The sequence below is a fragment of the Globicephala melas genome, chromosome 4 (assembly GCF_963455315.2).
Source record: "Globicephala melas chromosome 4, mGloMel1.2, whole genome shotgun sequence".
Taxonomy (NCBI): Eukaryota; Metazoa; Chordata; class Mammalia; order Artiodactyla; family Delphinidae; genus Globicephala; species Globicephala melas.
Window position 1 is genome coordinate 9789621 of NC_083317.1, and position 144179 is coordinate 9933799.

A 144179-nucleotide genomic window follows, 5' to 3' on the forward strand; every position below is an offset into this window, starting at 1 on the left:
ACTGGCCGCTTTATGTCTCTAGAAAGGGGAAGTCCATGACTATTGGCCTTTTTATCCCAACCTCCACCAGGAGAAACGGAACAGAAATGAGTTAAGCAAAGGAAGAACAAACCTCAAAATGCTAATTAAGTTGGATCATAATTAAAACTGAAAAGCTTTTAGAAATAATAAACCAAAACTACATTTACTTTTATTCATTTATTTATTGTATGACTATTTGCTAAACATTTGCTATCTACACTGGTATCCTAGAGCCTAAGGATCATATTATCTTCTGAGGAACAAATACAAAAACCACCACAGTTAAGGTCGTAATGAGATAGAATATATACAGATATAATGTATTGTTTTAGCTATGCCACTCTATTAGCACATAATAAACTTAAATTTTCATAAAAGCCATAAATATTTTTAAGTGTGTCTTTGATATATCACCTCTCTCTTTAGTCTTACTTCTATTATACTGTAGAACACATTTTTTCCTACCTTAATAGATTTTACCAATCATTTACAATTATTGAGGTCTTTCCTGGGAAACGGTAGTAATAATAAATATAGTAATAAAATAATACTTATAACATTAACAAACTTTTTTGTACGTTTATTATTTGTCAAGCACTGTGCTAAGGGTTTTCCATATATTAGAGATTCTAATTTATGAACCCCTTGCTCTGATATGTACTATTTTTTCTAACTCAAGGTAAAGGAATGTTAGATTAGAGAGCTTTTATTTTGTTCAAAGTCACATGGTTATTCAGTTATTTGAACCTACCAGTCAAGCAGTGTATTGCCTTAGCCTCATTGTCTTGTACTCATGCCTCCAGAATTCTGATAAGCCTTATGAAGTTCCTACAGATTATGAAGAAAATGTTGAAAAAATTTTTCAGTTGTAAGCGTGATGAATTAATGGGTTTTGGAATAGTATCCCATCAATAAAACAGAAAAATATAGGAGGTAACTATTTGCAGTAATTTAACTCTACAGATAATGAAAGACTGTGCTCTTTGAAAGAAAGAAGTGTACAAACTGATCCCATATTCGTCCCAGCCTTCTGCTTGAGAACACTTTCCAAACTATGACATAGGAAAGTGGAGCCAAACACTGGGCAGAGGTAATAGAGATTGGAGTCTGGGGCTGCTGAAGTAACTGAATTTGCTGATCAGAGCACTAAAGAGAAGGAAACTGCACAGAGAACAAGTTCCAGATATCAGTATAGGGGTTACTTTGAGTCTTTGGTTGAGTACTAAGCTGTATATGGGCAAGACAAGCTTCTGTGTGGCTTGGCAGAGTATAGTTATTGGGAGACTATGACATAAATGAGATTCCAGAGGACACATACTACTGAGAGGTGTTGGAGTTTTAGTGAACCAAGGTTGAAGTTCTAACAAACATTGTAGAAAACCCTAAACATTCAATTTAGATCCCCAAAAAATCACACTTTAGAAAGTTGAGTTATTCTAGTCACAGAGAGCTACTATAGAATACCCTTGACAAAACCTAAATGTATCACCAGAATCAAGTTGATCAGTCAGTAAATTAAAGGCCAGCAAGCAAACAACTCAGTATTCTCTAAAGGAAGGCTAAAAAGCAAACAAATAAAAAACAGATCTTAACAACCTTGGACTTACAATGCACACAACACAATAAAAATTTACTAGATATGCAAATGCAAAGATATAAGTAAATAAGTAATCAGGAGAAATAATCAGAAGAGACATATCTAAACATGGAACACATATTGGAATTAGCAGACATGGACTTTAAAACTGTTATTCTAAATGTGTTCATTATATGGACATAATGAATGAACAAATAAGTACTATCAGCAGAGAAATGAAAATTGTCAAAAAGAACAAAATTAAATTTCTATAATTAAAAAATAAAATATCAGAAAAAATTTCCCTGGCTAGGCTTAACAATAAATAGGAGAATGCAGCAGAAAAAAAGAGTGAATTCACACAGAAGTCTGTGGAAACTACCCAACTGCGATTTTTTTTTTTTACCTGTGAAAAAATGAAGGGAGCTTCAGTGACCTGTTGTAAAACATCAAGTGATATAATATTCTGTAATTGGAACTCCAGAAAATGAGGAGAGAGATTGGAGCAGGAAGGGGCAAAAGTAAAAAAGGGAAGGAAGGGAGGGAGGGAGGAAGCATGGAAGGAAGGAAGGAAGAAATAAAGAAAAAATGATATAGGAAAGAAAGAAAAAAGAAGTAAAAAAGGAAAAAACAAAGGAGGAAAGAAAGAATGAGAGATCAAATTCTTTCCATATTTGATGAAAAATGGCAATCTGTAGATTAACGAAGCTCAATAATTTCAAACAGAAAAAATACAAAGAAAAATCACTCTTAGAAGCATCATAGTCAACTTGCTAAAACAAAAAACAAAGAGAAAATTTAAGGCAGCCAGAGGAAAGAAGACAAATTAGATACATAGAAGGACTGATAGGAATTACTTTAGACATCTTATCAAAAATAATACAAACTTGAAGACAATAGAATAATATCTTTACACCGCCAAAACAAAAACAAAAAATTCAACCTAGGATTCTATGTCCATCAGAATATCTTTTGAAAGTGCAAACTTGGTAAAGACATTTTTCAGGTAACCAAAAACTGAGAGAATGTATCACCAGTAGAACAACACTATAAATAATGTTAAAGGTAATTATTTAGACTGAAGGAAAATGTTACTGGATGGAAACCCGGATATTCAGGAAGGAATGAAGAATGCCATAACTGGTAAATATGTGAGAAAATGTAAAAGAATTTCTTTTCTGAGTTCTTAATTTTCTCTTTAAGCAAAAATAATAAAAAATATATCATAGGATTTGTAACATAAGTAGAAAAAATGCATGACAACAGTAACACAGAGGATGAGATGAGGTAAATGGAATTATACTTTTGTGAGTTTCTCATGTTATATGTAAGATTTTAAAATATTAATTCAAGATAGACTGTCTTGTGTTAAGGATATATATAGTAATCCCTAGAGTAACTACTGAAAAAAATTAAAATGTGTTCTAAAAATCCAATGGAGATGATAAGATGGAATATTAAAATCCAAAGTGAGGTGTGAAAGAAAGAAGAAAAGGAACAATGAACTTCTGGGACAAAAGAAAACAAATAGCAAGATGGTAGACTTGAACCCAACCACTCAATCATTATATTAAATATAAATGGATTACACATGTTAATTAAATGGCAAAGATGATAAGATTCCTCTATTAAAAATCACACAACTCAACTGTATGTTATTTGCAAGAGATGTGCTTTAAACATAAAGACATAGATAGGTTAAAACAAACAAGGTTGACAAGCTAAAACATGCAAATATTAGTCACAAGAAAACAGAAGTGGCTGTATTAATATCAACCAAATAGTTTTAAGATAACAAGAATTACCAGAGGTATAGAGAATATTTTACAATGATGAAATTGTCAAGAAGACATAATAATCCTAAATGTACATATGCTTAATGACAAAACATCAAAATGCATGAAGCAAACTTTTAGAAATAAAAGGAGAAATAAAGCCACATTTATAGTTGGAGATCTTAGCACCACTCTCTCAGGAACTTATGAAACTATAAGAAAATCAGTAAGTTTGCAAAAGATTTGAACAACACTATTAACCAAATTTACATTTACAGAATGACCAACCAACAGCCACAGAAACATATTGTTTTATAGGAACAAGATAGACCAAATTCTGGGTCATAAACTAAGTCTCAATATATTTCAAAGAATTGAAATTATACGGAGTATGCTCTCTGATAACATTAGAATTAAATTAGATACCATTAACATAAAAAGATATCTGAAAAATCCCCACATATTTGGAAATTAGACCACACACTAATAAATTACTCATGGGTCAAATTTGGGAATTTGGAACCTATTTTGAACTAAATGATATTGAAAACACAACACATCAAAATGTATGGATACAGCTAAAGTAGTGCTTAGGGGGAAATTTATGGCTTTAAATACTTGTATTAGTAAAGAAAAAAAAAGGTTTAAAATTAATGATATAAGCCTCTATCATAAGAAACTAGAAAAAGAAGAGCAAATTGAAATCAAATGAAGTAGGGGAATGAAATAATAAAGATAAGAATAGACACAAATTAAACTGAAAATTTATAAAAATAGAGAAAATAAATATAATTTATATTTCTTTGAAAAGATTAATAAAATTGATAAACCCTTAAACAGAAGTATCAAGAAAACAAAGAAATGAAATTACTATATACAGAATAAAAGAGGAAACAACACTACAGATTTTTTGGACATTAGAAAGAAAAATAAGGAAATACTAGGAAAAATTTTTATACCAATAAATTAAGCAAATTAGGGGAAAGTTTAAAAATTCTTAAAAAAATACAAATTATCAAAATGTACCCCAGAAGAAATAGAAATTCAGAGAATGAAGGACAAAATTCAACTCTTCATTTCAATAGGTGAAACAAAAACATTTGGTAAGTAAGAATAAAATAAAATTTTCTCAGACTGATACAGGGCATCTACAAAAATCTATAACCTACATAATACTTATTGGTAAAGAATAAATGCTTTTCCTCTTAAGACTAAAAATGAGGAAATTATGTTCACCCTTACCATTTCAAATCAGCTTTGTCCTGAATCAACTTTCTAGCTTATGACATAGAGCTAGAAAAGAAAATGTTAGGCTGTAGTCAAAGATAATGTGATTGTGTAGTAAAAGATCCTACATAAACTATAATCTAACTACTAGAACCAAAAATGAATTTAGCAAGGTTGTGGCTTACAAGGTCAACACTGAAAAAAATCCATTGTATTTCTATATAGTAACAACAATAAGTGGAAAATAAAATTTAACCGATACCGTTTACAGTGGCATAAAGATCCATGGAAGATACCTATACTGAATACTCTAAATGTTGCTGAGGGAAGTTAAAGAAGACTTAAGTGAAATAAATAGATTGATGTATGACTTGACTTGTTACAATGTCTTTTCTCCCCAAAGTGATCTACAGATTCAAAGCAATCCTAATTAAAAATGTCACCAGTCCTTTTGATAGAACTTTCAAGGGGATTTTAAAATTCACATGGCAATGAAAAGGATATAGAATACTCAACAATCCAGAAAAACAACATGTATATATTCTTCAACAACTTACGTTTTCTCTGTTTTTAAAATATATTTTACAACATGTATATAAAATGTGTAAGATGAAAACCAATACTTTCTAATACTTACAGATATATATTACCATATATCTCTATGAGTAGTAAATAATCCATGATGGGGTCATCTTAGAGGAGTGTATTAGTTTGCTAGGGCTGCCCTAACTAAGTTCCATACACTGGGAGGCTTAAACAACACAAATTAATTGTCTCACAGTTCTGGGGGTCAGAAGTTCTTACTCTAGTATGACCTCATCTTAACTAATTACATCTGCAATGACTGTATTTCCAAGAAGGTCTGAGGTCTGGGGATTAGAACGTCAACATATGAATTTGGCGGGGGGACAGAATTCAACTCATAACGGGGGGCATCTGGCAACAATAAATGTGGGTCTTATGTGTCTGTAATGATATTTTGAAAGATTTGAAGCAAATATGATAGAATGATACAAATTGATACAGTTGAATGTCAGATATAATATTTTGTAGTCTTGTCTGAACAATGGAATAATTTCACACTTTCAAAAGGTCTTTAAAATTTTAAGAAGCTCCCTACTTGGTTTTGGCACTGTGTAGCAAGTTGGAGAATGTTGATGTCAATGACAAAACTCCTCTTCAAGGAAGATTCATTGAAGAAACAGGGCTAGGAAGTGTGAGTGAGAAGCCTAATGTCTGTGTTCACATATGAACCACTCTCAGGTGGAAAGGAGGACCAGATTTGAGCTGAATTCCTCCAAGTGCATGAAGCGGTACCAAGTGAGGGGAGCCTTCATGATGGTAGATTTCAGCTCATTATAAGAAAACACTTGCTGACTTATCCAACCTTTCCAAAATAGTCTCAACCCTTCATAAATGAAAGGTGTCATTATGAGTCGGTGAGTTCCATGCACTAGGGATGACAAATAAAGGCAAGGTGATCCCTTGGTGAGGATGTTATATGTGAACTTAAATATTGCCTTACCAGCCCTGAAGTTCCTCTCCAATCTGAGATGCTGTGCATCTGCTGCAGACTCCTGATTCCCTATCTTGTAAACTTATGGCAGAAAAAATGAAAAGGCAGTTGTTCTGACTTCTCTGGTTTTGAAGAACCCATGCTGCCTCCTGTTTAAGTCCTCACAACCATCTACATAACAATTGATTCTTCAATCATATTAGAATTATCATTTTGTGGAATTGAACTTGTCTGCCTTTTTGAAAATTGAGACTTGTATCCTTTATCAGTGTCAGATTCCCCCTCCCCCATTTCTTATAGTTCCTTAGAGATTGGTAACGATAAGTGGTCATGCCTGCCAAATGTCCCAGTCCTGAAATTGGAATCATAAGGATTACGAACTCAAGCAGTGCCATAACATAGTGGTGAACTTGACTTTCAGAGTACGCAGTATAGAAATCTTGGCTCAGCTGTTTAGCTAAGTGCTATGAGCTTCCTGTAGAGTGTCAGGTCCTGCATCTGTAAACCCATCTTTCTAATTTAGAGAGTGGTTGTGAGGATAAAATGAGAATGCATACGTCACACAGGAAGTACCCAATAAATGTCTACTAACCCCATTACTAGTTCAGGCATCAGTTTTAACACTGAACAAAATCTTTTCAGGCCAAAGTGGATTCTCAACAGAAGAGTTGGATGCCAAATAGGAACTGAAGTAGTTTCAATTTCCTTCCATTGTCTGCAACATACATTGACCTATTTCTCAGTGCAGTACAACAATAAAATCCACCCCTTCCTTTTTGTCCATGGGACTTTTTAAAAGGCTTAGTCTCCTGGACTTCAGAATTTCCAATAATCTTATTACAAGCTGGTGCTACTGGTCATGAGTCCCTTCCACTGTCCATGTCTTGGAGTAGCTCCAGCTCACTGGATGACCACTTGGACTGTCCTTCTCATCCTTGTAGACACTGCTCCTCATTTTTCCTAATCAAGGATATTCCCAGTTTATCATCAGAACTTTACTTCTAAAAGATTATTTTCGTTCTTGAAATAATACTTTTTCCTTTGTGTATATATATATATATATATATATATATATATATATATATATATATAATATATATATATATATATATATAAAATACCTAGTATAGTCTTTGGAACATGGTAGATGCCAAATGAAACTTCTGTTTCCCTTAATTCTTTTGCAGCCATTACAGCCTCTAAAATAGCATTTTCGAGATTTCCTTTCTTCTTATTCCAACCATCTGCTTGGATTCAGGGTAACAGTTCTCTGTGTCTCTCTGAGAGGTGAAATTAGCTTTGAGAGTAAATAAGAAGGCATTGGAGATGGCTCTCATTTTCATAGCCTGGGGCCTGGGAATAGGTAATGATTTTCACAGAAATAAGGGAGAGTGCAGTAGGCTTTGTCGGGATGGGAGGGAAAGGAGATTTGGTTTTTAATGTGTGAGATTTAATGTGTTTGTGGGATATGCTGGTGTATCAGGATCTGTTCAGCAGATAATTTGTGGGAAGGCTGATACTGGCCTCCACATTTGGGAGTGACTCATGGACGAAACAGGGATGATGTGAGTCCTGCTCATGGGGAAATCACAAGAGTGTAGGAAAGGTGGGAATCAGCTGACAACAGACTCTGAAAGACCATCTACATCCTGATGGGGGAGGAGTTGGAGCCCCTGAAGACAGAAGAGAAGCCATCAGAGATAAGAGCAGCATTAGATGAGCCATGAGAGAGAAGAAAGGAGAACATTTAAACAATTTAAACCATTTTGAAACAGGTGGTTCAGAGAAGTTAAAGAAGATGAAAATTGAGGATAATTGCTGGGTTTGGCCCCTCAGCATGATAACAACAATAAAAACACACAGCATCCAGCACTACTGATCACTCAGGATGAGACCACTATGGCATTCAGGACTGTGTTACTTAATCATTGTAAGAACTCGTCATATTATTGTAATAAATGTCAATAAAACATTGGTATTTATTATAACTATATTTTAAGATGAGGAAAAGAAATTAAGTAGATAGGTTAAACAGATTCAACATCATTAGCCTTTGGAAAAATTGGGGTTCCAACTCTCGGTGTCTGATTCTAAAGCAGGAGTTCCTTAACATTTAATTTCTACAGAAAATTTATCTCTCGTCTAGAGCTGAAGAACAAATTGTAAAGGTCAAGGCATCTTTGGGTGAAGGGGAAGTGATGGCAGGGGGTGTCAACTACACTTTTAAGAATTTGGCAGGGATAAGAAGGGGAGAGAGAGAATAAAAGTATGGCTGAGAAGAGCTTATAGTTTTACTTTTTTTTCTGAGACTGGGGAATACAGGATATAGGTGAAGAGCTGGCATCAACAGACAGTAAAAGGGAATCAGGGTTTTGTAACTTTGTGCAGAAAGTTATGGTAAAATGGGTCTGGGTGTTACCAAGGTGGGTACAGCAACAGGCTAAAAATGTAAATATAAACCTCAAAGTCACTATCAGGGAGGTTAGTGAAGGAAAGGTGTCTTGGAGCACAGTGAAGGATGGAGAGTAGGGTAGGGAAGGGAGAGAAGATGAGATGCATTTCAAAAGGAAAGAGTATGTTGAAAGCATGAGCAGAGAGAGACAGAGGTGACTCCAGTTAAGAGAGGCTGAAGGGAAGTGTGCACTGCGGACCCCAACTCCTGATGGGATAAAGGACTAGTAACACCTGTTCAACATCCTTTGTTGGCTAAAGTTTCTACAGAAAACCATATTATCAGGTATGACATCCTAGACTTGCCATTCCATAATGTAATCTATGCAGGGAGGAGCGAGCTGGAACGTGTATCTTTGCAATATATTTTTTAGACATTTTGCCAACTATAAGGTGCCTGGAGTCGAGATTAGCTCCGTGGTGTGTTATGGAATTGCGTAGGTCAAACCAATTTCAATTTCAAATATTAACATAACTAGAAATTCCTTGTGCCTTAATTAGAGGTCATCAACTCTCTTGTAAAGTGGTCCCTGTCAAGATTGCCTGTGGGTAATTTGGGGAGTTCAGCGAAGCTTAGAATGAAGGATTTGATAGTCAGTGTGGGTTTTTTTTTTGTTTTTTTAAGTCATATTGTTTTGTTCTTCAGCAAATAATGGGCAGCCCAGACTTCAATTAGAGCAGTATTCAAATAATTTTAGATTTGCATATTTGAATGGACCGTCTTTGGGAAGGAGAGGCCAGGTCATGCAGTTCTCCAATTATTCAGAGCAATTAGAGGAGATAATCAGACACTTCTGAGGTCTCATTAGCAGGCGTGTTGCCTGTGCCGACATCTCCAAAGATCACAGCGGAGACTGGCCTGGCTGCCCACATTTCCTTTCGGGAGGGTTCTACAGACAGTGACTCACTTGGAGTTAAACAAAGGTAGCTATTTTCACTGCCTATTTCTACTTTCACCCTGAAAAGTCATTCATTACTACTGTTTCTCTAGAACATGCATTGTGAATAGCAATGTCTTTTTTCTACTGACAAGCTCTCTAATTTTTGTTTTAGATCTAGACCCGTCATCATCTTGGTACTTAATACTGAGTACCAATAGTAATTTCCCAGCAATAAAACCTGGTGCTTAGAAAACTAATTTTGGGAGATGAGGTGTCCAGCATTCTAAATTTTGGTGCATTCAATTATAATCGCCTTTTTCACTACTGATTAGCACCCTAAAAAAGAGCAGAGTTCTGGGAGTACAAGTCCTCCAGTTGGCAGAAGCATGGTCTCAGTAATTTGTTTATTATTGCACTTGGTATCACAGTTTCCAAATTAGGGATTTCCCCTATAATGATACTCAAGCTTCCCATTCTGGCATAACCTCTAAGCCACCCTCAAATCACTGAGAGAAGTCAGAGTGCTGGTTTCCCTTTCCTTGGATATTGCTTTACCAAGCAGATCCCTGCCGCTCTCTCCTGTAACCCCAGACTTAAGGACATGCCTGCATTCAAACATACAGATTTTAAATTAGAGCAAAATAATTGATCTCAACATTTTCTAGATTCCATTTTAATTTCCATGGTGAACATAGGTAGAGTGGAAAGAGAACGGTGCTTGGATTAGGAGAAATAGCATTTACTCACTCACTAATGTTGGGCCAGTGATGTGTCACCTCTCTATCCTTAATCTTTTCATCTACAAAATGGAAATAATAATACTTAATACTTGCCCTTTCTACCACATTCAGTTGCCCTAAAATCCGAATGAGATTATGTTTGTAAAATAGTCTTGGAAGTAATGAACCTATCACATGCTTTCTCATGTGTACAGAGAATTCTTGATCTGTTTCCAAAATTGTACAGCAGGTGGAAGTGGGGAGGCGCCACTGCTTAGTGGTTCAGAATGTGGGTTCTGGGGCCAGTGTTCGTGGGTTTGAATCCTCGCTTCATCACTTACTAGTTGTGTGACCTTGGGATGGCATTTAAGCCCTCTGCTCCTCAGTTTCCTCCTCGGTAGCATTGAAATAATAATATGATCTCTATCATGAGGTTTTATGCGGATTTAAAGAATAAGAGATACAGAGCCATGCCTACCATGTTAATGCAATATGAATATCAGTTGAACTTTAAAAAATTATCTTTTTTGAGAGGCTTGAGAAAATTAAGATCGGGAGTCTGGGGTTGATGTTGACTTCTCAAAAGTTTCCCAGGTATCAACCTTTTAAACCATGTCTTGGTTATGCCATGTTTCTTGTGCTCACAGTTTTATTTTAAGCCAGAGCCTTGGGCCTGACTCTTGATGTATTAAACCCAGACCAGTCTGTCGCATTTCACTTTCAACTGTGTAAGGCAGTTTAGCACAAGTCTTGAGCAAACTGGGAAGAGTCTCTCCAAGTGTCCATTCAGCATAACTTTGGGAGTTAGGAAGACAAGGAATGACAAAGATTCCTAAGCATACAAGCCTCCTTAGAAAGGTCCCAATGCTTCCATGAAGCTGGGCTTATTCCAGTTATGTATATATATACTCATATGTAAACCAGTCGTATATATGTACTCAAAGAGTACAAGCAAATAATGCCTAAGAAGTGTCTGCCCAAGATTATAGCCACCAAATTAGTCATCTGTGTATTTTAGATAAATAGCAAATAATGTTTTTGGATAGCTGTATCTCAAATATAGTGTGGGACATACTTACACTAAAATATTACTCATTGTTTATCTGAAGTTCATCGTTTAACTGAGCAACTTATATTTTTATTTGCTAAATCCAGCAACCCTTGATAATAGGATTAACCTCAGCATCTTTGAGGATCAGAGAATGCTCAGCATTCTTAACATATATGTTTAATCAACCTTTGAAGTAAATGGAAAACAATTTGGTGGTTACTTAATAATTGTTAAGGCTCAGTCATCCTTGAGTTTTGCATATTAAGATAATTAAGAATTCAGTCAAACATTTCCCCACTTGCATTGGTCTTAGGTCCTATCTAGTCTTTCAGTCCTTTAAGAATGCTTATGGTTTCATTTCTACATTTTGTTGTGGATGTTTAGTAAATTAAAAAAAAATTAGCCTATGTTAAACATTGAAGAGACAAACATACAATTCAATCCTTTTCTCTCTTTCTGTTACTGAAAGCACTGTTGGTTTAATTACTGAAAGATCTCCTTTTGCTAATCAATAGCTTCTACCCTCCCGGTTCCTTCCAGAATGGCACAATCCAGCCTGTCATATCACTAGGTCTCCAATAAAAAATGATACCAGATATGTTGTAACCAGGAATGGAATCACACAGTGAATGGGAGGTGGTGGTCACAGCTTGGGGCTACTCTGAGTGCGCAAATGATCACGTATTGGCTTTTCATTGGGGAAAAGCTTTGCATCAAAAGACTGATGCCCAAGTGAGACAACCCAGCAGGTTCTCTATGCCTCTTTGTGACAACTAAAAATCTCACGGAAGATGATCAGGGGCTGCAGCAGCAAGCGGAGAGGTCACATTGTGTGCTGATGAGCTGGTGTCTGCCCCCAAGGGAAAGAGAAGGAGTGTGTAAGATCCTGGTCTTTTCCATGACTCCAGTCTATGACCAGGGCCTTGGTAAAGGAGAATAAATGAGGTCAAGGGCAATGTCACTGCTGTGCATTGCCTAGTCCTCTGTCCCTGTGATGAGTTCTTTCTTGCCCACTGACATTAACTCACCACCATCTTTTCTCACCTATGTGTCCTCTCTTGTGCTGTCTTCCTCCATGCAAGACATCCAGTAAGGAAACAGTGTCTGCTGTGATAACCACTCTTTAGAGAGTGACCCTCCAGGAGTTCCTAGGAATCAAGTCTCTGTCATACAATACAATTGCTAATAGTAGACGAGCAGCTTCCATAATATCACCTCAACTAAACTGGCTTTCAATATACCAACTACAGTTTTAAATTTTCATGGAAATTCCCTCATGCACTGATTCCCACTGTCAGAGAAATTCTTATGTTTTCATTCATTTGTTCTTTGAGAAGAGAAGAAGGCAATTTGATAACACACACACACACACACACACACAAATCTAATTTTAGGTAAATGTTGTCTTTTGGAAGAAGTTCTAGGGGGTTCTTAAATATAATAAAACGTAAAAGTGATCAACTTTTAAAGACATTGCCTTTTTTCATGGTTGTTTTTTTTGCTCACCTGCCTTCAGTTATTCCACTGCCCTGCCATCATTTTCTTCCAGAAAAAAGGACTTCCAAAACCCATATCTGCAACCTGGTCCCAGAGATGGTCCAGTTTTGTGGATTTGAGTGAGAACACAGCATTTGGAGCCTACAGGAAAAATGTGTAACCAAAGTCCTATAAATTCATCACCGTTTGATATTTACAACATATGACAATGAGAGGAAGCCCAGTGATTAGAGAGCCAGTTCTTTTCAATTTACTTTGCATGGGCTCTTAGACAAACCCTCTGTTTCACATAGAGTACCGCTCTCAAATATTTTCACCCCGTGAGGCAAGACCAGTCTACCACAGATGTTTTAGGAATCCTTTATTTTTGAACCTAACTCAGTGATTTTGTACAGGATAAAGAGGTAAGAAATTCACTGTCAAAGGTTGTATAATTTTCTTTTTTGGCATCAATTGTCAGAGTAGTGACAAATGCAAGCATCCACATCACAGAAATACCAGGGATGTGAGAAAGACTTAGAGGAAGCTCAGAGGTCAATCAGGCTGCACACTGCATCTCAAAGGAGGAACTGAGGAATGTCACCAACAGCTAATGTGACACAGTAGGCTAGAGAGGGCCAGGGAAGCTGGAATCAGACCTGGCATTCTGCTTTCCCAGGTCTGTGCTGTCCTAACTTTGCAGAAATGTGTGCTCTCTATTTCCACTGAGTTGTATATCTGAATGAACTCTATCTCATTTGCAAATAATGCCAAGATAAATGTTTAGTTCATATAAAAATATCAGGAAGTAGACATTAAAAATGTGTGTCGCAGAGAAGGAGACTCTTTCAAGAGCATATTTATTAGACAGCATCACAAGAAAGTGAGGAATTAATGACTGAATTTCACAACAATCAAACTATTTCATATGAGGCAATTATATTTTAAATTTAATATCTTCGGAACTCAACTATAGTTTAAGCCACAGATTATAATCATAAGTAAATATTCCTTCTGACGTTGCCTTCAATGTGCTTACATAGATATAGTTGTCACATTGTGCTAAATCTTGTGATTTTACTAAAGAATAAATCTTCCAAAAAGTTAAATATTCATATCCCTACATATAAAATGAGCGTGTACAACTTACTATTTAATAATAATAAAACCAAAACAATCAAATAAATAAACACTGAAAGCATGGGAATCCCAAACTTGACTTTCTTGTTGCTCTAGTCTGTTAGGAAATCTGTTGTTTATAAACTGTAGTCTATTAAGCCACTCTGAACTTCAGTGTTAACTTTTCAGAGTTCAGCTGCTGTCTTTCCCATTGAAGTTACTGCTGACAGTTACATAATAATTTCAATTCCACCCTTCAGCAGCAAGAACAACCACACACACACACACACACACACACACACACACACACAGCACAAGAAACCTCAAAAGAACAAAAAACACAAGCTAATTCACAAAGTACTTAGAAATTGTCAGCAAGAAACAGAAATTGGGTGGCATTGGAAATAAGGAGTGGGTGGGTGGGTGCTGGAATCCATGCTATGTGTAAAGAAATTTGAAGTTAGAAGCAAGTGTTGGGGAAGTCTGTGGGGATAAACACAAAAAATAAAACTAGAACTATCATATGATTCAAAAATCCCACTTCTGGGTATTAATTCAAAAGAGTGGAAATCAGGATATCAAAGCGATATCTGCATTCTCATGATTATTGCAACACCACTCACAATAGCCAGGATGTGGAAACAACCTAAATGTCCATTGACAAACAAATGGAAAAAGAAAATGTGTTATATACGTACAATGGAATATTATTTAGCCTTCAAAAGGAAGGAAATCCGGCCATATGCAATAACTTGGAGGAACCTTGAGACATTCTAAATGAAATAAGCCAGCCACAGAAGGACAGGTACTGCATGATTCTGTTTATATGACAGTATCTAAAATAGTCAAACTCATAGAAGCAGAGAGTAGAATGGTAGTTGCCAGGGACTGTGGGACAGGGAAATGGGAAGTTGTTGTTAAATGTGGGTCTAAAGTTTCAGTTATGCTAGATGAATAGGCTCTAGAGAGCTGCTGTACAACACAGTGCCTGTTGACAACAGTACTGTACCGTGCACTTAAAAGTTTGTTAAGAGGGTAGATCTCATGATAAGTGTTCTTACCATAATAAATTAAAAAAAGAAAAAGAAAGAAAGAAAGAGAGGTATGGAGTGCCCATCACATATCATGCACTGGTTATACATAAGCCACTGGAGAAAGAACAACAGTATTTCCCTGTGATGGATGCCACTTACAATAAAGAGGGTGAACTCCAGAAAGGTTAAGTACTTTGCCCCAAATCACAAAACTAGAAGTGTTAGACTTCATCATGATGTCATGGTGAGGTCATGATGAGGCCAACTTTGGAAGGGAAGGGTGGAGGGACAGTTAATCATTTGCATCTTCTACCAAAACTATGAAAGCCAGAAGCCAAGATTAGTGGTTCCCCAGTCACAGGTTGCATTCCATCCCCATTGGAAAAGAAGGCTTTTAGATCAGTCTACACTGGGTGAAGTAACTGCAGAAATAGGGTGCAACTTGTGCGCCAGGGAAGCACCTGCAGAAGGACCAGGAGGCACCCAGGAAGTGATAATACTCTTCCTGTCCACACAGAAGATCAGCTTTCCCTTACCTGGATATAGATCAGATTTTGTAAATTTAGCTTTTCCAGCAATCCAGACATCTGAAATAGGAAGGACCTTCCTTCAATTCTAAAGTAATTAGCAGTCACCATCCGGAGTTCTGAGGTCAGCTAATGTGTTCCTATGATCTGTCCCCTAGATTTATCTGCAGGAATCAGAAGCAGAGCCCTGATTAGAAAAGACCTCCATTGACATTGTGGGATCCCCTCCCATTCCTTGTCTAAACAGGTCTAATTCTCAGAGTTTCCATACATAACATAAGGCTTATCTTCTCCAATGTTCAAAGGGAAGATCATAATTGCCTCTTCAAAAAAAAAATGTTCTGATTTTGAAACTTGATAAACCTTCCAAATAATGATTGGCTTATGCTTACCTAATTCTTATTCATCGGTGAGTGTCTAAAAGAAATCATTATTAAACCTAGCTCACTGATTGATTTCACTAAGTGTTAAATAATAAATAATGCATTTCTACATTCAACTAATCTACTTAGACGTCTCACAGGCCAAACGCTTCAGTGGAAATGTTCTAAGCTACAGAATCAATCCACAGCCTGACTCTGCCTCATGACATCTTGAGTTCCCTAAAAAAGAGCTTTTAATTCCAGTTACAAAGTAAATGGGTAATTTAGATGACCATGTTCTGCCATCATGTTCAAACTAATAAGTAGGATGAGGTACTGTAATGACAGTTTGCAACTTTACTCAAGGCAGAATGTGGAACGAATATGCCCTCCCCACAAAATGATAATTTTGTTACTGAGTCCAAGCTTGGACTGCTTGCCACACAAAAGGCCAATAAATCAAGAGACGAGTTGTTGAGGCAAGGAATAGTGGCTTTATTTGGAAAGCCAGCAGACTGAGAAGATGGTGGACTAGTGTCCCAAAGAACCACCTTATCTGAGTTAAATTCAAGCTTCTTTTATACTAAAAGGGGAGGGGAGTGGTTGGTTGTTGCAGACTTCTTGGTGTCAGAATCCTTTGTTCTTGAATTTGTCCACCTAGCTCAAATCATAATGTTCCTGTGAACCTCCAACAAGACAAATGTTATTCTCTGTTCTGTAACTTTTTATGTCTATATGAGAGGAAAAAGTGTTATACCTTTAAAAGTCAGAGTCTTGAGAATGGGCTATCCTGTATCTTTTAGGCTGTAGGCGACATTCTTAACTTGTAGCAAAAACAAGAGAATACAAAGGTTAAAGTAAAAGAAACAGATCCAATATGGAGTCAGATTTGTTCTTCCCTATTACAATTTGCTTTTTAATCTTATATGCTTGTATATTTTTCACGTTAATGTGAGGCTCTTCAAGTTACCAAGACTGTTTTTTCATAGTGCTGTGTATTGTCCCATTATTGTGGAGTTTATTAAACGATTCAAATTCTACCATTTTGCTAGCATTGCTAAAAAAAAAAATTAACAGAAAGTCTGAGGACTCAAGATACCAAAAAACCTTTACTTAATATTAGCTGTTATTTTTGCGTATTCCCTTCTGATTCTTCTCTAGATACATAAATATTTTATGTGGTTGAAATCATACTGTATATGCCATTTTCTAACCCTTTTTAGAGTAATCATATTGAAAATGTTTCCCTGTGGCAAGAGGTTTTATAATTATTAACTTTAATTATAATGCCATAACCTATTTAAATAATGAAGCATGATTTAACTTTCCCATTAATTTTGGAAATTCAGTTTGCTTCTGTATTTTATTAAATAATTAATGATGAATAATTCTGTGCATAGAGGTTCCCCTGCCCCCTCTTTCTTTGGGGGTCAAGAATCTAAAGATATATAGTCCACGTGCCACATGTGAGCATGCAAGTTCACCAGAGTCTCCTCAGGTTAAGATATTAATGCTTTGTAAAATGTACGGTAATACAATAAACAGAAAGTTACGTCATTTTAATGTATATTTTAATTACTAATGAGATTGAACTTTTTCCCATGTCTGTGATCATCAGCTGAATTTCATCTTGTACTTCTGCATATCATTTGGTTATGTATCTATTGGGATCACTGCTTTATCTTTTTTGGGAGATTTCTTTCACATTTGGCAGGATTTGTAAGCACATCTACAAGCATAATAGAAGATAAAATGCAATGAATTGAAAGCAAGGGTAATTAGTGTACATTTCACATGCGTGTAATCTCAAGGAGTTACAAACATATATACTTTGAAGTAGGAGATAGAAAGTTCCCTGGAGACAGCACCTCCCTTCCTTTGTTCCTTTGCACAGTCTTCTTAGTGAAGAGTCCTCCATAAACTGTTGTGAAATTGACTTAGGTACTTTATACCCTGTTATCTCTGCTCTCTCTGAGCACCCTCTCTATCCAAGTATTGCACTCTTTGTCATCCTTGAGAACTTTAAACATCACCTTTTCTAGGCTGAGTTTGCAGTTCCTCATCTTCTGCTCGCTCCCCTTCTGTGTACAGCTCTCCCCTCTGGCTCACAACGTCTTGTAGTTACTTGTTTACACCTTAGTCTCCCCAGTGGACTGTGAGCTCCTGTGAGAGGACAACAGGAGCTGTACATTTTCCTCTCTGCATCTGTAGTGCATAAAATGGTGCCAGGAAGAGATTGGGTGCTCAATAACTGCTTGCAGGTACGCAACCAATGTTTGTAGTGCTTAGTGAATGCTTAAGAGATTAAATTTCATATCAATATCACTTCTGTAATCCTATCATCTTTTTTTTAAACATCTTTATTGTAGTATAATTACTTTACAATGTTGTGTTAGTTTCTGCTGTATAACAAAGTGAATCAGCTATACATATACATATGTTCCCATATCTCCTCCCTCTTGCATCTCCCTCCCTCCCACCCTCCCTATCCCACCCCTCTAGGCTGTCACAAAGCACCGAGCTGATCTCCCTGTGTTATGCGGCTGCTTCCCACTAGCTATCTATTTTACATTTGGTAGTGTATATATGTCCATGCCACTCTCTCACTTCGTCCCAGCTTAACCTTCCCCCTCCCCGTGTCCTCAAGTCCATTCTCTACGTTTGCGTCTTTATTCCTGTCCTGCCCCTAGGTTCTTCAGAACCAGTTTTGGGGTTTTTTTTTTGAATTCCATATATATGTGTTAACATATGGTATTTGTTTTTCTCTTTCTGACTTACTTCACTCTGTATGACAGACTCTAGGTCCATCCACCTCACTACAAATAATTCAGTTTATTTTTTTATGGCTGAGTAATATTCCATTGTATATATGTGCCACATCTTCTTTATCCATTTGTCTGTTGATGGACGCTTAGGTTGCTTCCATGTCCTGGCTATTGTAAATAGAGCTGCAATGAACATTGAGGTACATGACTCTTTTTGAATTATGGTTTTCTCAGGGTATTCCCATCATCTTCTTTTAGAGTCTAAATCAACTCTTAGTTATAAAGGACCTGGAGCCATATCTGAACTTCCTCAAAGTTTTAGCTGTCTCCAGTGGATGTCAGCGCTCCCCGCTTACCCCCTGTATGGGATGAGCCCAGGAATCCACGCCAAGCTCTCAGGATGTGGTCCAGGCTCCGTTTGGTTTGTTTGATGTTGAACTCCCTCTAGACATGATGAAGTTGACTGATGGCCCTGAAATAGAAACTATTTTAATGTCAACAAAGTGGCTTCTGCTCTACTTTTCTCCTCTGTTGCTTCATCACACATACTTTTTACAGAGTCTCGCTCACCCCTACACACCACGGTTAGTTCCATAAAATAACGTCACTGTGCTGTGAAACACTTAAAAATATTTGTGTACATTGTACGCAACTGCCATCTTTGAGAAGGAAAGATACATATGTCCATGCCCCTGCGGGAGAACAAACTTAGAAACTCAAACATACTCACTTTTTGTCCCAAATAAACACAATTGTTAGATCCAATTAGACACTGGAGAAGACAAAGACCAGTGTGTTGGTGCAAAGAGTGAGATGAATTCATGAGATTCTTGAAGACTAAGGTTTTTCATTCTGTCATTTAGAGAAAACTATACGGCATGCTTGAAAGAAATTATGATATTCTTGTTTACATTTTTCTTTATATCATGATTATTAATAAGAAAATTGTTCTTGGACATGACTTTTTAGCAGGCATGTAAAGTGCCTCAGTTGAGCATTTACTTAAATGATGATGGAGATTTGAGGTGCAAATCATGTCTATAATTTATTTTCAAAATTATGTGACAATAGCACTTCGAAACATTCATACTGGGGAACTGCTTATAATCATGACCTAATGATGTTACTGTGACCTTGACAGTGAAGTAAACAACAAAGTCAATATTGTCCCAGCCAGGAAACCTGTAGAAGTAAGACATTTGATCTTTGTACTTGAGTGCCTTGCCCTGTGACAGGTTCAGCAAATAGTGATGTCAAGTCTTGCCCCAGCTTACCTCCCACAAGAGGTTAGAATACAAGCATTTAAGAATGAAAGATGCAAGGCAAACACAGTGAATGTTCCCCATATCTTTTAATATCATCAAGGTAGTGGCCCTACCACTAGGAATTTCCAGTTGGCTTCTTACACAAACATCTCACTGAGTAAAGAAGAGGGGTTACTTGAATGTGAGGATGTTGATTTCGCTCCCAATGCAGTCTTCTTGAGCTACAGACTCTTACTAATAGACAGTAAATACACTTCATTAAATGGGTGACTTTCACAGCAGCAGAGTTTCATTTGGAAAACCACAAGTGGATTGAATGTACTAACATAACAGTGAGAAAAGTTGTCTGTACATTTTGTAACTGCATACCAAGAGGCCATCACTGACAGATAAGAATGGTACTGCTTGTGGTGACAGTGGGTAGCCACACTGTGGAATTTTAAAAAAAATTCTGTCTGCAAAATAAGCACTTCTTTTTAAAAAAGGGAACTTGGATTTAGACTCATTTATGAGAATCAAACAGTTGTATCAACTTCAGCTTGGAAGAAATTCACCTTTTGTTTTTCTTAATTTTTCCTGTTACCCAGATAGGGTAAATAAATTCTGGATTATCAGCTAAAATTTCCAAATGCTCCTTCTGAACCAGGGTTTCTAAACTGCAGCACTGTTGACATTTTGATCCCAATCATTCCTTGCTACGGGGTGTCCGGTGCTCTGTAAGATGCTGAGCAGTATCCCTGGCTTCTATCCACCAGACGCAGTGGTCCTCCCTTCCCCTCCTTATGACAATCGCAAATGTACACAGACGTTGCCCACTGTGCCCCGCACTGGCAACCGCTGTTCCCCTGCTGGGGAACCACTACTCTAAGCCAAACCAAACCAAACCAAAACTGGACAAGAAATCCAGGAAGCTGACTTTAGTTTTGCCTTTGTTGCTTCTTCGCAAATCAAGTCCTTCCGCCTTTCATTGCACCCTTTCCACAGCTGTGAAATGGGGTCAATGTAATTCGCTTCATTCACCCCATAGAAATATGGCAGAGTTACTGACGCAGTGCCTGGCACATCGGAAGTACTCAAGAGAGATTTGAAGAATGAGTGAAGGATGAATGAATGTACCTGCACAACGAGCATTATCTCCAAGGAAGAGGGCATCATCTTTTCACAGGTCCCCCTGCAACTACAGAGGCTCCCAGCTTTTGTTTATATCTAAGTTCCCACAGTGTGGCTGGAAGGTGGGAGACTTGTCCAAGCACTGCATGTCTGCTTTTTTTAAGTACTAGATCAGACTTGCACAACTGACAGCTCTAACCCCTCACAGAGTAATCCCAGTAGTATATGTGTATGTTTTTGTTTTTGTTGGCTAATCTTTTTTTTGTTTTTGATTGTCAAAATGTCAAATGTCAAATTAGACTCATACCGTGGGGAAGCTCATACAAAAACAGAACTACATGGTTCTACCATACTCTTCCTGAAGAAGTTTCCATCCCTTTCTCCTGATGCTATAGTGGGATTCATCCTGTTCCTTTACTTTAAAGTTTCCTCCTATTTCTCCCTGCCTTCCACCCCAACAAAGGCTTAATGTACATATAGACACATGTGTACATATAAAACAAAAAGCCCACTTTAGATTGTTTTGCTTGTTGTAAGTGACTGAGTTAAACCACAAAATAAATCACTGTAGAAAAGAAAAGAAGAAATACTAATAGCTTTACATATATATCTTCTGTAGAAGAAAAAAGACCAGTCATTAACAGGGAGTAATAAAATTCACTCACAGGGTTTAACAGCTAGCCCCAGAAAATTACTGACGTTGTTATCTGGACACTTATAGAAAATATCTTTGAATTATAGAAACTCCTGTTTTACTTCTTGAAACTCTTCCTGAAAGGCTTTCTAAACACTTTTTTTTTTTTTTTTTTTTTTTGCGGTATGCGGGCCTCTCACTGCTGTGGCCTCCCCTGTTGCGGAGCACAGGCTCCGGACGCACAGGCTCAGCGGCCATGGCTCACGGGCCCAGACGCTCCGCGGCATGTGGGATCCTCCCGGATCAGGGCACGAACCCGCGTCGCCTGCATCGGCAGGCGGACCCTCAACCACTGCGCCACCAGGGAAGCTCCCACATTTATTTTTAAGATGACATTATGGGAAAGCTACTGTGGCCTGGCTTAATTAATGTATTCAAGAAATGATGTAAATATGGAGCTGAGAAAATTTAAGTTCTTCGTAAGTTTTGCAGGCTTTCCAAACAGCTTTTTTTTTTCAGGTTCCCTTTATTTTGTGATTTTGTGAAATCAGGCTTGCAGCGAGAATATTAAAAACAACAATTAGTATAAATAAATAAATATTATCTTCTCTGACGATTATTTTGATAATTGATAGACTAACTTGTCACAAAGTTCAATTATATTATCCTCACATAGCTAAGAATATAGAACAATATTCCTGAAGTAGAAAGGAAATATCGTTGACAACAAAAACAGTGATATGAGAGGCACTGAAAAGTTGGAATTGATAATAACAATAACAAACAGAATGTCTACTTTCAAAATGCCATTTCGCACATTGAATATTGACTAAATTACATAAGCAAATAAAGGAAAGTTCATGGATGCCAGATACAGAAGTCTCAAGACATTAAAATTATAGGCCTAGTAGTAATCTGACATCCTATTAGGGAAGCACTCTTCCGATCTCCTTGGATACTCTCTGGTCCCATCCAATCCACTCTCCATTTGACAGCCCGTGACTTTTTCAAAGTACAGATGTGGTTCCATTTATGAGTGTGATGACCAGAGCCCTATCTGCCTCGCAGGGCACATACCATGTCTACCTTTTCTCAACATTGGATCTCCAGCATCTTGCATAGTGCCCAAGGCAGAATAAGTACTTAAGAACCACTGATGGAATTCATGAATTACATAGTCATTACCCCCATCCCTTCTCTCCTTTCTCATTCCCACCCAGGTGAGTCCGTTGGACAGTCATGACTTTTGTTTTGTCGCTGGGAACAGAAATGTCCCCCAGCTCGTGTCCTTGTCCTGGCTCTAGCTCTGCCTCCTCGGGATGGATTGAATTTCACCCTTTTCTACATCAGGGCCCTCTCCACACTTGTGTGTTCTCTGAGTCCCCTTTGGCCAATTTGTTTCATTTTCATTCATCACACATTTCTTCGTTTGTTTTCCTGCCGGAATATTATTAGCTGTCCTATCAGCTTGTTCAAAATTCTGTCTCTCTTATGGGAGAATGGTGAAAATCAGACCTGGACAGACTTATGGGTGAGTTTCCTCATCTATTACTAAGTAGTTAAACCCTTGGTGCTGGGGGGTGAGGGGGGCTGCTAGTCATTCTATCAGATGCCAGTGGAAGAGGTATAATAATGGCAGGCTGATACAAAGTAAAAGTTTTACAATATTATCTGTGACAGGCATATCCTGTCAAAATTGAGAACATACAATCATGTATAAATTGTCACTCCATTTGTATTTCTACTTCCAAAGCTAGACTTTTTTAGAATGAGTTTGCTGTTCTGCCTTTTTCCTTAGAGATGGGTAGAAAACTCCAGCGATTTTAATTAAGGGATAAAGCATATGCATTTCAACAAATGTTTGGATTGATCTAAACCTCTCAGCTCTATAGATACCTTGGGAGAAATAGGGCATAAGAGAGAATCAGACTAGAAGCATGATCCGGTCTGTGCCACACAGTCTCGTGGCCAGGTCATCTGTGTGGACACAGCATGAGATCTTCGGACATTTGAGCAAACACGACTAAAGCCATTTCAGCACAATGATGTGATGTTGATTTAGATTTCTCCTGGAAGTAGCTACTTCAAGCCCAGGCTGTCAAAGAGTCTGAAGATATTTTAATACATCTCTTTATAGGTCCACCGATGAAAGTGCTACATAAGTACACCATAAGAATCATAATTGCTATTTACTGTTGTTACTGAAAGTGTGGTTGTTCATCTTGATAGTGAGACCTAATGTTAGATGGGTATCGACAAACCATCGTCTGATTTAATCATCTTTCTGGCCATTTTTATTTATAAATGAATCTTCTGTCAATATCAAATTCTCATTAGCATTATTAGAATTCTACACTCTCCTTGTTGGGATCATGTAAAATTGATGGGATCAAATTTCTATTAAATGCAGTGCATTTATACTGAGCATTCTGGAAGCCTTGGATCATAATATCTTGTAAATAAACATTACATTCAGTGATATCACCTTTCATTTTAAAAGGGTCTTTAGAAAGCTTTTAAAATGGTGCAGGAATGGATCACTCATTATTAAGATTGGAGGGAATGGAGCAATCATTTTATGTGCATGGAATTTCTGGGTAATAAGTGCAAATTAACATTACAGAGAAATTGATTTGAACAAAGTATATCGAAATTGAGATAGGCTCCTCAGATTAAGAGCAAAAAAACTTTTTCGTGTATTTATTAGCCCAGAGGTTTTCCAATCATTATAAAAACTAGAGTTTTCCATGTTGGCCCTCAGTTATAATGGGGCATAGAGCTGGATACAGAACACCGTTCAAATGATGAAACATTTTTTTCAAAGATCCAGGAACAGCTGCTGCTTATTGAGTTACCAACACCACTTCCTGAAGAATGTGATTTTGTTTCAAAGATAGCCAAGTCCTGACCAGGCTGTGTCAGCTTAGTTTGAGCTATGATAACGTGGCATGTTGTTGTCATATTATTATTAGGTACATTTCATTAAGTGATTCCAGATCCTTCTCCCTTTTACTTGGGGAGGGGAGACTTTATTGATTTCGGAGACTATAAATCGAAATGGCACTTTTATGATTGAAAGATATATACCAGTTAGAGGATTTGTATGATGTTTTAGGAAAATTAGAAAATTTCATAAACTCTAAAGAAAGAAAGATTCATGGGGTAGAATCTGGATTGCAAAATGCATGGAAGCTTACTGGAATCTGTGAACTTGTTAGGGTTACAAGAAAGATGCTGACTTGCTTGCCAAGTCTCCCTCCTATGGGATTAAGTTTAAGGCCGACTTTCAAAGTATTTCTTGTGCTGCAAGATTTTGGAATGTCTCTTCAGTGAGACAGCTAAAATACCGTTGGTACTTTTAGCTCATTCAACTTGTCTCCACCCTACATTTTCAAACTATTTTTCTGCTAAACAGTGTAAATAGAGAGAGAACTTTTGTACTTAACTTAAGATGGAACATCTTCACTGTAATCCTCTTTTAGGTAAAAATAAACATCTTGTCATCAAAAAGATTCTTGACCTGCAATGAAATTACCTTTCAAATTAAATGAAACTGTGAACTGTGAAACTTAAAGAAGAATGAAAAGTATCCATACAAGTTCATACAAGAAGACCATTATTGTCAGTAAATATTTTTATTGTCTTCAAAGGCTAGAAAAATATATGGAATAATTAAATCCAAGGAATTCCAAAATGTATTTTGACCTGAAAAATCCCACTCTTAAGAACTTATTCTAAAGGAATCAATCAGGATGTACAAAAACATATTCTTAAAATGATATTCCTTGCAGAATTTTTTATAACAGAAAAAAGTCTTTTCATTCAGTAAAATGCTAATAGATATTCACAATGCCTTTGGAGGACTACAGTTACATTGTAAAGATGTTCACTATTGACTTAAAACAGAGGTATTCCACAATGCTACATAATCATTTCTCAGGAAAGTATTCTTATTAATCATTTTTCTATTTGTATGCTATCAATTAAAAAGGGGGATTTAGAGTAACTTCTGGTGTGAAGGTTAGACTTAATTAACAAAACTTGTAACAATTAAACAACAATTAGATGAAGTTCAGTCTTCCAAGGAACTTATCAATTTTGGATTTTGACTGTTGGAAAATGACTTTGTTAGTGTACTAAGCAGTCATGGTTTACTTTTGGCATATCTATTAAACAAAGTAGGTATTTCATAGGACATTTCTAGAGTCATGTTACTTTGAGGTCTTTGGTTCCTTAGTCAAGGAGGATGTAAAAGCTACAAGTGGAGAATGGTTCCTGGAGCATAGCGGTTCATGGATGCATGTTGAGTAAATGAATGGATAACTGCATTTGTGCCAGGGTAACCCTGAGGCGATTTGGCAAGTTTTTAATCTTTCATTCATTTAGAAACCTTAACAGAGCACCTGCTATGTTGAAGTGCTGGGGATACGGGTGTCAGAAAACACTGCTCAGAAGGAGCATGTGATCTAGTGTGGGTCTGATCAGATCAGATCATCCTAATATAAGTTTAGGAAGAAAAAAATGTAGAAAGTTTTGTGCAGGGAATTATGGGAACCCTGAGAAAGGTACGGTCACCAACTTGTCCTGGTTTGCCCAAGACCTTCTTGTTTTTAGCACTGAAAGTACAGAAACCTCTTCAGCCTCAGACAAATGAAGGCGGTTGGTCATCTTAGAAAAGGCATCTAACCCAGCTAAGGCTTTCTGGAGGAGGTGGTCCTGGACGTTTGGGCTGAATCTTCAAGTCAGGAAGGGACAAGCACGGCAAGGGTGTAAAGGGTCGGGGTGAGGATTGCGGGTGGATTCCAGGCAGAGGAGAGCCTGTGGGAGTAGAGAAGCAGTACAGTGTATGTAAGGAATTGTTAGTTGGTGGGAATGGAGCTGGGGAAAGGCCTCAGCTGTGATCTGGCCTCAGTTGACCAAGGCCTGATCACAGAGGGTAGAGGGGCTTAGGTAAGTGCGTAGCTTGCTAGGGCTGCTGGAACGTAGCACCACACAATGGGTGGCTTAAACAACAGAAATTTATTGTCTTGTGGTTCTGGAGACCAGAAGTCCTAGATCAAGGTATCAGCAGGGTTGATTCCTTCTGAGGCTGTAAGGGGGAGTCTGTTCCATCCCTCTCCCCTAGTCTGAAGGTTGCTGGCAGTCTTGGAGTCCTTGGCTTGTAGAAGATCATCACACTGATCTCTGCTTTCATCTTCACATGGTGTTCTCCGTGTGTGTGTGTGTGTGTGTTTCTAAATTTCCCCTTTTTATAATGATACCAGCCATAATGGATTTAGGCCTCCCTAAGGACCTTATCTTATTTTAACTAATTATATCTGCAATGACCCTATTTCCAAAGAAGGTCACATTTCCAAAGAAGGCCACATTTTAAGCTACTGGGGGTTAGGATGTCAACATAGGGGTTTCTGGAGGATGCAACTCAACTTGTTACAGTGAAGATGGATGAAAAAGTTTAAGTGGGCACCCTAAGAGGCCTGGTGGCCTTCAGCCCAGGGAATCTGCTCTCATCATTGGTTCTTGGTGGCAGAGACCCCAATAGGGGTAGATCTCACTTCAGTTCCGAATAAGGGAACACAGCCGCGCACTGGGAACAGGGTCCAAGGTCACCCAGTCCTCCGGCCGTGGATCGGAGAAGGGGCTGATCATGTGGACGGTGAGAGAAGCACGGGGCGAGGGCCACCTTTTCCCATCAGCAAACACTGGGTCTGCTGAGATCTCTCTTCAGTTTGGAATAAACTGGATAAAACACAACCTACAATAATTACTCTAGGTCCAGAGGAAAGATGTGTCATTCTGAGGAACGTATTCCGAGGAAGCCTTCTAAACACTGTTTACCAAGGTAACCAGAAGAAAATAATTTAGCAATTGGGATGCAAAAATATATGGTCTCTCCAAGGCAGCAGCTAAAAGCTGTGCTGAGATGATAGTGACCTAAATAGATACCTAGATGGAACAGGAAGTATTGGAAAGAAAGAAAACATCAAGTAGGATCAAAAGCTTAATTACACACTGTTCACTGCAGAATTGACATTGCCAAGAATAGCAGTGAGTTCTAGAATACAGAAGTTAAGGACACAAGGATGAGAAGGATGGAAGAGAAAGTGAAAGGCAAAGGGCCAAAAAACAGATTTCACATGCAATTATGGGTATTTATGAAAAAAGGTCAGGCTAATTAGAAAAGAAGATAGTTGAAGAAAATATTCTTGATCTAAAAAAATACCTAACTAAATACATTTAGGCTTTGTTTTCATATATTATGATTGTACATTTAATTTTCATGAAGTTGCGATCATATTATATATGTGTGTTATTTCTTTCTTTTCCTCTTAACATTATATATGAGCATTTTCCACGTCATTAGATAAATTACACAAGGGATTTTTGATGGTCACATTCTATTTCATCATATGACTGTACTGTCCTATGGTAATTTAAGTATTCCATAATTTTATTTTGAGATTTTGCTTTCTACAAATAATGCTGCACTGTATGTTTTTGCTTACATTTTTTTTTCTTATGGCATACATTATTTCTGGAAGATCATTTCCTAGAAGTTGAATTACTGGGTCAAAGGACATGTAAACCAGAGATTCCCAGACTAAGATTTCCACAGACCAAGACATTAAAAAAATAGATAAAGGACCAAAATAGAGTTGTCTACATTTTTTTTTTGTCAAGTAAGTACATTAAGTAAAAAAAAACTTATGGTATAGCATGATTATTCATAACAGAGGATATATTTTACACTAAAAATTTGAGAGGATATAATCTCACAATAAAGGATTAGCTTTAAGCCGAATAATTTAGTTCCATGTCAAACTCAGTTTGTTGTCTTCATTATTTTTAATTTTACTCTGTACTGGTGACAATTTGGTCATGAATGGATGGAGACCCATCGGTGGGTGCTTTGTGGAACCATTCTGTGTCTGCAGTGTGGTGAGATATTGTTTGCTACTTTAAATATATAACTTTCTTTAACTTTTCTCTTTTGTGTTACACATTCTGTAGATGGGTGGATTCAAGCTGAATAGGTCAATTTGAGTTACCGTTCATAGTCCTGAAGTCATAAATCACTCTGTTGGTAATTCCTAAGGCAGATTGAACCTTTCTGCTTTGCAGAAAGGATCCCTGTCTTTTAAGTGAGGTATGGGGGAAGGTTAGTGCTCTGGAGCAGAGGTTAAAGGCACAGGCTCTGTATCAGAGAACCCTGGAATCAAATCCTGCTCCTACCACTTTTCTGTGGTGTGGCAAGCCTGAGGGCCATGTCCTGGGTAAGCCTGAGTTTCCTTATCTCAAAAATTGGGCCTGATACTACTACCTACTTTATGAGGTTGCTGTATTTTTCAAAAATCAACCAAATCACTTGCTGCATTGCCTGGCATATTCTAAATGCTTTAATAAACTGTACCTAGTCTTTCTGCAAACTTCTACTTGTTTTCAAATGCTCTAAATCAAGGGGTGGCAAACATTTTCCCTATAGGGTTAGATGATAAATATTTCAGGTTCTGTGGGCCCTGTGGTCTCTGTCACAAGTATCCAACTTGACCCTTATCACATGACAGTAACCACAGTCAATAGGAAACCAATGAGTGTAGCTGTATTCCAACGCAACTTTATTTATAAACCCTGAAATTTGAATTTCATATAATTCTTTTAAGCCAAATTTTATTTTATTTTATTTTTAACACCTTTATTGGAGTATAATTTCTTTACAGTGGTGTGTCAGTTTCTGCTGTATCACAAAGTGAATCAGCTGTACATATTCATATATCCCCATATCTCCTCCCTCTTGCGTCTCCCTCCCACCCTCCCTACCGCACCCCTCTAGGTGGTCACAAAGCACCGAGCTGATCTTCCTGGGCTATGCGGCTGCTTCCCACTAGCTATCTATTTTACATTTGGTAGTGTGTGTATGTCCGTGCCACTCTCTCACTTTGTCCCAGCTTACCTTTCCCTCTCCCAGCCAAACTTTAGAAAAGCACGGGAAGCTGTATTTCTTGTTCAGGTGACTATTATTGAGGGAAAATCAGGTAATGGGAAAAAGTTAAAAAGAAAAAAACGGTGAGCCATGCCCCCACCCCCACCGCATCCAGGAGCACAGTGGGGCATCCACCCATCACCTTTCCGGGTGGCACAGCTCCAGTGACATTTATATATTTTCTTCGCCGTCCTAACACTATTGAAGTAGAAACCATCACTCAGGCTGTATAGACACTGGCAGCCCCCAAGAGCTGCCACCCCAGATGGCACAGCAGGTGACGGGGGAAGGGAACGGGCCCAGGACAAGATGAGGCTCCCGGCACTCCCCCCTCCCCAGGTGTCCCCTCCCCACTGGGGGGGGTGTCACTGCAGCCCCCAAACGCCAATCCCGCCGCTATCCTGCTTCAACTGGGAGCCCCCGGACGCTGGCGCAGCAGAGGTGACAGTGCAGTTGTACCTCCTCCGGGTGTGCGCGAGGTTCCCGAAGAGCAGACATCTTCAGGCTGAAGCGGGTGTTGCTATGATACCTCGAACACAGAATCAAGGCTGCGTGGAACGCGTCGGCGGAGGGCAGAGTGATTCTGGGGGGCGGGGGGCGCAGGCGCAGGAGCTGAACTCGGCGCCTGTCCTGTCACCGTGAGAGCAAAGCTCACGGCCTGAGGTCTTCCCAACGGCCCAACACCCTCGATGACCGTGCCAGTGGCCTGGACGAAGCCACACTCGAGCCTGGTGACCCTGCAGGATGCGCCACAGTTGCTTCCTGGGCAAGAAGCCTCTCGCGTCCACGCGGGAGCGAACGTCCTCGACGGCTCCAACCTCGGCGGAACCAGACGAGGCAACGCTGCATGAGGAGCCGCTACCCTTTCTGGCCAACGTTTGCTGCTTTTCAAACCGGAGCTGAAGTCATGTGTGCTGAAATCGAGCCATGCGTCTTTTACGGGTGTCCAAATTGCGGTGAACTTTCCTCGTACAAGGTACCCGCGTGGTACAAAGCACGTAAACCAAGACGTAACACCGTAAAATGCAAGATGCATGCAGGGCGGAGCACTCCGGCCCCGACGCTGGCTACAGGTGGGTCCTGAGACGGGAAGGCTGCTGAGGACAGACCCCAGGGCTCGGAGGAGAAAGCCGAGGAGTAGGTGGCCCGAGGCCAGCAGGGTGACCCCAGCGGACGAACGGGCCCAGACAGACCTGTCCCCACCGGCTGCAAAAGTGAGACTGAGCCGGAGTTCTGGGCCGCTGCGCCCCGGGCACCGTCCCTGGGCTCTCGGGTCACGGCAGGCGGCCGGGCCAGGAGCTGTGACCACACGGGACAAGGGAGGGTGGACTCTAAACCTGCTTGATCAACGTTCTCTCCAGGAACGAGGTAAGAGATGCGGACGACAGTGAGACTGCCCGCTGTGGCCAGTCCTGAGTCTGGATGTGTGTATGCAGGAGGCGGGCACAGAAGACAGGGAGGGAGGGCGGCGTCCAGGGCAGAGGCAGCGGCGGGGACGGGCTGGGCGCCAGGCCACAGCTTCTTCCGAAGGCAGGCCAAGCGCGGCCCTTTCCCGGGAACGTGAGGCCAGCGCTCCACTACGCACCCACCCCATCGACAGCGCCTGAAATTCACTGGGCGCCAGGGCCCCTGGCTGGCGCCTCCGGCCCACCCCCTCGCCGGCCCTCTGGGCGCACTGGGCGCACTCCTGTCCCGGCGGCTCTGCCCCTGCCACCCCCGGGGTGGGACACACAGGCCCGGCAGCCTGCCCTTGCTGTTCTCCTGGCCGCGCTGCTGGGGACTCGACTATCCTTCTCGTCCATGCTCCGCGCTGAGGCCAAATCCTCACCAACGTCAGGACAAATGGAAAATGACCCTCCTGGTCGGAAGCCTTCGTGTGCGGACCATTCTCCTCCTGGGGCCCACAGACCTTCACGCGACGGGGGTGGGGGCTGGGGGGTGGGTGGGACGCGCAGACCCCTTGTGCCTTCACAGCCCCAGGTGCCTCGTCTGCCCCCAGCTCCCCTCGACGGCAGCAGATGCTCCATAGTCTCCAGTGGGTCCAGGAGTTACAAGCAGATCCGTCCCAGTAAGTTCCTGACGGGACCCTGGCGGTGCATGATGAGTGGGTAGCATGCAGGGCAAGAAACCCGTCCACAGGGCGGGCCACCCCGGAGAGAGGCAGTGTCACAGAGTGTGACAAGATGCTCATCGCAGGGCAAAGCGCCCAAATGACAACACAGACCCACAAACCTGGAGAAAACAAAAAAAAGGGGGGGGGGTAATCCCGGCCATGGGAACAAGGAAAGGGTGCTCCAGAGGGCCTGGGCCCCCCTCCCTGATCTGACCCCGGAAGGCCTGCTGCCTCAGTCGGACCCTCTCGATGTGCTGCTTAGAGGCGAAAACGTAGGATGACCGAGACAGAAGGTAAGAACGTCCATTGCACGCACACCTAGTCCCTTCTGCCCCGGGGCCCTTAGCAGAGGTGAAGGTGAGCTGGTGAAAGTTCTTGAACTTCAGTGTGTCCTTAAGCTCCAGCTCCAGTCTCGGGAGAAGAGCTTTCGGCTGCTCTGCGCTGTTGCACCCCTGCTTCGAAGTTTACAAGTGGGAACCCCCGCTGTGCTATTTGGCGTCTGGATTTCTGCACCAACATTGTGTGTGTGACCGTGGGGCTCTGGCTGGCTCGTTTCCACTGTCACGCAGCACTCCACCGCATTCATATTTTATAACTTCTAGGCGCTACTGATGGTAAATATTTTGGCTGTTTCTAGTTTTCTGGTCACAAAGAATGTTGTTAAATGGTTTCTGTACGTGTATCCCGGCACACAAGTGAATGTGTCGAGGCAGACGCCCTCCCATGATTTCATAAGTCTTGTTAAACGGTTCTCCAAGCTGACTGCCCACCAGCACTGCTCCGGAGCCGTCCTGGAAGAATGAGTTGTGAGGTCCTATTTCGTTGTATTCTAATTTGCACACCGCCACGAATGAGGCTGAGCGCCTGCTTGTATTTTCACTGGCCACTTGGAAAGCATCTTTGGTGAAGGACTTGGTCAAGTCTCTTGCCCATTCTCAATTAGGTTATCTTTTTCTTGTTGTTCTGTGGGAATTCTCTACGCATCAGGGACACAGGCCTTTGTCAGTTGTGTATCTCATGGCCCCAACCCCTCACATGGTTGCCTCTTCACCTCTCAATGCTGTTTCTTGGTCAGAAGTTCTTATTTTAGTGTACTACACTCTATCAGTCTTCTCTACAGTGATTATTTTTTTAACATCTTTATTGGAGTATAATTGGTCTACAATGGTGTGTTAGTTTCTGCTTTATAACAAAGTGAATCAGTCATACATATACATACATCCCCATATTTCCTCCCTCTTGCGTCTCCCTCCCTCCCACTCTCCTTATCCCACCCCCTAGGTGGTCACAAAGCACCAACCTGCTCTCCCTGTGCTATGCGGCTGCTTCCCACTAGCTATATATTTTACATTTGCTAGTGTGTATATGTCCATGCCACTCTCTCACTTCGTCCCAGCTTACCCTTCCCCCTCTCCGTATCCTCAAGGCTATTCTCTACGTCTTCGTCTTTATTACTGTCCTGCCCCTAGGTTCTTCAGAACCAATTTTTTTTTTTAGATTCCATATATATGTGTTAGCATATGGTATTTGTTTTTCTCTTTCTGACTTACTTCACTCTGTATGACAGACTCTAGGTCCATCCACCTCACTACAAATAATTCAGTTTCTTTTTTTATGGCTGAGTAATATTCCACTGTATATATGTGCCACATCTTCTTTATCCATTCATCTGTTGATGGACACTTAGGTTGCTTCCATGTCCTGGCTATTGTAAATAGAGCTTCAATGAACATTGTGGTACATGTCTCTTTTTGAATTATGGTTTTCTCAGGGTACATGATGGGATTGCTGGGCATATGGTAGTTCTATTTTTAGTTTTTTAAGGAACCTCCATACTGTTCTCCATAGTGGCTGTATCAGTTTACATTCCCACCAACAGTCAGGAGGGTTCCCTTTTCTCCACACCCTCTCCAGCATTTATTGTTCGTAGATTTTTTGATGATGGCCATTCTGACTGGTGTGAGGTGATACCTCATTGTAGTTTTGATTGGCATTTCTCTAACAATTAGTGATGTTAAGCATCCTTTCATGTGTTTGTTGGCAATCTGTATATCTTCTTTGGGGCAATGTTTATTCAGGTCTTTTGCCCATTTTTGGATTAGGTTGTTTGATTTTTTGATGTTGAGCTGCATGAGCTGCTTGTAAATTTTGGAGATTAATCCTTTGTCAGTTGCTTCATTTGCAAATATTTCCTGCCATTCTGAGGGTTGTCTTTTTGTCTTGTTTATGGTTTCCCTTACTGTGCAAGAGCTTTTAAGTTTCATTAGGTCCCATTTGTTTATTTTTGTTTTTATTTCCATTTCTCTAGGAGGTGGGTCAAAAAGGATCTTGCTGTGATATGTGTTGTACAGCGTTCTGCCTATGTTTTCCTCTAAGAGTTTTATAGGGTCTGGCCTTACTTTTAGGTCTTTAATCCATCTTGAGTTTATTTTTGTGTATGGTGTTAGGGAGTGTTCTAATTTCATTCTTTTACATGTAGCTGTCCAGTTTTCCCAGCACCACTTATTGAAGGGGCTGTCTTTTATCTGTTGTATATTCTTGCCTCCTTTATCAAAGATAAGGTGACCATATGTGCGTGGGTTTATCTCTGGGCTTTCTATCCTGTTCCATTGATGTATATTTCTGTTTTTGTGCCAGTACCATACCTCTACAGTGATTTTTGATGACGTTTTACAACCTGCCCTATGGCATGGCCGTAAGGATATTCTCCTCCATTATTTTCTAAAGGTTTCTGCCTTCAGCCTTTCACACCGAGATCTACAACCCACTTGAACTGACTTTCATGTACGGTGTGAGGTAGAGATCAAGATGCATTTTTTTTCCATACGACTAGCCAATTCTCTCAGGACCATTTACTGAAAAGCTGTCCCTTCTCCACTCCTCTAAAGGGCCACCTTTCCCATAAATCAAGTGTTCCTGTAAACATGGATTTGTTTCTAGGCTCTCCACTCTGCTCCACTGGCCTTTTCATCTATTCTGGCCCCCAATTCCATGTACTCCTAATTACTGTAGCTTTAAAAGTCCCATGTTATGCACTGAGATAATATCCACCCCCTCACTTTTCTGTTACTGTTACAAATTACATTGACCAACTTTGTAATGTTAAAAAAATCTTGCATTCCTGGACTACAACAAACTTTGTCATGACAAATTATCCTGGTTTTTTGGTTGATTTGTTTTGGGAGCTCGATTTATTTTGCTGAAAATTTGTTTAGGATATTTGCACCTTATGTTCATCATAGGCATCTTGTGATTCTTGTGACTGAGAGCAGCCTGTAATTTTCCATTCTCAAAACGTCCTTTCTAGGTCTTATTATCTAGGTTGTGCTGGCCTCAAAACATATTGGGGAGTGCTTCCTCCTGTACTATTCTCTGGAAGAGGTGGTGTGAAATTGGTGTTATTCTTTTTATTAAAAGCTTGGTAGGATGTGCCAGTGAACCAATCCTGGCCAAGAGGTTTCTCTTTGAAAAGATTTTAAATTATGGGTTCAGATTCTTTAAGAGTTACGGAACTATTTCTTCACATGCCCATTTCAGTAAGTTGTCATTTTTTAAAGAACTTGTCTATTTCATTTAGGTTTTCAAATTTACTAACATAAAGTTGTTCATAATACTTTCATCCTTTAATCTGTAGGGTCTATAGTGATGTCCCCCCTTCATTCTATATTGGTTATTTGTTATTCATTACTTTATAAGTCTTCAGATAACAAGCTTTTAGCTTTACAAATGAACGCTTCCAGGTCACACTACAAGCTGGAGGACTGTTTCTGACTCCTGGCCTGGTGTTCTTTCCATGGCACCGAATATCATGATTTTAAAATGCATACTTCATAGTTAGCTAGACACTGAGATTTTTATTCTTCAGTGAAAAGCTTCTTTAAAACTTTGTTCCCCTGAGAAGAAAAGATAAACAATAATTTCACGTGGTAATTTTCCAAATTTCTGTGCCACATCTGCATATCCAAACACAGCTGTATGAAGGCAGAAATTGGCTTCAGGCAAAGAAGAAGCCCTTTTACCCTGGTTTTCAAAGGCAATGCATGGTATACAATGAAGTGTACTGCGTGGTCCCCTCCCCAGCTACAGAACAAACAATAAAACTGAAGCTAAAAAAAAAAAAAAATCCAGTTGTTAACAATGTTCCACATTGGCTCTCCATTTGACTGGTAGGAAAGGAGAGAGAGATAGAAAGAGAGACTTCACATTTCAAACAAAAAATATATATTTACTATTGGTTAGTGAATCCCCTCACCTCACAATACAAAATTTTAACTGATTGACATTTTGGGCAGCCTTCTAAGACCTATAAGGCTTTGACTAAATTTTGTTTATATTCTACACTTGTTCCAGAAGCGTCAGAATTATCCTTGTACCTATACTAAAACACTAAAACAGCATTATAGATGATTTAAAATTTTTCTTCTGTGTATTTTCTAGTTTTTATGTAATGTGTTTACTTATATGTATGTAACTCTGTACCTATGTCTAAAAGAGTAAGAAAATGAAGAACGATGTATATTGTATGTGAGCATTAAAAAAAATTCTTCTTAATTCCTTAAAAAAAAAGATTCTTAGACATTATGGAACTTGATAGAACTGTGCTGTTCAACATAGTACCCACTTTTAAAGTGAAGTGTGGGTGGTCCGAATTGAGATGTGTTGTGAGTGTACACATACACTGGATTTCTAAGTCTTGGGAGAAAAAAAAAGAATATAAAATATCTCATTCATACTTCTATACTGTTTATATGTTGAAATAACATGTTGCCTATATTGGGCCAAATAAAAATAATATATTAATAAATTTCACCAGTTTCTTTTTACTTTTTAAACCTAGCTGCTAGAAAATTTTCAATTGCACTTGGGGGTCACATTCTATCAATATTTCTACTGGACAGCACAATAATTGCTGTTAAGTTGTTATAGAATATATCTGGGATGATTCTTAAAAACCACTCACAATAGTTAACTCGGAAGCAGGGAATCGGGTGACTTGAGGAGGTGTAGAGGGAGACTCAACTTTTAGGGTGTTCTCTTGTGTTTTTTATATTTTTTCCACAGGCATATATTACCTACTTAAAAGCTAAATAAATTTTAAAATAATAAAAATTAAAATAAAGCAAATTCTTAAAGAAAAGTCTACAAATTACTGTTATTGTTGGTCAGAACCTTGGAGGGTTTTGGAGAATTTTTTTTCTTTACTGTCCAGAGAAACAACTATCAATGCATGCTATTTCTTTCCGCTAGTGTGTGTATGTGCGTGTATGTGTGCAAGTGGGTATGTGTGTATTTGACAATTTTTCTTAAGGACAGAGTTAAATCTGATTGGCTTAGGGCTTTACTCTCCCATATATTAAAGAAAGTAAGTTTCATTTACAGAGTGGAATAATTTTTTTGTAGGGAAAACTAAAACACATTCCCAAAATATCCTGTATTAAGAGGAAGACAGTTAATAGAGTTTAAAACTCTGGCTTGGGACCCATCTTCCACAAAGGATGTAACTTAATGATCCTGTGGTCATTTAAAACAACAATTTTTTTCCACTGATATTATAATACAATTGTTTGCTTTTAATATAAATTCAGTTTTTTTCCTTCTTAAAAAATCAATTGTCAGGCAATAATCTTTAAAATTAAACACTTTACTAACATTTAATTTTCTTTTATGAGGAATTATTCTATGAATTATAGCCAAAGATCAAATTCTGCAAATTTCACAATTATCAGTTTTATTACTAATCATCTGGTTTATCACAGTCTTAAAAAAAATTAATTTCTAAAAAGCTACTCTCAAGACTAATTTGTGCTCAGTTAACAGCTTATTTTTCAAACACTATGAAATGTGATAAATGACATAAAACTCATTCGTTACGACACTAATTACAGCAACATCATCTTTTAGAATTAGCTTAAAACGTATGTGTGATATTGTGATGTATAGTAAGAAATATATATTTGGTCTTCATCCCTTTTCCTGGCACAGAGCTCCTAAAACCTTTGGAATTTCCTATGTGATTAAAACAATAAGGGTGAAAGGAACATCTTTCGTTGTTCATGAAAAGCAACTTTCAACCACACTTGAGTGTATGTTAATGAAGTGACTTTTGGAAAGCCATTGGGTAACCTCCTGATGGGGGCTGGATGCTGGGGGACCCAACCTTGTAATTAGAGGATTGGAACTTTCAGCCCAATCTCCTCCCCACACCCAAACTCTGGGGAGGGGAGAGGAGCTGGAAACTGAGTTCAATCACCAATGGCCATTGAGTTAGCCAATCAGGCCTATGGAAAGAAACTTCCATAAAAATCCTGAACTACAGAATTCAGAGAGTTTCCAGCTTCGTGAACACCCATGTGCCAGGAGGGTGGTGCTCCCCAAACTCCACTGGAACAAAAATTTTTCTGTTTAGGATCCTTCTGGACTTCACCCTATGTACCTCTTCATCTGGGTGTTTATTCTTATCCTTTAATATCCTTTGTAATAAACCAGTAATCTAATAAGGAAACTGGTTTCCTGAGTTTTGTGAGCCTCTCTAGCAAATTGATTTAGCCTGAGAAGGGGATTGTGGGAATTTCTGATTTGTAGTCAGTAGGGCAGAAGGACAGGTGACCACCTGGGCTTGAGATTGGCATCTGAAGTGTGCAGGGAGGTTGGAGTCAGTCTTGTAGCACTGAGTCCTTAGCCTGTGGAACCTGATCCTATCTCTAGGTAGACAGCATCAGGACTGAGTTGAATTGTAGGGCACCCAGCTCGCGTCCCAGCTTGATGTGTATAAAACCCATACATATGGTGTCAAAAGTGAAGTGAGGTGTGGTCACAGTATGAGTAAGGGAGACACAGGAGGAGTGAGTTTTTCCTCTACAACACGAAACTGCCTTTTCTTTTTAAACTTTTTATTTTATATTGGAGTATAGTTGATTAACAATGTCATGTCGGTTTCAGGTGTACAGCAAAGTGATTCAGTTATACATATACATATTTCCACTCTCTTTTAGATTCTCCCATATAGGCCATTGCAGAATAGGTCCTTGTTGGTTATCTATTTTAAATACAGCAGTGTGTACATGTCAATCCCAAACTCACTAACTATTTCCCCCCCATACTCTTCCCCCTGGTAACCAGAAGTTTGTTTTCTAAGTCTGTGAACATGAAACTGCTCTTATGAGATCAGCTTTGTCTTCTAAAATGTCATTTTTATCTGGTTCATGCCAATACTTGCTGGAGTCTCATCACTTCCCCTTTACCGTCTACTGGAAAATAATCTGTGGTCTAAAAACATGGGCCACTGTTTCCTTATATATTTTCATTTACTTAGACACATTTCTCAGGCACCTACTTTATAATTCAACAAACACTGATGTTCTCTTTTAACAAATTTGTTCTCCCATATATTAAATGTATATTCTCCCAAATATCCCGAATTTGAGATATTTTAGCTGTTTAGCAACTCTGCTTCCCAAATCCTCAGTGTAAAACTGACATCGATTTCAAAATATTATTTTAAAATATAGCCTGTCTTTTTCAGCTTGGGTTGTCATAATGAAATATCATAGACCGGGTGACTTAAACAACAGAAATTTATATCTCACAATTCTAGAGGCTGGAAGTACCAGCCAATTCAATTCTTGATGAGGTTCCTTTTCCTGGCTTGTAGACAGCTGCCTTCATTTTGTGTCCTCACATTTCGGTGGGGAGGAGGGGAGGAATCAAATGTAAACACTCTGGTGTCTCTCCTCATAAGGGCACTAATCCTATCATGAGGGTCCCATCCTCATGACCTCATCAAACTCCAATTTCCTCCCAAGGCCCCATCTCCAGATACCATCAGAGTTTCAAGTAGGAATTTGGGGAGGGACATATACATTCAGTCCATAACACCCCCCAAAACCAACGAGCTATCTCTTTTAATGTCATTAACCATTGCTTTCTAAATACTTCCAGGAGGAAAGTATCTTTTTTTAAAAAAAAATATTTATTCATACATTCATTTATTTAAGAAATAATTAGCAAGTTACTATCTGGCTCCAGTCTACCTCTCTTGAAATACATTGTCTTTCCTTCTACTCATTGCATCCTTAGCTATAGTCAAAGAAGCTTATTTACTCTTCTTCTAGGAGTCTAAGCATTAAACTTCCTGGTTTTTCTTCTTCATTCCTCTACCTCACTTGCCTTCTATATCAGCTGCCTTCTTGCTCATCTTTTAAGGCTCAACTTAAAGGGCACCTCTTCTATGAAGCTCTCTCCACTTCTCCAGGGAAAACTAGCCCTTCCTGACTTCCTCTACATGTGGTTTCACTATCCCCTCTATCGCTAGACCTATTAGACTATCCACTCTTTTTAGGCAAAGGATTTTAGCATAGTGTCTTACACATGGTAGAAACTCAATGAAGGTAGATGGAATGAATGGTTACTATAATTGTTATAGCTGCTGGACACCATGGACTCAGCCATATGGGTTCAAGTGTCCATCATATAAAAAGTAAAGATTCCTTAAGTTCATTGTGACTATCGGTAGTGGGGACTGAGGGCTTCTGGAGTTTTCAGAGGATCCCATCCTAAGAATTTGTAGCTCTAGGTAAGCCCACGGATTTCGAGGAGGCAAGCCTGTGGTGATGTAAGGCCAACCGATGGGCAGACATAGTGAGAGATCTCTGCTCCAGCCTGGGGGTCCTAATACCCACAGATAAACAGCTCACCTGTGCTTTGGCTTTTGTAAATTTCTCTACCACTCCCCCCCTCTTTTTTTTTTCTGTTGGTCCAACACCTTCTAGAATACATCAGTCTTATCACAAATTTGTGAGCTCTCCTGGGAATGAATTTTTACTCAGAATATAAGGTTTTTTCCTCCCACTGTTGGCACGTGCCTGTGAATTTATGAAAGCCAAAGGGATCATTGAATTTATTTGATACTATGTTTTTCAAAGCTAGCCTAACTTGGATGCATATATTTATTATATTATGGTTAGAAAAGGAACATTCATGTTGACAGAGAAAGGAAGAGTCCATGCTTAACACTGGAAAATCAGCAAATACAGAAACAAAATATACAAATCTGCTATGGGCAAAGACAGATTCGTCTGATCGGAGGCAGAGAGGGAAAACGAACATTTACTAAACTGCAATACTAATGGTAATTCAGGCTTGCTTAACAATTGGAACTTGAAAAGCTGTGAAGGGTACGTTTTAGGGATAAAAAATAGTGAACTCCCTTCTCTTGTTTAGAGGGAAAAAATCTCATGATTCCTTAATGTTTAGCTTCCAGGATTTGCAGGCTACATCGAAATGATAGTTTTTTATGCATTAATGTTTACATAACTGCTATTTTTGCAAATATTGAAATTATAGAGAGCAGCAACTGTTGAGGGAAAAAAAGCAGTATAAATAAATAGAAGCTAGAATTTTCCCCCATCAGAGGTAAGCTTTTGCTATTCCTAGCACAGAATACTTGTGCTATTTGTGTGAGATTGTTCTCCAGGCCATGAAAACACTAGTTTCCCCCAAAATAAAAACTTCACAAGTAGGAGGACATACAATAGGCTAATAACACAAAATTTTGACTCTTTGCAAGTGGTATGGCGAATAATCATTTTTATGTTTTGGAGTTACTTTGGCTGTCATTAGCTATCTCTCATTTTCAGGGAAGAAATAAAGCAAGCAGGAAGAATGAGGAAGCAGAGTAAATTTCACATCATACGTCTTTGGCTTGGGCATAGTGTATATCTCATGTTATTAGGTAGCTTGGGATTCTATATCACAGAAGATATGTTTGAAGACGTTATGCTCTATCTGTGACACCTGTATGGGAATAACGAGGGTACTGTGGGTCCTGAGGGCAGAGGGTGTGGGCTGGAGGAGGTGAGTTTCAGCAGGGTGCCCACACAGCCCTTTGCCTGGATGAACCCCAGTTGGGGCCAGTTGTCTTTGGGGGTAACTGCTCATATCTCACCTTTCACTCCACTTTATTGGATGGTAAATTTTACGGTTACCATTAACTTCGGTTAAGTATCGAGGATGGTGGGGAGACACCCAGTTTAAGCCTCCATAACATCTCTCAAGTCACCTCAAAGAAAGGCAGTATTAATAATCCTTGACATGGATGACTGATGCTTTCTTGATCTTGTATAAAATGTAAATAGTAGCCTTTTTTATCAGACTTAACTATTTTTATTGCTGGCATCTAACTATTTTTATTGATCTGTAGCTTATAAGTCAAAACATTGTGCTTGCTATGCAAATACAACATCAAGATATCCCTCAGTTGCTGCTTCCTACCCCTACCCCCAAGCTCCAACAGCCATTGGGTTCCACCCCTAAATCTCACTTAAATATCTTTATAGAAACCCTACGTCTTCACTGCTTTCACTGCAAAGGGCATTACTGAGGAAGAAGGAGCCTGGTCTAGGGATGAGTCCAGTTAGAAGAAAGTGAGAGATGAAGGAGTTCAAGAGAGGTGACAAAGGGGAAGTAAAAGAATTTGAGGATGAGGAGATACGTGTTTATCCATCTTCACAGCAGCATTATTCACAATAGCCAAAAGGTGGAAGCAACCCAAGTGTCCATCAGCAGATGAACGGATAAATAATATGTGGTATATATGTGTGTGTGTGCATATATATATGAAATGCATATATAAAATGTATATAGCATATATAATGGATTATTATTCAGTTTTATTTATTTATTTTTTTTTGCGGTATGCGGGCCTTTCACCGCCGCGGCCCCTCCCGTTGCGGAGCACCGGCTCCGGACACGCAGGCTTAGCGGCCATGGCTCACGGGCCCAGCTGCTCCGCGACATGATGGAATCTTCCCGGACCGGGCCACAAAACCCGCGTCCCCTGCATCGGCAGGTGGACTCCCAATCACTGCGCCACCAGGGAAGCCCATATTAGAAGGGAATAAAGTATTGATACGTGCTGTGACAAGAATGGACCTTGAGGAAATTATGCTAAGTGAAAGAAGCCAGACACAAGAGGATGAATATTGTATGATCCCAATTATATGCAGTACCTAGAGTAGAAGTATTCATCCTAAGAGAAAGTAGAATATTGGTTACCAGGAAGAGTAAAGAGTTTCTGTTTGGGAAGATGAAAAATTCTGGAGATGGATGGTGGTGACGGCTGTGCAACCTTGGGCATGTACTTAATGCTGCTGAATTGTACACTCAAAATGGTTAAGGTGTAAACTTCATGTTATATGTATTTTGCCAAAATTCAAGTAGTCTGAGGATGGAATGGGTTAGGGCAGGGAAATAAGCATTATTCAGTGTTTCTTGTTTGGTGTATTAGTTTCCCAGGGCGGCTGTAACAAATTGCTACAAACTTGTGGCTTGAAACAACAGAAAGTTATTTTCTCACAGTTCTGGAGGCCATAAGTCTGAAATCAAGGTGCCAGCAAGGTTGGTTTCTTGCGGAGACCCTGAAGAAGACTCTGTTCCTGCCTCTTCACAATAGCCAAAAGGTGGAAGCAACCAAGTGTTCATCAGCAGATGAATGGATGAACAAAATGTGGTGTATGTGCATGCGCGTGTGTGTGTGTGTGTGTGTGTGTGCTGTTCTTCGGCTTGTAGGTGCATGACTTCAATTCACCTCCCTCTTCACATGGCCCTGTGTCTCTGGATCTTGAATCTCCCTCTGCCTTTCTCTTATAAAGCCACCTATCATAGGACTTGTTTCATACTGAATCCAGGATGCTCTTATCTTGATATCCCTAACTTAATTACATCTGCAAAGTCCCTTTTTCCACGTAAGGTCACATCTGCAGGTTCTGAGTGGACATATCCTTTTTGGGGGGGCAGTACACAACGTGACCCAGTACATTTGGAAAAAGCTAGCTTCACTCAGAATTACGAAGTAAAGCAAACTTGTCAGTGAGCTGCCCCTATCCCTTCCAGTAGGCTACAGAAACTTATTCCTGACTGTCCCTTATCCCTGGCTGTCCGTTGCACCCCATTTTATCGCCCTCCCATAAGGTCCACCCCACCTGTCCTGCCAGACGCCTAAGCTCAGTACCTGCACAGATGAATTTTAAATTTACCTTAAATGTCTTGTTTCCATTTTACATGAGAGAGCAAGCAGGCTGATACCACAGGAGTGGGGGAAGGTTCCATTTTACCCCATCCAGCCCTATATGTTCATGTAATGGGATCTTCTTTAGGTAATACACTGACTCCGGAGGTGATTACACTGGTGGAAACAAGCATGTAAAACAGTGGAGCCTTTATACTGCCCCCAAGTCTTGCCGTATCAACACCATCCCCCCGCCAAGCCTGTGTGTCTGCTTGTTACTCCCAGGCTATGCCTTTTCCTTGGCCAAACAAACTTCTTCCAGGTCCCTTAGATCATTTTCCCTTTCCATGCCAAAAATAAACATTGTTATCTGCTGTGTCTGGAACATCCTCCCACTTTCCAAACCATATTGTTTTTCATTTCTGCATTGATTTCAAAATCTTCCTCCTTCAGGTGGATTTAAGTGATGTCATGACATCACGACCCTTATTCTTTTTTTTTTTTTTTTTTGCGGTATGTGGGCCTCTCACTGTTGTGGCCTCTCCCGTTGCGGAGCACAGGCTCCGGATGCGCAGGCTCAGCGGCCATGGCTCACGGACCCAGCCGCTCCACGGCATGTGGGATCCTCCCGGACCGGGGCACGAACCCGTGCCCCCTGCATCGGCAGGCGGACTCTCAACCACTGCGCCACCAGGGGAGCCTACGACCCTTATTCTTCATTAAGATGGTGGTTTTTAAAAACACATTGTTTTATTTTGAATGCACCCAAGAGTCAAGCCATGGTCCATTTTCCTGTCACCTGTGCATTGGGGCCAGGCGGGCCATGTAGGCACATGAAACTAGATTACAAAGCCCAATTCTGGGTAAATAAAAGATATCTCCAGAAATTCCTGGGTCTTTTTTTTATAAGAATGGCTTTGGGTAAGCCAACCTATCTAGGAGGGAATGATTTGTAGTAAAAGTATTTGAAGGACCTGTGTAAGATCTATCCCTGGTGAGTGAAGCAAGAAAAGTATAGGGTGGATTGCCCCAGCATTTCCAGAAAGATATGAGGCACATTAATATTATTTTTCCTTTTAGCTTCAAGAATCTCATATTTCACTTGAATTATTAAAAAAAAAAAAAAAGCTTGGTTCACCAGATGGTTTGATTAAGTAAGCGGCCTTCTCTACTTAAATGGTGAAAATAAATATCAAGAGAATAATCACACATGCCAAGTGTGTTCAGTGAAGCAATAGTGTGTAGGCAGCATTGGAAACAGTGACACAGTGATTATCTGTGCATAACTTGGTCATAATATCATCACTGTCTAGACTACTGGACAATTACCATCCAGACATACTATAGCTCAGATTGAGGAAGGTCATTAAAAAATGAAAGAGAGAATTGGCCTCTTTGGGAACGAAAGACTCAGTTCATTCTTTTTCTAGAAAGGTATACATTGGAATTTAACTTTGGATTGAGATATGCTTTGAAGTACAGCTTCCTTTCATGAGCCTCTGCTTGGCCCCTGTTTCCATAAATGTAGATAATGACAGGTATTTCTTCCAATCATCTGGTTTAATAATTTTATATATATTTAGTGCAAAACACGTTTGTTTGGTGCGATAATTAACTCCAGTTTGTATGTCTTCATGCTTCTCCCTCTATATTTCTTTAAAGGATAGATTTCAGCATTTAAGAAAATATCAGTGTTATAACGGAAGTCCTGATGCGTAAGACACCATGACCCCCAACATCTTTGGCACAATCTAAACAGGGATATCTGTAAGAAAACAACAGCTTGCATCTTTCCAGGCATTGTATCCCCTTTTATCTACAGGAAATTTATATGGCATAAATTCAAAGGATGGCAGAGGCTACTGTGTGTTCCCAAATTCCCAATTCTTTATCCTCCTGCTATAATAGCAAGACCACATTTCCCAGTCTCCTTTGCTATTGGGTGGTGTCATGTGATTGAATTCTAGCCAATGAAATGTGGGCAGAATTAACGCATAGCACTTCTAAGTCTGGCCCTTAAAACCTGCCACCTAATTCACCAAGATCTCTCTCTTCTCTTGACCACTAACTAATGCGGATAAGAGCTTCAAAGCCCTAGGGGAGGGCACATTCAGGAAAAAAGAAGCCTCAGTGCAAGCCACTACTGGAAAAAGCCCAGTGCCACTCAGAAGTCTTGCCTTTATCTATGGCATAAATGAGAACTAGAGTTTGATTTTAAGTCACTAAGAATTTGGCTTGTTTGTTATAGCAGATAGCCCACACTGAATGATGTGTATGCCTGAGCTATTTGTGTGCTGAAATAAGGAAATTCTCAGATGTACCTAAGGCAGCTGAAGCCTATGTTTCATATGAGTTTAAGGAACTGCATCCACTGTAGTTCACTGTGAGTCACTCTTCACATGGATATAACCCATGTATTAACATGTTCCCAGCAGAGCCTCTATTGGTTTTCAATACCCAAACTTCATAGAACACACATATCTTTCAATACAACGTTTATGCTTACATCCCCAAAGGGCAATACGACACCCAGTCTAAAAATGAGGAAAGAAGATAAGACAAAGCCAAATGGAGGGAGAGCCTACAAACTACTTGACCAATACTCCCCCAAATTGTCAAAGTTATCAAGACAAGGAGAGCCTGAGAAACTGTCAAGACCAGGAGGAACCTGAAGAGACATGATGACTCCATGTATTGTGATATCCTGGATGGTATCCTGAGACAGAAAAAGGACATTAGGGAAACACTAGGGAAGTGTGAATAAAATATCAACTTTAATTTATAACAATGTTTCAATACTGGTTCACTAGTTGTGACAAATATACGTAGTAATGTAGGATGTTAACAACGGGGGAAACTGGGTAAGGTGTAACAGAAACTCTATTTTAGCATTTCCATTTTTCTATAAATCTAAAACTATCTCAAAATTTAAAAATTGCTGATTTTTTTTTAAAGTGACTACATCAGTTATCACAAGAATGACATGGGAAAAATCTCTAATTACAATTGGGTGACGTAGGGTGGTGAAAGCACCCTTCGGGTCAAGGAAGGGGTGTGTGTGCCTTGGGTGTTGTCAGCCCTGGGAGAGGCCAGCCCTGCACAAACAGCAGCTATTGTTAACAACCTTGGCCATTGCTCTGGTGGTCAGGAAGCAGAGTTGTAAGCATTTATCATGTCAACCTGACATTGATGAATAAAAGTCAACAGAAGGTAGAAGGGCTTGATGTTTGGAATGGGAACACGTGGGACTGTCTTGCACAATGCCCGCCCTCTGGATTCATTCAATCATAACTTCCTTGGATAGTGATTTCACTTTTCATCTGTTCTGTCACAATTCAGCATTGGAATGATAAATCCCTTAAAGGACTGACTGTATTTGATTCATCTTGCCCACTCCCCATCTTCCATAGACTATAGGCACGTACCCACATGAGTACATGTACACACACACACACACACACACACACACACACACGTTTCCTACACACACACAGCACCTAGCAGGCTCAGAAACCCTCATAAACTCTGGGATCACGGGCAAAAGACATCATTGTGGGGGAGATGGAGCAAGGCAGAGCTCTTCATTTGATGACTGTCCAGGAGTTTGGGCAGGATGCTTTGTGGAAACTCTGATACAGAACCAAGAAAGCAGGGAGTGATACATTTTCTCCAGACTTAATTCTTTTCTTAAACACAAGTCAGCTCTCAAACTGTTGAAAGAATTAGTGTTTTATTTTTCCCCCTGTGATGAAAACATACCACCAGAGATACAGAAAGCCAGCTTTCAAAGGCAGATGCTGAAATAACAAAGTTGCTTTTAAAATGAGTACTTAAGAAAATGGCCATTTTAAGTGGCATGGCACCAACATGGTTACGCCAGTATTTATTTTTCTGGGGAACGTGTGTGTATGTTGTGGGTTGTAAGTGGAACCCTGGCCTATCCTGGTCAAGCATAAAGGAATCATTTAGGGCCCTTCAAAATCATTAGGACTATTAGTCCTGACTTGAAATGAGTGAAATGCACAAACGCCTGCCAAGGAGGGAACAAGTTCTGCTACTTTTCAAAGTCACCAAAGCGAGCTTCTCTGGGATGAAATATTTCAGAACAGGGAGACTTCCTGTACAACTGTCAGCGATATGTACCTAGCCTACATGCCAGGCTGTGACCTCTGCTGGCCTCACAGCCCTCTACGCCAGTGCACGAGAAGCTGTCATTGGCCACCCTCCTACTGTCCAGTAAGTGTCCTCCTCAAGACAGCAGGGACACCTTGCTTTACCTGCAGGTAGAGGATGTGAGCCTGCTAACATCCATCCCTCCTAAAGATGTGGGTACTGGATCCCAAGTAGCTCCCCCTGCAACAAGTATCATGACCTCACTCCTCTGGTTCCCCAAGCTCTGCCCCTTTCACAGCTCAAGGAAGACTGTTTATTTTACTGGTCATTAGCTTGAGGTGTCACCTGACACCTGCTTCACTAAAAACCTTCTTTCAAAACAAGCTGATTGCATGTGGTTTGGAAGAGAACATTTGGATAGGTGAAATGAGCTGAGTTTTTTTTTTTTTTCTAACAAGTGTATACGCCCACATCACTCTAAACACATATATTATACATTTGGACAAGGCCCTTCACCTTGCAAGGTCCTAGAAGCTATAATTTTTAAATGGAGGGATTGGCTTTGGACAGAGGTTTTCAAACTATGGCTTATGAAATCGATTTCATGGGTTGCAACCGGCACCGAAACAGGGAACAGAAGAGAATGAATGAGTTTTTTTTGTTTTATTGCAGGTGGTTAAGTGTAAGTCCTGGTTTCAAGAAGCATGTTATTAAAAAACACTTAAGTGTTTAGGCATATGCTTGCTATATTATGATGTAAAATATATTCTGAATTCTGAAATGCACTGGCAGAGTTGATACTCTAATCTCTTTACTGTGGACCAAGCCTCTTTTTCAGTGTGTTGGTTAACTCCCCTTGCCCTCCATCCTTCTCCACTGAGGACTGCCTCAGTGACCCCTCTTGACTCTGGTCCCCATTGGGTTCAGCTAACAGGAAGCCCAGCAAGGCATGAAGGGAAAATAAACTGGTCAAGTCAGCCTTCATTTCCCCAGCTTGCATTTCGTGGGGTCTCAGTGAGGAAAGACACCCTGCCCACCCTACCATATCCTCAGCTCATTCTAATTTAGGTCTGCCTTCTGTCTCTCCTGGAATTGGGAAAAATACAATGGAGTAGCTTTAAATTATAGTTGTGTATAGGCTTTATCCAAAATAGTTTTATATATAAATTAAAGTTTATAAGGAGGAGATAAGGGATTGTAGTGTTCTATAAAGTACTCACTTGATGGTAAGAAGCTACTGTTTTTATTTTTTTTAATGTGGGAGGTAGTTATTATGGTTCTTTGGTGTAATCAGTGCGACTATATTCTAGAGATCAGCTAGAATCCTCTTTTCTTGACTGGGTATATTCCCAGATAATTGCTAAAGACAATTTACAAGAAGGATCATAGAAAACATTATCTAAATGAACACATTTCAGCTGATTATATTCAGTTAAAATGTATTGTTTAATTTGATGTTTAACCCACACGAACATTAAATTTCATTTGAAAACTCTTATTTGCCCAGCACTGTTCTAGGTGTTCAGGATATATCAGAAAACACAATAATGATTCCTGCCCTCATGGAGCTGACACTCTAGCAGAAGGAGATGGAAATTAAACAACATTGATTATAAATAAATACATTCTATCAAAGGTGCTTAATGCTATGAAAGAAAGCAGAGCAGGGTAAGGAGGGTCAGGATTGCTGGGGGCAAGTTGCAATATTACAAAGGAAGATTAAGTTAAGCCTCACTGAGAGGAAATTGGAGCAAAGCCTGAAGGGGGGAGAGGTAATTGGACAAGATGTCTGAGAGATGAATATTCCGGGTAGAGGAAACATTCATACCTCAAGGAGGTTGACTGGAAGCCACAGGATTAACACAGAGGCCAATGTGACGGTGCTGAGTGGGTGAAGGGGGGCAGGAGGAAGAGAGGAGATTGCAGAGGAACCGGGGAGCCTCTTGGCACTCTGAAATTTGGCTGTTATTTTCTGTGAAATGGAGAACCACTGAAGGGTCTGGGCAGAAGAGCGACACGAGCTGACTTCAGTGATAAACACGCTAGCTGATGTGTTAAGAACAGACCGTGGGGAGAAAAGTTGAAAACTGTGAGATCTGTTAGGAGGCTAATTGGGGTCACTCCAGAGAGACACTGTTGGTTCCGAATACGGAAGTGGTAGAGGGTGGTGAGAGGTGGTTGGGTTCTGGATATTTCTGGAAGGGAGAGCCAGGAAGAGCGCAGTCAGTTGAAGAAAAGAGTCAAAGATGACTCCAAGATTTTTATTAAACTGAAAAAATGCCATTCATTAAATTTACATCCCAGGAAATTATGGCTTGTAGAATCGGCTGTAGAATCGGCTCTTCCCAAATGACGGAGACACATCTCATGGCAAAGATTCGTTTTCCAAAGAATTTGCAGTTAACTGTGAGCCATTGGACGCCTCCAACAGAGCACAGTTCATAAAATTCCACCGTCACTTTTTGTCTTCCCATGTTGACTATTTCTTGAACTTTTTTTGGAGGTTCTTGTTTATCATTCAGAGTGATTGTGGAAGGTTTTTGAAGGAGGCAGACTGCAAGTTTGGTGCCAGATTTCAAATCAAGTGTGTTTGGGCAAACAGCCTCCTATTAAAATAAGACTTTGTAGCTTACTTCCGTGGGCACGTAGCTGTTGCTCCACATGCTGGGAATTAACCACTGATATATGGATGTTTGTTCCAGCTGGTGCTAAAAAAGAGACACATTCAGTGAATTATTTTTTAAGATTTGAATACTTTATAGTGCTGATTGGGGAGCAACTATTAAAAAAAGGAAGGAAAATGAGACGGCTGCCATGTACTTTTATTAATCCCAGGGTGAGGATTTTTAATCTAGTCCAGATAACCAAAACTCGTCATAAGACATAGAATTTATAGCAAGAAGGGATTACGTAAATCAAATATCTCAACCACAGGCTTTAAACAGTGAGGAAAAGGAGACCCATCGTGTTAAGTGGCCGAGCCAAGAGCATGCAGACTAGAACCCAGGTGAATGGACGGCTGGCTGGTGGTCTTTCCATCGTGCAGTCTATTTCCCTTCTTTCTCTCCTATGAAAATGGAGATACACTGGTCTTGTCTTTCAGGAGTCAATGGAATGTCCAGAAACCCTGGGTACTTGGGGCAGTGAAACCCACTAGGAGAGTCCCCATCAATTTTGCATCCATTCCTATCTCTCCTCTCCGCTTCTGCCTTGTTTCCCACCCCTGGAACCACAGACGCCCCACCTCCAATCTCTGCTGGCCCCGTTTGGTGAAGAATCTGATTGAAGCAGACTCAACAGCCTCAGCCCCACCCTTGGTGATACTAAGGGGTATCAAGATTCTGTCACACAGTCCCAACCTCCCCTATCGATCCTCAGACCTGGTCCTTGGAAGCCTCAGCTTTTCCATCCTTCTTCTCACCCAGCACTTTTCTTGGTTGGCTCTAAGTAATGGAAAAACGGCAGATGACTTTCTACTTCTTGCTTCAGTAATGCTACTCCTCAGCCTGGGATTACAGACATAACAGCCATATTCAACAGCTAATCAAGGTGTCACCACATAAGGAATAACCTCACTGGTGAAAACTGCCCACTGGCCCTACACTGCCAATATGATTAATCTGGTTTTGAATACCCTGCTGAGGTCTCTTGCCCCATGCTAGATCACAGAGGTAGGTCCTGGGCACACACTTCCGCTTATACCTAGAGAGTTGGCTTCTGCAGACAAGGGTGCCATCCCTAACCTGCCCTGGCTCATGGGTCTCCTATGGGGTCCCATGTTCTCCTCTCTCTCTCCATCACATTGTTTCAATGTCACTAAAAACTTTGTCTGCGATCAGTCCTAAGGAAACTGTAAATTCTCATAGTGAAAGGAGCACTGGACCCGAAGTCAGAAGCACACAGAGTTGGGGAAGAGGAATGATAAACTTTGTCCCATGAGCATGCCCTGTAGAGTTGCTGTTAATAGCAAACGAACACTTAATGTGAGGGTAGGCTCTTTGTAAACAATGAAACACTAAGTGGACGTGAGATGAGATTATTAAAAAGCTGCGCTGTCTTTCACTTATGGATAATTCCACTGAAATGCCAGAAATTTTTCATTTGTTTTCTCATTCATTCAATATTCAATAAATATTTTTCAGATACTTGTAGGCAGAATTCTAAGATTACCCTGGAGATTTCTGCCTGCTTGTGTACAGTCAAGCACTAATCTAAGTCCTCTAGTGAAGGGATTTTGCAGGTGCAATGAAGATTCAAAATCAGTTGGCTTTAAGAAAGGGAAATTATTCTTGGTGGGCCTGGCCTAATCAGGTGAACCTTTAAGAGAGACAGGGCTCTTTCTGGTGAGAGAGAACCAAGAATGAGAGGGATTCAATGTGAGGGAGATTCTTCATTGTCAGCTTTGGAAATGGAGGGAATGTGGGCGGTCTCTAGATGTACATAGCCAGAAAGGAAATGGGAACCTCAGTCCTACAAACTCAAAGAAGTGACTTCTGCCAGCAACCTGAATGAGTGTGGAAATAGACTTTCCTCCCAGGGTCTCCAGATGAGAGCATAGCCACCCAACACCTTGATCTAGCCTCATAAGACCCAGAGCAGAGAACCCAGTCATAGACTTCTGACTTACAGAACTGTGAGCCAATAAATGGGTATTGTTTAAAACAGCTAAGTTTGTGGAAATTTGTTACAGTGCAATAGAAAACTACTAGCACAATGTTCCTCAAGGCAAGAACTATGACATCTAAAATGTTAGATGTTCCCAGAGTCAACCCGGTGGCTTCTAGGTACTCAAATAATAAACATCTTGAACTAGTCGGGTGAAAGCATCACACAGTTTGATTTTTTCCCCCCAAGCAGTGACAGATTTAGGCTTCTCTGGTGTCACAATTTATCACCAAGCCTCAATCAAGACAGACAGGAGGTGCTGGTGACAGGACCAGTGTTTCTGAGCGTCACCTTTGGTCATGAGCTGTGCAAAACCAAATGGAGCAACTGAGGGGACTAGGTCCCTGAACTTGGGCTCTTTATGAGCTGCCCTGGTCGGCTGCTTCTGGCCAGCACCAGAGCATCAGTCAGGTTTCTCATCTAACGAGCTTTCTGCTGCTCTATGCTTTCTTCCTTAAGACTTTTCAGGTCTATGAAGTTCAGCAGTTAGGGGACTATATGTGTGCATCTGAGTGTGTGTATGTGTTGTGTGTGTGTGTTTGTGTGTGCACATTTTCTTTAAGCAAACACATTTTCCCTCTTACCTCTTAGGCTGTTGAATTGTGTTTGTCAAAATTTGCACAGCAAAAGGAACTGTAGCCTGAGCTATTATTATATCGCTGCTCTATTTTCATACAAATTTATGCATTTTTTTCTTTCTTACAATTGCAGTATGCAAAAGCATCAGAATGGACTTTCTCTAATTCCTTCTCATTGAGTTTTTCTCTTATTTCTTGCTGTTCCTCACCTGCTCTATTCACTTTATTTATTAAAATGTTCCTTGAATGGTTTTCCATTGGAGAGGAGGAAAGGAACCAGTTAAAGAGTGGTGAAGACACCTCGTTCTTCTGAGAAATGAAGCAAATGAAGGCAGTACATTTAGAAATTTTTCAGTCTCTTGTATTGAAACCTGGGTATTACCTACACCACTTACTCTACGCTCCAGCAAAATGAATACGTGCCTTTCCCTCAGGCACGTCTCTTAGAATAACCTCCCTGTTCCTCAATTTTTCCACCTATAAAAAGAGGCAACAATTGTGCCTACATCATCGTAGTATCAGGATTACATATATTTGTCGTGAAAGAAAACAAAATATGCCAACCAAAGTTTTGACACTTTGGTCTAAGTATTATTTTGAGTTAAAGGCAATTGAGAATCAATGATAGAAAAAGAGTTTTTTGCCCTCCCTTTATCTGTCCAAAAGTAGGGCATAAATTTCCCTTTGAGAAAGGTGCCCCCCTGCCCCAACTCTGCTAGGAAGAAAAGAACAACTCTTATCACTGAAAACAGGGAGTCAAGACTAAGATGAGTTTGCATAAACAGACCTTACTTAAATAGCCCATATCTTCCATTGGTTTCCCCATATATTTCCTAGTTACTTCCCCCCAATTTATCATTCCTTGAAGCCCAAACCCTCTTTTCTTTGTTGAAAGGGTACCAGGTCTAACCACTTACTTGAGTTTCACTTCTATTCTGTGAACTCTCATAAACATAAATATTAATAAAAATTGTGTGCTCTTTCTCTTGTTAATCTAACTTTTCTTAGTTTAACTCACATACCCCTAGAGAAAGATCCTAAGAAGGTGGAGAAAAATATTTTTCTTCCCAACTGATTAAAAAAAATCTTATCCCAGTGTCTGGCATTTGACTAGATAAATTTGGATATCACCATTATCATTTTTCTACCTTTATTTCTTCCTTTTTTTTTTACAAAACAATTTATTAAATACTATGGGCTATACACTTTAGAGGAAATAATAGTTATGTTCAAAAGGTCTTAGAAAAAATCATGTACTATCCAATTTCTTAAATTAATAGTAGTTATATTCCTTCTCCTTCACTCTGTTGTTAGGCAAGTTTGAATTTATGTAAAGTAAGATGATATCTGTAAAGCTGAAATTTTCCCAAGCATATTGATGTATTTTTCTTTATAACAACCTTAGCATAGATAACTGAAAATATATATACATGAAAAACTAAATCCCTTATCTCCATCCTCATATTTTTTTTTAAATTGGGTACAGTTGCTATACAATAGTACATGTTATAGGAGTACAAGATAGTGATTCACAATTTTTAAAGGTTATATTCCATTTATAATTATTAAAAAATATTGACTATATTCCCCATGTTGTACAATATATCACTATAGTTTATGTTATAACTAATAGTTTGTACCTCTTACTCCCCTACACTTATATTTCCCCTCCCCCCTTCCCTCTCCCCACTGACAACCACTAGTTTGTTTCCTACATCTATGAGTCTGCTGCTTTTTTGTTATATTCACTAGTTTGTTGTATTTTTTAGATTCCACATATAAATTATATCATAGAGTATTCGTCTTTCTCTGTCCGATTTATTTCACTTAGCATAATGCCTTACAAGTCCATCCATGTTGCTGCAAATTATAAGCTCATTCTTTTTCATGGCTGAGTAATATTCCATTGTATATATATCACATCTTCTTTATCCATTTATCTGTTGATGGACACTTAGGCTGCTTCCATACCTTGGCTATTGTAAATAATGCTGCTATGAACACTGCGGTGCATGCATCTTTTTGAATTAGTGTTTTGAAGTTTTTTTGGATATATTATTCCTTCCAATTAAAAAAAAAACCCTATCATTCACATTCTGCCTTTTCCACTTAGCTTCCTCTGCTCTGCAATCCCTGCCCCTCAAGGGCAAAGTCTTCCACCTCTAATTCTGGAGGCATTGATTTGTGCCTTTCCTGAACATTGACTGCATAACATTTTGTATCAGTACTCTTTATTCATATCCTTCTTACTGGGCTATAAGCTTCTTGAGGACAAGATACCTATTTAAAGCATGTGTGTATCTCCCACTATAATTCAGAAACTAGCATACAAGTATAGAAGCAGGAGAGGACTTTCTCTGGTACCTTTCTCTGTCCTAGAGCCTTCTTTCCTTCTTTGGAGATGTAACCAGATTCCCCACCTGAAATGAATCACTGAGTTGCTTTCTTCACTATTTACCTTTCAGAATTGAAAATGATGCTTATTTTTGTTCCTGTTTTTAATGGTATGTCTTATTGTTGGGAACAAATCTTTTTCCTAACATTAAAGTTCGTTCAGAATCTGGGCCCACACTTACCTGTGACATAGTTATTTTTTCTTTCACATTACACACATCCCCTTGCTTTTTGTGCAGTTAGAAACATCTGCTGGAAATTCTTCTAAATCATGATGAACACTGCCTTTATTTATGTTATTTCATTAAATCCTAATCTCTATTCATATTTAAAGCCCATGTTGAATCATGCTTCCCAAGGAGCTCATGGTAACTATTTAAGTCTATCTTCTCCTCTCCCTTTCTTGAATTTTTCTAACTTGTAATATTTTTCTATACTATCCAAAGTCGTATTTGATAAAATAAAAATATCGTATGTTTGTATTTTTTAATATATCTTAAGTCTTGGATATTGAACAATTTTTTTAATACTCTAAGGGGCAGACAGATTTTATGTTGGTACTATTGTTTTGTTTCTTTTTTGGCTCCCAGGCAGAAATACTCTACTCACAAGGTCAGATACAAAGTGAGAATTCATAAATACTTGGTTTATTTGAATCTAATAGAAATAAATTCTCTTAATGAAGTTATCAGATGTTCACTCTAAGAAAGAATGGAAACAACACAAGGAAAGAAAATATCTTTTAATATTTGGGAGGACAGCAGGTGAAACAATGACCTTGACAAAGATGTCAGGTCCTAACCCCTGGAACCTTTAATGTTACCTTAGAAGGAAAAAGGGACTTTGCAGGACTTTGCAGGACTCCTACAGGGTAGGAGTGCTGCACCAGGTAAGGGGCCAGGCCCTTAAGGTAATGAATTTGACATGGAGGGACTACTCTGAATTGCCTGGGTGGGCCCTAAGGGCAATCACAAGGGTCCTTATAAGAAAGAGGATGGGGGGGATTAAACACACAGAACATGAGAAAGCAATATAGAGACAGAGGCAGAGATTGGAATTATGCGGCCACAAGCCAAAGAATGTCAGCAGCCACCACAAGTTCTCTCTCTGTTTCTCTCTCTCTTTAGTGGGAGCTCAGCCCTGTCTACTCCTTGATTTTAACCCAGTGAAACTGCGGAACTTCTGGTCTCTCAGACTGTGAGCCAATAAATGTCTGTTCTCCTAAAAGCCACAGTGTCTTTAGTAATTTGTTATAGCAGCCACAGTAAACTAATATAAGGTATAAACATTTTCCCCATGTATATTTACACTTTTAATAAAAATGGCATTATACCTTGAATATTATTTTTGTAACATGCTTGTAAATATCCTAAATAACTTCATGGAAAGAATTTCAATGTCTACATGGCATTTATTGTATGGATGACATGATTTATTCAACTAATGTCCAACAGTTACAGGTTTTAAAACCCATTGGCAATTCTTTGTCAGTAAAATTATATAAAATAACAATCATTTTAATGAAATCTTTGTACACATCCATGACTTTTTTAAAAATAAAAGTTCTATAGGTAGAATTTCTAGGTTAAAGATATATACAGTTTAGAAAGCTTTTAACATTCATCTGGTATATCCTGGCATCACTTTTATTTTATTATCTAAATTTTATAACTTAAGCATCCCACCGACATGATGGCTTTCAAACTCCCACCCCTATTCCCAATTCACAAAGTATTTTCTGTGGTCTTTATGTGCGCTATCTTCCGTGCTCTTCTCTCCATCTGGCTGCCATGTAGCTGCATGCAACTCCATGACACCACTTTGAGAGGCTCACTCTGCTTTCACTGCAGGTGCCTGTTATGAGTTGGTACTGCTATTTCTAGGATACTGTTTCCAGAAGCTTCCAAAGCTACAATACTCAGAGTGCCTGATCCATACTGGATTCCATATTGGAGCTCATTGTGTGGAGGGATGAATGCTCCCCCCGCAAGAGCATTGCACCTGTGAACCTGGAGGTCACCTCCAGTTCTGCCTACATCCAGAGACTGTCTCTTTGGTCTGTCAACAGCCAATCAACTTTTCTGCAACCCATGGGTCCCAAGGTCAATTACAAACCAGACCAGGCCTGTGAACATGAGTGGAGCAGGCTGGATGTGAGCACAGAGAGGTAGTGGGGAGGTGAGACCAAGGCCAGTTGGAGAGGTTACCTGCTTCTCGCCTCCCCCCCTGCAATTGTTGACTTGTGGGAATGAGAGCCTGGCGTTGCCAGAGTTCTCAAAAGGTGTCTGAAATCTATATCTCTACGTAAAACACCTATATTCATAAGCATTGACAAGTTATACAACATATTTTCATACCGAAGGGCAAAGAGAACACATCGGCCACCGAATCCAGCTCAGCCCTCCAGGGTAGGAGTGCTGCACCCAGTAAGGGGCCAGGTCCTGCCGTCCATGGGCTTCCCCTCCCCCTCCCCCTAAGTTATCTCCCTAAAGACCTCTTTTTCAGTTTCTTGGAACTAAATCTCCCACCATCTCTATGGAGCAGGGCCTTTCTTTACTTTTGCATAACCCCAAATTTCTTTGTGGTACTTTGAAGGGACTTTTCCCTCTCCCATGCCCACAGTCCCCCAAATCAGGAAGCAGCTGCCTTAAAACCCACATTCAAGGCATGGATGCATGTTAAATACAGAGAAGTTCAAAAGTTTTCTGGCTTTTACTTTCTAAGACTCCAGAGCTATTGGCATCAAGTTTCATATAGAAGGTAAGCCCTGTGCTTCTCTTTCTTCTAAACTCTCCTAGGGAAGAAGCAGACTCTTCCCATAACAGGCACTCTCCTTTCCTGTTGCACATATTGCAGTGTAAGCACCTTAAAGTGAGGTCCCTTATTCAGCATTTCACCAGCGTGCTTTACAGATGCTCATCTTCTTTCCCGCCCCTGCCCCCCACCTCTGCCCATTATCCTCAACCACAGCAAACTGCACTGTGTCTCCTGTGGCTTTGCTCATTTTGAGCTCCAAGGAGGCTCACCTGTAATGTAGTTAGTGAAGGGCTACATTTCTTCTGTAGCCCTTTTGTTTTAAACTTTTGCCTTAGGAAAGAACATTGATATTTGTTTAAATCATTTCTAAGAAAGTTTCACACCTGGGGGAAAAGTAAGTGTAATGGAACATAAAACTTCCAGAATGCACTCCTTCTTAGCTGCTACCCTAAACTATTTGATCGCTGGAGCCTCCAAATTCCTGAATTGCTTAACTTCCTTTATTGTCCTTAAACACACCCAAAATGTTTAGAGGAAAGCTCTTGAAAGCATCAAAAGAATTGGGCTCTATTCCACTTTCAGTGATCTTGAAAATCGAATTTAGTGAGGAGCCCTTGACATCTCCCCCCCTTTATTCTCTGCATCCAGTTGGCATCTGTGTCTTGAGTATAACTTTTTATCATTACTATTTCTCTCTCTTCTCTCTTCTTTGTTCCTGCTGCTACTGCCTTGGTCCTGTCCTGGGTCGGTTCTCATAGGTCCCCACAATCACCTCTTCCTCCCTGACAGGTCGTTATCAGCTTCAATCCCATATTCTTATGGCCACATAAGCCTGGTCATGTCAGCACATTTCCTTGGAGCCTCGTGGCCTTTGGGGTAAAGACCAACTCAGGAACTCTGTGATGGCGCTCTGGCTCCATTTTAAGGCCCACCTCTTGCCTTCCCCCAGTGTTTCCCCCTCTCCAGAATAATTAGATATCCTCAAGGAATTAGAAGTAAGATGACTCTCTGAGAGTTAAGCTATAAGTCAAAACAAAAGAGATGAAGACAGAAATCTTCTAAGTCACCATAAGGAAAGGGACTGGGTCACCAGCTGGTGAGCTTCATCTGTAAAATACTTGAATGTAGCACATTGAGAACACATGGAAAACAATGGTCAATCAGAGGACAGTTGGTCACTCAATTTAAAAAAATAAAAATAAACATAGGCTTATAGAGGTAAACTAGCTCATAGCTAATGGACTTCTAAATGCTCTAGTTTTGCTGTCAGCAAATATATTTCTATTGTGATCATAACTGAATCAAGCTGTCTTAGCCCAGAGATATTAACTTGGACTGCCAGTGCTCTCAGCCAGGGGCAATTCAGATCCCCTAGGGGTCATTGCTTTGGGTCACATCCTCCTTTGTTCTGAGGAACTAAATGACTCTTAAGAATGAGTCTTCTATTCAATATCAAAGGTTCAAACCAAATGTATGAAATTCTAGGGCTGCCTTAACAAAACCCCACCAAAGTATTGGGCTAAAACAACAGAAATTGATCCCCTCACAATTATGGAGGCCAGAAATCTGAAATCAAGGTGTCAACAGGGTTGGCTTCCTCTGGAGACTCCGAGGGAGAATCTGTTCCATGTCTCTCTCTTAGCTTCTGGAGCCTGCTGGCACCCTTGGCATTCCCTGGCTTGAGGTTGCTGGTCTCCGTCTCTGCCTCTGCCTTCACATGGTCTTCCCCTTGTGTCCCTGTCTCTCAAATCTCCCCCCTTTCTCTTTGAAGGACACTTGTCATTGGATTTAGGGCCCATCCTAATCCAGGATGATCTCATCTTGAGATCCTAAATTACACCCACAAAGACCCTATTTCCAAACAAAATCACATTCACAGGTATGGATGTCAGCCCATGGACTTCTCTTTTGTGGGGGGACACTATTTAGTCCACCACACAGAGTGAAATGGTTGTATCTCCAGGAAGCCAGGGTAGCTTTTCCCTTCCTGCATGATTTGGTTCTCCAAAGTCATAATCTGTACCCATAGAACATGAATCATTCATGACGGACACACTCTCTAAAAGTAAAGCTTTTGAACAAATGTGTAGATGGAGAAAATGAGCCCCAATTAAGCTCCCTTTTGTGATAAACCTCTTAGAAAAGCATTAACTCTAATCTTCAGTGAAAAGTATTGTAAAATCAAGATTGGAGGGGAAGATGGTGTTTGGTTCCCTTTAATGGAATGAAGAGAGGCAGAATTTACTGCGATTGTGATATGCTTTTAGCTACACAAGGAGTCAGGGTCAGAGAATTAAGTGAAACCAATAAAACTGTGACCAACTGTGGTTTTGCCTTGGAGAGACTTTGTGAATTATCAACACCCTGGGAGATGGAAATGGTCTCTTTTCATTCAGGATACCTTCAGAGTTTGTGTGAACCAAACTCTCTCTGGTCTCTCTCTTTTTCTTTTTCCATCACACTTTCAATTTTATTCTTTTGTTGTTAGAGTTTTGAGGAAAGGGTAAAAGATTATGCCTTTGGTTGGCACTGGTGACAAGAATTCTCTTTGGTTAGGCTAAGAAATTAGCACATAATTAATTTTATTATAAAAGCAATGATAATATTCACCAGATCTTTGCACGGCTTCTCTACCCATCAAGCAGGGCTTGGCTCAAAGGTCACTTCTTCACAGGACCCATCCCTCTATCTGAAGCATCCTCCCCACCTCCCTCCGCCCATGCTGAACCACTGCCTACTAACATTGTTGCTCTCTGTCCCCTGCTTTATCTTTCTTCGTGGCAATAGTGATGTTTCATTGAAGACATATTGCTTTGGCTGAGACTTGTTTCCTTTGTACATTACAAGCTCCAAGAAGGCAGGGCCTTTGATCATCTTGTATGCCCGAGTCCTAGAACAGTGCCTGACACATAAGGGCCATCAATCAATATTTGTTGAGTGGATGAAGGAGTGCACGTGTGAATTCCTTTGCTGGGTGCCATTTGTACTGATTTATTTCCTCCTGGGAACAATACTTCAACACGGATGCTGAAGTGAGTCAGAGTAGTTCCCTGATGAGAAGCATAGCAGTTCAGAAGTTAGAGAGGCAGTATGAGACACTTGTCTATGCAGGCTTTGGGTACCAACACCTCTCTGTCAGTTTCCATGTGGGTGCTGGGCCTTTGTTTCCTCATCTATAAAATGGCATGATAATGGGACCTGCCTTGTAGGGTTTTTATTATGACAATTAAATGGCATTGCCTTCAGTGGGAACAGAGTCTGGCACATTATAGGCAATCAATAAATACTAGCTAGTATGGTGCCCCTTTTTCAGATGAGAAAACCAGACTTAGAGTAAGGTAGCTTGAGTAGGAAGACAGAGGTGCTAGGCGGCAGAAGCAGAAGCTGAACCCAGATCTGGCTTCCTTTGGAGTCTGAGTCAGGTCTTGGCCACAGCATTAACTTGCTTGATGCATTTGGGGTGGACTTGTAAGAAATTAGGCTGCTGTCAAGGGAGTGCTATAGCAGTCTGAAGGATGGATCACTCAGTGCTACAAATGACATTGCTACCAATGGTTCACCACAGTGGTCAATATGGGGAACCAATCTTGGCTAATGTGGGGAAATATACTCACAACCCTGCAAGACAAAATCCGATGGCTTTCCTTTTGAGTTCTCAGAGATGGTGATACAACAGGAGCAGGCCAGCCTGTGCCAATTTACCAATAAGCAAGTTTCATCAGATCCACTTCAAAAGATGTAAGGATAGTTTAGGTCAAGCCATAGTGTTGCATGATAAAAAGCAGAAGTCAACTAGATGATTGACTGCACAGCCAACCCTACTCAGCTACAACTGCAACTGTAGACCCAGATTCCTTCCTTACCTTTAGTACAACACGTGTGTATCTGATAAGGCCCTTTGTGCACCTCCTTCTTGCTCCTTAATCTATGCATCAACTGAGTCCACGTATAATTCAAAATATAGATAATTATTCCATCTCTTCAACCTTATCCTATCTTCCTAGCTATGTTTTGTTTCACCAACAATTATTGTAATTTTTATTGGAGCACAAACCAGTTGCCCAGTTTTGGAACATGCTTAGATCTATGCTGGAAATAAGGCATGATGTTTTAAATTTTTTCAGTTGACCATGTACAATGCAATTGCGATTCAGAACTAAGAGTTCTGAGCCTCATAACGGTACTGCATTTATAAGATATCCAAAGCTTAATGACATCTGGAATATTACCATCAATGTCTTGAAATCCAAGCTAAAGTGCTGGATCCTTTTCATCTGTTGACCTTCCTTTCTTATGTGTGGCTTGTAGAAATAAAATCTATTAAAGACGATTGACCAGCTACTTAGCTATGACAGAAGGAGATAAAAATAATTTGCTTACATATTTATTTACTCAGCTAATCTCCAGCAGTGCTGAAAGTACCAAACTGAAAAATATACCACTTTCTTCTCATGGGTGACACAATTAGATAACTGCTCTAATACAAAGCAGTAATAATAATTTGAATGTGTCAGTTTCCCAAGTGCTGATTTTCTGATATTCTACAGAAACATTCATGGATTTCTAAGCTGATTTATGTTTATTTGATTTCTTTCTGTCTTTAGGGTCTCCAGAGAATATTCACATAGTTTTCTTATGAACTTTGTTCACTATAAAAAGAGTCACTCATTTCTTTCTACCCTGGTTGTTGGGAATTAATATTATACTCTAAAACACAGTGAAATCTCATGTCAATAAAACATCAGGTTTACATCTTCTCTAACTTACACTTTTTCCCCATACATATCACATGTCCTATGCTACAAGTATCTTAAATTACTATAACTTGCGCTCTACTTAGAAGAATTTGCTTTTAAAAAATCCAGTAAATTACATACTACCACATTAGTGTTGTATTAGTATCGTGCTGTGCCTTAGAGAATATAACAGACAAAAGTTCTTATGCAAATTCCTACTGATCCTATACCCTTGAGAGTATAGAGCCCTCTTCTAGCAAGTTCATAGTCAGGGCCTCCTGTATCAAGTGTTAAATGCTTAACATATTTAGAAAGACCTCCTGGGCTGACGCCCAAACCAATGGTGAACACTAAGCTGGGCGAATCTCTCCTGTTAGAAAGACCTTTAGTTGCCAGGAATGAGACAATCCATATTGACTACTGAATTCTGCTCTTTTGATGTTTTGTTATTGTTGATGGCCAAGTGCAGGAAGGTGCCATTTATTAATTTCCTTCAATCTCTTTCCCAGGATCTGTAGGATGTTCCACTTGGTCAGGAGACTGCTGACTCAGATGAATATTTTTTGGGCTAGATTGTACTAGGAAGCAGGTGTCCATCTAGAATAATGTTTGACCAAATATTTGGATACTGTGGCCTGGCCAAGTAGATACATAAAATATACCAGCACAGGTGCCTGCCACCTCTCTAGTGAAAGCACTTTAGACTGGACCATTGATGGTATCGTACTTCACCTGCATGTGTGGTCAACACGAGCTATACCCATTGGGTGGACCCTGGGAGAAAGGGCTCAACCTGCACATCCCAAGGGCTGCGTGCTGGGCCTTTGCTGCTCTAGTCAGAGCAACATGTCTGACTGGACAGAGGGAAGAAATCAGAAGATGGAAGTGAATCTAACACGAAAGTTGGAAGAGAAGAGGGGAAATAGCAGCTAGAGAGATGTACGACAATGTACCCCTAACTGGAGGTGGGTGGGAAATGGGGAGAATAAGTTTTAAAGTGGAAAGAAGAAACATACTGCAACATATGAATCTCACCGACATAATCTTGAGTGAAAGAAGCTGGAAGCAAAAGCTATATGCTAAAAGATTCCATTCCTATCAAATAAACACAGGCAAAATCCATCTATGGTGTGAGGAGTCAGGATGGTGGCTACCCAGGGGGGCTTTGGGGTGATGGTTATGTTCTTTTCTTGAGCTGATTGCTGGATACATGAGTAGGTTCTGTTAGAAAAACTCCAGCTATATTTATGATGTATACACTTATCTGTATGTATATTGTGCATGAATAAAAATATAAATTAAAATAACACAAGTGGCAAGCAAATGAGAGTGAGGGTGGGAAAAAAGGAGAGAAATATGAAGGCAGAAGCACTGAATATATTGTCAAATCATAGGCCAGTCACACCACTTGTTTTTTTCTACTCTACAATATCTTAATACTAATTATGTAAACATTACAGATCTACTATTTTTAGTTAAGGAAATGAGGAGACTTTGAAAAAGACTGACATTATCCATTTTTGACAGTCAATTAGGTAACAGGACCAGAGGAGGCAAGAGGTCCTGAACTAAAAAAAGTTCTGGCTTTCAGCCACCAGCAAACCAAAGGCCTGTTCTGAGACAAATGAATAAATGCCTCACCAAATTCCAGAAGAACTCAGCTAAATAGGTAGATTTCTTTTATATGCAAAAATGGAATACTTCCATATGAGCAGAAGCACTATGATAGCAAGAATAAAAAATGTATGGAGCTCTTCATCAACACTCTTCATGGTGACAATCTTTGTTGCCTCTTGGGGTTGACCAGATGACCCCAAAGCTCTTTTCTGCTCCATATGTTCTGGAATTGCTCCATTCCACCCTAATGTATGAAATATCAAACCAAATCATGACTATAATACAGTTTTATAACTTTGTTCTTTTCTTCCATTCTTAGCTTCTCCTTTAACAAGGAAAACAGAGACCTCAATGTTCATAAGCAAATCACTGTTTTGTTTGGTCTCAAGTCAAATGGTAGGCCTCCAAGGAAAACTCCCTTTTAGCATTTTCCAATTAGAAAGTGCTGCACACTGCACTAAGAAACCATGTTCTTTCCCACTTTCCATTTACTTTTATTGCCATTATTTATCTGAGAGGATCATATTTCAAGAAAGGCTCTTTTCCTAACCAAAGGGAAAAAATAAATTTTTTCTTAAAAAAAAAAAATCCAGCAAACGAAGATCTAGTAGGATGTCTATCATTTTCGACCCATGATATTTTTTAAGGAGTTTTGAATAAGTGGATATTAGGAAGAGTGGTCGCTTATAAAAGCAGCTTGCTGGATAAAGACTTACTTGGAAAGGCTTTTAAAAAGTGCATTATTTACCCACTGGAGCTGTCAGGTTACCATGTTTACTCAAGGGAAGGCAGATTTTCTTTTTTTTTAATCTGGCCTAAGCTTTTCTTAAAACAGGCTATTGACCGGAATCAATGCAGAGAGTGGCTTAAAAAGACACAGGACAGCCTGGCCTCACTGATATCTAAATAAATTGTCAGCCCAAGGTCACACCATTTATCAGTATCAGAAGCTATTCTTGGGTTGTTTATATCAAATGTGAATGGCTGGAGGCCCAAAATATAGATACAAATATATCTTTGAGATGAGAAGCCACTCCAAGTAGCTCCCTGAATCCATCAGGTTTCCCTCTAATACTTAAAGAAACAGGAGCACATTTGAATGCTCTGCGCCATCCATTTTGATTATCAAAACTATTTGTAATTGTGATTTTTTAATGTAACTGATTGCTCATATAATTGAAGTACAATTGAATATGAAATATAATCAGTCTGTTCTCTTTTCTTTCTCAGTTGGGCAGACCCTATTGTAGTCTGTGATCTGCTCTTCTGTCAGAAGTGTCCAGAAAATGTTCCAGAGAGCTCACATGCAGCTTTTGACCTTGTTCCTTTGTGGGTGTACCAGTCAGTTACTAGTGCACCATAAGCCTGGTTAGGCTGTGTAACAAACAATCCCACAGTCTCAGTGGCTTGATACCACCAAGGTTTATTTCTCAGTCAGGCAAAATCCACCATGGCTTTGGGAAACTCCTCAAGGCAACTGTCCCCCATGCAGCAACCTGACAACCCAGATTGCTTCCATCCTGAGGCCTGACCATGTCAACACAAGGCCTCTTCCATAGCTGCTACAATGGATGGTTAGAGGGACACAGCACTTGTCTTGTAATCCATTGAGTAGGACTAGTCCACATTGGTCCAGCAACTTGGAAATGTCAGGAAAGGAGAAGTGCCATGTAGCTGGAAGGACAGGAAAGCAGAATGAAGATGGATCCCTAGAAGTCTTACCACAGTGGGGAAAAGGAAACAATCTAATTATTCACCTTTAGATAGGAAGTTGTGAGTATTTGTGTGTGTGTGTGTGTGTGTGTCTGTGTGTGTGCATGTGTGTGATTGTGAGACAGAGAGAGAAGGAGAGAGAGAGAGAGTTTGAGAGAGATGAATTGTATAAAGAGGGCAGTGTGATGGTGGTAGGTATTCTTCTGATCTGAAAATGAATTTTAAGTGGTCTTGTGTCTGGGTAATGCGTAAAGGTTGACCATGAGGATGTGTGAGTAGTGTAACTAGAACACAGAAAGTAGCCGATTTAGATGTTTATATTCTTACTGTTTTTGTTCATTGATTGAGTATGAGGTTTGCAAAGATATTTAAAACTAGAACTCTTTCAATGAGAAACCAAATTTATATAGGTAGAGGAAAAAATATCCAAGAAGCCTCTCCCATATAATTCTAAAACTGAGGACAGTTTTCTCAGGAAAGCTGTGGTAATGTCTGGGGACATTTTTCACTGTCATAACTGGGAGTGGGGTGTTACTGGCATCACTGACAAGTCACAGGACAGCTCTACCAACACAGAATAATCCAGCTCACAATGTCCATAGTGTTAAGTTTGAGAACCCTTAACCTTAAGTTCAAGGTTGTGAACTTAGGTGTCTCATTGTAGGCAGACTCTTTGTGGTTTAAGTTTTTCCATTTCTTAAGCAATTTATTTTCATCCCTCATATATTTTAAGATTTATAAATAAAAAATTACAGACATTGGGTCCCACAAAAGCAGAATTCCCATACACCTAAAACATAAACTTTAAGAGGTGCTGGTGATGTCACTTATTCATTAGACAAACTTGCAGGCATCCCCCGAGCTCCTGCCATGATCTAAGCACCTTAGGCACGAGCCACATGGAGATGAGCAAGACACAGCAACCACACCCAGGGACCAAGAATGAAACAAACACATCCACAGATAATGCAATCATGCTTGGTGGATATTATGGGGTAGGTTCATCCCAAGAGTCATGATCACTTCACCCAGGTATGAGTGTGTGTGTGTATAAAGTGTACACACATACATAAATGAAAACCAACACACTCATCCAAATATTTCAATATATTAACACACCACAAAATACATACTAATGTGTAGTGGAATTATGGTCTTTAATTTCTTTGTGGCTTTAGGGAGACCTTTTATTCACAGCAGAGAACCCATGGGGTTTATGTGGAGGCTCTGAGCGTGGAGTGGCCCAATCAAACACTTGATACACTATCACATTACAAAGAGGCACCATGCTGAGAACCACTTGAGATATAAAACAATACAAGCAGACTTCCCAAAACACGGAGTGTGTGCCATGTTTTTAGATTTATACAATAAACACTTCTTCAGTACTTATTGTGTGCAAAGGACAGAGGATAATATTATGAAATAGAAAGGGGCCACACACACAGCACTGTGTGTGGCCTCAAAGAAGAGATGGCAGACATGCACTGAGAAAGAAGAATGCAGGGGGGGAGAGAGTAGAGGAGGGGGAGCTGGCAGGTTGAGCCCACTGAGGACTGAGTTGTGGAAATTCTGACTTGGGGCTCTACTGGTGTCTGTTTATTTGTACTGTCCACACTTTACCTTGACTATCTTGTTCAGCACTGTACTCCCTGCTTCTGGAACAGTGCTTGGCATGTAGTAAGTGCTCAGTAAACACTGGTGGGGTGAAGGAATGGATGGATCTCAGTCTAAGGAGGTGAGCAACTTTACAGGCCTGGGAGACGTGCACATAGCAGGGAGGAGAGGCAGATCCTAAGTAACGGCTACCCTTGTGGATGGAGTGAACTGTGGAGGGCGGGGTGGGGGCAAAGTAAGGAAGCAGCAATGACTTTCATGAGTCCAGAGGTCTTAAAAGACTGGAGTTCAGAGAGGATGGAAGCGGACTGGGAGGTTTGAGAAGGATCATACAGTGATCATACAGTGATCAAGGATCATACAGTGACCTACTTGGAGTTAGACTGTAGGTCTCAGTTCTGATGAAGCTCAAGAGCATAAGTAAACTGTGACTGTCTTCGGATGACAGTCCCTGGTGTCTCTCCAACCTCCCCAAACCCCAATGAAAGCAGAGCAGGAATTTGAATCCGGCTTTGCAATACCCAAGTGGTTCACCCTCAGGAAAAAGATATTCATGTAAAACTGCTTTAATTTGAGTGCTAAATCTGTTATAAAAATGCTTAAGAAGTTTTTTTGTGAAACGTAGACACAGTGTTCCACCGTGATAGCCCCCAAATGGGTATAGGGACCACTAACCCTGTGAAGCAGAAACATCACATTTTTGTTGTTGTTGTTGTTGTTTTTTGCGGTACGCGGGCCTCTCACTGCTGTGGCCTCTCCCACTGCTGAGCGCAGGCTCTGGACGCGCAGGCTCAGCAGCCATGGCTCACGGGCCCAGCCGCTCCGCGGCATGTGGGATCTTCCCGGACTGGGGCACGAACCCGTGTCCCCTGCATTGGCAGGCGGACTCTCAACCACTGCACCACCAGGGAAGCCCCATCACATATTTTTTGGTTTAAGATGTATTTCACACTGCATAAGTTCACTCTTTTAAAGGATCCAATTCAGCAGTTTTTAGTATGTATTCAAAGTTGGGCTACCATCACATCTAATTCTAGAATATTTTTGTTCCAGAAAGCAACCCATACCAGTCAGTAGTCACAACCCATTCTCCCCTCCCCCAAGCCCCTGGAACCCTTTCATTTATTTTCTGTGTCTATAGATTTGCTTATTCTGGACATGTCACATAAATGGTATCATACAATATGTGGTCTTTTTGCCTGGCTTATTTCATTTGGCTTAATATTTCCAAGGTTTATCCATGTTGTAGCATACATCGGTACTCCATTCCTTTTCATTGTCAAATAATATGCCATGAAATAGATGTACACCGCTATGGACTGGTTGTTTCCCCCAAATTCTATGTTGAAGTTCTAACTCCCAGTACCTTTGAATGTCATTGTATTTGGAGATAAGGTCTTTAAAGAGGTAACGAAGTTAAAAGGAGATCTTTATTTTGGGCTGTAATTCCATATGACTTGTGTCCTTATAAGAGGAGGAAATTTGGACACAGACATGTACACGTACAAAGGAGAGACCACGTGGAGGACACAGGGAGAAGGCGGCTGTCTGCAAGTCAAGGAGAGAGGCCTGCGAAGAAACTAAACCTACCAACACCTTCATCTTGGACTTTTGGCCTCCAGAACTGGAAGAAAATCAATTTCTGTTTAAGCCACTCAGTTTGTGGAATTTTGCTATAGTAGCTCTAACAAACGTACGCAACTACATTTTGTTATCCATTCATTAACTGATGGACATTTGGAAATCAGATGATTTTATCAGGCATATTCCATCTGGCTCTGACATGCCAGGTCCATTTCACTGTGTCTTGGGGACTCTGGAAGCCCCCTCTGTCAAGCTCCATCTGTAGGAGTTCGTGGGGTACAAGTACCAGCATGGCGGACTGGTTTCTAATCCAGGATGAAGGTTCACAGTTCACAGGCACACATGCTGCATAACTGTGAGGATGGATACTGAGATTACAGGGCCCTGGATATGTCCACTTGCACAAAAGCATTTCTCTCACTGCCTTGGCCAGGTACCACCTACATTCTTGCCTGGCTGTATTAACTCCAGAGGAAGGTTCTGATGGAGAGTAATGCCTGAGATGTATATGGGTTTACAGAAGGCCTCCATGAAAATGTATGTTCTCATTTGCAAAAGGACTGAGGGCTGGATGGGCTCCTGGTCTCTCCCCAGCACAGATTACAGTCAAGTTGATGACCATGTGGGAAGGCCTGGCCAGTCTGGCCAAAGTGGGATCAGACAGAGAATTGATCTTGGGAAAGGTGTGACACGTGGAGGCAGAGACTCAGTCTCAGGGCAACGGAATTGGGCACAGGAGGCTCTGTGTAGAGGAAGGCAGACAGGTCAGCTCAGACTGGCCAGGAGTGCAGAGCAAGAAACTTCAACACAATGTCCCGTTCTCACCTATAACTTTATAACCCACATTTGCACATTTATAACCTGTTTACTATATCAATCAACATGCAAGAATATACCTATATATGAACGTAAGTAATAAAGTGTATTATGCTCACTTTCAATCTAAAGAGAGATTGGGGGTAAAAAGGCATCCGGATTGTAAAGGAATTTTCTCCCGTTTCTTTGACTTGATATACAAACCAAGCTCCCCAGACTTAAACATCGATGATGACAGCTGAATACTTCCTTATATTGTTCAATTTCTCTTATTGGGAGACTCCCCCAGGTAGCTGAGTAATGGAGAAAGTGGAAGTCTCTATGTGGGGCGGTAGCTCTTTGCTTATTGGCAGGTCAGCCTAGACTTAGTATCACAAGGAAGGTAAAAGGTGCCAGGGAACAGGGAAGGTGACCGATCGCACTGTTAGCATTTTTTGTGTGAGGGTAGAACTCACACAAGCACAGCTTCTTGTGTGCTTCCACCCCAGCCATCCTTTCATGGGATCTTGGATTCTCAGGGCTGTTTGTGTAATTGCTTCTTGTAAATGAGCTCCTACTCTCTGCAGCACTTTACAGTAAACCACTTTCCTTCCCCATCTGGTATCCAGTTGTTTTAACCGGGTTTCCAGGATTTGCATCAGTCATTTACAAGAACCTTTTTAACCTTCACAAAATGAAATAATTGAAGTCTATCCTTTCAACTTCACATTTGTTTGAGAAAGGCTTTGAAATCAAGGGATGGAGAGCCCGAAAGATGGATGAGATTAAAAGGAAAGGGCCCAGCTCTTCTGCCTCTGAGATGCTCAGAATCGCTGCCTTTGAGGTGAGGGGTCCAGAGGCTGGAATGGGTTATCCCCTCTGTTATGGGCTTATCTGCATGGAAAAACGCTTGCCATGGTGAAATAGAGAGGCTGATAAGCTGGGAAAAGAAGTGCCCATGCTCTGACCCGGGTCTAGAAATCCTCTTGGTATAAATTGGTGTCTCCCTGTCCATGCTCTGCATTACTCACCCTTCTCTCCCTCCTGCTTTAGCCGTGAGTTCCCTGCCTTGTTCAGAGGGAAAGGAAAATGAAATGAAAAGAAATGAATGAAAAGAAAATGAAAAGAAATCCAAATGTGCACGCTGTGTTACTTCTCTACCACAATGTAGGTGGAATGGAATTGGGACCCCTGGATAAAATGGGTGTATTGTACCTACATTCTCTGAGCAGCCCAGAATATAAAAGACGTTAGCTGCAGATAAGAATATAGTTCAAAAGTGTTCAGCTTTTTGACTCTCTGACCAACTCTTTTCTTTCTCATTTCTAGTCCTAATCACAACAGATGACATAGAAGGCTCTAGAGGCTTAGGTAAAGAGAAGCTTTAACCAGAAATAAACTCTCCACCTTTCCTGAGAAAGCCTTTTCCGAGGTGCCTGTTACTTCAATCTTAATCCCATGATAACCTGCTAGCCCTTGGGGCAGTAGCTGAAATTCATTTCTGACTCAGAAAAAACCACAGTTTAATTGGATTATTCTGATTGTTTTCTGATTAATAATTTTCATATTCCCCTGAATAATTTAGTCTGAAAGTGATTCTTTTTTATTTGTTTATTTATTTATTAAGAAGACGACTTTTAAATTTATTTATTTATGTTTCCTGTGTTGGGTCTTCGTTTCTGTGCAAGGGCTTTCTCCAGTTGCGGCGAGCGGGGGCCACTCTTCATCGCGGTGTGCGGGCCTCTCACTGTCGCGGCCTCTCTTGTTGCGGGGCACAGGCTCCAGACATGCAGGCTCAGTAGTTGTGGCTCACGGGCCTAGCTGCTCTGCGGCATGTGGGATCTTCCCAGACCAGGGCTCGAACCCATGTCCCCTGCATTGGCAGGCAGACTCTCAACCACTGCGCCACCAGGGAAACCCCTATTCTTTTTAATTTATTAAAAGGTCTTCATGACAGTTTCAAACATTTTCCGAAGGAAAGTTTCCCATTCTCCCATCTTCTCGTCTTTCACTTTCTCACCCCTGATTGTTGTTGAGAACTCTGTCTTTTGGATGAAAGCATGGAATATATTCATGAGAAAAAGAACAATCTATGGAATCTGAATAAATCTGGATCCTTACAGGGTAAGGATCATCTCAACCAGTGTAGGCATCCAAAAGATCCCTGAAAGTCTCAATGAGGAGACGGATGGGGTTACTTGAGTACCAGTGGGAACACACACCCAACTGCAGGAGAGCTGAGCAGTGATGCAGTTATGTACTCTGTCTTTTGAGAAAGAGAGAATGATAACCATGCTGTCCAGGAAGGCTTCCTAAACGTCCACGCTGCACACAATTCCCTCCTTGTAACAGTCACTTCCCTACTGTTCTCTCCCTCTACAGCTTCCCAGCCCTCTGCTCTCCCCACCTCCTGGATAGCTCTCCTTACCGACCAGTCCCCTCACACTGCCCCTCCTCTTATTTCTTACTAGAAATGACTTGGTGAGCTCTGCAGCAGCCGCTCCCCACTTTTCATGGCAAAGGTCTGGTAGCTCGTCCAGACCCTACCCCCTTAGAAGGCTATAGGCTAAGGACAGTGATGCAGATACTTGTAACTACATATTCTCTGACTCAGCGGGAGTAGGACCAAGGTAAAGGTCTTTCCATTCTGCGGGGGATGTAGCCCTGGGGGCTGTTCCCAGAGCTTCCAGGGAACATCTGGTCATGTCCTCCCATAACTGAGACCTTAGTTCTGAGCTGCCCCTGGAGGTTGCCCAGTGCCTTAATGCTGGTTAACTGCATTCTCTTAGGTGAGAGAGGAGGACAGGCTTCCTAGAAAACCTTGGTTTTCAATTTGTTTCTTGCTTCTCAATGTCTTTATTTATTTTCCTGGTCTCTTTAAACCACACAAGAAAGTATATCTTGTACCCAAAGAGACACTTCGGGATGCAAAATGTTGACAGGTCTGAGTGAGAGTTTTTATTGTTGTTTTCTGTTAACATAATCAAATAATACTTCACTTGCAGTATTTCCTAATAGTGTTTCCTAAACCAGGAAAGCAGAGACTGGTTCTTGAGTTTGAAAGCATGGCCATCCATGGATGGGGTCACCCTGCAGGATTTTATTCTGAAGAAAACGTAGGATTCGTGGAGGAGGTGGATACTATTATTGAAGCCAAGATGGAAAAGATCCACCCAAGAGGACTGGGCCCCCTTAAGCTCTCTGCCCCGGGCATTGGATTTCACCCGTACATGCTGCTGATTCCCAGACTAATCTGTGATGTTGGCAGTGCAGTTCTGGAGAGAGAGTATGTTGCTTTCCCCAGCTCGCCCGAGAGGTCTCTCAGCACTACGGCACCAAAGAGCTTCATGAGTTCTCAGTGTGACACACATCATCAGAAGGTGGCATCCAAGAAAACTAGTAATAGCACTGGTGGCAAAGGCTGGTTTAGAGGAACTTTCTGTTTAAGGAGCGTTTGTGATTCCACAGTATATTCATCTGACAGTTTGATGGGACGTGATGTCTTTATTCCGCCGAGCACCAAGTGTGTTATAGCCACTCACTTATGTGAGGAAACTGCTTTCTGTGGGGATGCTTGGCGGCCTGCTGGCTGGGGCACCTTCCTGTGTTAGCATGGGCACTGTTCCCCTTTAAGGAGGGAATAGATCCGACATGAATCGGAGCCTGTGCTGAAGCCCACGTCCAGTGTAAGCAGAGCAGGCATGGATTCTGACTGCTTGGCGTTTCCAAGTCAACGTTTCGCTGAGAAATATTAAGTGTAACTGAATATTACAGGGCACACACTGTTCCTGCTATATTTCCAGGGCGTCTGATCAATGGGAAAAATGAGAAGTAGAAATAAACAGAAAGGACAGAGAACTGAGCAGGCAACTGGGCTCAAAGGAAAACTGAGTAAAGCAGAGGAAATCATTTTCCAAGTAAATACAGATAAACTGGGGGAAGAAAGGCCGATGCTCTGCAGAGAAGAAATGTCTGACTGTCCTTCTCCGGGTCCAGGTCAAGCCAGGGAGCGTGGAGGGGCCGTGTTGATCACTTTCCTCTGGGGCCTGGTCTCTCAATAAGTCCTGCTGTCAGAGGCAATGCCAAGAACAGGCGAGATGCAGAGCAGTCAGGGGAAGGAGGTCCAACCTTCTGGAGAAAACAACCCAGCAGAACGGGAGCCGATGGATGGCAGCCAGCAAGCCAGGCAGCTGTGGAGCCCTGCAGGATTTTACTTGGAGAAAACGTGGGGTTCATGGAGGAACTGGAGGCTTTCATTGAAGCAAACGTGAAGAAGATCCACCCAAGAGGTTTGGGTCCCCTCGGGGACTCTGCCGTTGAAACCAATGGTTTCTGCCTTGGGAGATTAACCTACATTAGCTCCCGGAAGTAATGGCTCAGAATGGTATGTGAGGTAGGCTGCATCAGGATGCCCGTTCTGGAGAGCAGGGTCCTCCCGGGTTGCGGGGACGCCCTGTGCACTGTAGGATGTTGCACAGCGCCACTGACCTCTATTCATGGGATGCTGGTCCCCTCCCTGCCGCCGGGACAACCCAAAATATCTTCAGATGTTATCAGTTGTCTCCTGGGGAGCACAGTCACTCCCTGGTTGAGAACCACTGTGATAGAGGAAGAAATAAGACCCAGAAAGCCAATGTGGCACATCTGGGTTTGCATGAGAAATCAGTGCAAAACCAGATATGGAAACCACTAAGCAAAGAGCTTTGAAGGTGTCCTGGCCTTTTTTATGACTTCAGTGTCAAAAGAAGCAGGACAACCGTGGAGAGCTGGATTCTGGGTTCAGACCTGGACTCTGAGCTTAACTTACTATCTATGTGAGCACAGCTATATTCCCCCATTTCATTGTGTCTCAGTGTCTTCATCTGTTGAATGGCTTTGATGATATAACAACACCCACCTTATAGGCTAATAGGCAAGTGAAATAAGAAAGGCCAGGCAGAGAGTGCAGTACAGGGCTGTTACGTGGTAAGTTCTCAATAGTGGCTAGCCTTGCCCTTCTCCACCATGTACCAAATACTCTGATAAACCACTTTAGTTTCCTTCACTTCTGTGGTTCCCTCTACCTGGAATACCCTGCCATCAACTTCTTCATGGGACTAACTCCTTCCTGCCCATCAAGACATGGTTTAAGTTTCATCCCCACAAAGAAGGTTATGGGTTCCCATGCTCTATCCCCAGAGCAGCCCCCAAAGCACTGGGCCTACCACGTTGTATGTGTTGAAATGTCTGTGTGTTGTCTGTCTTACCTAGACTTGCTATGAGTGAGTAGGTCAGGGACCCCGTATAACTCATTCATACACCCCGGTGGCACTCAGTGAGTGGGTAGGATTTTGCTTGGTAGAAATGCGGATGGTGGGTAGCCTGCTGGATAGAGAATAACTTAAAAGGAGAAATGGTCAAGGTCTCAGAGAAGATCTGTGCAATGAGATTGTTTAGAGAATGTCTGGGGCCCGGTTGGAGTGCCAGAGGCCTCACATGACACTTTTGTACTCAGTTTACCAGGCCATGGGACGCTCTAATATGCCTTTGGTGATGGCTTGGGGATGGGCTGAGGGTGGCTTGATGGGAACTATGCCAGGGGAAGACTAAACTGGAAGTAGTTTTCAGTATAAATTGAAGTAGACAAGGTCTGGAGGCAGGAAAATATTAGTCAAGCAACTTAAATAACTGCAGGAGAGAGGTCATGATGCCTAAAACTATAAACACAACTGTAAAACGTCTTTGAGTTAATAAAAGTATTACTGTTACGAGAAGCGTGGCGAATGACCCATCATTGATTGTTTGGGGGAGATGCTAGGAAGCACCCTCAGAAGTGGTATGAGTATTTGGGGGTATAAGAAGGTTGTTCTGCCAGTGAGAACTGCTGCACAGGGGAGTGGGATAGCAAAGAAAGTTCTGGAATCTTCTCTGGAGATTTTTAAAGAATAGAGATGGCCCTCCCCAGGCAGGGGTGGTTAAGTGTCTTGACTCAAGTTAGGGGATGGGGCCAGCAGGGAAGGCAGATGGGAAGGTTGGGACCTATGTCCCTGTGTCTTTATCCTGGGAAATGAAATCTTTTCTCACAATTTAATTAGAAATTCCAACTAATGTCTCAGAGAAATACTGAACATAGCAACTTCTCTAAGGCTGGGGGCAGGATTTTTGAGGTCTGCGTGGAGAAGTCAGACTCAACTCTAGAACAAAGAACAATCCCAGAGAAAAAGCTCCTTGAGTATTTTGGAAAGAAGAGGGTTTAAAGACCTGCTTATATACGTCTCTGCAGCTGTGAAACTTATGCACATCCTAGAGATGAGGGCACATCCCACCTCCTTCCAGACCCTACTTATAAAGTCTAAGTCAGGTAGTAAGTCAGCCTCTCTTAAGGCATGGTCACACCTTCATCTGAGTCTCATATAAATATTTCTAAAATCAAAGAATGAATGTGAAATCCCCTTACCTGGTCTGATGTGAGGAGCCTGGGTCTGAAGTTGGGATCAAAAAACTCTCTGGGTGTCACGCTGCTGCTTGAAGGGACAGTGGGGTCTCCACCCCAGACATGGACTCTGGCATTCTCATGGGTCAAGGAGATCTGGGAAGTAGCCAAAGAAAGAGCACAAAGAGCAGATCTCAACTGGAGAGTCAACGCTTACTGTGTTCTCCTCTCCAAGTGCATCTGTGGTCTGGCCAGTTAGGAGCCTGGAGTGATCTCCGCGGAGTCTTGCAGGAAAGAGCAAGTGACCTGCTGGCCTGGACTAGGCCCTTTGCCCTCACCTGGGCTTTCAGAAAGGGAGCTGGTGTCCTGAACTATTGATGCCTGCCTAAGTAAACGGTTGCAGAAAATAGGAGGAACCCCCCTTCCCTCCTATCACCATGAGGAAAAGAAGAGCAGAGAAGCAGTTCTGTTGGGGATGGTACAAGTTTAAACAGAATACTCATGGAAGACCTGGGCCAATGCATCTCGCTTGTGGAGCCTCCTTTCCAGCTTCCCACCGTACAGACCCTCTCATTTTTACTTCTGAATTAAGACAGTGACTAATGGGCTGGAAGATACCACAAACTCAGGCACTCCAAGCTAGTGTAAAAATAGACATGATACTAATATTTGCAAATGAAATGCATTAAAATAATCCTTTAATAGAAAAGAAAGAAGGAAGAGAAGAACCCATGGCTTCCTTCCCTTGCCTGATTACATGGGCGAGGGAAGGACCCCCTTCATCAGGATCCCTGACAAACACAATGAAGGGTGTGGGACAGGATCAGTGAAGGCGGTAGAGAGAAAATGATGTGACTCTAAGTGGTGGCAGGTGACAGGGAAGATGGGAAATGGCCGATCATATTTATCCTTACGTTTCCACATGCTCGCTGCCCTCGTTGAACATCTAAATTGGACCAGAGCGGGCAGTAAAAATATAGTGCACCCTTCACAAGGATGGTGCGGCCTGCCTCTCAGTGGGCTCCGTAACTACAGACAAGCAGCCACCATGGGGCTTGTCCCTTCCAAGTGAGCCCATCAGAAGGCTCAGTGTTTGTATAATTATTTGTGCCTTTGACCTATGTGTCCAGAGAGCCTATTGTGTGTCAGGCACATGCGGTACTGCCTGTGCTGAGATGAATAAGGTGAGTTTAAGGCATTCACAGCCTCATCACAAGAGCAATTGAGAATATATGACTGTTGGCTTAAGCACCTCCATTTACTTTGAGTAACAGGAGTTAATTGAACACATTTCATACTTCCCCACAGCTCTTACCAAGCCTTTGGAGGTTTCAGACCATTGTTGTTGCCAAATGCAGCCCACCAGGGACAGACACTATGTTTAAAAGAACAGTTTTGTATTCTCTCCACAGAGTTGGTTAGGAAATGATAGTCAAAGAAGTGGGCTTATGCAGAAAAAAAAAAAAATCAGATGTTAATCAAAAGGAAAGACATATCAGCAAAGACAGCTACAGTTCATCATCTGTTCCTTCAACAGATATTCTTGAGTACTCATACCTAAGATGCTGGACCAGGTGCTACCCCTGAAGCAGGGGACAGGAAGATGTATAAGAGGCATTCACACTGTCCGGGAGTTCTTGAAGAGGACAGAAGAGTGAACTCAGAATGGGATTCAGTTTGCTGAGTCCCACGTATGCGGACAGTACTGATAATCAGTGCCGTAAGGTTTCCAAGCAATAAAGGATAAATTCACCAAGGGGGAGGATATATCTGAGGTCTTAAAGGAAAGGTGGAATTTCAAAAGCAAAAATAAAAAGGAAAGAGCATCCCAAGGTGAGAAGGGCGACTGGGGGTGAGGATGGGAAACAGAGCAGGGAGGACAGTCTGAACAGCCTTGGGAAAGTTAAGTCCAATCTGACTAACACATCTCCGTACCCTGGGTCCCAGGTGGTCCAAGCAGCACCATCACCTCTTCTTGCTGGAGGCTGTCAGAGGCTATTTACTGAATTCCCTGCAGCTTTGGTTCTTCCTCCCACCCCAGCACAGTCTCTGCAGGGCAGCTAGAGTGACCTCATTTAAACACAAATGAGGTCACAGCACGCAACCTCCCGAAAGAGGTCCATATAGTTCTTAACATCCCTACTCACATCTCTCTCCCATGTGCAGAGTCTGGTCCAGTCTCAGTGGTCTTCTTTCTGCTCTTTGCACTGACCAAGCTCAGGCCCCCATTAAGGGATTCAGACTCAGTTTACCAGGAATGGCCTGCCCCTGCCCCTTTGAATACCTGTCTCCTTCTCATGTACATATCTGACAACTGCTTACGGCCGCTCTTATGTATCCCTGATAAGGCACATTCTGGGGAAACAGATTCAGCCAGCTTCTGGCCATAGCCAGAATGCCACCTCCTTGAGACACCTTCTCTGTCTACAGTACCTGAAGCAGCTGCTTCTGCCGTTTCCGCCCTGTGTGTTTCCTTCACAGTATTTCTCACCAGCTGTAACTATAGGGTGCATCTATTTGTTTGTTTTTTTTGTTGTCTTCCCTGGTGGAAAGTGAGCTCTATAAGAAGAGGGATTACGTCTTAGTTTTTGTTCTCAGCGTCTAGCAGAGCACCAGGCACATCAAAGACCCTCAGTAAGTATATGTTTAGTGAATGAATGAATAACGAGAAGCAAGGTCTGGAGAGGTTGATTAGGACCATATTTTGGAGCGCTGTACTTTAGGGAAAACCTTGACCCTATTCACTTATGTGCTGGGGTCTCTCTAGATGCCTACGAACACAGTTGGGAATACGACAGAGAAGAGACCTAGTATCCTGGGGCTTAGGTTTCAGACCAGCGTTGCCTAGTAGAACATCCTGTGATGCTGGAAGTGGTCTGTATCTGCTCTGTCCAATAGGGTAGCTGTTAGCCACGTGTGGCTACTGAGCCCTTGAAATGTGACTGGTGGGACTGAGGAACTGAATCTTTAACTTTTATTTTGAGTTAATTTAAATCTAATTGCCACATGCAGCTATCGGCTGCTGTACTAGACAGCATAATTCAAGAAGACCATAACAATGCTTGATGAGATGGACCTCTGTGTCTTTCATTTAAAATGTAGTATAAGTCTTAGTTTACTAAGTCTTATTACTAAGTCTTATTAGTCTTACTATGAGTATGAGTAATAGTATTACTTTGGATTAATCCCATCGCTTTTGGGCAAATGCTAATTCTTTCAAGGTTTTTCTTCTAACACCTCCCCTGATCCCCTCTGGCCAGCCAAGCTTTCCTCTCTAAGGTGGTGCTGGATACAGCCTATAGGCTCTAGCTTATGGGATAGCCTACGTGTCCTCGTGGCAGCAGCAGGGTGAGAAGGAGAAGGATGTGTATCACACCTGGATACAGGTCCTTCTCCTTTTCTCTGGATCCTCTTGACTCCTTGGAGATGTCCTTATCCTGCCTGGTTACAAGATGCCCCACTGACACTAATCACTGATGTCCACAGCTCACAAAGCCCGTAACTGGGCTCCCCAGCATGGTCAAGACACAGTGACCTTTCTCAAATTCCCCTGGATTCCACTAGCACTGCAGACCTGCCTCTCCTCGACCCCACTGCCACCGGGCCCTCACCTGGGACCATCCACCTTGTCTCCACACCTGCAGGGTGCTGTTGCCTTACCATGTGGCCTTTCCCAAGACCCCCACTGGAACAACAGTACATGACACAGGAACCAAGGGTTACTTGGTAGCCCTGTTTACCCCAGGCATTAAACTTACATCTCGGTGCCTCTTCTGCTTACTGCCCTGCCTTTACCCACTACATGGGGTGATGGTGACATAGGTTGGTTTATATCTGAGCAAATTCCCGCTTGTAACACAGTGAGCTTGCACCAATGTGTGTTCCTGCCCAAGGCCAGGGGCTCCATGTTTTCACTTCAGGGCACAACCCTCCTCTGCTTCAGGAGGCTCACTGGGGTCGTGACTGCTGGGCAAGGGTAGGAGGGTCTGCAGGGGCCGGTTCACGTGAGTCTCAGCAGTTCTCACGGCATAGGGTCTCACCCCTGCTGGGAGACACACAGGCCACGCCGCCCGTTCCCAGTGGACAGGCCTCCCTGGCAGTGACGGTGTGCAGTGTGGCCCTCACACTTGGTGCTGTACCCTGAGCGGTCTGCAGGTGCTGGTTGGATTTCCAGGTGGGTCTCTGCTGCATGGCGCAACTGATGTCCCCCAAAGACAATTTTCTAATAAGATTTTTTACTTGGTTTGCCTAGAGTCATCTGTTAGTTACCCTTGCAGGCTCTTAGCCCTGCTAGAATTTGTTTCCTAAGGCCCATGAACTCCAAAGAAAGCAGGAATGGGTTATCTGTAACAACACATGTTCCACATACTCAGTAACTGAAGGAAGCAGAGAGCAGGAGTGGTCCAGCCGGCCAAAGGCACAGAGGGATATCTTCCGTAGCATCTTATGTCATTAAATGACCAGAGGCCAAGAGCATTGCACAGAGAGAGAGGTTAAGGACCACAGGGATAATCCCAGGGTGAGGGGGACCCAGGCAGAGGGAAAAGGGCACCCCTAGTCCCAGGGCAGTGACAGCCAAGGTGCATTTGGAAGATGGGGCTCACTTCACAAAACCTAGCAGTGGGCTGCATGAACATGTGTCGTGTCATCATAGAATCATCATCTCAGACTGGGAAAGCCCCCAGATTCCATCTCCTCTACATCTCACCCCTCTTTGACGTACACGTCTCTGAGTCATCTGGGTTGATAAGATAACAAAATATCCTCCTAGGGAGTTAGCAGCAGATGGTTGCCAATATTGTTGGTTCTGTTGAATTTCAAGATGTTGGGCCTGAGCAGCAAGAACCTGTACAGTTTGAAAAATGGTGCTCAAAAGCGCTGCAATGGCGCTGCTCTTCGGCACGTCACCCCTGCCCCAATACTGTACAGTGAGGGTTTGCCCCTAACCGCATCCTAGGCACAGGGCCTCGGAACAGAGCCCTCGGTCTAAAACTCAAGACCCAGCCCTACCTCTGCTGCCGCACTCTTACTGAACCACTCTCACTCCCGGGATGAACCCACACATCCCGGCTCCTAGAAAGGGTGCACAGATGAGCTGGACCCGCTCTGATTTTCTTCTCCTCCCACAAGCAGGTGTGATACTTCTCACACTGCCCACCACCCCGAGGGTGGGGGGGGCTTGACTTCTCTGAGACAGGTTGGAAGAGGCAGAACTGGAGGTCCACTCGGCCCTGAAATAATCCCTCCAGCCCAACATCCCATCCAAAGGCAGCTCCTCCACAAAACAGCAAAGCTAAAGCAAAGGGAGCAAACAGGTCAGCAGCCGTCGACTCTTAAACTATGCTGGAGCCTTTCATATGATGAGTTGAGTGAACCTTCCTTAACTCTCCCACACAATTTGAGAGCCATAGATTTCTGTGGTTACAAGGAAGCTCTGAAGTCATAGAGAACAGGGTTCATACCCAGCTTTGCCTAGTCCCACAGTCTCTTTGGGCTCTGTTTCCTCATCTGTAAAGGAGCAACGGTAATATCTTCATCCTGGGGCTCCAGCGAGGACGTGCACCTCCAGGTTAAGCGCCCGCCCATGGTAAGTGCTAATAAATGGGCACTGTGATTAGTTTGCCAGCAAGCTTGCCCCTCCCCACACCCCTAGGACAATCTGAAGGATGTAGAGGGCATGACCTGGGCCTCCCTCTCTCTGGCACTCTGTACCACAAATTACCAGAAAAGAAGCTGAAAACAGCAAGTGACACACCACGGACAATCCGTAAATGGAAATACGGTAGCTGAGATTTCCTCAACCACTAGATTCCCAGTCTTTTGGCTGCCTTCCATCTGCCCCTGGTTGCTGAAGTGGTGGAGCTCTCTGGATGAAGCTTTCTCACTGGTTTTGGGGGCATGCAACCAGTGTCTATGGCTCTCTGTCATGGCCAGTAACTTTATTATTATTATTATTATCATTATTATTATTGTTATTGAGGTATAGTTGATTTATAATGTTGTGTTAATTTCTGCTATACAGAAAAGTCCTTCAGTTATACATATATATATATATATACACATTTTTTTAATGTTTTTTTCCATTTATGGTTTATCACAGGATATTGAACATAGTTCCCTGTGCCATACAATGGGACCTTGGTATTTATCCATTCTCTATATAATAATTCGCATTTGCTAACTCCAAGCTCTCACTCCATCCCTCCCCCACCCCACTCTCCCTTGGCAACCACAAATCTGCTCTCTATGTCTGTGAGTCTGTTTCTATTTTGTAGATAAGTTCATTTGCGTCATATTTTAGATTCCACATATAAGTGATATCATACGGTATTTGTCTTCCTCTGTCTGACTTACTTCAATTAGTATGATAGTCTCAAGCTCCATCCATGTTGCCACAAATGGCATTATTTCATTCTTTTTTATGGCTGAGTAATATTCCATTGTATATGTACCACATCTTCTTTATCTGTTCAGCTATTGATGGACCTTTACGTTGTTTCCACGTCTTGGCTATTATAAATAGCGCTGCTATGAACATAGGGCTGCATGTATCTTTTTGAATTAGAGTTTTGTCTGGATATATGCCTAGGAGTGGGATTACTGGATCATATGGCAATGCATTTTTAGTTTTTTGAGGAACCTCCATACAGTTCTCCATAGTGGCTGCACCAACTTACATTCCTACCAGCAGTGTAGGAGGCTTCCCTTTTCTTCACACCCTCTCCAGCATTGTTATTTGTAGATTTTTTAGTGATGGCCATTCTAACCATTGTGAAGTGGTACCTCATTGTAGTTTTGATTTGCATTTCTCAAATAATTAGTGATGTTGAGCCTCTTTTCATGTGCCTGTTGATGGCCAGTAACTTTAGACCTTCTGAAAGCCCTACCCTCTTGGGCTGTGTCTTGGTTTCCTGGTTTCATTTCACATCTCCCTCTCATACTTGTGACTTCAATCTAAGGGAAAGCAGAAACCCTCAGTCATTTTTTTTTTTTTTACATCTTTATTGGAGTATAATTGCTTTACAATGGTGTGTTCGTTTCTGCTTTATAACAAAGTGAATCAGTTATACATATACATATGTTCCCATATCTCTTCCCTCTTGTGTCTCCCTCCCTCCCACCCTCCCTATCCCACCCCTCCAGGTGGTCACAAAGCACCGAGCTGATCTCCCTGTGCTATGTGGCTGCTTCCCACCAGCTATCTATTTTACGTTTGGTAGTGTATATATGTCCATGCCACTCTCTCGCTTTGTCACAGCTTACCCTTCCCCCTCCCCCTCCCCATATCCTCAAGTCCATTCTCTAGTAGGTCCGTGTCTTTATTCCTGTCTTACCCCTAGGTTCTTATCCTCAGTCATTTTTAAGAGATGCCACCTTTGTATGTTTCTTCACTCAATGTCAACTCCCCCCTCTTTGTCTCTTTCTATATATTGGGAGAAATACCCCTGGAATCTCCCTCCCTCATCAATTTGTGTTTTTTTTTTTTCCTTTCTCTGGTGTTGCCTCTGTCATCCCTATTTGTGACAAGCTAAGGATATGCTGTTAAATTTTATATTAACAGTTTCATTGCAGCCTTCTCATCCTTGATATCATCCTTGGTTGTCTGGCACCAGAAATGCAATGAAAATTACTTAATGAAAATGACGCTTAGTTGATGTCACTGAAAGGGATTGCTAAGTGCGATGAGAAACAACAGTTCATACTCTTCTGAGAGATAAACAGCTCCTGCTGATTGGCCTCAAATGTGGCAAGGCAGTTCAGCCAGGGAGTTGGAGGAGATTCCGACTGAGAGCTAAAGTATAAAGTAATTCAAATGGGGAGCTCGAGAGTAAGCCCAGGGGATGCCTGCATGCTGAGGCTTAAAACATAGCATAGTTCAGCATTAAGACAACATCACTGTGTTGCAAACACTCTACATGATTTGTATTACCTAAAAGTAATGAGATTGGTGTCTTACAAAATGTTCTTGTCTAAGAGTCAAGGTCAGCAGGAAATTGCGAACATTTCAACCAAACTGTCTGCCTTGTTCCTGAGTCAGTTCAACAGCACACAACTAAAATTTGATGAGAAGGGATATAGAAATAAATTTTGCCTTGTCAGCTTAGAATTACTACGTCTTCATAGTTGAGATGAAATTCCAAGGGATAGAAAAGTCATGTATAGTCTTAATTATAATAGATAACCAAAGAGAGGAGCCTTCCATTAAATGCACATTTTTAAAAATTTGAGGTGCAAGTTGTAAAAATAAGGGACTAAGAACAAAATAAAATGTGAAGTGTTAGACCCACCAACAACTATTGCAGTGAGCTAAAGGAGAGTTCTGTCTAATCTCACTAAAGTTCCTATGGATACCTTTGGGTGTTCCCTCCATTCTATGAAAAAAGACCAGTGTTTGTGAAGTGGCCCCACCATTTAGCCACAGCTGATTGGATCAGGGTGTAAATTTGGTCCAACCTGAACCAATCACCTTCTCTGATAGGGTCTCTGGGCTACTGAAGGAGGCAGCTCTTGTCTAGGTGCAGGGAGAAGCAGAGAAAGTCAGTCTGTAGACAGAAAAAAATGAATGAACAGCATCAGAAAGAACCAGAAATGAGATTCCAAGCACCACTGGAGAGATGGAAGGAGTAACTTGCATGGTTAGCATTATAGTTCATGTTTCTGTCTTTTACAAACCTTGTCTATAACTCTTTCCTGGGATCCTTGAGATACTTCTGTATACTTCCAATTATATTGCCTGCATCTTTGGTAAGTGAGTTTCTGTTCCTTCAGAAAAAAAAAAAAAATTGACCAAGGAAGTTTCCTTTGGGTTTCCCCTTTAATGTCTGTATTAGGGTAAGTATCGCTTATCTCTCTAGTAACAATCCCCAACATCTCAGTGATTTAACATAATAAAAATGTATTTCTTGTTCACACAGCAGATGTGGATGCTCAGTGAGTGGCCTTCCATATGGTCACACAGGGACCCAGGCCCCTGCCATCTTGTGGCTCACCATCCTTTAGGATCTCCTGGTCCTTGTCAGGATTTCAGTATCCAGCTGGTAGACCAAGGAGGAGAGAGTTGTGAAGGATCATAGAGAAGTTTTTAAGGTTCAGGCCTACAAATAGCTTGTATCACTTCTGCCCACATTCTTTTGGCCAGAAGTCAGTCACATGGTCACACCTAACTACATGGGAGGAAGAACAACAAATGTCTTAGATTTAATGATAATAATCATTTTTAAAACCACAACAATGATAATAATAATTGAAGTAGCTGATAGTTTTTGAGACTTTCCATTTGTCAGGCACTGTTTTAAGTAATTTTGAATCCTACTTTTATCATTATAACAAAGATTTAAAGCAATTAAGCTACTTACCCAAAAGGACAAGCCTCTACATGACTGGTGGTCAGAGTCCAGAGACCAAAGTTGCCATCACTGAACAGTACACAAACTTGCAGGTAAATTATATATTGGGGGCAAGAAGTCCAGGCTAGCCTCCTTGGGAATGAGGGACCACAGGGAGAGAGGAGACTAGCTGACAGCCAAGACCAACCACCAGGCATGTGAATGAGGTACTGTTGGGCTACCAGACTCCACCAAGCTCTGCCAGTTGACTGAGACCAGCCATGTGGAGACCAGAAGAAGAACCTATCAGCTGAGCCCTGTCCAAATTGCCAACATACAGAATTGTGAACCCATAAATGATTGTCTTTAAAATATATATTTATATATAGATATAGATAGATAGCAAATAGATACATCTCATATTTCCAACATTTTGCAAACATTTGTTGATTCACCATGTCCTTAAAGCATTTAGTCCAAATGTTTTGACTTGGCATATAAAACACTTTTTATTCAAGGCCCAAGGTACATTTCTCTCTGGTGATAGTGCTCCAGGTTGAGACCTCTTCTTCAATCTGGCAGCAGAATATTGAGCTTGACCCACAAATAAATGTGGATGCTTTGGCTGGAATTTTGTTACTAAAGGATCCAGGGTTACAAAAATCAGCCATTTGACCAGGTCCGAAATACTAACACTTCTAATGCTATCTAGTTGGAGCTAATGCCCCTTCAAAAAAAAAAAAAACAATTGCCACTCAAAATTGCCCCTTTATTGATCTCTAACTTAAAATCTATGAATATAGGCAGTATTTTGAGACATATGAATTAATCCATTTTTAGGTTAAAGGCAATAATTTTTTTTTTTTTTTTTTGCTGTACGCAGGCCTCTCACTGTTGTGGCCTCTCCCGTTGTGGAGCACAGGCTCTGGACGTGCAGGCTCAGCGGCCATGGCTCACGGGCCCAGCCGCTCCGCAGCATGTGGGATCTTCCCGGACTGGGGCACGAACCCGCGTCCCCTGCATCGGCAGGCGGACCCCCAACCACTGCGCCACCAGGGAAGCCCCAAAGGCAATAATTTTCTAAAAAATTCCTTAAAAACAGATGAAAGCATACAAATAAAAACTACAATGAGATAACATCTAACACCGGTCAGAATGGCCATCATCAAAATATCTACAAACAATAAATGCTAGAGAGGGTGTGGAGAAAAGGAAACCTTCTTGCACTGTTGGTGGGAATGTAAATTGATACAGCCACTATGGAGAACAGTATGCAGCTTCCTTAAAAAACTAAAAATAGAACTATCATATGCCCAGCAATCCCACTACTGGGCATATACCCTGAGAAAACTATAATTCAAAAAGAGTCATGTACCAAAATATTCATTGCAGCTCTATTTACAATAGCCAGGACATGGAACCAACCTAAGTGCCCACCAACAGATGAATGGACAAAGAAGATGTGGCACATAGATACAATGGAATATTACTCAGCCATCAAAAGGAATGAAACTGAGTTATTTGTAGTGAGCTGGATGGACCTAGAGACTGTCATACAGAGTGAAGTAAGTCAGAAAGAGAAAACCAAATACCATATGCTAACACATATATATGGACTCTAACAACAACAACAAAAAATGGTCAGAAGAACCCAGGGGCATGACGGGAATAAAGATGCAGACCTACTAGAGAATGGACTTGAGGATATGGGGAGGGGGAAGGGTAAGCTGGGACAGAGTGAGAGAGTGGCATGGACATATATACACTACCAAATGTAAAATAGATAGCGAGTGGGAAGCAGCCACATAGCACAGGGAGATCAACTCAGTGCTTTGTGACCACCTAGAGGGGTGGGATAGGGAGGGTGGGAGGGTGGGAGATGCAAGAGGGAAGATATATGGGGACATATGTATATGTATAACTGATTCACTTTGTTATAAAGCAGAAACTAACACACCATTGTAAAGCAATTATACTCCAATAAAAATGTTAAAAAAAAAACAACACAGAAAGACAGAGCAGAAAAAAAAAAAAAAACAGATGAAAGGAAATGATAGATTCTAGGTCTGTGAAAGGGAAAAGACAAGCCTGGAGCACCTTGTACTGACAGAAAGTAAGGAAGCTGTAGAAAAACAAAGGGATGAGCCCATGTCAGAGAGACATAGCACCAACCTGAATGAACTACCAAGAGCCAAAGCTGGAGTGATTTGACCAAAAAAATAAATGACATAGTATTAGATTATAATGCAGAGTTTAAAATAAATATTTATACTGATATAAATAATTGAATAAGTAAATTTAAAAAAAATAAATGGGGAGAGGAAGATAAATCTTCCTTAATTAATTACAAATAATATACATAGATACCCACCCCCTCCATGAGGTGCAGCTTATTCCTACCCCTGCTCTTTTGTTTTGTTTTTTGGAGAAAAGGGAACCCTTGTGCACTCTTTTTTTTTTTTTTTAACATCTTTATTGGAGTATAATTGCTTTACAATGGTGTGTTAGTTTCTGCTTTACAACAAAATGAAGCAGTTATATATATACATATGTTCCCATATCTCTTCCCTCTTGTGTCTCCCTCCCTCCCACCCTCCCTATCCCACCCCTCCAGGCGGTCACAAAGCACCGAGCTGATCTCCCTGTGCTATGCGGCTGCTTCCCACTAGCTATCTACCTTACGTTTGGTACCTACACCTGCTCTTTTGCATGTGAGCTGGGTTTAGTGCTTTCAAAGAGGAGATTATGGAAAGGTGGGGAGAAGTGACTTTTCAGTTGAGAAACCTGGCAAACCTCACCTTGGCCAGGTGGTCAAAGATGACATCATCAGTGATAGGTCATATTGATAGCAGGTACCCCACATATGGCATGAGGAGAAGGGCACTTCATCTGTGATATTCTTCCCCAAGACCCATAACCTCAGTCTAACCATGAGAGAAACATTAGATGGACCAAGTAAAAGGAGATTTATATACACCACATACTCCTCAAAACCATCAAGGTCATGAACAACAAGGAATGACTGAGAAAGTGACAGTGTAGAGGAGCTGAAGGAGAGATGATGAACAAATGTAACGTGGGGTGGGAAACTGGGACAGAAATAGGGCTTAAGGGGAAAACTAACGAAATCCAAATAAAATGTAGAATTCAGTTCATAGTAATGTGTTAATGTTGGGTTCTTATTTGGAACACATGTGTCACAGCTATGTAACATGTTAACCACTGGAGCAAATGGGTGAGGGGTATACAAAAACTCTATGTACTATCCTTGCAAATTTTCTATAAAAGTTCTAAAACTATTTTAAAATTGAAAGTGTATATATATATATATATATATATATATTTTTTTTAAAGAGCATATTCTCATGGTCATTAACAAGCAGAGCAGACCATTTGAATGCTTTGGACAAATATAAGTTGACATAGTTTAATCGTTTTTTTCTGTCTGATGTTATTACTCTCAGCCTGTCCACTGCATTTGGTGAATGGTGAGTTATTCTTAGTTATTGGGCCATTTGTACTATGACATAACTTGAAATTATTTGCAATATCACTTTGAGAGCATTTTGAGTGATCTGGGCTTGAAATTAATATTTATAGCCTCTGCAAATCTTCATGTTGCATGCAAAAGTATTCTGCTGGCTTCTTTTTAGATGGTTTGTTTCTTTCCAAATGAGGTGGTAAATATTTCCAGCTTTTACTTAGCATGACCTGAGAATATGAAGAGTAAAACTGTAAATTAGAAGATAAATTAAACCCAATTTGGTGTTCACCAATTATACTTTTTATTTTTTTTGCAGTACGCGGGCCTCTCACCGCTGTGGCCTCTCCTGCTGCGGAGCACAGGCTCCGGACGCACAGGCTCAGCGGCCATGGCTCACGGGCCCAGCCGCTCCGCGGCACGTGGGACCTTCCCGGACCACGGCACGAACCCATGCCCCCTGAATCGGCAGGCGGACTCCCAACCACTGCGCCACCAGGGAAGCCCCAATTATTCATTTTTAAAATACTTGGTTCCATACATTGAAAGTTCATAGGTCTTCAGCTCTACAAATAATTTTTATTATATTTATTATGTGCTATTTAAGTACTTGTATCACCTTATTAAATTACTGCAATTTTAAAAAAATTTATCTTTAATACAAGTCACTAAAACAAAAAATAAAGCTTCTACACGGTTATTTCATGGATCTTGAGATTCTTCTAGGTTTTACTAGGGTAACTGAATGAAGATCGATTGAAGGTGTGCTCCTGCATACAATTACCTCCCACAATAATTAAATTATTATAAAATTATCTTTCAGATCTAGAATAAACTTTACCAATTTACCTGGATAGAATGTTAAAATAAGCTCATTTTTTATTTACTCTCAGCCTATTAGTCAGGGTTTTCCAGAGAAACAGAACCAATACAATGTGTGTATACATATAAAGGGATTTATTATAAGGAATTGGCTCACACTATTACGGAGGCTGGAGAGTCCAAAATCAGGGTAGACCAGCAGACTGGAGATCCAGGAGAGCCAAAGTTTCAGATCAAGTCCAAAGGCAATTTTCTGTAGCACCAGAAAGAACCAAGAGTGCAGATGAACTCTGAAGGCAGTCTGCTGGAGAATTCCCTCCTGTGCAGGGGAAATGGCCTTTTTCTCTCTTCAGTCCTTCAACTGATTGGATGAGGTTCGCCCACTCACATGAAGGAGGGCAAGCTGCTTACTAAAAATCTACTGATTTAAATGTTAATCTCATCCAAAACACCTTCACAGAAACACCTAGAATAATGTTTGACCAAATATCTGGGCACCCTGTGGCCCAGCCAAGTTGACACATAAAATTAACCTTATCACTCAAGATCCTCTTATCAATTCAGAATGATAAGAACAAAGCCCTACTAGGCACCTAAATCTGTACTAGATCAGCTGTGTCCCATGGAATCTTCACATCAACATCCCAAGATAGGTTAGGTATCTTGTTTCATAGCTGAATAAACAGAAGCTCATAGAGTTACTTGCCCAAACCGCACACCTAAGAATTGGTTGAGCTTAAATTGGTTCCCAGAATTACCTGTTTCCAAAAATCTATGCTATTTCCTGATAAGTGAACTTCTCTCAGCATGCTTTTCAGTGGTCCATATATCTTAAGTCCCAAAACCTTGGCCAGAGACTTGGACCAGATCCTTGGTCTCCTGTAGCTCCTTCCATGCATGGACCAGCTTGGAAGTGAGTTGGGCAGGAAGGATTATTCCCAGAGAAATCCTGGCCTTATCCTAACTCAGAATAGAACAATAGTCTTTGACCAAGATAATTCTCTTCCCATAAAGAATTGCTCAAAATAGATCAAAGTATCTCAGTTGGCATGGTTTTTCATTGTTTTTGTTTATTTTTTATTCAGTTCCATTCAACATTCATTGTTTTAGGCTCTCTATTAAATGTTGAAGATCCAAATTATCTTTGGATAATTTTACTGAAGATGCATATGAAATATATTAGTTGGAATGGAAAACCCAGTCTGTATAGCTGGAAGAAAAAAAAAAGAAAAAGAAAAAAAAAACCTGAACAAATTCACAAATTCCTAACCATCACCGTGTTAGTTAGGAAGATTAATGCTAGTAGCCACACAGAAAAGCACCCAAATCCCACTGGCTTTACCAAAAAAAGTTCACTTATTGTCATTCAAAGTTCTACATGGGTAATTAATGTCTTTTCTCCATCTTGTAACTCAGGGATCCAGGCTTCCTTCAACTTGTGTACCAGCAGCTCCACATATGGCTTTGTGGTGGCAGAATTAGGGCTCCTCAAAATGTCCATGCCCTAATTCCCAGATCCTGTGCATGTTACTTTACATGAAAAAATAGACTTGGTAGATGTAATTAAATTTACTGACATTGAGAAGGGAATTATCCTGGTTTATCTGGATGGGCCCAATCTAATCACAGAATCCTTAAAAATAGAGAACGTTTCCCAACTCCGTCAAAGAGAGATGTGACTACAGGACATGAGTCAGAGAGATGCATTGTGAAAAGCCCTTGAGCCACCATGGCTGGCTTTCAAGATGGAGGAAGGGGCCATGAGCCAAGGAATGCAGGTGTCCTCTAGAAGCTGGAAAACTCAAGGAAACAGATTCTTCCCTGGGACCTCCAGAAGGAACTCAGCCCTGCTAACACCTTGATTTTAGGTCAGGGAGACTCATGTTGGACTTCTGACCTCCAGAACTGTAAGATAAGGTGTTTTTTTTTTCTTTTTTCAGTACGCGGGCCTCTCACCCTTGTGGCCTCCGGACACGCAGGCTCAGCAGCCATGGCTCACGGGCCCAGCCGCTCCGCGGCACGTGGGATCTTCCCGGACCGGGGCACGAACCTGTGTCCTCTGCATCGGCAGGCGGACTCTCAACCACTGCGCTACCAGGGAAGCCCTGTAAGATAAGTTTTGAACTGTAAGATAGTGTTTGAATTGTTTCAGACACTAGTTTGTGATCATTTGTTACAGCAACAATAGAAAAGTAATACAGCTTCTGAGTGTCTCTGGCAGAGAAATTAGGGATGAAGGAAGAACACATAATTTTCAGTGCTCCAGAGCACAAGCCCTCACTTCCCTTTTGCCTGACCTTCAAGTGAAGGTGGTGACTCCTGGGAAACAGGGAAGAGTTGTGATATTCCATGAGTAACAAGGGTCTCTGCCAAAAGCACGTAACACTGTTTTTTTGGCACGTAGTGGACATACATTAACACTGGATAAAAGTATCAGCAACTAAATAATGAACTGGATTTCAATTGCCAACATTTACCTGGAGGAGCTTATCTGGATTAGAAACAGCACACGCACAAGAGGTAGACCGCTCCTCTGTGGGTTTGCATTTCTTTCTCTAACCCATGTCTAGAGTAACCATGGGAAGAATTCATAATTAAGTTTACAGCCATGTGCATATTTTTCAAACATACTCTTTTCTGGCCCAAAATATTTTCCAAAGCCAAATTTAAACTGTCCATTATTCAAGCACTATACTTTAGGTAAATAATGGTTCTAGAATGAGATTATTTAAAGCATGTACGTATATATATTTGTAGTTTAGACCTAGTCTGCAGTAGAGCTAATAATTGGTTATACAGTTGAATTTCCTTGAAATTGACTTTGCATTAAGTAAAATGAGAGAATGAAAATGTGGTTGCCTTAATGGATTGGATTAAAGAAATCCATTTGAATGTTTCAGGGGAAGGTGTAAGAATCTACTTTGGAAAAGTATCTTCTGGCATCCAGGAGGCACTTGGTTAATACAAATCATTCATGGATCCTTCGATCTGCTAGAACTTCAGGTTCTAGATCTAGTCACACAAACACCTATAAGTTGCTATTTGCTGTTATTCATTTCAAAAAAATTGGGTAACAAAAGAGCACTATAATTAATATGTTAAAATTAGGTTTTTGTCTTACGTTTTAAATTGATAAGCTTCAAAATGTTCAACCTTGTATCACAAAAGCTTTATTACATCTTTTATTACTTGACTTCACTTAGCTTTCTCAACTTTTTGTGTCTCTGTTGGAAGTCGGCCAACGTAATATCTAATTTGCATTCATTTCATAGAATCTGTTCCTGTTATATTTTGAAATATTTATCAGCTCATCATTCCAAGTTTAAAATCTGTAATGTAGCAGTTTGTCTCTGGTACTTAAACACATCCCAGGATATTTGTTAAAGATAAAAAAAAGATCCTGTTGTTAAGTGAAATTTAGTAACAGACTCAGGTTTTCTAGAACCCAAAGCTTACATTGCTAAAGGACATCTTTATTGTTTCATAGTCTGGGCAGGAGAAGGGTCTTGCCAACATCAGAATGGGCCTGAGAACGGAGGATTCCATCCTTTAGGTGACATTTAAAACTTTGTGTTCAAGTTCATTTATTCTTGGCAAAAGTCAACTTCCTGTTTTTAACAAAAATGTAATTGACTCATAAGTTTTATGAATATCAAGTAAATTGCTATGAAACAGCATTTCGCTAAGTAAAGTGAAAATGAATCATAAATGCATGACATTTTCTGTGATAAATGAAAATAAGAATCTAGGGGAAAAGGTGTTTTGTAAAAAGCGTTGGGGATTTAATCGAATATTTGGAGATTAGTTTGATTGAGACAACTATTCGTCCATCCTTTAATTTTATTCTGATTTTGGTTGTAACCAGATTTTGGTTGGTTTGGTCTTCAAATTAATGATATCCCCCTGTTTCAAATTTACAACTGTACTATCGGATGGATACTTAAACAAAAAGAGATTCCACAAAATGTAACCACTATTCACATTTTGAACACAAACTCCATGTATTTAGTATGGAAAGTTTTGACCACATTTGAATACATTCACATTGTTGCATTTTTTCACCCAGAGGGGAATTGCATTAAGTATACAGGATATAATATTTATATTGGCATGATTAAATCTATTTACCTATTTAAAATAAAGACTATTAATAACAGGCATAGTGCAGCACTAAAAACCTTATTAGTACTTCTTTCATTAATTCATCTATTCAATTGATCCACAAAAATATATGGAGCATTTGCTATGTGCCCGACCCTGATTCGTGAAACATACTCTCTTGTTTTTAAAGGGAGTGCTTATTCTCATGTCTTCTTTGTGAGTTCTGTGGCAGATTAAAGGTAGCCAGAAATTCTCTAATCCATCTCCTGTGGAGAGTGTTATGCTCCCAACCCTCAAATCTGGGTGAACTCTGTGATTTGTTTGGCCAAGAGAGTATGGGGTAAGTGACATGATGTACTTCTCATGAGAGGTTAGGATACAAAGGTCTTAGAGCTTCTTCCTTGTCTCTCAGAAAACTTGCTCTTAGAACCCTGAAGCATCATATAGAAGTACCAGTATATAAAGACTGAGGCTGTCATGTATACTGGGAGGAACCAAAGTCACAACCTAAGAGAGGCTCTGGAAAATGAGACGTTACAGAGGGAGAGAGAGAGAGAGAGAGAGAGCTGCACCAAGAAGCCAGATGTGTGAGTGCAGAGGACATCCTGGAAGTGGTTTCTCTAGCCCCAGTCACCCCACAGCTGAAGCCACATAGAGCAGAGGTGGGTTATCCAGTCAAGACCTCCCCAAATTCTTGACTCCCCCGAACAACAGAGAAAATAAAATCATTGGTTTAAGCTACCAAACTATGGGATACTTTGCCGTATAGCAATAGATAACTGGAGAAAGGCTATTACAGTCGATTACGAATGAAATAAGGACTTGCTAGTGGAAAGGAAAATGTTTTCCTTGGGAATTAAGAAAAAATCAGGAAGAGCTATAGTATATTATTCTTAATACAAACAGTTTAAAACTTTTATACTCTGAGGCCATCCTTCAAAATCCTGGATCCTATATGAAATAAATTTTTGATCATTGATAAATCTAGAATCACCCCTTGTTTCTTTTATAAACACTTGATCCACACTTAGATTCCAGGTACTGGGGACTCAACAGTGAAAAAAAGAAATCACAGTTCCTGCCTTCTATGACTTTGAAAATAATAATGCTCTAAATTGTTTTTTATTTGCTGGAAGATTGGTTTTGGGTAAGGACCAACATCTAACACCTTGGTGAAGTACTTAAGAATGAGAGATAAATTCCACTGATGATTACAATTTCAAGTGTGATAATCAGTTGTATTTTGTCCACCACAGTAAGACATACATGTGAAGCACAAGAGGAAAGGTGATATGGATTATATTCCGCTGCTCACAGCTTTTGACACAGTCTCAGACATCTATGACAAGAAGAAGGGTTGAAACATTCAGAGGAAAGACCTTGGCAGAAAAGGTCACCAACTGTTACTTGTTACTTGGGGGTCACAACACAGTGACTGGACAAAGTTGTTCCAATTGATTTTCCAATGCAATCTGTTCTTGATGAGCCTCCGTGAGCTGCTGTCGGAGTTCAATGTTCAACCGGGCCAGCACTGGAACAAGACAAATATTTAAAAAGGGAGTTGTGGTACAACAAAACTTTTTTGTGAAAGTGAACATAATGGTACACAGAGGATGCCATAGGACCCCAGACGAGAGAACAGGGGGATGTGGATGTAGATAAAGATGTAGATGTAACTGTAGACATAGATACATCCAGTGCTCTTTTAATATTAAAAAATACCTATGTATAGAATATATTATTGATATCATATACACATGTACCCAAGTATGTGAGCGTATATACAGATGTTTTGAGACTCATTCCCCCAAGATCGTCTCTTTGATATGGTACATTATTATTTAAATATAATGAATACATTATCCAATGCTTATTTTAAGTTTTTATTATAGGTTATTAGACTGTAATATAATATTTAATATTTAGCAATGAGGATGCCAAATATATACTTTTAAAAAATTCCTTGACTCAATACCTATGTTTTCTGATAAAATGACACGCAAATGTTTTTCCTGTAAGAAACTGTACTATTCACCTTATTTCCACCACATTGCATATCCTTGCTTTTCTTTGTAGATTTAGAAAAGAATGATGAATTTGTCATGAAGGGACAGGAAGTAATTATCTCAGAGACTTGAGAATCAAGTCTGTATTTTCTTTCCACATCTCCACCCCCAGTTTCACTCCTGGAAAAGTTGAGACGTATGACCTGGGATAACTACACATAGCTGAAGAATATTAATAGAAATATAACAAATACTAAGTCCCTTGCCCTTCCCACCTCATCCTTTGTATTTCTATGTGTCAGTTGTTAAATGGGTTGACCTCACTTCAGACTTACTGCATATTGATTTAAGAAATATATCTGATGAAATTACCCTTCTTAATAATATGTAGAAAGATTTTAAAATGATTTGAATGTTAAATTTTATTCATATATTGCATGTATTGTATTATGCCAAAAACTGGAAATATGTTAAAACTGGGGTTCCTAGATATCTTTCCAGCTGGTAAAATTGTAAGTTTCCAGAATTTTCTTCTAGTGCTTTCCCCATAACAAAGTTCCTGTGAATAGCCACACAGACATGTAGAACCTTACACACACACACATACATAAACACATATACACATGCACACATGATTTTGGAGGCTGTTCACATTTTTGACTTGTGTAGGTTAACTAAGCAACATGGGGTGGGGATGTTAAGAAAACAGGCATCCCAGAAGGAACTTGAGTTTGGGGTGAAGAAAGACATCATGGAAGAGAAATGGCAAGACTTGTCCCATCATTTGACCAAGTGCCTAAGGTTATTCTGGGAATTGGCTCACAAGGAGTTATGCAGAGATCAACCAAGGCTTTAAAAACTGGAGGCTACTGTGTTTACCTTCCTACAGATTTTTATAATTTAATTTATTTCCTATAGATTTTTTTATGCTTCCTGAGAAGAAATCCCTTCTGCAGTTAGACTGAAAAATCTTCTGCACTTATCACATTTATTCACTCATTCCACAAGCTTTTATTGAGAACATACCTGATCCATGGGCAACACAGTGGAAGGTGGGGATCCCATCTCGCTCCACACCCTGCTGAGACACCAGTTGTGAACATCCATTAGCCACAGCCAAGTTCTCAAGGTCCAGGGTTCTGCAAGCAGACAGTCCATGGACAAGTCAACTTGTCCCCTGTTCCCTTCTGGGGACTATTTCAATACCCAAACAGTATCAGGAGACTGATCATAAAGGAGGCACACCTTGGCTGATGGGTTAATAATTGCTGATGATTTATTCCATTTAACTCATCCCCAGGGCTGCTTTCTTTCCCTCTCTTTACGCACCCAGTGGTTGATGCTTTCATTCTTTCTTTCATTGGACTTGGGCTCCATTCTGTAGAGGAGTCTTGACTTTTTCAGTCTAGCTCTGTTTTCCAAGGTAGGCCAGGAAGTAGAGACATTATTTGCGCCTTGTTTTTCTCTCTTTGGTGAAGACAAAAAAACAATTCTTATTTTCTTTCTGCTGGTCAATTAAATGTAATGGCATTGTAGGAATAGTTATGGGAAATATTTTCCTGCAGATAATTTTTCTCTTACATCCCAATTCTGTTCTCTGCTCAGACATGGAGATTAAAAAAAGAAAAAAAAACACCACAAGTTATGAGAAAATTGGGGGAGGATGTGCTCTCAGAACCTCCCTGGGTGGGTGTTACCAAGAGAGCATAGCAAGAAAACACTCATTCTTAGAGTCCAAAATGACGGCAACAACCAAATCAGCATGATTTGGGGTTCTATATATTACTGTGTGGGTACTTTAAAATAGTTAACCAAAAGACTGAACTAAAAAATTTCTTTTTACTTACCTGGATTATGTGATGAATAAATAAATGGCAATTCTGCCTCTTGTGACATCAACACATGGATATTGTTACTGTGTGATTTAAATGTGACAATGAAAGGAGCTAGATGTGTATTTTTATTACTTTTAATTCAATAAAAACCCAAACGAGTGATTGGAATTTGTTATAGTTTGACCACCTTTTTCATAACTGCTTACAATTAGTAGTATTGTTTGAATAAGAATAAAATATTTGATAATCCAGACAGTAGCTCTTTCACAAGCACATTGTTCCTTTTTGTCCTTCCAGTTGCAGGCATGGGAGAGATTTGAGTTTAAAAATATCAGTGGGCTTTGGCACACGTTTTGGTTGGCAAAGCAATTCGCCAGCTGTCCTAGTTTGCTGTCATTTTCCATGCCTCTCTTGACGCTGGGCTTAAAGTTTTGGTCATTCAGCACCACAGCCCTTTTTAACTTGCATGGCATCTCCTAGAAGCCATCACAGCCTGAGGATGTGGCCTCCCTACTTGGTCACCACACACAAAACATCACCTTGAGGGAAGGGGGAGTTTCTGAGACAGCTTTCACAGCGACATGGATTTTATTAGGAGGTGATTGGAGGACAAGTGTGGGGTATTTGGGGGGAGAAAAGCATCATCTCCCCTATCAGCATGTAGTGCCTAGCTAGGTCTCTATAGAATATAGGAGTAACAGGAAATTAGGAAGAGGATAACAAACTTTTTTGGAAAGTGTGTGTGTGTGTGTGTGTGTTTAACAAAAAGGAGTGTAAATGTTAGTCGTGGCCACCTGGAAGGGTTCAATTAAAAATAGCAGAGAAGGAGTGCAGGAAAATATATTGGTCTATAGCACTGCTCAGTAGCTAACCAACCACTACACACATGAGTCTGTGGACCACTTGAATATAATTTGTCAGAACTGAGTTGGGCTGTTAGTGTGAAATATACATCAGATTTCAAAGACCTAGTGTGAAATAAAAAAAATGTAAACTATGTCATTAATAAATATATGTTGAGTTTGGGATTAACAGATACACACTACTATATATAAAATAGGTAAACAAGGACCTACTTAGAGGAAGGGAACTATATTCGGTATCTTGTAATAACCTGCAATGAAAAAGAATCTGAAAAATTAACTGAATCACTTTGCTATACACTTGAAACTAACAGAACATTGTAAATTAACTATACTTCCATTAAAAAAATACAATTTTTTAAAAAAGAAAATCTATCAGTTTGCATTAGTTATTTATTGCTACATAAAAATTACACCAAAATGGAGTATCTTAAAACAACAATGTTTATTGTCTCAGAGTTTCTGTAAGTCAGGAATCTGGGAGCAGCTTTGGTGGGTGCCTTTGGCTCAGAGTCTCCCGTAAGGCTGTAATCAAGGTACCCTCTGGGGATGCAGTGATTTGAAGGCTCAGCGAGGGAAAGATGCACTTACAAGCTCACTCACGTATTGGTACAGGCCACCCTCAGTTACTTCTCCATCTAGCAGATCGTAAGGGGGCAGCTGGCTTCCATCAGAAGGAGCAAAAGAGGGAGCACAAGATGGAAGCCACAGCATTTTTATAACAATCTTGGAGGGAACATCCATCACTAAGGCTGTGTTCCATTCATTCGAAACGAGTCCGTAGGTCCAGCCTACATTCAGGGGGAGAGAATTACAGAAGGATGTGAATACCAGAAGGCAGAGATCACTGGAGGCTGACTCAGAAGCTGTCTTCCACGTGATCCAATTTTTCAAATTGGATTCAGATAACATTACCTTCAAGCTTGGTACTGTGTTTTCTCTTGTGTTCATGGCCATTTATTTAAAGTCTAAAGTAAAGGGAGAAGAAGCAGGAGGCTGGAAACAGATATCGTGACAGACCCCTGCAATAGATGCGTTTATGATATTTAATCTCCACAAGGGGATTGAGAGGTAGGACCTTACTGTTGCCATTTTCAAATAAGGAAACTGAGGCTCACAGAAACAGAGAGTGGATACAGAATTTTGTGGCTTGATACCACGTTCCTACAAATATACATTAGAAACAGAACTGTAGGATTTTTTTCATTATATTTTCCTTCTATCAGTTTCTATTCAACTTGACACTACAAATGAGTATGAAAAATAACATCATTTATTTTTTCAGTTATTAAAATAATACATGTTTACTTTATAAAATTAAGAAATTATAGAGTTTAGAAGTATGGGGAAGGGCATACCGTATTTTATCAATTAAATATATTAGCCATAGTGTTGTTATAACAGGTTTTGGCCAGTGGCAGCAAGGCAAAAGTCAATCTCCATGGTTACAGAATCTGAAGAAACGGGAAGGCAGCAGATTTTACAAGGCTCAAGGGACCAGCTGGGTCTTGCGGGTTGAGGAAGATTCCATTTAATAAATTTCTGGGTAGCATAGGGCAGTAATGTGGGTGAAGAGGATATCAAGGAGGTGGCCAGTGTCTAAAGGTTAATGGCTCATTCCTTATAATTCGATTGTTCCTATAATTTTTTATGGAAAGTTTCTTATTAAAGGTTTGTGAGCTTAAACTAACAAGTACAGAATCATAATCAGTTGTATAGCTAGAAATTTTAAAGTAAAGCATGTTCTAGAAATGGTTGACATATTTGTATTGATGAATCAGACACCTAAAATTATAGACACCTGGAGAACAGGGACCACAGCAACTGACATCTGATAATAGTTGATATTGGTTAATAAAACGTTCAGGTCCCGTGCCTGGGGGCTCACTGTAATGTTTGTAGGATGAATGAGTGAATGAATGTCACTTCTTGTTGGAACTCAGGCCCTTGAGCACGGGGTCCTTGGCATCCTCTACATCCAAAAGTGTTCTCGAACTTCAGGATTGTTTCACTTGTGCCAGGAGAACTTGTCTGGGAAACATCTAATGAGCCAGGCTAAGAAACATCACACCACTGCTGAATCTACCTGCATTCTCTCGGCCCGAAGTTATCCGATCTTTCTCTTGCTAGTGAGGCGTGTCAACAAAGTCAAACCCAAGTGTGTGCTTTGGTTTCGAGCCCCAGCCGATGACAGTTGTGCCCAGTTGATTTAATGGGCTCTGTGCAGATAAAGGCGAGGACTTGCAACATTAGAAGTGCCTTCACAGGTGAGAAGACAAAGATCGCTGACATGCTTATTCCTCACAGCCCAGGTCCCCAACCCAGGCCTGGAAGCACATCAAAGGCCACACTTACCTTCTTTTCATGCTCTGGGTCTGACTCTCTCCCTTTCTGATTGCACGCCTGCTCTACTCACTAGTCGAACAATGAGGCTATTATGCTCTTGGGAGAAGGATAATTACCTCAAAGGCCAGGTGCCAGTGGTAAGTTTCCTTGTGTCCAATTACTGTGTGGTAAATGGTTCAGGCTTTGTTTTTCTTCCCTTTTTTTTTTTTAAGCCCTTACTGTCAAGCTGCCAGACACTGGCCCTGAGCCCCAGTATCAGCACAGGGCATCTAGTTTTGTTTTAAACTTGGGTTCCATTGTCTTTCCCTCTCTCCCAACCTAGTATCTGATTATATTTATATCTCCTTATCAGTGCTAAAAAGCAAGGGCAAATCAGCTGCAGTAAAGTGAATTGCAACCCCAAAGTCACCGTTTCATCAACCAAACCCAAACTGTTTTTATCACTGATTGGTTTGGATGAGGTAAGGGTGAATCTAAGAACAAGGGAGGGAAGACACTGATGTGGTTTTGGCCTTTGAGTGACATATCTGAACACTCCCGCTGGTCCTCTCCATTAACTCAATCAAGACTTATCAAGGAAAAACAAACAAATCACAAGTGAATGGCAATAAGTTCTGGCTACACAGTGGTGTTTCTTTCTTGCCTGGGGGACAGGTGTCTGCTGGGAATTGATTACAATATCTCCCAGAATGCTTTTACTTGTAGCTGATGCTAAGAATTATAACAAATATTGTTACAGTTGTCTTAAAACATTGTCTGAAGCACATTAAGTATATTACCCCATGAGTTCCCTATAACAACCTTAAGGAGGTAGTGCTGTTAATTCCATGTTATAGAAGAAGATCTGGAAGCTTTGCAAGATTAACATCACAAGGTTTCAAAGCTAAAAGGTGGTGGCAGATGGGTCTCTCTTACACCAAAGCTCAACCTCTCAACCACTCTATTTTAATGGGAACCTCTCACCACCACTGGCTGTTTAAGGAGAATCAGTGCTCCTAACGGTAACAGAAACACTCCAGAATGGAATGCACGTCAGTTAGGGTCCAGGTTCTCTCATGGAGCCTACACTGCAGGTACTTGATTGTTTCCTTGTCTGGCGGAGCTTGAGCAACCTGAGTAGTGGCCCACCATTTTACCAGGTGTTGCAAGCAACTGAAGAACTTCGCAAGATAATGGTATTAGCCAGCAGGATGGGAGACATGGTCACTAGCTGACCCATTTCTATTAGTTAGTCCCTGGGGTCTCGCGTGCAGAATTGCTTGGCCTGCACAGCTGACAACCCCCAAATTGTATGCGTATGTGAATCCTGTCCCCACATTCAAACACCACCTTTGCTTGTTCTATAGGATCCTCTCCAGGCACAGATGAGCATTTTGTTGGGCTGAAAGCTAAGTGTCTAGATTCATCTTTGTGATCAACTCTGATGACAGCTGGAGTCCCCAAGTGACTGAAGATCCGGAGTCTATAGCTCAAATGCCCTTTCTGTGACTTGTGGAAAGGAGAATGGACTCATTCCCAAGTTTTTCAAACTCCTGGGGTCTGAGAGGGGAGAGGATGAGTTTGCGATGTGGGTGCATGAACAGGTGGTCAAGGCGCAAGCTCTGCTCTGTCTGCTTCTCATCTCCTGTTTCTGCTGAAATAGTTCTGGGTTCTGTCCCCCTGTCACTCCACACATGTCGTTCCTCTGGGCTCCTGGGACCCAGACAGAAGACTTAGCCCTTATGATCCCCTAGTGTGTGCTCTGTCACACACATACACACGTCTCTCAGATGCATATTCTCTCTTTCTCACATACATTCACACACACACACACACACACACAGATGGACACACACACTCACCATGTTTCCCTTTCTAACAAATATTCACTCTCTCATACACACACTCACACACATATACGCACACACACGAATAGAAACACATCCTCATCTCTCCCCATCTCCGTCTTTCTCTCTTGGACACATACACTCACACACACATACATACAGACACATATACTCACGCTCCTCTTTCAGACACATATCCAGGTGCTTTCTTTCTCACACGAACACACTTCTCAAACACCTATACAAACAGAAGCTGTATATAACGTCCTTGTACACAACAGACATTACTTTACAAAAGGTTGAAGGGTATTGCATATCACAGTCTAAATACTTTAAATATGAGATCCTTGTTCATAAAAGTCCTTCAGGTATTTGGGGATATTCGTCACCATGTTCCCCTTCTTTCCCTTTCTGCTCCCCTCTCTTCACCGTTCTCCCTCACATCCCTAAATTCCCAATCATATCCAGGAAAGAACTGTTTAGCAATCAATCTGTTCCTTGGTCTTCTGCTTCCAGGGTCTTCACTGCTATTCATGGTAGTTTTAGGAAGTAGGAATTTTAATTATATTCATATTTAGAATACGAATTGTACAATTATGAAGCTTAGTATGACAATATAAAATACTTTTCCCCCAATCTTGATAATTAGCATGAATTAACTATGATTTCAAACTGGTAGATTATTCTAGAAAAATAAATAGTTCTCTATCATATCAAAGAAACTTTGATGTTCTCACAGCCTAAACTAAGCTGGTCAGGCCAATAGAAAATGGACTTGAACATCAAGAAATGTCTAGTCTGGAAATGGAATCATGTACATACAACAATATGATCATGGTAAATAGTGCATGCCACAAAATAAATAAAAGTTAAGTTTGAATAAGCTAGAAAGGAGATTTTCTTTTTCTTGTATGGTGACAGGGAAAAAATCAGACAAGTCATGATGAAGGAGGTACCATTAGAAAGGAACTTTGAACAATGGGATGGGTCTGAAATGAGAGGTAAATGTCATTAATGATAAAGATATACAACTTGTATTTGTTTTTCCCTGCCTGTATTACAAGTCAAATTCAATAATTTTATTGTAATGTTACATTTGAAATTTTGAGTGTGGAATACAGAAAGCTTTCATATGTGGAGGACAGGAAAATAATTTCATTTATTCATTTGGGCACTAGAGCTTATAGTCATAAAACAATTAACATTTAAATTATTTTTAAATTTTAAAGCAATTACTTGTTATGATTTTAAACTTTCCGGTACCAAGGACTGTATTGGGTGTAGAGAAATAGAATAATATGTAAATATGACAGAAAGCATTAAGGAATTAGGTAGGTATCTTTAAAAAATAGGTGTTAATTTTGATGCTTTGCAAAATCAGATGGAAGAGAGGAAATTTTAATTTGCAATTGAAATTTGCAAGGCTGAAGGTTTTCTTCATTTCCAAGTTGCTTTTGAGTGCTTTGTTATATCCTCCATTCCCTGTTTTACCCAATATTCTAAATTCATTTTCCCACTGAATACAATCTACTTATCAGTCAGGTATACTTGTACAGTTAAATGCGGAAACTAGAGAGTATCCTGTACAGGCCACAGAAATCATACTACTTTTGACTCAGTTGTTTTGTATTCACATACAGTTAAGTTCAACAGACACCAGTGTACTGATTACAGGTCTCTTTAAAGTCATTATAATATAGCTTTCCAATTGATTCTGTAATTTGCATTCAAGCTTTTATGTTCAATCATCCTGTATTAAGTACACCACTTTGGTTTCTTCACCTTCAACTACTTTCACTGAACAAGAGGCAGGGAGCAAAGCTCAGATGCTGCCATTTTGGTGGCCAGTTGGTTACACAAAGAAATGAAACGAGCAGTACCTGGTGGATGTGATGGTACATACACACGGAAATTGAATGAGTCCATTTAACAGATTCCTTCTTATATAAACTTTATATATGGAATGATTTTAGATTTTTAAAAGTTGGAACAATAACTCAGAGAGTTCCTGTATACTCTTCACCCAGTCTTCCCAGTCATTAACATTTTATGTTACTGTGGTATTTTTGTCACAACAAAGAAACCAACATTGCTTTATTACTGTCAACTAAACTCCAGATCTTATTTGGATCTCACCAGTTCTTTCAATAATGTCTTCTTTCTGTTCCAAGATTCAATCCAGGGGACCCACTGCATTCAGTTGTCATGTCTCCCCAGTCTCCTCTGGTCTGTAACAGTTTCCCAGTATTTTCTTATTTTTCACTACTTGAGAATCTTAAGGAGTCTTAGCCAAGAATCTTGTAGAATGACCCCCAGCCTGGGTTTGTCTGTTGTCTTCTTCATGGGGTTCTAGAATTTTGGAGGGAATGGGACAGAGGTGATATGTCCTTCTCATCCCATTCACTTAGGAGGTACGTGATATCCACATGACATCATGGGTGACTTTAACCTTCATCACTTGGTTGAAGTAGTGTTTCTTAGGGTTCTCCACTGTAAAGGTAATATTTCCCTTTTCTAGCCTCTATTCTTTGGAAGTGAGTTCGTAAGCCTAACCCACCCTATAGGTTCGAGGGAGGGGAAGTCAATGGAACCCTACGTCCTGGAAGGGGTGGCATGTGTGTATATTACTTGAAATTTTTCTGAAAGAGAGGTTTGGTCTTTCTTTCTTCTTTCTTTCTTGAGTCATTTATTTACATCAATATGGGCTCATGGATATCTCTGGGTTATAGTCCAAAAATATGTTATTTATTTTGTGGCTCAAATCATATCAGATGTAGCCTTTGGTAGCTCTTTCAGATTTGCTCCTTGTCCCTTTGATATACCCCTATCTTTCATGCATGTGTATATTTATGTATGTAAATACCTCCTTACTTTTTGGTACTCTAGGCACACCTTGTACTTTGCTTGTTCAGCCCCACAATCAGTAATTTCCCCAAGGACCTCTGACTAACAGATTCTTTTAACATATTAATGAAAAGAAAAACAAATTCTCCTTTCAATAAAAATGGTGTCATCATTTGATAGGTACATTATTTTAAAACTTTCTGTTAATTAAGAACTTTGAAAAATTTGTAAAAGTTAATTTGCATTTGCTGAGACACTATAAAATTTTATTAATCCCATTTTTATTAGACCATAATGATTCAAAATATAAAACATGTCTTAGCTTTTAAATCAATTTTAAACAAATTCTAAAGAACTTCTAAAAGAGTGTGAGTAAAATATTTGATTTACCACATTTCAGTTTCTATACAATTTCTCTTTAATGCATTGACCTCAAAACGTTAACGGATCAGTCAGGATGTGCCAGGTTATGCTGCAGTAACAACAACAACAAAAAACAAATCCCAGTGGCTTAAACGACAATGGTTCATTCATACTTAGGATCTATATTCACCTTGGGTGAGTAAGAAGCTCTTCTCCTTGGTGTCCCTACTCAAGGCTCCAGGCTGAGCAAGTCTCTACTGTCTGGAACGAGATTTTTCATCTTGATAGCAGGAAGAAAATATGCTTGTGACCAGAACAAGTTATTTCTCATATACCATTAGCCAAAGCTAGTCTCATGATCATGCCCAGCGTCAAAGGTTGCAATCCTGCTGTGTGTCCTGAAAGAAAAGAACTAGAAATACAAACGGACAGCTCTAACTGTCCACTCTTGGGCATGTGTCTACCACTAAGTGATCCAACTCTCTCCAAGCTTTCCAAACTACAGAGGTAACTCTTTCCTTTATTATACAAATAAGGTTCATTAGCATTTCCATACCACTAGATGGAAAGGAGTTCTATATCTTTCCCCAGTATTTCTAAACCCCGCAAGGGGCCTATATTTTCTTGGTTGTTACATGTGACCTCTTATTATAAGCTGCTTCTTCAACTCCAAAACTACAATCTGCTTTCGAGATTATTCTACCACCAACACAATGGTCTCTGAGAACAGTGTAGCTCAGAGAAGGCTGTTCTGCCCTCATTAATTTATCCTGGGTATAGACACTGTCCATATCCTAATTCTTCACAGTAAACCTATACCTGGGCTAAGGTGATATTAAGGTTTACTGAAGAGCTGTGGCACAAAATTGATAGGAGATAAAATTAGATATCCATCATTTTTAATTACCCATGATCTTTCCAATCAGAAACAATATTAACATGCTACTGTATTTCCCGTCCACATTTCTTCCATAGGTACCTATTTTAATAGTATAGTTTTGGATTCTGCTCTACCTTTTAACATTAAAATATTTTATGCCATTATATAATTTTTAAAAATCTTGCTTTAATAATTGCATAATATTCTATCATATGGAGATTCCACAATCGATTTATTTTCTATAATAGACATATCCCTATGTTGTCAAGTTCTATATTTTTTAATTGGCAACTTAAAAAAATTGAATAAATTTGACTTGTAGCATTGTAAACGTTTAAGGGGTATAGTGTATTACTTTGATACATTTATATACTATAATATAATTGTAGATATAGTGATATTTATCACATTACATAGTTATAGTACAATATTATTGTCTATATTTATTATACTGTGCGTTAGATCTCTATGGCTTATTTGCTACCCATTACAAGTTTGTATCCTTAAATACCATTATCCTTATTCCACCCTCCATCCCCTGGTAACCACCATTTTACTCCGTTTTTTACAGGTTTAACTTTTTCAGATTCCACATATATGTGATATCATACAGTGCTTGTCTTTTTCTCTGACTTATCTCCCTCAGCATAATGTGCTCAAGTTTCATCCATGTTGTCACAAATCTTCCTTTCTCATGCTGGAAGAACTAAATAGACATTTCTCCAAAAAGGACATTAAAATGGGCAACAAAAAAAGATGCTCAACACCACTAATCGTCTGGGAAATGCAAATCAAAACCACAACGAGATATCACCTCACACCTGTTAGAATGGCTATCATCAAGAAGACAAGAGACAACAGGTGCTGGTGAGGATGTGGTGAAAAGGGAACCTGCTGTTGATGGGAATGTAAATTTGTCTAACCACTGTGGAAAATAATATGAAGCTTCCTCAAAAAATTAAAAATAGATCTACCATTTTATTATTCACAATAGCCAAGATATGGAAACAACCCAAATGCCAATCAACAGATGAATGGATAGAAATGATGTGGTACATATACACAATGGAATATTATTCAACTTCTATTTTTATAATAAAACAAAGTACTCTGTGACAGATAATTTTGTACATATGTCTTTATACATATCTCTGATTAATCCCATATTATAAATTCCTGGATGAGAAACCACTGAGTCAGAGGATCAACTGTTTTCAGCTCTTAATAATTATTGTTAAATTGTTTATTGAAGAGATTGATTTCAGTTTACGCTTTCACCTGCAGAGTATGTGATCGAATCCTCATCAACATTAAATAATCTTGGGAAAATACTTTTGTTGTCTTTTGAACAACACACTAATAAACACCATGAAGAAAAATAAAAATACAGAAACAGGCATGGGTAGATTTTGAACTAACATGTTATCTTATATTACAATTGTAGTACAGTAGAGTATCTATTTGGCTGACAAATATCTATGATTAAAAATTAAACAATACTTTGGTTAGAGTAGACTCGATGTCAAAATAGCAACCTTTGGTTGTAAAGTCCTTGTGATCTCATTACTTGTTCACCAACATACTAGTTTTATAAACCTGCTTTCTCTCATACAAAGCAAGCTTTTTTATGGTTTTATTTGTTTTTAAGGGAAACCATACTTTTATGTAAATAAAAACTCAGAAACATACCACAAAAGAACATAAGGACAACATAAATAGTAATTTAAAATCTGATAAAAAGTTTGGGATTTGGAAGAATAATAAAGTTCAAGATAATGGAATTTCACTTGTCAGTTTCCTAGAGAAATTTGTTCTTATTAATGAACAAAAACATCAGAATTACATTTTTAAACAGAAGATTTCATATTTTACATTTTCTATAAAGGAGAAGATTTCCATTCTACAATTGCCCTTAAGACAATTGTATCTCTAAAAATTAATAACAAAGATTTACTCTCTGTTTATAAGCCTTGGGAACAACTTCAAGTTTCCACTAATGGTTATGATTTATAGGACAAAATTTAAACCAGAAGTGGGAGTGACATATGACTCCCATACATAGTATAGCTTCATAGATTTCTGTGGCTTAGTTATGATGACCTATAACTTGTGTGAAAATCACCTACAAATACACATACACATATATACACACACATAGCTGTTAAAACAAAACTAGACAACATAATTTAACCACAAAATTCACGGTTGCTAAAAACCAAGACAGCTCCAATTATTTAACCACAGAAATACAGAATAATATAACCACTGTATACAGTGCATATAACCAGAAATATTAATTTATTATTCACATCTAGAATAGTGCATATCATAAAAAGATGGTGATATTTCTTATCTTTCCAACCCAGCTATGTGGAAGATTGACATTAACCCCAGACTTGATGGACAATAATTTACTGTAGTTGTATGTGTTTAGCCAGGCTTTCTTTCTGAGATGTGACATTTTTCAAACTTCTTTCAGAAAGTTTGAGACATTACTAATTTTATTAAAATATAACTCAGTTAAGAGCAACAACTATACCAAATAAGCTTGTTTTGCCATGAACATTTAATCTTACCTAAGGGGAAATTGTGTATGGAAAAAACACTAAATAAGATAAATGATACCAGAGCTGTGCAGTCTCAGATAGTCTTTGTGTTATTGTTTTGGTGTTTCTGAAACAACTGAATATAGAATGGGGGATGGCTTTCAAGCTGGTCATATTTGGGTTGAACAATAACTAAATAATATCCTCTATCCACGCCCAAGATCACATTTGGCAGTATGCTCTTAATAGATGCTGGTTAAACAAATGACAAAATGGGTGCTATATTAGCAATCTATTGCTGTGGAACAATATTACAACAAACTTAATGGCTTAAAACAACACACATTTATCATGACAGTTTCTGTGGGTCAGGAGCCTGAGCACATTTTTCCTAGGTCATATGCTTCAAGGTCTCAAAGGCTGCCATGAAAGTGTTGACTGGGGCTGTGGTCTCATCTGAAGTTTGACTGGGGAAGGATTGAATGCCACACTCACATAGTTATTGGCAGAGTTCAGTTCCTTGTGGTTGTATAACTCAGGAGTTTATTTCACTGAGGGTGTCAGTTGGAGGCCCTTGTGGGCTAGAGACTGTCTTCATCTCCTAGAGACTGCCCCTATTTCCTTGTTGTGTGCGGTTCCCTAACATGATTATTTACTTCTTCAAAGCCAGCAAGGGATGGAGAGACTCTAGCAAGACGGATGATACAGATTTATGTAGTGTAGTCATGTAACCACATACACAATCCCAACACCATATACCCTGTCATCTTTAGCATAGTCTATTGGTTAGCCGCAAGTGGCAGGTCCTGTCCACACTCGAGAGGAGGGTGTGAATACCATGAGGCAGGGATTATGGGGCCTACCCCCAGAGTCTTTCCATTACAGATGAGTATTCAGATACAAAATGATTACTTTTAATATAAATGCCTCTACCCCTTTCCTAAATGAAATTAGAACGAATATACCTTTTGAATGATGCATTATTGTTTCCTGCATAAAGTGGCCGTGTCCTTTTATTATGAATTTTATATTTTATAATCCACACATTCCACACAACATTGGGTGTATAGAAATTGAGATCGAAGTTCCCAAACTGTGGTTGCCTCTTTAAGGAATGTTTGATGGCGTAACATGAGGAAAGTCAATTATGAACTATGGTATCAATAGTCAAAGTTATGATAATAGTCGTTTGTTTGCTGAGCATCAACTTTATGTCAGGTACTGGGCCAACTACATACATGTGCCGGTCAGGAGAAATGTCACAATTCCTGCTACAGGCTCAGTCCTACAAGGTCCTCCACAGAGGTGGGCATGGGCTGACCACATGACTCTAACCGTCAATCACACTCTGTTGGCCCAGGGTTGTCACAAGCCCAGGGGACCAGTGAGAGTCTTCTCACACCACGCTGGGGCTGACTGGGAAGGGTGGACTGCTTCCTCAGATTGTCCCTGGACTTTTTAGTATCACAAAGGGAATATGGCACTAATGAGGTCTGATGCTTAAAAGATACCATGAAGAGACATGGTAAGCTGGCCATGGAAGCAAAACTTATAAGTAAAATGAGAAATCAGAAACTGAAAGAACAGAACCCAGTACTTGTCAGTTCAACAAATATTAGCTGAGTGCTTAAAAGTGTGCTAGGTACTGCACTGGATGTTAAGAGTTTAAAAATAGGAAAGATGGACAGGTCAGGTCCCAGCTGACACAGAGCTTAATTCTACTAAGGAAGACAAAAATCAAAATCAAAAACAAAGTAACACTACTGATATAATCTGTGAAAGCAAAACATATGCCCACCTTGTGACCCAGCAATTCCATATTTAGGTATTCACTCAACCACAGAGAGGAATTCTGACGGACACCAAAAGGCATATACAGTTTCATTTATAAGAGCCATAAACCAGAAACAGCCCAAATGTCCACCAAAAGTAGAATGAATACATGAGCTGTGTTATAATCACACAATGGAATATTACACAGTCAGAAGAAAAGGGAACACATTATTTTAGACACAACTGTGGGTGAAATCTTACAACGTTCTGATAAATGAAAGAAGTCACACACAACAGAGTACATGCGTGTGATTATGATTCCATGAAGTTCAAGGACAGGCAAAAAGAATCGGTGGTTGAGAGAAGTCAGAACGGTGCTTATCTCTGGAAACAGGGAAGGAAGATACTGCAGAGATTGACTTGAGAAAGACACAGGCAAATCTGGGGTTGTAGTCATGTTCTATTTCTGGATATGGGTGGTGATGACACAGGTATATAGACGTTTAAAAATTCATCAAGCTGTACATTTAAAATCAGTGCACTTCAGTGTATGTTATACTGTAATACAAAAGAAAAGAGATGAAAATAATCACTCACTGTGCTTTCTGAAGGAAACAATAGTAGGGCTGAAATGGGGGAACACTGCAGATAAATGACCTGCTTTTAGAGCGGTCTGCGTGGAGGTGCCGTTTCCGCTGAGACCTATGGGATTTGAAGGAGCTTGCCACCAGAATATCAGGTGGGAGAGCCGCCCAGGCAGAGGGCACTGCAAGTGCAAAGGTCCTGAGGTAGGATGCACCAAGCATGAAACACAGCTCAAAACGAATGTGCAGAAAGTGGCCTGAGGTGAGGTGGAGAAGCAGGCAGGGAGGGGGCCACTCAGAGCCTCGGAAGCTGCAGGAAGTTTAGGTTTTGCCATAAGTACACTAGGAAACCATGGGAGGGCAGTAAGTGGGAAAATGAAATGATCTCATTCACAGTTTGAGAAGCCGTCCTTCTGGCTGTAGGGTGCAGCATGGATGGGAGGGAAGGAGTGAAGAATAAAGAGACAAGTGGTGGGAGACAAGAGTCTTGGGGAGGGGGAGGGGAAGAGGCAGATTTGTGATGGAGTCTTGACTTGGCATCAAGTCACTTGCTGGTGTCTGAGTGTGGGATGATGGCTCTGGCTGGATTGGCTGGGTGGCCCAAGTCACCATTTTCTGAAGTGTGGAAGACGAAGGAGAAATGGGTGTGGGGGGCAAGCAAGAAGTAATAAAGCCGTTCTGGACACTTAATTTTGAGGCATCTGTGCTCCAAGTGGAGGAGTTGGATACACTGGCCTGGAGCTCAGCTGAGAGCCTTCACCATTAAAATGGTCTGTTCACCTTGGGGATGGATGCGCTCAGCCAGAGCCATGTGTGGTGAGAGGGAGAGAGGAAAGGAGGACCACAGGCAGGGGAGGACAAGTGTGATGATCCCATCTTAACAACGCGAACCTGTGTCATCTGAAAGGGGACCTGAGCAAACCTCATCGTACTCATTCTAAGAGGGTCCTGGGATCTAACTTCCAATTTGAGATATTCCCTCAGCTCTCTGCGTGTAGCCTTACCACTCCCTCCCTCTAAAAATGCTAGGACGAATAAGTCTCTCATTCTTATAATAAAAGAAACCAACTTTTAAAAATGGCCTCATTCCATGCTTACTAAAGTTCACAGATATTAACATGTCCATTTGACAGGTGAAGAGACTTATTCTGGGGTTAAGGAATGTATCCTGTGTCAAACAGCTATTAAATGTCATGACTAGAGCTTGACATCAGGTTCCTTCCAAAGGGTGGGCACCAAACCACAGGAGAAGAGAATGAAGTCAGCATCTGGTTATAGTTTATACCACCAGTTAAGGAGAATGTCTCCCCAAAATGTGAATGCAAAAATGACCCTCACATTGACACAGCTGGCACAGCAGAACTCCAGCCTCTCAGGGTATATGGGCCAAGTTTGCTCCAGTTAGAGGGATCTGGTCATTCCTGGGATTAGAAGGACAGGAGAGTCTTTGAGCTTGGGTGGAAGCAAAGGCAAGGCAAGTTTCAAGGATCGTTGAGAGGAGCTCAGATTGACTTTCCAGCCTAAGGACAAAGTGCAGTGAACAGCAGAGCCCCCAGACCAGCCCTCCGCCAAGATGGTTCTGTGGGTCATCCTGGGAAGATGTCTCTCCCACCCCTTGCTGGGGACAAAATGGTGACTCATCCCAGAATCCTACCCATGCCCGCTCTAGATCATTTTATGTAAATCCGTATGATAAATAATACCCATTTCCTCTTGTGGTGTATCCAGTAATAATTATCCAATTCTTCTGTGATTGTCACCAATTTCGGAGTTAAAGAACTCTGAGGGCTGTTTGATCAACACCTGAATCAAGGGTGGTATCATCAGTGTTTGAGACTCAGAGTGGGAAAAAATCCAATAAGAAAGTCCCTAAAACATGTTCTTTCTAAACGAGGCTCAGTGCTGGCAAGTACACTGAATCACACACACACACACACAAACACACACATACACACACACACACACACGAGCATGTGTGTGCATTATGTGGTACTCTTTTTAGTAATTATGGTACGTGGTTGGTTCCATTTTGTGAATTATGCCATCCATTTTGATTAAGGCTTATGCATCTGTACAGCAAGATTTATGGGTGGTTTTCCTTGATGATGTCTGTGACACCCAATTTACATGAACGTTTTTCTGCGTATTTTGAATTCTAAGAAAATCAGAACAAGAAAGTAGGTGCATCAAGACTTCCTTTTTTTTCCAGAACACGTCACCTCTTTCCCATGTCACTACTATTTCTCTTCCCCTTTCCAACAGTACAGGATCATCCTTTTCTTCAAACTGCGCCCTCCCTTTTCTGCCTAAACCCATTGAATTAGTTTCCTGAGGTTGTCATAACAAAATACCACAAACCGGGTGGCTCAAAACAACATAACTTTATTCTCTCACACTTCTAGACACCAGAAGTCCAAAACCAAGGTGTCAGCAGGGCCGAGCACCCTCTGAGACTCTGGGTAGGATCCTTCCTTGCCTCTTTCAGCTTCTGGTTTGATGACACTCCCAGGTGTTCCTTATCTTGCAGCTGCATCACTCCAATCTCTGCCTCTGTCCTCACACGGAGTTTTCCCTGTATGTCTGTGTCCAAGTTTTCCTCTTCTTATAAGGACACAAGTCATGTTTGGATCAGGGCCCACCTTAATGACCTCGTCTTAACTTCATTACATCTGTGAAGACCTTATTTCCAAATAAGGTCACATTCACATATACCAGGCATTAGGTCTGCAACATATCTTTTGGTGGGGATACAATTCAACAATTCAACCCATAATACCCTATGTCACTTATGCTTAGTTGTAGTATGAGTTCAAATATCCCCACAAATATGGCTTTAAATTTCTTTAACAATACATATATTGAAGTTTTAATTAATTACAAAAATTATCTTTTCAAAATAAAATGTCACTATTTTGAGGAAACCTCTGCATTAACATGCATGTTTACTACGTACACACATGGTTTCTCTCTCTCTCTCTCCTCTCTCATTTACTTCTTTTCTTAGGGATTTAATAACAAATTATAATACACATTTTGAATGATCATACATATGCATTCAAGAATAAATTTTATTCCAGTTTTGCTCTTTTCCATTTGAAATAAAACAAATAGACTAAAATGCCTGGCCAATGAAATCAGCCTCCTGCGTTGACCCCTTCACATTTCCCATATGTTATGGCCCTCCTTTCAGCCCTAAAAACTGTACGACCAAAACTTTGTAGGATTCAATATTCTGTTGACAGAATGGTGTATCAGTTAAAAGAATGGACTTGGAGGCCAAGAGAAGAGGTTAGGGTCAGGCTGTCACTGACTCGTGGTATGTTTTGAGCTCCATTACTCAGCCACCATCAAGGGGTGGTTGTGAAGGTGAATGAGATGATACAGGGAAAGTGCTGAGCCCAGGGCCCGGCAGCTAATAGATGCTCATTTAATGTTAGTGGGCTATTAAGCAGCATATATATAATATGCCCATTGATTTCTGGTTGTAGCTTTGAAAATACTATGTATAAAAGTTATAGAAGGAATTCTGTAATTACTTTAAAAAATGTTTTTAAACGTGTTTTCAGTTTTGAGTAGGAAACAGGAGATTGTATTTAAAGGTTTTCTGGAAATTAGAAAGTTTGATTTCATTTTGTTTCATTTTATAATTCCTCAGACATTGTAGACATTGTTTTGGGTGAGATGGTCTAGTATATGAGCCTTCCTAGTGAGAGGAAAAACATCTACCTGTCATATAAATCTCACTAGCAAGAGACTAACTTTTGCTCAGAAAGAGTCCAGGATTTGGAGGCAAACAGACGTGAATTTGCTCATGACATTGGGCAATCATGGAGCACTTCTGAGCCTCAGTGTCTTCATCTTGAAACTGGAATTGCTAAGAGCAGAGAAGACTGGAGCTTAAATGCTATGACTCAGATTTTCAAAAAAGAGAGTGTTCCTTATTTTCCATAACTGATCTCATTCTGTTTTGGAGCTTCCCTATTCCCCCATGAAAGGGGAAGAAGAAAACTCACACTGGTCAGTATGAGTATCTTAGTCTCTTCTGGTTTAAAATATTCCCTTTCAGATTAAGTCAGTCACCTCTGAGTAAGTGGTCAGTCTTTTGAGGCTTTGAGTTCAATTTAGGATTTCTCCTGGGGCTGATCAGGATCCTTGTTGGACATCATCCAGCTATCAGTGTGGACATGGTGGGTGCTGGACCCACTTTAGGTCCTTGGGCTGCCCCCTGGGCTCTCTCTGGCCCATGAAAGAAGCCTGACACAGAAATACACTTATCATATGTTTCTATTTATATGAAATGCTCGAAGTAGGTAAGTCTGTAGAAGGAAAGTAAATTAGTGGTTGACAGCGCTCAACAGAGAAGGGAAATGGGGAGTGAGTACTAATGGATAATGGATATGGGCTTTCTTTTGGGGGTGATGGAAATGTTTTAGAATTAGATAGTAGTGGCAGTCTCACAACTTCATGAATATACTAAACACCACTGAACTGTATACTTTAAAAAGGTGAATTTTTCATGTGTGAATTACATCTCAATTTTTAAAATTCATTCATGGTCAGAATTATACTTGATGTAGTTTACTGTTATTAGTTCCTGTGTGCATATTTCATTACAGCTGGAATTCACTTTCTATGGAAAAGAATTGCACAAATATGTGTGGGTTTATTTCTGGGTTTTTCTATTCTGGTACATAGATGTATATGCCTGTTCTCACTGTCTTGATACCACACCGTCTTGATTACTGGAGCTATATAGTAAGCCTTACCATCAAGCACTCATTCTTCCCACTATTTTTCTCTGTGAAGGTCCTTTTAGCTATTGTAGGGCCTATGACTTTTCATATAAGTTTTAGAATAAGCTTGTCTACATCTACAAAAAGCTTGCTGGATTTTGATAGAAATAACATTAAATCTAAGATCAGTTTGAGAAGAATTGACATCTTTAATACACATTGCATCTTCTAATCCATGGACACATTATGTATCTCCATTAATTTAGGTATTGTTTGATTTCTTTTATCATCAGTTTGTAATTTTCATCATGCAGACCCTATGCATGATTTGTCAAGTTTATACCTGAGTATTGCATTTTCTTGGACACAATTGTAAATGGCACTGTGTTTTTAATCTCTGTTTCCACAAGTCCTTTTTTAGAATATAGAATATGTAATTAATTTCTGTATGTCAATTATGTATCCTACAGCCTTTCTTAATTCACTCCTTATGTTTAAGAGGTTTGTTTTTCTTTCTTCTTTTATAGATTCCTTGAGCTTTTCTATGTAGACAGTCACATCATTTGCAAATAGGGACAGTTTTATTTCTTCCTTTCCAATCTGCATGCCTTTTAAAAATGTTCTTGCCTTATTGCAATGGCAAGAACTTCTAGTACTCTGTTGAATAAGAGCAGAGTGGTGAGTGCAGACATCTTTGCTGGGAACATCCTTCTTTCTAGTCTTAGATAAAAAGCACTCAGTCTTTCACCATTAAATATGATGTTATGCATGAACCATTTTTAATCACATTTGGGCAGCACCATGTTGGCCCCATGCTATGCTGAATATCAGGCTTTCTTGGGAGACTGATATTTTTCTGAGTTATGCCCTGGGAAGCAGAAACAAGGCTTCTTCCTTAGAGAAATAACCTCAGATCTTTCTGTTTGTTTCAAACACCATGTCCTTGCCATATCTCCATCCTAAGAAATTGAAGGAGATGGGCTCACCTGCCATTTATTTCCTCTCTCCTCTTAGTTCCACACAGAGGGACCAGAGGTCTTCCTTCCTTCCTGGAAGCTATCAGGAATGAAGCTTCCATTACAACACATATTTCTGATTACTCTAGGGCAAAGTGTGGTATGTGGACTCCTGAGGGTTCTGAGACCCTTTCTGTGGGTCCATGAAACATAAAACTATTGTAATAAATATTAAGACATTATTTGCCTTTTAAAAATGTATTGAAGTATGGTACTGGCACAAAAACAGAAATATAGATCAATGGTACAAGATAGAATGCCCAGAGATAAACCCACACACATATGGGCACCTAATTTATGACAAAGGAGGCAAGAACATACAATGGAGAAAAGACAGCCTCTTCAATAAGTGGTGCTGGGAAAACTGGACAGCTACATGTAAAAGAATGAAATTAGAGCACTACCTAACACCATACACAAAAATAAACTCCAAATGGATTAAAGACTTAAATGTAAGACCAGACACTATGAAACCCTTAGAGGAAAACAAAGGAAAAACACTCTGACATAAACCACAGCAAGATCTTTTTTGACTCACTTCCTAGGGTAACAGAAATAAAAATAAACAAATGGGACTTAATGAAACTTAAAAGCTTTTGCACAGCAAAGGAAACCATCAACAAGACAAAAAGACAACCCCCAGAATGGGAGAAAATATTTGCATGTGAAACAACAGACAAAAGATTAATCTCCAAAATATACAAAACAGCACATGGAGCTCAATATCAAAAACACAAACAATCCAATTAAAAAATGGGCAGAAGGGCTTCCCTGGTGGCGCAGTGGTTGAGAGTCCGCCTGCCGATGCAGGGGACACGGGTTCGTGCCCCGGTCCCGGAGGATCCCACGTGTCCTGGAGCGGCTGGGCTTGTGAGCCATGGCTGCTGAGCCTGTGCTCCCGGAGCCTGTGCTCCACAGAGGGAGAGGCCACAACAGTGAGAGGCCCGCGTACAGCAAAAAAAAAAAAAAAAAAAAGACATACAGATTGCCAAGAGGCACATGAAAAGATGCTCAACATCACTAATTATTAGAGAAATGCAAATCAAAACTACAATGAGGTATCACCTCACTTTGGTCAGAATGGCCATTATCAAAAAATCTAGAAACAATAAATGCTGGAAAGGGTGTGGTGAAAAGGGAACCCTCCTGCACTGTTGGTGGGAATGTAATTTGATACAACCACTATGGAAAACAGTATGGAAGTTCCTTAAAAAACTAAAAATAGAACTACCATAAGACCCAGCAATCCCACTACTGGGCATATACCCTGAGAAAACCATAATTCAAAAAGAGACATGTACCACAATGTTCATTGCAGCACTATTTACAATAGTCAGGACATGGAACCAACCTAAACGTCCATCGACAGATGAATGGATAAAGAAGATGTGGCACATACATACAGTGGAATATTACTCAGCTATAAAAAGAAATGAAATTGAGTGATTTGTAGTGAGGTGGATGGACCTAGAGTCTGTCATACAGAGTGAAGTTAGAAAGAGAAAAACAAATACCGTGTTCTAACACATGTATATGGAATCTAAAAAAAAAAAAAAATGGTACTGATGAACCTAGTTTCAGGGCAGGAATAAAGAGATAGACATAGAAAGTGGGCTTGATGACATGGGGTGGGAAGGCAAGACTGGGGTGAAGTGAGAGTAGCATTGACATATATACTACTGAATGTAAAATAGTTGGCTGGTGGGAAGCAGGAGCATAGCACAGGGAGATCAGCTTGGTGCTTTGCGATAACCTAGAGGGGTGGGATAGGAAGGGTGGGAGGGAGGCTCAAGAGGCAGGGGATATGGGGACATGTGTATGCATATGGCTGATTCGCTTTGTTGTGCAACAGAAACTAACACGGTATTGTGAAGTAATTATACTCCAGTAAAGATCTACTTAAAAAAATGTATTGACATTTTCACTAATGTTGCAAAAACTGCCCTGGGGTAAGATTGCTAGCATTTTAGCAAAAATCAAGTCAATGGCACCGAACACTGTTAGTATTCATCGTGTTTTTCACCGTCACCGACTCACACTAAAAAAAATGTCAATTTAACTAAAGAATATCCTTGATGAAGCAATAAAAAGTATTAACGCTATTAAATCTCAACCCTTGAGTACACATGTTTTTAATATTTTATGGAACAGACAAGAAGTATGCAGAAAGCACTGCTGCTACTTACTGGACCACAGTGGTTTTCCCAGGGAGAAGCATCACACTGTGAACATTTTGAACTGGTCTCTTTTTCCTTGGAACATCACTTTTACTTGAAAGAATGATTGTGTAGCTATTCAGACCTGGGCATTGGGACAACATTTTCTCGAAAATGAACAAAGTGAGCCTCTCACTTCATGAACACGTGAGAGCATTTGTTGCCAATGATAAAATCTGAGCTTTCAAGTGAAAATTAGAATTTTAGAAATCTTATATCCACCACTGTGAACTGGCTTCCCAATACTTAAAGACATTTCTGATGCAGTGGGTACTAATATTAACAAATGTGATTTTTAAAATATTGAGTAATGAAATATGTCAACATTTGGAAGATCTGCATAACTTAGTGAATTCATATTTTCCAAAAGACCAATGCATGATGTTGCAAAAGCATTCATGAGTAAAGATCTATTGAGAGTGCAAGATTAATCAATGGATTTTAACATAACAGAGAACGAAGATTTACTGATATGGTCTCAGATCCCATGCTGCAACTAAACTTTAAGAAACTGCCACTTGTTGGGTTCTGGTGTAGTATCAAAGAAAAATTCCACAGTAACCTGGGATGGTTATGATAATACACGCTTGCTTTTTTGAGCTACATATGTGTGTAAAGTTGGATTTTCTTTATATCCTTCAACCAAAACAATGGATTGAAACCGAAGTAGATATGAAAATACAACTGTCTCATTAAACTAGACATTAACGAGATTTGCAAAAATTTTTTATTTTTTTTTTTGGCGGTATGCGGGCCTCTCACTATTGTGGCCTCCCCCGTTGCGGAGCACAGGCTCCGGACGCGCAGGCTCAGCGGCCATGGCTCACGGGTCCAGCCACTCCGCGGCATGTGGGATCTTCCCGGACAGGGGCACGAACCCGTGTCCCCTGCATTGGCAGGTGGACTCTCAACCACTGCGCCACCAGGGAAGCCCTGCAAAAATGTTTTTTAAAAGTCACTTTTTTGTTTCAGACAATATAATTATTTTCATAAAATATTTACTTTAATAACATGTAATGGGTTTAATATTATTATTTTTAAATGAATTAATAAACATTTGAAAAACATCTTAATTTTAATTTACAAATATGATAACTATTAATAGAGCTGACCTTAACAAACAAAAACTCTTTGTGGGGGGTTACACTCATTTGTCATAGTGCAAGGGGTCCTGAGACCAAAAAGTTCCAGGACCTACTGGTCATTCCGGCAAGTTTTTTTTTTCTATTAAAGGGAAATTTGGGTATTTATCGAATTCTTTTTTCTCCCTACAAACCCAGCTTTCAAGATTGTTGTCTTATCTGAGCTGAACGAATCTAGTTTACTCCACCTACCTTTACCTAAAGCAATAAATTGCCTCTGATTCAATCTGGGGGGAGCCACTGGGCAAAGTAATTTGCCAAGAATAAAAAAAAAATACATTGGTTTACCATACCAAAAATATTACCCTGGTTACGTGAGTATTAAATGGGATTTGTATGTTTGGTAACTGGCAGAGTACCTGGCAGGGAGTCGCTGCTCCATTCTTATGGTTCCACTCTCCAGCCAACTTTTTCTAAGCAAGATACAGATATAAATCCAACCAAGCAAAATAGTATTGAGATTTTCCCAGAGCACAAACTACTCTAGGCACTAAAAGTGACATTTCTTAAGTCACCACTCAAAAAGTATTTATTAAGTAATTGAAATTGTACAAAATACTTAGCTAGTGAGGAGCTAGCCAGGAACACAAAGACCATTAGAACACAAACACTATTTTATATGCTACGGAACAGTGGTTTTCAATCTTGTTTATACATTGGAAACATTTAGGGAGTGTTTAAAAGGTACCGGTACCTGGGCTCCACTCCAAGAAATTCTGATTTAAATAGTGTAGGTTGTGATCTGGACATCAACATTCTTTAAAATTCCCCACTGGATTTTAATGGGCAGCCAAGATGGAGAACCGTGGACTCAAACTTTAGGGTCTCAAGTAGACACACCTGTACCTATTCATCTGTTCATTTATTTAATGGATATTTATTGAGCACCTACCCACTATGTTCCAGGTACCCCTCAAGGTGCTGGGGATATAGTAGTAAACAAAACAAGGCATCTGCTCCCAAGAGGTTAACGTTCTAGTAGAGGAAAGACAGAAGCTACATACATAAACACATAAATACGTGTCATCGGTGATACAAGCTCTGAAGAGAAGTAAAGCAAGGTAAGGGACTAAAGAAAGAGTGTATGCGTGAGGGTGCTTTTTAAGATAGGGCCACTGGTAAGTCCTCTCTGACAAAATGGCCTGAAGACACAGAGAGAACTGAAGGAAGTGAGGAAGAGAGCCATGCAGCTATGTGAGCAGGGCCACGCCAGGCAGAGGGAGAGTGAGCTCTGAGCTCTGAGGCGGGAGCATGCTTGGCATGTCCTAGGAGCGAGAAGGAGGCAATGGCTGGAGCGGAGGTCAGAGCAAAGCAGAGGAGATGGGCTGCGAGGCGCCTTGGTAAGGGCTTTGCCTTTCATTCCAAGTGAGATCCTAGGGCACTGGCAAGTTCTTTTTCTTTCTTTCTTTTTTTTAATCCGAAATTAAGGCATATTTATTTACTGTTTTTAAAGCTAAATATTTATTTTTAAAAATTCTTTATTGGAGTATAGTTGACTTTCAATGTTGTGTTAGTATCTGCTGTACAGCAAAGTGAGTCAGTTATACATACATATATATCCACTCTTTTTTAGATTCTTTTCCCATATAGGCCATTACAGAGTATTGAGTAGAGTTCCCTGTGCTATACAGTAGGTCCTTATTAGTTATCTATTTTATATCTAGTAGTGTGTATGTGTCACTCCCAGTCTCCCAATTTATCCCTTCCCCTTTTTCCCCCCAGTAACCACAAGTGTGTTTTCTACATTTGTGACTCAACTTCTGTTTCTGGGCAGAGCAGGGACACTCTCTGGCATAAGCTTTAAAAGATCACATGGAAAGAGATTGCAGGAAGCATCAGGCGAGTGTGGATGGAAGCAGGGTGACCATTGCAGCATCCAGGGGACATATGATGGGACTTGGGCCAAGGTGGGCATATTGGAGGTGGAGGGAAGTGGTTTTATCCAAGATGTACTGTAGAGGGGAAGCTGGCAGAATTGGACTTTGGAGGGAGAGGTAGTGGGGAGTCAAGGATGACCCCAGGGCTTACTGCCAGGTAAATAGACAAGAATTTTCTCCAATTTATGAACGAGAAACTGAGACCAAAAGGAAGACAAGTTGAATAATGCAAGAGCACAGAGCTGATAAAGGACAGCGTTAACTACTTACCACCTGCCAGTTCTTTAGGCTCCAGATCCAGTCCTCCTATTTTGTTAGATTGTGAGGCCACAGTGATGTATAAGAGCAAATCCCACTTTCTTGAAGTTTGTAATCTAGCAGTGGAGTCAGAATCTAGAGATAAATACTAAGATTTAAGGGACTTAGTGGCAACTGCCATGTGCTAAGTGCTATGTGAGTGGGAGAAGCCACAGTGCTTTTTGAGATCTGAGTACAGAGTGAGCATGGCATGGTGACCTGGGAGACCTGGGATAGGAAGAATATAGAGAAAAGAAGTTTTCAATGAAAACCATTATTGCTACTAGAGTAAAGGCAAGGAGACTGATACAGGTACATATCATTTCCAGACATCAAAGTATAAACCTATTTCGTTAGACCAGAGGGTTTGAGTTGGGGGCTGGGGAGTGGAAGGGGGAGGCTGGAAAATCAAGGAGTTAAACATGGGATTGAAAAGATGATCTAGAACCATATTAGAGGAGACATTAAATGCTTACCTAATAGTGAGTGAGCCCATAGCCTCTTAATAGAGATAATAGAGATTAGAAAAATATTAATGTGATTTCAAGAGGATGATTAAGCTTCTTAGGAAAGCAATAATAAAATCTTCACTAAAACCAGGTCAAGAATATACTTCTAATTTAATAACAAGCTGGACTAATCAGCTAGTCCTTAGAAGATGTTTCATAATTGGGGGAGCCTTTGAACTTGATGGGTAATTATTGTCAATAAAAACAGAGATCACTTTGAAATAATTAGACATTAAAATAAGGTGTAAAAGCAGTTGAGTGGCTTCCATTTGTACAAAACAACAAAACAGCTTCAGGCCAAATGTGTGCCTGACTCAGGAGAGGCTGGAAGCAGAGCTGTGTTTGACGACTCTGAAAACTCTAGAACATTTTCATTTGTTTCTGGGGTGTGGCCAAGAGAGAGCAACTGGGAAAATATTCGTATTGCAAAACTCCCTCCATAATGCCTAACTGGTTTGGGGAGCTTGGAGGGTGTGTACTCAGTATGAACTGGGGGTATTTAGTTAGGTCTTCAATACATCACAGTATCAAGTAGGATATTGTGCAAAGAGGATGAGCCAGGAGAATGGTTTCGGTATTTTAGTGTGGTTTTTGTCCCAAAAAGGAAACATGTTTTTAAATTAAAATTGTGGACTCTTTGAGAAAACTGTGGCCATACTGAGTATGTTTAAAAGAGGAAAAAATATTAAACTGATCTTCTTTGGCCTTTTAAAATACATCAACCCACTTGATATCTCTTCTGCTTTAGTGGAATGTTTGGTCAAAGTGATTAAGTTTTTGAACTGAAGGATCTTTAGCTGTTTAGAAGTGCTCAGAGACAAAAAAGATGAATTTCAATGGGGTAAAGGGGAGGTAGAAAGTGAAAAAGAACTGGTCCAACAATTTTAACAACTGAGTAATATTATTATATGTTAAATGTGAGTACATCTTCAGTTTTCCATGGAAGGTCTTGGAATTCTGAAAAAACAACCTGAAATTATATAGGTAAGTTGTGGAAACATCAGAAAAACAGAACAAAACAAAACAAAAACAGAAACAGAAAAGAGGAAAAAAGATTACCTTTGAATGAAATAAACATGAGATGCCACAGAAATATATAGATATGGGTATATGAGACAAAATTAGGGACCAAAGTGGATTACATATTTCTTGTGAATCCTACCTCTGTGGGTAAAAGGGAAGATAAGGTCCAACCATGATGAGTGGGAAAGCGAGTGGATTACTTTGCTGCTCGCCTCAGTGTATGTGGCACAGCCTTTCAGGATGGTTTGGAGAAAGAGAAACCGATCAATGTGCTTCTCCTCTGCAAAGCCATTCCACCTGGGGATGGGCAGGGGAAAATGGACTAAATTGCAGGCTTGATGGAGGAGGATGTATAAGCAGGAAGGGGACGGAGATGCAGAGTCATCCCACCCATCTTATGGATGTTCCAGAACCTGGAAAGATTGTTGGATATGGAAGAGGATCTTGTTTCCAAACCAAATCTGTCACTTACTTGTGATGTGACCATGTGCAAATTACTAAATCTCCCTTTTCCTTTAGCTACAATCCCCTTATGTGATGACTACCTCACACTATGTGTGTATGTGTTTTGTTTTGCTTTTTTTATTTTATTCGCAATAAACATGCAAGAGTTTTAAGTAAGGGAGTGTGAATTAATCCTATTGAAAATCAAAGCAGTACCCAAGTGGGAGGTACTGTTGTCATTATTTTTATTGGTGGTTTTGGTGGGTAGAAGTGAGGGTTTACCATATGATCCCTAGGACTGGTTTGGTACTGGCTGGCAGGGCTCTTCTCTTTCGTCACGCCCACACCTTACCAGTGGTTGTGAAAGGGAAAATAGGTTGTTTTCTAATTTTTATTGTGAAAGGCAAGAGGCTAAAAGACGCCAGGGAAATGAAAATCTGTGAGAAAAATTTTTAGGTGAGCTTCAAATTGTCTGGCTTTCTGATCTGCTTGTTGGGATGTAAAATCATTTTTTTTATGTCCAGTGAAGAAAACAGTCTACTTCTAAGTCTCAACCCCAAATTTCTGTTAGCCTTCGTGTTCTTAAAACTCATTGTGTTATAATAATAGAAGAAAATGCATAATGTTTCCTTTCATTCATAACAGAATAAAATGATGACTTTACTTAAATTCCATGTAAGTGATTTTGCTTTGACACAAGGAATAATTTTTTGGTGTTTTGGTTGAAGACCCTACAATAGGTTCCTAAGAAAGTTGGCTTATCTGTCCAGGACATATTTAAAAATAGGGCAAATTCCTGCCTAACTTTAAGAAGGCAAATTCCATTTCACTTATGCTAGTTTATTATATTTGGCCTGTTGATAAGTGTAATCAACTTTTTTCTGACATAAGTGGCGCATCATTAAATTGCATCCTCACTAGAACGTAACCAGATTTAGACTACAACACAGTCTAAGGGTACAGTTCATATATGGTATGGTGGAATACACAGGTCACACAAAACCAGACCTCATGTACTATCGTTGAAGGATGAAGTTCAGCCTGCTCTCCACTTGCCAGCATTTGTCAAAAAATGCATTTGCACAAAGGCATCAAGCAGGCTCATAGCTTCCCCAGAAGCTTCCACAGATTGACACAACTATCTCAAGTTTTGTATCATAATTCCTATTCTTTATCATAACCCATAGTAGTAAAACAATAATTTTGGTCATAATCCATCTTTCTCTCTATTAAAAGGCATTACTTGATTTATACTCTGAAGAAGTAATTGGTTGTGAGTGATACCAACTTATTCAAAAAATTGTAATTATTCTCTTGGAATTGTTTATCCATTTTATAATAGTAACTGTGATAGTTAATTTTATATTTTAACTTGAAGTGTGTTTTTGGATGAGATTAGCATTTAAATCGGTGAAGAAAAAAGAGATCACTCTCTAAAATGTGGGTGGGCCTTGTACAATCAGTTGAAGGTTTAAATAGGATAAAAAGACCAGCCTCTCTGAGCAAGCAGAAATTCTTGAGACCACCTTCAGACTTCATTTAATTATCAACTCTCCTGAATCTCTAGTCTGCTGGCCTTCAGACTGGAACCTGGGACACCAGGGCTTTCTGAAAGCATGACAGTCTCTGGTCACAGTGAGAATATCTGGACTTCTAAGATTGTGTCATCTCTGATACCCACTGTGTGTCCTGGGGTGGCCCACTCACCTTCCCTGGGGTTATCATCTGTAGAGTGGGATGAATAGCACCACCTGCCATCTCAGTGATGGGTTGTGATCATTTACTAGATAAAGTTTGTAAAGTGTTTTGAAGATGAGAAGAGTACACCATGCTGTTTTATTGTTATATCTCATACTTGATCATATTCTTCCTAAAAGATCTCCACAAGGATTGGTGCATGCTTTGAGTTTTAGTGACTGGTTTCTGTGATAGATTTTATATCTCAATAAAAAGGTTGTATAATGTTTTGATTGTTTGGGGTGATTTTCCTAGACATCTAAGACATAATTTCTAAAACCTCTAAACCAGTTTCTTTTTGTTTCTCTTATATAAGCCAGGACACCACCCCTCCTTCAAGGATGTGATACACTAACCCACAGAGCCTCTTGGACCAACTGAAGGTAAAGGATGGCTGGCTCTTCACTCTTCTATCTATTGCAGGAGATAATCTTTGATTCAAAATGATAGGTCTATTATTAGCTTGAGAAATCTTCAGTTTTTGCTAAATTATGAAGTATCTTCTTCCTCGTTTCAGAACCTAAGGCATAGCAGAGAATCAGTGTGTTACTCATCATAAAAGGGCATAAATTCAAGACATTTACACACATAAATCAAAATTATTCATTTTCCCAAATATTGTTTAACAATCTGCATATGTATGTGGCAACCTTTGTTTCCCAGATGTATATTGTCTTGCATTTTTCTTTCAATGTGTGCCAGTAAAAAGAAGAGGGAGCTGAAAGAATCCTCCTCTTTATAATGACGAAGATGGGAGGGTTATGAAAATATTTGCAAACCATTCCCAGTTCTCACATTCCCAGGGGCAAAAAGCAACGAAACTTTGGATCAGACAGTTCCACAGAGGCTGCCTAATTCTGAGCATTAACCAGAGTCCAACCCACACCTCAACTGCCCCCTCGTGTTCCACCTATTTTTCTCTTTCTGCCACTATCAGTTAAAATTCTTTGTGTTCCTGACATTGAAAAATGTGTCAAAAGAAAAGCTTACTAGGGTCAACAAGCAAACATTAATTAAAATATTAATCATAAAGTCATGCCTCTAGACCTTGATATAGCTTCAGGTGAAAATAGAATGTCATCTGTGAGAAGTTGTTCCTAGGTTGAATCATTTTTAAATGACACTAATTACACATCAGCTTAGCTGTCACCAAAGATTGGTTCCACTTAAATTGGAAAATGCAGAAGACATAATGTTAGATTTCTAAAGGACAGAATTGAGAAGGAAAGTTACTCTGGTAGATGACAGAATTGGGATTCTGGAATATCTCAACTGGCCATGATGATAGGCTAAAACCAATGATGAAATCTACCAGGGATAACAAGGAAAGTCAGCACTGAGGTTCAGAAAATCAACCACAAAGATACAAAATGGAGAGACCTACTTCAACTGAACTTCCTTGGGAAAAGTGTTGACTGCAAACTCAGTTCAGGTTGATGTGACTGGGTTGACAAAAAAGCTAATGCCTCACAGATTACATTATAAGCTTTATAGTATTCATATCAGCAGATTTAATGATATAATTCATTCACCTGTTTTTTTCATTCAACAGTCATGCAATATGTAGAGAATGGTAAATGTCCAGTTTAAAGAACACAGCCACTATGCAGCTTACTATGATGATGCTGTTGTAGGAATTCAGGATCTGTATTCTAAATTTTCACTTTTTTTTCCAGGAAGATCTTGAAATTTGGATTGTAATATAAAAAAATTCCAGTTTCCAAATATCCTGAATTTAAAAAAAAATAGGCTGTATCTAGCTGATGGACTTCTCATTTTTACTTCTGTGTTAGACATATTGTCTGGATCTTAGGAGAAAGATGTTGACTGGTGATACATGTTTAGCTTTTGTAATTTTTTAAGTCATCTTATCAGTGACAGTTCAATCAATGGAAGTGAATGAAATTGCCAGGGAGTGTATCTAGAGAAGGAAATTAAAGCCTTATGCCTGCTTTGTTTTGGGCTAACTATATATTTTTTAGAAGTGATTTTAATTTATCTACAGATCTTCCTTGAATTACAATGGGGTTATGTCCTGATAAACTCATCATATGTTGAAAATATTATGTCGAAAGTGCATTTAGTACACTTAACCTACCAAACATCATAGCTTAGCCTAGCCTACATTAAATGTCCTACAGTTGGGCAAAATCATCTAACACAAATCCTATTTTACAATCAAGTGTTGAATATATCATATAATTTAATGAATACTGTACGGAAAGTGAAAAACAGAATGGCTGTATGGGTACAGAATGGTTGAAAGTGTATTGGTTGCTTACCCATGTGATTACATGGCTGACTGGGAGCTGTGGCTTGCTGCTGATGCCCAGAATCACAAGGGAGTATCCTACCACACATTGTTAGCCTGGGAAAAGATAAACATTCAAAATTTAAAGAATGGTTTCTACTGAATGCATATTGCTTTCACAACACTCTAAAGTTGCAAAATCATAACTTGAAACATCATAAGTCAGGGACTGTCTGTATTGGCTTTGTAGTTACACCGCTTTGCATTAATTTTCAGTTGTTGCTCTAAGGACTGCTGTGCACATTCTTAAATTTTAACAGTCCACTTAGAATTAATATCATACCACTTCATGTAAAATACACAAACTTAGCACTTATGTAGGTCCATGTATCTTATACTTTTTGCCATAGTTGTCATAAATATTACCTACATGCTTTATAAATCTCATAATACAAAGTTGTAATTGTTTGTTTTAAATAGCCTTTTTTATTTAACCACATATTTACTATTTCTAGTGTTCTTCATTCTTTTCAAAAGAGGAAATTTATACCTAGTATCAATTCCCTCAGTCTGAAGAGCTCCTTAAAGCATATCTTGTAGTACAGATTGCTGGCAATAAATTCTCTTAATTTTTATTTAATTAAAAATGGCTTTAGTTTGCTTTCATTCTTGAAGATTCTTTTCATTAGATATAGAATTCTAACTTGAAATTTTTTTTTTTCCAATCATTTCAACAAATTGATCCATTGCCTTCTGGCTTCCATAGTTTCTGATGAGAAGTTAGCAGTCATTTATAATGTTGTTTCACTACATACAATGTGTCATTTTTCCCTGGCTGCTTTAAGAACTTTTTGTAATCTTTGGTTTTCTTTAAATTAACCTTTATGGGCCTTGCTATGATTTTGGGGGGATCTTGATTGAGTTTGCTGATCTTCTTGAATCTGGAATTGTCTCACCAAATTTGGGAAATTTTCAGGTATTACTACTTCAAATATTTCTTATGCCCTATTCTTTCTAGGACTCAAATTACATGTATATTTGGACTTCTGATATTGTCCCACAGGCCAATCTTTTTTCCTCCTGTTCTTCAGACTTTATAACTGTATCGATCTATCTTCAACATCATTGGCTTTTTCTTGTGTCATCTCCTAGTTGCTAAACCCATCCAGTTAATTTTTTTCTCAGGTATTGGAGTTTTCAGTTCTACTTTGTTATTATTTACAGTTTCTATTTAGCACTTTTTCATTTATTCCACATACATTTTCTTCATATTTTGGATCATAGTTATGATATTTACTCTAAAATCCTTGTCTGCTAATCCCAATGTCTGGGTCATTTTGAGGCAAAATTCTATTAAGTCTTTTATCTTGGGTTTCTGTTATGTTTTCTTGTTTCTTTGTATGTTTAGTAAGTTTGCCTTGTATGTCTAGTAATACTGGACATTGTGAAAAATATGTTTCAGAGACACTGGATTCTGTTATATTCCTCCAAAGATTATTGATTCTTTTGCTATAAGTGGAAGTTAATTTGGTTAGAACTGAATTTCAATTCTGTCATCCCTGTGTTGGGCAGCAGCTGAAATCTATGTTTACTTCCTTTAGCCTCAGCTGAACTGCTTGGAGTCTGCCCTGTACATGCATATTTCAAGGATCATTCAGAGATGTAGACAGAATTTATACACAAAATCTTGTATATAATTCTCTGGCTGTCTCCTATCTTGTTTGGTCTCCCCAAAATGTGTATTCAGGCTCTTCAAGCCTCTAAAACTATTACTTTTTTATCCAAGTTTTAATTGGCAGACTGGGACCTTGTATCTGGCACAAACAAACAACAAAACAACTGCAAGAAGCAGAAGACTTATCAGTGCTATTTCCTTCTTCCAAATATCCACTGTCTCCCAGTCTCTGCCTTCTTTTTGTGTCTTTCCAATGTCTTCAGTAATTGATATTTTAAAGCTTTATCCAGGATGCATAGTTGTTAACTGTGGTACCGTTTGAACAACAGAAACTACTCTGCTATTACCAGAAGCAAAAATTCCAGACAGGCAGAATATGGAGCTGGGAGAAACCTCTCAATTCTGGTCCACTAGGCAAGCTGACCACAACTGGGTTAACTATTCACAGTGGTCATCTGGTCTAGAATTCCTTCTTTCTAGAGCTCAGACTACAAGATACACTGTAGCCTGCATTTAATCCTCTCAACTAAACTGGTAGTACACAGCAACTAGCTCCCTAACTGAGACAACTATCTCTAGAGTTATTCACCCCATATCCTCTTTCTATACTGCCATGATCTATATAAAAACAGATCACATCATGTCACTTCGCTGCTTAAGAATTCTTCCATGGCTCCTGATTTGCCTACAGAGAAAACCAAAATTTCTTAGCAGGACTTATAAGACCATATGAGACTTGAAATCTGAACATTTTACCTCCTCTGTAGTAATTTTCTCACCCCTTTCCTACCCCTACTCCAACCAAGTACACTGTGCTCTAAGGACAATCAAATCTTGCTGATGCATGAAAGTCACCTGCATTTTCACACTGCCACATACTTGCAGTTAACATCACCTTACCCTGCATTATTTTTCTCTTTAGCCATTTGACATTATATTTTATAATTATATGAGATACTTATTATAATATATTATAAACATTATAATGTCTACTTGGCGGTGTAATACAGATCTGTGTGTGTACACACACACACACACACACACACACACACACACACACATATATATACATACATATATATTATTACATGTCTTCCACATTGGAATGTAAGGATCTTGATATCAAAGACTTGGTTTGGTTCACTATAGTATCTCTACTATTCAGAAGAATGCCTGGTTTATAATAGGCACTTCAATAAATATTTATTGGATGAATATTGTTCTTACTCTCTGCCCAAAACCATGTAGCAAAGGCATTCTAAGAACCCAGCTCAATTGTTTTCTTCCCTTTGGAATTTTCTAACATCCCCTCACACATATATAATAAATTATTAAGTCTTCATCCATTTTTCCATAGAACTCATCTTCCTTATTTCTCTTTCTTATTTCTCTGCCTCTTTCTGGGTTTACCAGTGTACCACAGTATTAAAGCAAGATTACTCATGTGTTGACTTGTAGTCCCATTCATTGTACTTATTCACCACATAACTCTTAGTTCCCTTCAGACCCGCTGCCCTTTTGGCTTGGCTCCCCATTTGAAGAAAAGCTCTTTGGTTCCCATCAAGCCCATAGACAAGGTCTAAGACAGACTTGATTATACGTAATTCTAGATAAGTGTGATTTTTTAAATTATAAACGGGATTTCTCTTTTTGCACCTAGGAAAAACTGGTAATAGTTCATTAATTATTCTAGCAGCCTTAGATATGAATTGGGAAACTACAGGAAAAACTGCTAGTTGGTTTTAGGGTCCCAAATTAAAGCATTCTTTTAGATTTATTATTTTCTAATATTTGCAAACCTCCTCAGGATTAAAACTTCAGGTTTATTTTTTTCCATATTGAATTTGTGGTTATATCAATGACTTTGAGATTAATTATGTATACTCACTTTTTTCGTAAATAAACATTGTCCTGGCATTTGGAGAACAAGCTCTCTTAACCCAAATCTCAATGAATTGGAGTGAGTAACATAGTGAGAGGTAAATTAACTCAAAGTACCAATGATCATGGAATAAGATTTCTATGTTTACCACTCAGGGAAAATATTTGTAAGCACTGAAATTGTGTTGAAAATTCTCTAAGTCTATAGTTACCTCATCATCATAAAAGAAAGTAAGAATTAACCTGTCTGTAGTCTGAAATCTCCTTTCAAGAAGTGAAAATAGTTGGATGGGGGGAGCTTTCAAAATGAAAGAACTCTTCTTACCCTATTAATCTATTTTCTAACTCTTCATAAGCCCCAGAAACCTGGATAGCTGTTTGTTCACTGCCAACAAGATGGTAGATAAATATTCCCAAGAGAACAAGTACACAGCCACCTCCTTGGTATCTCTGGTAATATAAAAGTTTTTGAAAAATGTATATATGTGCTTGTACACACAACAATGCACATATAAATCACAGACTTCCCCTGAAATGAAATGCTGAGGTCATGTGAGCATATTTCAGCCTTTAACTTAAACACTTAGGCTTCATGCCCAACTATGACACATAGCCCATGTTTATAGAGTCAATTTAATTTCACTTGTTAGTATCAGTTACCAGCATTCCAGATTTAAAACCACCAGCCCAGAGCCCTTCTCTGAGTTCTTGCAGACCCTGGTAGCTGTACCAGGCATCTGGCACTTTTATGCACACTCTCTCATATTGTTCCTGGACCATCTATTTAAACAGACCTTTTCTCTTCATTTTATTACAAATTCTTGAATCCAAGGATCATGTCTGATATTTCTCAGAATCCTTGTTAATGTCTAGTCCAGAAGCCTGTTCTAGCAAATGCTCCAAAAAAGTTGATTGAACCAAAATGGATTTTCAATTCTATGAAAAATATTTTCAGAGTAAAGGAAATATTCACTTTTGTATTTGGAAAATAAGATGAATGGGTCTAAAAAAAGTGGAAATGGGGTGACATCGTATGGGCTGCAAATTTCCACATCAACACATACTTTCAATATAAAACCCCAACCCAACTTCATGAATAAAATAATAGGAAACAATGCAGAGAGAATGTGACAAACTGGGTTTAGTACTCTCACTTCTTCAAAATGTGTTTCCACCATAATCAATGGAAAAAAACAGAGTTGTCAGTCTTCTTTGAGAGGAGACATGTGAGTTTATTCTCTCCTCCTCTCCCTCCCTCCCCCTCCTTCTTTTCCCCTTCTGAAACTGAGTCAGACCAACCATATTTCCAGTTAGAAGTTGGCACTGGAGCCCAGCAGCTGTTCAGAAGTGTCCAAGTGGACAGCAAATGGCACTGATGGAGTTAACGGCAGTGACTCACTTGGGACATTCATAGCAGGTCAGCTGAAACCATCCCTTGCTGTAAAGAGAGTTTAGTCCCATTGGACAAGAGCGCAAGAAAATGAGCTGAGGTCGATAACAGCACAGTGTCACTTAGTTGCCACTGGTTGCTTTGCTGTTCTGAGTTTTCACAATTTTTTTAAAGGTGGATTTTTTCTGATGCAGTCATGAACAGTGATGGGAAGAACAGGCTGAGCAGCTGTTGACTGTTTGAAATCACAGAGGGGAGGTTTGGTATCTGGAAATGTTCAACATGACTTGTCTTGCAAGCTTTGACAATGACTTTCACATATAAAATTGTGGGTCAGAAGCAGGAAGCTGAGTACTATTCATGCCAGTAGGTCTAAGTTGGCCAATGTGAGATTTGGGGGATTTCAGAAAGATTTCATTCATCTAGGAATAGTTTTCTACAAAATATTATGACAGTTTTAAATTTACTCAACTGGGCAACAATAAAAACAAAGCAAAGCCATCCAAACAACAACAACAAAAAGTACAAGCAGTAGAGCATGTTCATATTTTGTGAGCTTATACAACTTTTTCCTTAACACAGTAGGGAATGTAGAAAAATACGGTTAAAGCTGATGTATATCTTTGCATTATAAAATATGATATAATAACCTATAATGGAAAAGAATCTGAAAAATAATATATATATGTATAACTGAATCACTTTGCTGTACACTTGAAACTAACACAACATTATAAATTAACTACACTTCAATTTTAAAAAGTGCAAAACATATATGATATGAAAGAATGATAAAGACATGCTTGGAGAAGAAAACATAATTACCTGAAATAACACAACCTTGACACAATACCTATTTTTAATTTTTTTAAACCTATTTTTTAACCTATTTTTAATTTTTTTAAAAACGCTATAAAGGCAGATATCTTAGAGTAGTTCTTTCAGGTACACTTTTAACAAAGAAGCAGTAAATAATTACTAATATTAATGGTCATTAGACATAAACTTCATTTCCCTAAAATTCTGGCATGAGATCATGATTTCCACATTTAGATGAGGTCTTGTTTCCATTGCACTTATTTGGCAGAAAAATCTGATTTGGCTATTTGAGTTCACTATAATCAACTTCCTTTTTGTGATCGAACCCAAAAGCTATAATTCTGATAGTTTCAGACCAGTCTGAAGACAGAATAAAAAATAAATTAATTTTCTTTCCCAAGAATAAAATCTTTTCATTAAATAGAGGTTGGTAAAATAAATTACTATCAACCGGTAAGCTTGCTAGGTACTTTAATGGATTAAACAATTTTAAAGTGCATATTTTTAAATGCATTAAACAGTTTTTTCGGCTCAGCTCCTTGGAGAATACATATTCTAAGTTCAAAGGAGAATAGTTGATCTCTCTGTATTTTTATAGAGAACTGAGGAGGCAGGGGGAGTTTCGTTGCTCGCCCACTGCCTACTTCATAGTAATGCTTAATAAGTATTGGTTGAATTAATTAATTTTTTTTTTTTTTTTTCCGGTACGCGGGCCTCAGCGTTGTGGCCTCTCCCATTGCAGAGCACAGGCTCCGGACGCGCAGGCTCAGCGGCCATGGCTCACGGGCCCAGCCGCTCCGCGGCATGTGGGATCTTCCCGGACCGGGGCATGAACCCGTGTCCCCTGCCTCGGCAGGCGGACTCTCAACCGCTGCGCCACCAGAGAAGTCTGAATTAATTAATTTTGACCACAGGAACTGGAGGGATGACAAGGAGTGTCATCTCTTCTTGGCAGAAGAGCAGATTAGTCATTAAGATCAAGTAGGACATGGGATTTAGCATGTGATTTAAATCCAGATTACTGGAGCCATTAGAAGGCAGGCTGGTGGGGGTGATGGGAAAGTGGAGACAGTCCTATGAGTAAGTTTGTACTGGCCTGGGCTGCACTCCTTTCTCCACCTGGTATCAAAGACCAACCGAACATGTCACAACTGGAAAAATGAAAACGAAACAGGGCATCAGGGTATCAGTGGGGTAAAGGGAGAAGGATGAGAATAGCCACTGTGACAGAAACAGATGGCTTTTAAGAATGTATCATTTTGTTTCTGTTGCCTCTGCCCTGTTATTATTCTCCATCCTGGCATCTTCTTTTCTCCTCGCTCCTTCATTTTCACCTAAAATGGGACTGCCAAGAAAAATGACTGGTTAAATGTTAGAAGCTCTTGAGCATCTCATGAGGGTACATATTCCCTCCCCTTTGATCCTGTTGATCTTTTAGACCCATTTCTGACTATTAACGCCATCATCTTATGAGTATGGTAGTTAAATGAAGAATGGCATTACTCCTTCCGGGTGAGAAGGAATTGTTCTCTCTATATATGTGTGTGTATATATATATATATGAAGACATATTTCTTATATATACAATATCAATTCTATTTCTCTATATGTATCTATGAAATATATGTATTATATATACACATGTGCTATATCTATATTATCTATCATATCAAATTATTATATTATATATATGTATATAAATGTATATATATATATAGAGAGAGAGAGAGAAGAAAATAAACTGGTAAAGTTTCTACCACATAACTATTCTGTATATAATTTTATTTTTTCTTTAGGCATATTTTAATTCCTACCACTTGATATATGTCTTTTAAGATATTCCAATTTGGGGTTAATAATTTAACATCAAATAATACCTGTTTTAATTCTATTAAGGACACATCATACCATACTATTTATCATAACTGTGTAGGCACTGACTAGGCCTTTTTTGGTATTCTCAGATTGTTGAGAAATCCAAGTTCTATATTAATGTGTAGAAAGACTTATCACTTTATAGATAAAAGATAGACTGATAGATAATAGATAAATAGATGGATACACACACACATACACAAATTTAAACACATAAAAAATGACCCCACTGTAGGGGATATTTATTATAAGATATCAGTGTATTTATATTGTTTAAAAAGCTGAAATTAGAGTCTTATCACTCCTTTTGTCTTGTTTTATTACCTTATTTTCACATAAAATGAGACCAGAATCTCCTACATGGAAGTCAGCTTGGCATTTGTCACATCTATATCAAGTGTCTGAACTCATTTTTATTAGCAGTCCTTTTCCCCATTACACTTCCTGTGTTTGCTAGTGCAAACAAACAGAACATTGTGTCACTGCGCTGGTGACACTCCTTATGAAAGCCAGGGAGGAACGAAAGCTGGAACTAGAGTTAAAGGGACTTATTAATAAAAAGAAAAAAAAGTTTAGGTACAACTCCCTGATCTGGAGGGCCTGCTAATCTCGAGGTATGAGGTAATTCAGACTCTGTGGCACAGAGCTCCCTCCCAGGCATCTGCTGTTTCAAGAATGCCCTGCACTTGGTGTCACATTTTGTCTTATACGCAATCAGAATAGTAAGCTTTTTGTAAACTGATTTGTGAGATGTTTGGAATATGTTGGAAGAGTCTTCCTTCCCAAGACGCAAGAAGCCAGTGAAATTATGCAACTTGTAAACTGAAAAAGGGACATAATCTACTCTGATTTCAAGTCATTATTTCTAAAACCGTCCTTATTCCCAAAATGTGGACTTGCAGCTGTAATGTGTATTTTCAACACCTCAAAATGAGTTTGGAGGGAAGAGGTCAAAGAGGTTAAACCAAGGTTGAAGGCAACATGGAGAGTGTCTTTTGTGGGTGTATGCAGTATACTTTACATTTTCAGTGTGGACAAGGTCTTTCCAGCTATTGTGGTGAACTTGAGAATCTAGAGCTGTCACTTAACACCAAACATCGGCTTCACCTTTCAACACTGTGGCTCAGTTGTACCAGGAGAGCATTTATTTAAAATGAGGTTCTAACTGCCTTGTGAAATGCTCCTACAGATTTGTCTTAAAAGATAAAAAGTTAATTTTTAGGGACTTCCCTGGTGGTCCAGTGGTTAAGACTCACCTTCCAAAGCAGGAGGTGCGGGTTCGATTCCTGGTCGGGGAGCTAAGATCCCACATGCCTCGTGGCCAAAAAACCAAAGTAGAAAACAGGAGCAATATTGTAACAAATTCAATAAAGACTAAAAGAATGTCCACATCAAAAAAAAATCTTTAAAAAAAAAGTTAATTCTTATAAAGACAATCTGACCTACTGATTATTATTATTTTTTAACCAGACATGTTTGGAGTAAGAGCCTGCCTAAATGCCTGTCCTCAAGGCTTGTAAAAATTATCCAAGGTCAGATGGCTCAAATTCGGTAATCCCCAGTGTTTGGATCCCCTCACTGAGAATGCCATGGTGTAGGACAAACCAGTGGGGACAGCTGGGCAGAGGTTGCTGTCCCAAAGTTTATTCCATAAAGGAGAGTCATAAAATTAAGTCCCAATGGCAGTTAGGGCTTAAATAACCTAGTTAGACTGTGTCCATAGTTAGACTGCTTAAACCAGAGAAGGTAAACCAGCAGTTGGTGCCCTGGCTTGAGTCTCAGCTCTGTCATTTACCAGCTGTGATTTGGGGCAAAAGGACCTATATTTAAATCCTGGCTTCAGTTTTTAGGTGGATGCCCTAGGGCTGTGGTTCTCAGACTGGATGACTAAAAGCATGAATCACCTGAGGGTCTTAGTAAAACAAGGGGCTTCTGATTCACAGGTCCAGGGTGGGGCCCAAGGGTTTGCATTTCTAGTAAATTCCCAGATGATGTTGATGCTACTGGTCTAATGACCACACTTTGAGAACCACTAACATAGGGCAACTAACTCAATCTTTTTGTTGTTGAGTTTTCTTCCCTGTAACATGGGGATGATAACAACGCCGCCCTTACAGTGTAGTGTTGAGATTAAGTACAGTAATATTGCGGGTCTTAGAATTCTGTGCAGCATATTGTGTTAATTAAGCATTAGCCATCATTACTGATGATAACGATGATTGAGCATACTATCCTCAGACTGTCTTATGTTTATAGACATAGGCTAGCTTTACATTGGAAAAACCTGTTTCAAACATACTATTAAATAAAATTATCCAACAGTACTGAATATGTAAGCTTTGGAAAAAATTCTCTGACTTTTGGATTTTTAATAAAAGCACTTTGCCATTGTAAAACTTCTTTGGGAAGCAGAGACCCTTTGAAAGCTATGGAAATACACATGGGATTGTGACAGAACTTCTCTCCACAAAGATGCTTATATAAGCATGTCCCTGAACTTGTGTTTATGCAATAGCTGCTTTGGATGCCCAGATGAAGGACACTGATAGAGAGCTGCTTAAGTCAGAGAGGTAGTGGGTCCCACAAGAAGCAGTCAGCCGTGCCTTTTCTTCATTATTTTTTATTATTTAAATTATATAAAATAATTTCCATCCTCTCTGATGACTTACCTCCAAGTAGGGCTGAATAAAAAAGAATCCTGTCTGGAACCAACCACCCTATATCCCAGGGCCAGCTCAGGGCCATTTAGACAGCTGCTAGGAAAGCCACAGACCCTCTCTGAGGCTTAGATTCTTTAACTAAATGAAAGGACTACAGTAGATAATGTCAAATCCCCTTCTAGAATGGATGGTGGCAATTATCTTAGAAGATAAGCACACTGTTGGTCTTAAGAATAGAGCCTTCTTTGTCATCCAGTGTCTGTAATAAGCTTTGCTCACATCACTGCTGAATTCTCATACGCCAGTTCTATTATTGAACACGTATGAATTCAGACTGTATAAACTCAAAGGCCTCTCTTTTCCATAGATTTTTTCCTAATATGTTCATTTTGATACTTGCCATTTCTACCTGAACCAGTTGGGGACATCTCAGGTTATGTAGCACCTGGATCATTAGCATATTCTCTTTTGCCTCCAGAGCTGCACTTGGTGACCACACCTCACTCCCTACCCTCGCCTGGAACACTCCTTCCCTCCTACTTGACTTCCTTTCCAGCAGCCCTCTCCCTCCCTCAGCACCCCTCTCTGGCCTCCCCAGTCTGGCTTCATCTTTTCCTCCAAGTTACAGCTTAGATTCCCTTCCTCTGAGAAGCCAGGATTGGGCTAGCATCCCCGACCCCACACAGCCCCACAGCCTGCAACCCCTTTACTGTACTGCATTCCTATTGACCTATGACTTTGGAATTTGACACATATGCACTTACATCTTAGCTCTGGCACTTACCGACCGTTTGGCCTTGAGGAATTTTCTTTGCTGAACCCCAGGTGCTTGATCAGTAGAGTGAAGCTAATGAATAAAACTACCTCATTGGGCTGCCATGGGGATTAAATAAGAAAGTACACAACACCCAGCTCAGTGGTTGTAAGTGGTGACTTCCATCATAACCAACTCATCATTATTTTTAGATAGCCTTTCTTAAATGTAAGAAAGCGAAAGTAAACTTTTGGAAAGTCATGGATCATAGTCAAATTATGGTTTAAGCCTTGGACATGGTATTGATTGAAAAGGGGGTCCATATGCTTTATGTCAATAGTTAACTCTCTCATGCTTCAAAATCACCTGGGGAGTCAAATTCTACACTCTCCTCCAATCCCCAAGAGTCGGTCAGCTAGCCTGGGGCAAGGGATGATCTTTGATGTCTATAAAGGCTCTCAGATGATTCTAATGAAGAGCAAATTTGGGAACCAATGCTTAGGATGACCCACAAGCAGGTAAAGCAGGGGCCACGATTTGATGGAAGTCTGATTTGCATCTTAGAATGTGTACCTACCCCACTTATTTAGAAGTGGACCATAGTGGTACTTCTAGAAAAGTTGAGATGTGAAGGTGCAGACAGACCACAACCTTGACATACACTCCTGTACATGTACACAGTGGGGAAATCCACCTCATAAAATATGGGAAAAGTTAACTTGGTCTGAAATTTTTTAATGGCAAGAGTTTTCAAGTGGCCATCTCAATCATAAAAGTGGCCCCTATGAGGCTGAATACTCATGTGGAAAGAAATCAGCTATAAACCATAGATTCATGTAGCTGAAAGATTTGAGTGATTGATCAAGGTTAGTTTCAGTCTCCATTCAATGCTGAAAACTGTCAACCCAATACAGTGACTTTTTCGGGTGGGCATGATTGATGCTGAGCTGATGTTTTTGAGTGTAATTACACAACAGGTTCAGCCACTTCATAAGGATGGCTGCAGGTCTTCATAACATAGCTGAGGCCTCAATTTAGTAGAGAGTAGGTGTCTTCTTGTTGGTTATGGTGTCTTATAGCTGTATCAAAATTAGTTAAATATGTTTGATTTGCCTATGGTACATGACTTAATATTAGGACTAATCAGTCGAAAGATAGCTACAATCCACTGTGAATTTGGCAGCAGTAGTAAGATGTAGGGTTTGGGGCAATATTAGAAGTCTGGGATGGTTATCACATTTATATTAAATAATCTAAAAGGTGTCCAGAGCTAATGGGAGGGCATGAATACTGGAATAAGTCAAACATCATTCTCTACGTTTGTTCATGAATACTAGGGAAGAATTTGACACAAACAACAGTGGAATAAAATCTCACTCTAACATAAAATTTTTATTCCCCCAAATTCACAAATTATATATATATCATCACAAAGTAGAAATATATATGTAAAGACCTGACATAAGAAAAAAATCAATGCAACAACATTGTAAATCAACTAGACTCCAATAAAAATTTAAAAACTTAAAAAAAATCAATGCAAACAAAAATATATCTTTTAAGAAGAAATATAAAACAGTTCATAAACTATTTTAATTGTGACAGACAAGTAAGGCTTCTTGTCACCTGAATTGTAATTCTGATTCCTTGGTAATAGTGGTAAGCCAAATTATACCTAGCCTTCTCACACTGTCATAGAAGTAGATTATGACAATAGGTGAATTTCGACCAGGCGTTTTCCTCTTTTTGTGCATATTTTCTTGGAGAAGTGGCCCATTAAGAAAACACCATTGGCTGTCCTGATTTCTTGTGATAGAATCATTATCAATCCTAGCAGTCAAAAGTAACATGGCTAATGAACTCTTGCACCCAGCAAGTAGAGGATGCTGGCCCAGAGTATGAGACATCCTGGAGTTCAGGATGCAAAACTGCTGAAGAAACATGTGACTCACTGGTGATCAGGAAAGTGGCTCAAGAAGGAGAGGGTATTTAGTCCTTCTGTGAACCTCTGCAGCTTTCCATGAACCAAGATCAGAGCCTAGCCTAGCTTGAAGACTATCCAAAAAAAGAGACCAGTACTTTGCTTTCAAAATCCAGGTTTTGTTAGACAGATGAGGTTAAAGTCAACTGACCCTGAAACATTGGTTTGCCATATGGTTGTGTCCCCTGACTTCTGTTCTTTTCATTTCTACAGATTTCTCTGAGTTGACCTCATCTCAGATTATGACCTCACCTCCCCTTTAAATGCTTAAAGCCTTTCCTCCATCCAGCCCAGGATCTGGAGGTTCCATGGTCACCTTAAGGCTTCGTCAGGTCACTCCAGTACCCTCACTGGTCCTCCTCTGCCCTCACTTCCTCCACCTGTGCCACATTGCTGCCCCCTGCCCCCATCATTGCCTTAACACTCACATCTGCCTAGGATGCTTTCCCCCCAGACATCCTTGGTTGTCATTTCCACAGTAGGCCCTTTCTGGACCATCTTGTCTTCTTGCTCAAGATGACCTTCCCAATTCCCAGCACTCCTGCCCCCACACATCCTGCTTTGCATTTCCCTTGAGCCACAGTTTAGTGGGCTGAATAATGCCTTCCCCTGAAAAAAAAAAAAAAGATATCTGCACCTAATTACTAGAATCTGTGAATGTCTCTTTATATGGCAAAGACTTAGCAGGTGTGATTAAATTAAGGAGTTTGAGATGAAGAGATTATCCTGGATTATCTAGGTGGGCCCTTAATGTAATCATAAGTATCTTTGTGAGAAGGAAAGCAAAGGGAGATTTCATACAGACAGAAGAGGAGAAGGCAGTGTAAACTTGGAGGCAGAGATGGGAGGGATGCAGCCACAAGCCAAGGAATGCTGGCAGCCGCCAGAAACTAGAAGAGACAAGGAATGAATTCTCCCCCAGAGACTCCAGAGGGAGCCAGGCTGACACATTGATTTTGGCCCAATGATACTGATTTTAGACTTCTGGTCTTCAGAACTGCATGAAAATACGTTTCTGTTTTATGTCATCCATTTTGTGGTAATTTTATTACAGGGGCCAGAGGTAACAAATACGCATAGCAATTGCAACCTCTTTTCACACTATAAAAATTGCTTCTTCGTTACGTTTTTGGTGAATATTATTAGTCTCTCTTCACTAAAATAAAAGCTCCAGGAGGCACAGATTTTTGTCTGTCTTGTGTCTGATGTATCTCAAGTGCCTAGAACAGTACCTGCATATAATGCCACCAAAATATTTATTGGGTAAATGGTGAATGAATTATCCCCACCTGCCTACAACCTCTCATTTTCCCAAACCCATCAAACGAGTTGTCTTCTCAATTCCCTGTTCTGGGAATGGTGCCCATCAATTCATGCTATTCAGATCCTCCCTCTCCATCAGCCCCTACCTCCAGCTGTGGCCACATCCTGTCCAGTCTACCTCCTAACTGTCTCTCAATTCTCTCCTCTGATCAAAGTCCCCAGCCATGGCCTTGGTTCAGTCACTTATCATTTCTCTCCTGGATTGCAGTAGACGCTTAACTTTTCATGGTTCTCTCCACCCTTAGCTCCTCCTGGCTGGTACCTCATTCTGCCTCCTGGTCTCCTCCCCAGCCTCCTGACCCTCCATAGCATCATCTGTATTCCTGCTAAACTGAGAGCCAGAGAATACTTGCACCCCTGCTCTGCCTTCCCTGTGAGCTTTGGGTGCACAT